Source organism: Panthera leo, chromosome B2 (assembly GCF_018350215.1).
Source record: "Panthera leo isolate Ple1 chromosome B2, P.leo_Ple1_pat1.1, whole genome shotgun sequence".
Classification (NCBI taxonomy): domain Eukaryota; kingdom Metazoa; phylum Chordata; class Mammalia; order Carnivora; family Felidae; genus Panthera; species Panthera leo.
Window position 1 is genome coordinate 149,021,969 of NC_056683.1, and position 141,871 is coordinate 149,163,839.

Here is a 141,871-nt window from a genome sequence, read left to right on the forward strand (position 1 = left end):
GTCAGGGAGCCGCGGGCCAGCGGGCGGCAAGTGCCAAGAATGGTGGCCGAACCACACTGGCTCGGGGTGCCCAGGGCGCCCTGGGCTTCGCCGCGGCTTGTGACGACCAGCCCTGTTGGAGCTCACAGTGCGGGGGGCGCTGCGTGTCTGGTTTCCTTCCCCCGCCCCCCAGATCTCGACCCTAGCCGCTGGGGGGGCTGGTGATCCGGCTCTGGAAACCACGAGATTTCCCAAACTGTTCTCGGAACGCTTGGCAACAACAGCGGAGTTCTGTGGGTCTGCAAGCAGATCTGGAACACGCCGGATTGTCTTTCGTATTCTGTCGCCCAGTGGGGCTCCTTGGAGGGGACTGGAGGCAAGCATGTTCACCGTGTCACCAATGTAGGTCACCACAGAATGCTTTTGTCGTGGAGTAAGCTTTGCCATGTTCCCTCTTTTTGGGAAAATACCTAGGATCTGAATAACCAGGCGGTTTTGTTGCTGGCTTTTTACTTGAGTCTTTAAAGACAAAGGGCTTCCGTGGACGTCCATCGAGTCCCCGCGGTGGAATGTGATTTATATACACGTCACACTGTACTTGTATGAGTGCTGACTATGGGATTTGTGTGTGATACCAATTTCTGGGTCCTCCTCGGTGAGGGGTGGGTGACAACGCTTGGTGCTACTCGTGGCGAAGACTGGAAGTCTTTGGGTCACTCTGGTCCCCGAGTTAATCCCGAGCCACTTCCGGTGCCCCCCCCCCCCCCCCCCCCGCCTCCTGTCCTATGCTCGCTCCACAGAGCCCCTCCCTGACTAGGCCTTCACTCCAAATGCACCTTTTCTTCCAGTCTCTGCAGTGGCTGACGGTTTACATTTTAAATGAGTTATTTCTATATATGTGAATGTTCATGTTTGTTTATTTTTGAGAGAGAGAGTGCAGGGGAGGGTCAGAGAGGGAGACACAGAATCCGAAGCAGGCTCCAAGCTCCGAGCTGTCGGCACAGACCCTGTCGCGGGGCTTGAACCCACGATCCGCAAGATCGTGACCTGAGCCAAAGTCAGATGCTCAACCCACTGAGCCGCCCAGGTGCCCCTAAATGAATTGTTATATTAATTCTAACGCCAAGGAGATCTGCTAACTCCAACATGTGAGAATCCCTTGCAGCTAGTTTCCTGTGAACTTGGGGGCGGCCTTCTGCCTTTATGTCTCTGCAGCTTTGTCTCTAGTCTCAGCCTCTGACATTCTCTGCCTGGCCGTCTGCATTTGTGAACAACGTTCTGCCCTTTGGGTTTTGTACTTTTGTGTTGTTTCCTGCCTGGCCTCTAGCAGCAGGAATGGTTAAATCTGGCTTCTCAGCACAGGAAAAATACCACTTCCTGATGTGGGGCCAACTTGGAAATGGATCCCATGCTGGGCTGAACACTTGGCGACATTGCTAAATATCCTCCCTGACCCCTGCAAATAGTTTTGAAACTGCCTTCAGCCCGATTGGCAAGTCCGGAGAGGGGGTGAAATGCTAGAAAGGCCCTCAGCAGAGGCTGCGACAAGGGTCGAGTTTGTGAATAGCCACCAGCCGTCTCTGTTGAAAGATCAGGCTCCTTGTCCGATGTGCGAGACGTGGGTTATTTAATTCCAGAGGCTCAATACTTTGCTTTCGTGACTTTAAACCACACACGTGTTTCATCGGTTCCGATGCTTCAGTTTTATTGTTCTGTGAGAGCGGTTCTAGATGGGTTAGCTCTGTCCTCTGCTTTTCAAACCAACCACACTGAAATTTTACAAAAACCAAGACTTCCCCACGTGCTGTGTGGGGTGGTTCCATTTCTCGGAGTCTGTAATTCCCAGAATCAAAACCACCTGCAGGGTCAGCCCTCCTGTTAACCAAGTAGCACATGAATGACCTGAGTTCACACCCGAGTCTACTTTTCTCACATCCAGGCAGTTGCCCTTTCTCTCTGCAGGAAATGTGATGAATGCACCCAGGTTGGGCATGTCAGGTACAGTCTGTTGCTCGTGAGTCCCCAGCTGGGGCAGGGAAAGCTCCCGGGGCCAAAGGAGCACCGCGTTTCGTGGGGGAGATATGAGAAGGGGCCCCCAGGCACGACAGAAACAACACATAGTTATGTCCTGCTTGAGTGACAGCAGAAATCAATCCCAGGGCGATCCTTTCCCCTTCTGCTTAAGTGGTGTTGACTTAATTTCCCCACATCACTGACAGGCGTCTGCATCACATTCGGAACAGGACACTCAACCGACACTCAACTTCTGTCACTACTTAATAACTTGAGCTGATTTGAAAACCAGGAAGAGAACAAAATATTTGAAATATTTGAAAACACTAGAAACCTTCATCTGAAGGCGTTTGTACATTTATGCGCCATAAGCGGTGTTCTCAAGCACATATGGAACGTTGTAGGGGAGAAGGACTCCATCGCGGGCCATCAAGCAAGACAACAGATTTCAAAGAAAAGGTGGGGATACGAGCTATGGTTCGATAACAACTTCGCTAAATTAAAACGAATGGCGGTAAGAAAACGAAAACACACCATACATCTGGAAATTATTTCAAGGCACTTATTTTTCGCTTTAGTTTTAAAGATTATATTTTTCACTTCATTTAGGTATTTTTCAAGTTAACCTAGTCTTTTTTGGCTAATATCACTTCTCTCCTGTTTTCAGCTTCTTCTTGTAATTCTTCAGCCACTGCGCACACGTCCACTTTATGGTCTGATTCTGGTAACGTCACGCTGGTGGCCTCGGAGCCCCCGTGATGCCGCTGTGCTGGCTCTTGCTCCCCACCGCGGCTCCCTGGCCGGTTCCATGGTCGTGGTTCCGCTTGCCTTGGGCGGCCATCCCCAGGCGGGGCCCGGCTTGGGGCTGCCGATCCAGAAAGCTCCGTGCCTGCTCCTGCCAGAGGTTCCAGGGGCTCCTCCAGGCTGGTGTCTGGTCTGGGGGCGATCTGGACTCAGATTCTTCGGGAAGCTCAGAAGAGGGCAGTTTTCCTGGTGTGCTCCCCTTGCCCGGGGTGGGTGTTTCCTAGTTCATCCTTGTGTCCGGGGAGCGACCTCCGTGTGTGTCGTCTGTAAGCAGGGATGAGCTCCGATCACCAGCAGAGCCACCAGGAGCCGAGCCCGGGATGCGGAGACCACGTGCTCAGGCTCCCCTTCCGTCTGCTTCTCGGCGGCCGCTGCCGTGCGTGCGTGGCCTTTGCCTGGAGTGTGGGAGCTCGTTTACGTGGGTTTCTGTGTTATTTTATTTAGCATTACTGGATACGTGGCAGTGGCCGTTTCCAGAGCATCTGACCTGCCGGGTGCTGAGAGAGTCAAGGTCATCGTTAAACAGATCCTCACGGACGGTCCAGGGGCATTCATGTTCTCCTTGACGTGCTTTCCAGCGACGCTCATGTGTATCTCGTTGGGTCACGTTGGGTCTTTACTGTCATGACCTGTCCTTTAGGCTCTGACTCGACAAGTGAGTGGAGAGGCGGACCCCAGAGCAACTGCTGTCCTCAGGGACCTTCAGCAAGGTTTTGAGAAGGGAACATTACACCTGCTAGTTCACACATGCCGCCTCAGGTGACTGATGGTTAATTCAGGTCTCCCAAAAGAGAAAGGTATTTTGACGATCCGTATTTCATTCTCTCTCCGTGGGAATTCTAGGCCCTATTATTGTCCTTGGAGGCACGTCCCGTACCTTCAAAACTGCTACCCATGATCGGCATTTCGGGAGCAGAGCCGAAGGCCTCGTTTTCCTGACATTTTATAGATGAGCTTGTGCGTTACGCACGCGTTCTTGTAAATCCGTGCAAATCAGCAGACTTGTCCATTGAGTAGTACCGGGAAGTCCGCGAATTCAGCGTTCAAAAGTCTTGTTCCAAAGAGCCCCCCAATTTCTTCTGGGCGGTCCATCAATTACCACACGAAAACAAGCTTTTATAGTTTTTTGCTAAAAACTATTTTAATGGTAGAATTTTTCTTCGGTTGTCAGATTTGTCACCACATTTATTTTTCTCACGTATATTTGGGCTGCCTCTTGTCTGCCAGCAGCTGCCAACATTTAACAAAACAAAAAGAAGCAAATGAATATTTTAAGAACGCAAATAGAAATGGGTCAATTAAATTGGATTCAGCATCTTTTCTTTTTTTTTAAATGTTTATTTATTTTTGAGAGAGAGATAGAGCGTGAGTGGGGGAGGGGCAGAGCAAGAGGGAGACACAGAATCCGAAGCAGGCTCCAGGCTCCGAGCTGTCAGCACGGAGCCCGACGCGGGGCTCAAACTCATGAACCGTGAGATCGTGACCTGAGCCGAAGTCGGAAGCTTAACCGACTGAGCCACCCAGGCGCCCCTCTTTTTTGGCTTCACGCCCAAAGTGGGGCTTGAACTCATGACCCTGAGATCGAGAGTTGCGTGCTCCACGGACTGAGCCCACCAGATATCCCTAAGCGTTCTACCTCTTGCATCAGGTTGTAAGTCAGTGTTGTCCATGGAGGCCACTATGGAGGGAGTCAGGATCTTTACCACATTTCCCGGTCTGACACCCTGAGTCACTGTGGAAAACCAGAAGTGAAGGCTGACAACAGTTAAGGGTCAAAGGCGTTCAGAAGCCCAAGCTGCTCTGGGATCGATGACGACTTTCTACCTTGAAGGAGCCAGAGAACACATGGAAGGAAAGGAAAAATGTCGCTGGGGGGATAATCTGAGCAAAGCTGGGAGAATACAGATTTTGTGTTCTAATGAGACCAAAGACGGTCAATCTGCCTGGAACAAGATATTCAAATAAAAACGATAGAGCAGGATACAAAATCGAGTCTTGAATACTAATCCTTTATGGGATGGGTCGCCGTAAAACATGTTCGAGCAGCTGAGAGACACAGCAGGGAGACTAGGGAGAGCCATTTTTAAAACATGTTTTCCACAGAAAAATACCACCCTGATGGCTCAAAGGAAGCCGTGTTTCCGGATGGGACAGTGAAACGTCTGAGTGACGGACGCGAAGAGACTGTGTTTCCTGACGGGACAGCTGTCAGTGTGGAAAGGCCAGTTTCACGACAGGTGCGTACGGTCAAGCATTTCTTCAGAGTAATTCAACTTTTTGTAGAAGTCTAAGTATTTGTGTAAGGGTAATAATCGAAAATAACGTCACTGGCCCTGAGGTTTTGTCTATGACCTTGATCTGGTTCCCTCTATGGAGAACATGAATGAAAACACTGGTTTTTGTTCTCTTCCCTGACCTTGGTCATCTTGAGTTGCAACCAAAAAAATACTTCGAGTCTTCAGTGAATGCCCCCGTCTAGAAACCCGAGTCGATAGCAGGACAACTTCTCTGAGACACACTGAGAAAGTGCTCCGAGGGCACACTCCTCCCTGACGCCCGATGTGCAGAGGGTAAAACCCGAGGCCATCAGTACCTGGCCGGCTCCCCGTGGCCCGATGTCATGATAGACTTTTCCCGGCTTCCTCACAGGGCAGTCTACATGGGCTCTGGGTCACTCTTCTTGAACGATTATCCATCATGGTCCCTCAGTCCCCTGCGACCCCGCCTCTCTCCTTCAAGGTAAAACTTCCAGCCCAGGACCTCAGACTGCGTGAGCAGGCCCACCACCCTGTCATTCCCCAGTGCACCTGCTCTCAGCCCGACCCAGTTTCTGTCAATACCCTGAACCCGCTGTGCGCCTCCCCTGCTCTGGCCGTTCACGCTCTCTGCCCTCGCTCACTAAGGTCTGGAATGAGGATTCCGGACCTCGCTCATGCCCACGCAGCCCCGACGTGCTGCACAGGGGCAGCTCCGGCCGCCGAGTGGGCTGACTTACCAGGCTACTCTTCCCCGTCAGGAGCGGCGACAGAACCATTGTGTTCAGCAACGGGCAGAGGGAGATTCAAACGTCCTGCTTCAAGAGGAGGGAATACCCCGATGGCACCATCAAGATTGTGTACTCCACGGGCTACCAGGAAACCCAGTGTGCGTCTGGGCGGCTGAAGCTCAGATATGAGGCTGGAAACATGGTCCTGGACAGAAGCGGGTCGTCCTTCAACACCCAACGCTCTGTGTGACTTCCCAATTATAGTTTTCTTTGCTAAAACAGACATAAAAAACTGATAGTATATTCACTGCCCGAGACGATGGGGAACAGATAAAACTTTAGGACAACCCAAGTCATCCAGAAATTGTCAAGGAAGAGACCCCCTTGTCCCCAGGCTTCCTGGTCGGGACAGGTGGTTAGATCAACACTGGTTGGAGAACAGGGGGCTCGTGAAAGCATGAGTTCCAGGACCCAAGCAAGACCACCCCTCTTCGCTCATCTCAAGAGCCAGCTCTACCCTATGACAGGCCCGGGAGGACAGAGATAAAGCCGGGTGCTCAGCAGGCAGCCCCCTCCGGCCCACTGATGAAGAGGTACCGGCTTCTTTTCGTCCGCAGGTGGTTTCAACTTGCGCCTGCGCCAGGGTTCCCCTTCCTCCGGGATTACAGCGGCTCAGCCTGACCCTCCGTGACCTCTAACACCCAAGACCTTGCCAGGTCAGATAGGAAGACGGTTCTAGTCACTACAAAGTGAACCCATGGGGAGCCCGACCCAAGGACAGCGAGCCACCTCCTGAGACTTACGATCGTTTAATCTCAAAGTCAAAACGATGACCCATTTCTTGTTTATTTTGCTGTCTCGTAGGCTGCCTTGAACATGAGCAGGACATTGGCAGTTAGCTGGTTTTTATACTAATGTGGAGAGTCTCCCTGTCACAGGGGAGAAATACCTTCTTGAAAAATCTGATCGCAAGATGTGGGTTTACGTACACGGTTTCAATATGTACTTGTGTTTTCATTTGATCGACATGAAAAATCATGTTTTGGTACCCGTAATTATTTCAGTCCTAAAGTCTATCGTGCACGCATTACTGAAGCCCTCAATATTTTGGTAATGCTGTTTAAAGTGACCTGGGGACAGTGCCTGGGTGGCTCAGTCGGTTAAGCATCTGACTTCAGCTTGGCTCATGATCTCATGGTTTGTAGGTTCAAGCCCCACGTTGGGCTCTGTGCTGACAGCTCAGAGCCTGGTTGGGATTTTCTCTCCCTCTCTCTCTGCCCCTCCTCTGCTCGTGCTCTCTCTCTCAAAATAAATAGATAAACATTAAAAAAAGTAATAAAGTGACCCAGGGACAATGTGCTGTCTCAGCTCTGAAGGAAAATAAAAGCACTCTAGTTCAGCTATGTGGGACAGAGGACTTTTCCTTTCTGATCATGGTCACTTTCAGATTAACAGACAAAAGTAATCCGTTATGGAAAAGCTGCTTTAGGTTTGGCTAAAAAAAAAAAAAAAAATGAACTTGCTGATTGTTTTATTTTGAATCAGCTTATCCTGAGAATTTTCACTAAAGCAGACAAAACGAAACACCGCTGTACCAAATAGAAAGAGTGAAACTTCTGTTCCTGGTGAGCGAGGAGAAACGAATGAAATTTTTGTGGGTAAACTGTGTTCAGGAGCCAGAAGACTGGCCTGACTGGCGGTTTTCAGGACATGTACCTGCCAAACTCCTGGGTAGTCTCGTGTGTGAGGTCTGGAATCAGAACAGGATGGGGTGTGGGGCTGGTGTGTGTGCATCCGGGCACACTGGTCATCAGGACTCAGTGCAATGCATTTCATACTTTCTTCCAAAAAGGTGGAATTTACTCCAGTTGGGCTCGTAGGACCTCCTCAAGGTTCCTTAGCACCTCCTCAAGGCTCCTTAGCACCTCCCCAAGACTCCTTAGCACCTCCTCAAGGCTCCTTAGCGCCTCCTCAAGGCTCTTAGCACTCCCCCAAGACTTCTTAGCACCTCCTCAAGGCTCTTAGCACCTCTTCAAGACTCTTAGCACATCCTCAAGGCTCCTTAGCGCCTCCTCAAGGTTCCTTAGTGCCTCCTCAAGGCTCCTTAGTGCCTCCTCAAGGCTTTTAGCACCTCCTCAAAGCTCCTTTGTACCTCCTCAAGGCTCCTTAGCACCTCCTCAAGGCTCTTAGCACCTCCTCAAGGCTCCTTAGCACCTCCTCAAGGCTCCTTAGTGCCTCCCCAAGGCTCCTTAGCACCTCCTCAAGGCTCTTAGCACCTCCTCAAGGCTCCTTAGCACCTCCTCAAGGCTCCTTAGCACCTCCTCACGGCTCCTTAGCACTTCCTCAAAGCTCCTTACCACTTCCTCAAGGCTCCTTAGCACCTCAAGGCTCCTTAGCACCTCCTCAAGGCTCCTTAGCGCCACCTCAAGGCTCTTAGCACTCCCCCAAGAGTTCTTAGCACCTGCTCAAGGCTTTTAGCACCTGCTCAAGGCTCTTAGCACCTCCTCAAGGCTCTTAGCACCTCCTCAAGGCTCCTTAGCACCTCCTCACGGCTCCTTAGCACTTCCTCAAAGCTCCTTACCACTTCCTCAAGGCTCCTTAGCACCTCAAGGCTCCTTAGCACCTCCTCAAGGCTCCTTAGCGCCACCTCAAGGCTCTTAGCACTCCCCCAAGAGTTCTTAGCACCTGCTCAAGGCTTTTAGCACCTGCTCAAGGCTCTTAGCACCTCCTCAAGGCTCTTAGCACCTCCTCAAGGCTCTTAGCACTTCCTCAAGGCTCCTTAGTACCTCCTCAAGGCTCCTTAGCACCTCCTCAAGGCTCTTAGCACTCCCCAAAGACTTCTTAGCACCTGCTCAAGGCTCTTAGCACCTCCTCAAGGCTCTTAACCCTCCTCAAGGCTCCTTAGCGCCACCTCAAGGCTACTTAGCACCTCAAGTCTCCCTAGCACCTCCTCAAGGCTACTTAGCACCTCCCCAAGACTCCTTAGCACCTCCTCAAGGCTTCTTAGCTCCTCCTCAAGTCTCTTAGCACTCCCCCAAGACTCCTTAGCACCTCCTCAAGGCTGTTAGTACTTCCTCAAAGCTCCTTAGCACTTCCTCAAGGCTCTTAGCACCTCTTCAAGGCTCCTTAGCACCTCCTCAAGGCTTTCTAGCACCTTCTCAAGTCTCTTATTGGATGTGGAGTCTGGTGATATGCAGTACATTATTTTGTGAATATACACGCATTTGCAAGCAGCATATAAAAGGATGCAGTTGGTCACAAAGGCAGCATGAAAAACGCCTAGAAAAAGCACAGTGAGCGTTCAGGCTCGAGAAGGGGGCCAGCTTGGCTCGGGTTCTGAATGAGGACCCCAAGACCTCCAGGCAGATTGGAGGCTCCCTACTTCAGCCTGTCTGTGCGTGTGACACATAGATTTCCCGGGAATGCTGTGGGGGTGGGTGGGAGAAGATCCATGACGGAGTCATCCCCTTTTTCACCGGAGTCTTGCCTTGGAAGTGCTCTGTGTGTTCCCGAAGAAAAATATCTGTGTTCAGAGCATGGCATCCCAGCTCATCCCGCTCTGGCCCCACCTGCCCTGCCTGCCTCTCCCTCCCACTCTCCAGAGCCTTCTCCAAGCCCCCCTCCCTGGGACGAGCCCCCGCCCCATCTTATACGAGCCGCCACCGTTGTCCTCCCGAGGCTGGTGAGGCCACTATGCTTCTGGAAAGCCTTCCATGATCCACCCTCCTGGCAGGGGCAGGCCCTCCAGTCCGCTGGTCCCCTCCCCCCTCAGCCTGTCCCAAACTGCGTTCCCACCACCTACTTACCTGTGTTCCCCAACCCCCCCCCCCCCCCCCCCCCCCCCCCCGCCAGGGGCCCGGAGCAAATCGGGGCGGACCCCAGGCCTCCTGCATCTTTGCCCCGCCTCCCAACTGTGACAATAGTGCCCCGGACGTTTTGGGAATTAGTTCTGGCACAAGTGAGCAAGTCCATCACGTGACGGGGTCACCATAACCCTGATTATTGCTGGTTCTGCAAAATCAGAGGCTCTGTGAACACAGAAGGCTGTGGTCACAAACATGAGGACTTTGTTCAGTAACGCTCAGCTGAGTCAGTGTGACTTTGAAACCACTTTTTCTTGAGCATTTAAAGGTGGGTTGTAGGGGCGCCTGGGTGGCTCAGTTGGTTAAGCGTACGATTTCAGCTTGGGTCATGATCTCGCAGTTTGCAGGTTCGAGCCCCACGTCGGGCTCTGTGCTGACAGCTCGGAGCCTGGAGCCTGCTTCGGATTCTGTGTCTCCCTCTCTCTCTGCCTCTCCCCTACTGTTCTCTGTCTCTATCAAAAATAAATAAGTCTAAAAAAAAATTTTAAAACAATGAAGGTGGGTTCTAATTAGGTTAGATCTTCTCAAAGAAGTAAAAATTGATTCACAGATTCAGTATGTGATGCTCACGGGAACAGCGTGTGGCGGACAGCCTGTCCCCGCTCCCTGTGGCTGCCGTAACAAACGTGACAAACCACAGCAGCCTGCTGCAGGAACACCGTGGCAGTCTGTCCCCCACGGTCCCCGAAGGCCAGGAGTCCCGACTGAGGTCGCAGCAGGGCCACACCCCCTCTGGAGGCCCCCGGGGAGGCTGTCCCTGGCCTCACCGCTTCTGGGGCTGCGGGTGATTCCTGGCGCTCTCCGCCTGTGATAGCACAGGGGCTGGGGCTCTGCGTCGTGTCCTCGTGGCCGTTCCGCTGTTTGTGTCTGTGCCCCGATTTCCCTCCTCTTCCAGGGACACCGGCCATCAGATTTAGGGCCTGTGCGACTCCACAATGACTTCATCCTAAGCCTCTGCAAAGACCACATGTGACCCTAAACAAGGTCACATTCGCGGGTCCCAGGTGGACGTGAACTCTGGGGGGACACTATTCGACCCAGTGCACAGACCCCTCCTGACTTCTCCTGCCTCAAGGGATGGCATCAGCTACTGTCCAGGAACCTTGGTTCCTTTTAGGGCAGAAGGGTTTTGAGGAAAAACTCCGGAAGGTCAGCGGTGCACGGAGCGTTGAATCTGGGGGGAGGGCCCGTGCTGCTGGTTTTGCAGCTGTGTTCATCTTCACAGGTCCCGGGATGAGGATGCGACGTCCTGGGGCCCTTGCTGCCTCCTGGGGGGCTCCCGAAGGGATGCACTCAACAGGGCTCTCCCCGCAGCCCGCGTTCCCGCACAAGTTTCCAATCAAGGGTGGTGGACGTATGAGACCAGGAGGGTCCTTGGCTCCATCCCCACTCCAGTCGCCTGCCTCTAGTGAGCAGCTCTGTGGCTTCTCTGTCCTCTAGTGGCCAGGTTTCTGCCTGATGGCGCCGTGCGCTCAGGGACAGGACTTACTGCCCTGGCCGCTGGACTTCCTGCCCAGATCCCCGAGTCTCTTCTCGAGAGACCCCCAGGCCAGCTGCAGCAGCCCTCAGCCCACCGTGGGATGTGTGCTCTTTCCCACGGCAGGAGCTAACCCTCCTCACCCCCGTCTGCCCTCGGAAAGCACCGGTGTCCCTCGTGGGTCCAGCATTGGTGCCGTCTGGTGGTCCAGGCTTGTTTAGGTGGTTTCTGCGTTTCCGCGAGGAGGCAGTGCCGCAGAGCCAGGGGTCGGGAGACCCCCCGCGGGGGTGCCCAGAGGCAGGTGCCCTGGGACCCTCACCGCCAGACTCCATCCCAGTTTTCCAGCTCAGAAGAGACAAGTGACGTGACTATGAGGGTCTCAGGGATGCTCATCCGCCCCAGTTTAAGGCACTGATGTGGTCTGCACGGCCCCGCTGGATCGATGGGCACCCCCACCCCCTTCACAATATGCCAACGGCCAGGGAGGCCCAGCCCCGAGCTGGGCTCCTGAGTCTGCTGGGCTCCTCCTCCTCTGAGGGGACGAGGGTCCCGAAGCCCAGGGCCCGTCCTCTGGGAGCAGCTGTGGGTGAACATGGTGGGGGGGGGCACATGAGGCGGAGGGTCCAGAAAGTTCCAGGAGGCCAGTGACCACTTTGGCAGCCCTCACTGGTGCCGAGAGCCGCTGCTCGGCTGTGTTCTTTGTTCAGTCTGGTCCTGACCGCGGAGGGATCCGAGTCCCCGTGGGTGTCTGGGACCCTTCCGTAACTTTCTCCTGAAGCAGATTCCACCCAACATCTGCTGTCCACCTGACTCAGGAGGCGTCGAGGGCTCAGGGGCCACTCCCGGCCTCAGTCTCCCTGCATCTCCCCATCTGACCGCCCTTCCGTTTTCACAGGCGATCTGCTCTGCAGGCAACCCCCGTGTCTGCCAGGTCCCCTTCTGAGCACCGCACCCCACGCTTGTCTCCAGCAAAGTCTCCCCCTGCTCCCCGGGGGCGCCCCTAACCCCCTCACCCCCCGGGATGATGACATCCACGCCACCTAGGCCTGTCCTGTCATCGACGGTCGGGGTAGGCCAGGGTCTTCCTTGGGTTTTCCACACAGAGGGCGAGAGAGAGAGAAGGAATTTCTTTCTGATGAAAGGAAGTGAGAGATTGAACCCGGGAGAGCCACACAGGGAGGCGAGGGCGGTTGGGGGAGGAGTGAGCCCAGCCGGGCGCGGGCCGAGTCCGGCAGGAACAACCCGGCAGCCCGTCCCCCCGGCCTGAGGCCATCTCCCCGCGGTGCAAGCCGGGAACCCTCCCTCACCCCTCGGCTACCCCGCCTGGTGTCCTACTGCAAGGCCGTGACCGCTCACGGGGAGGTCACGGGGTACCCCGCCTGGGGACGTGGGCATCTCACCGGGGGTCGTGGGGACACAGCTTACCTCGCACTGTCCCTTCCTCGTGGGGTCCGCCTGCAGGGCAGCCAAGAGGCCCCACACAAGCCCCTCCAGTCTGCACAGTGCTCACGGGCGAACAAGGGGAGTCCACGCAGCAGACAAGAAGAGTCTGGAAGGTCAGGTTTTGAAGAGACCGCCGCGGGGCTCTGCCCTCTGTCTGCCCCTGTCCGCAAGGCTCCCCGCACGCCCACGAGGGCAGCCGGCCCGAGCTGAGTCTGCACGGCCTGCCCCCAGGGTCTGCCTCGCCCTGCCGGCCACCATGCCTCTGCGACCCGTTCGCACGTTACCCAGCAGCTTCCGGCTTGGGGGCCACTCCGCACCGGGAGGGCTGAGCAGGTGGGGGCCGCACTCCAGCCCAGTGTGACCGCTGTGTCCCGGGAGCACACTTCTCTCCTACTTCCCCCTTCCTTCCGGGAGATTCTCATGACTTCCTGCGTCCCCTGCGGCTGGCTTCTTCTAACCTCGAGTCAAAGGGAGATGGGATCCAGTTTTGAAATGGAGTAAGAACCTTCACCTCCAACTGCGGGGCGTTTCTAGCTCCCGAGAGATTTCCTGGAGTCAAAGAGCCCAGCGTCCCGCAGGCTCCTTTAGTTAAATTCCCCTTCAGCTGCTCGTCTCCTGGTCCTTCGCTCGCAGTGACTCTTGGGTCTTTGTGTCCATTGGCATTGTCAGCTCCTATAGTGCCCAGTTTGGAGTATGAGGCGCACCCTCCCCCCCAAGCCCCAAACTCAACACCCTGTTTGGCTTGGGGTCCCTAGTGGGACTGCCTTCTTTCCCCTCCATGACTCCTGTGTTTGCCCCGGTGCCCTGGTGCGGTCCAGCTCCTTCGATTGTACTTTGCGAAGGGATAAGGAAAGGTACACATATCCCATTTCCCCGGAGGTGGAAACCCAAGGATTCTTTTAAGGGACTACCTCCTATCTCCTGGAGACGTCTCTGGACTTTGGGGCTTTGGCTCTTGTCCCCCAGCATACCGCGTCTCCGTTTTCCCTCCGTGTCCCTTACACAAGCGTGCACCTGATACAAACTCTGCACACATAGGCTTCCCGTCGCCTTTGCAAGTCTAACGTTAGCCCACTATTATTTCAGTTTAATTGGCCCGCATTTTGCCTTGACGAGCATACTGCCCGGATCGTGCGTGTTTTCCGGACAGCGGACCCGGGGCTGCAGAGGTTCACATGCTCAAATGAAATCATCGTTCCTTAACGTTATGTGCTGCGCACGTCTCTGGGACGTTCATCCTCACGTCTGAGTTGTTGCTCAAGATGAAAGGGGGTAGGAGATCTAATCTCTGGCTTTCGGGTGATGGTAGCCACATGGCTTGGTCTCGTTAGAGTGCGTCTCCATATGTGCGGAAGAGGCCCTTTCCTTGGTTTGCCAAATACTATAAAGTAGAAAGCTGAGATAGAAGACCAGGGCAATCTGGATGTGCTTACAGTCTTACATGACTCCTTCAAATCTCTTCTGGAATAAGGCTGGGAGCAAATAAATGTGCTTATGCCTGAAACCAAGCAATGAGCAACATACGCAGTCCAGTCTCCGGGCTAACTGCTGGAACTTTCTTCTCCCCCTTTTTTCTGAACCATTCAGTTGGAACAGTAGGATTCTGTTAGGTGTTCAGAGGCCGCTGCGAGTGCCAACACCATAAGGAATCGTATGTGGGCACTGAGAGCAGTCACTTCCTTCCTTTGTCCCTCGGTGGCTGTATCACCCACTCTGTGTCCCCAGCCTCAATAGTTAATCCTTGCATATCTTAAGTATGGTTTGCTGTAACTTCTCTTTTTTATTGCGGTGAAATAAACATAACATAAAATTGACCATCAGTGACATCTAGCACGTGATGTTGTGCAACCACCACCAGAACATTCCAGGAGGAACCCCGCTCCCACTCGCGGTCAGCGCCCCCGCGCCCCCACCCCGGGCCCTGCAACCACCAATCACGTTGTGTGTCTGGACTTGCCAACTCGGGATGCTTCCTGTAAATCGTATCTTACTACGTGTGGCTCTTTGTGTCTGGCTTTTTTCTCACTCAGCATGATGTTTTCAAGTAAATGCTGCGGCTTTTGTGTCTTAGGACTCTTCAGTGCTTTCTGATGTGGCAGGAGTGACAAGGCTAGATCTGGAAGGTTCCGAGGTCGCATGCTGGGATGGTAATCTATCAGTGACGGGGCCAACCACGAGGGGACACTCTCCAAATATGGCTGATGGATGACCCCAGTGGGGAGCAATGTGGTGCAATGTCTGATTTAGGACCCAGGACCTATACATAACAGTCACGTGGGTACCCTGGGGGAAGGTTTCCTGTAATTCGCTTCATACCGATGACTGATCAAGTTGACAAAAATAATTTTGAACATAAAATGGTGTATTAAGAAACAAAAAGTTAACCCTTAGCCTTTTTTGTACCGTTTTCACCTCAGAGTCCTTAAAAGATACGCTAATTATCTTTGGTTTTCGTGTTTCGGTAAATGCACAGTGTAATTGTGATAAAGCATTTCCAAGGACAGGGAAGAAGCTGTGTGGTATTTCCCCAAGAAATCGGAGCAAATACACCAGTTAAGTCATGTAATTCAATCATCATTTGCACATGTTCTACTTTGTCAGGGTTGCTATATTTCTATTTACGCCCACGTCGGTGGCCCCGGCGATGTGGTCAACGTGCTGAATGCAGAGGGGCAGGGGCTGAGCCATTGCTGTCCCTGGCAACGGAATCCTTGGTTTTCCAAAAGCCGTGTCACCTTCTCTTTGTTTCTTTTTCTGCCACGTGGGAGTGTTGTTTGTTCGTTCGTTTCTGGAACTCTTGGATTATTCTCCTGACATTTAATCTATTCCTGGAAGCTCCAAAAGTTGCTTCGTTGAAAGGAAAAATGAGAACAAAGTTCCCCTCTTGGAGATCTGGCACTTTGCTCTAGTCGGAGGCGACGCACGGGGCGATGCTTGTCCGGTGGGCGCACGCTTGGATGAGGGACACGAACGGAATGAGGCTTTGTGGGGCGTGTGTCTGCCTTTTAACTTTGGCTTGGTTTGGGGGGGTTCTCTTGTTGAAAGGAGAAGGTCTTTCTTCCTACTCGTCATTTCCCTAGGCTGGGAGGCACGTTTACTCTCGGGACATATCTTTACGGCTTTCTTCACTGCAGATTCCTCCTTAAACGGTGTGCCCGTGACCGGAAAGAGGGACTCACGAGGAAGGGTTCTGCCCACGCGGTTGAGCCCACCGGCATCCAGCTCCGCGAGGGGGACCCCGCCGCTCCCCCGGGACCGCCACTACCCTCTGCCCTCCCGTGCCTCAGACCCTGCAAGTAAATCGGCTCAGCAGTGTCGTGGATGAGTTTTCTCTTCAGACACGTCCGCCGAACAATCCACGGACAGGGCAGGGCTGAAGTTGACCTCCAGCGGCCACGGTTTCAAGTTGTCACCAATCAAAATATCAAACCCAAAGAGCTCGAAGCAGTTGGCCGTGAAGGGGACCGAGGGAGCGATGGCGAGCCCCGTGAGAATAGCCACGTGGTGGATTTTCTGCCACAGAAGCAGGCCGTCCACGTCCCAGCTGCGAAGGTAAGAGAAGGAGCGGCTGAGGGTCTACTTGTTGCCACGACCGATCACTTCTTTGATTTTCTCATACGAGGCCCCGGACTTGTTGATGCTGAGGTTGGTCAAGGGGGCATAACTGTTCTGCAGATTACTCAGGTCGAACTTCTCCGTGGCAAAGCGCGTTAACCCTTCCTGATACATGTAAATGGTCAAAGGCTTAAAGCCCGTGATACAGACGCAGATGCGGAGGTCAGGTTTACCTCTGCCCACGAGGAAAGGGTGGCAGGTATATTTCCGTACTATGTATGTATCATCAAAGTCTAAGTCTTTAATGTCACTGGAAATGATGATCCCCGTCCCGCGAGACGGCTCCACAGGCTTGCAGTTCCAGGAGCCTGGCCAGGCGGTCCTTCCGGTCCGCCTGGTGGTGCCCGGGTGGTGGTTCAGCCCTTGCCCCCGGCTTCACGCTGACGCGCTCAGTCATCCGGCAGGAGGAAGTCCCGCAATACAGGTTCCAGTCTTCGCTGTTCTGCCCTCCTTCATCAAATTTGTCCCACCCTCGCTCCGGCAGGACGCTCTGCACCGCTTCCGGCATGGGGTCGTCCACAGGGAACCCCGGTGGCTTCGGGATGGCCCCCGAAGGTCTGCCTCCTGCCGTCAAATAAGGTTTTCTTTTCTAAAAACCGGTGATCAGAAAAGCGTTAGAGGGTGGACAGGGAGGTCGTGTCCTAGAGGAGATTTTACGTAAAGGAGCCTGCATCCCACGGTCAGCTGTCCTGTCTGCCTTCCCTGACATCATTCACCAGATAACCTGCCCCCTGCACAGGTCCGCCCATCTCTGCTGCCCCTGCAGAAGCTGACGGGCCCCTCCCTGTGCGTTCTGTCGCTCCAGAGTTACCTGCCTACTGCCTCCTCTTAGCGACACGTTAAAACGTTGGCAGTCACAACGGTGACCTGAGGGTTACTCTGCCATAGGCCTGTACCTTCAGTGAATCCTGTTGACCTGAAACATGGGCATTCTTTAGAAAAAGCAAATGTCAGGTTCTCTCCAGTTAGATGAATCTGAACATGCCAAAGAAAGGTGATGCGTGGGTGTTACGGGATCAGCAAGGGTCTTATCAGCCCGAGAAGCTTCGGGAACTTAGGCCAGACCCCTGTGGTGACCACCAGCACCTGCCTCATATGCCCAGGGGTCAGAGGCCGTGTTCCTTCAAGTTCATGGTAACTTGCAAGGAAAATAGGAAAAATTTGAGTTTTTAGAAATTCATTCTGCAAAAACAATGATTATGTGAAGATTGCGCCTCCCATTTTGCAAGACGCCCAGAAAGTGCATATTCGACATTTTCCTGAAATTTCAAAGACAGAAAATCAGATTGTTTTGGAGAAAATCAAAGCTGATGATGAGGCATCATGTTGTATTATGATCTAGGGTGGGTGGGGGGGGGGGGAGTAAAAAAGCCAAAGCCTCTTGGGGGAGATGTCGCTATTCCAAAATCCTAAAACAAGGATTTAGTGCTCATCAAAACTGCCACATTCAGGCAATTCTGACTTATTTCTTTGATGATGTTAGCATTGTTCATGCATAACTTACCCTATAGCGTGACATAACTTATTTGGTGGAAATCCTGTGGCATTTGAGAGGCTCTGATTGATGCCCAAGGAGTAACTCTGACAGGTGAAGCCAGTCTGGCCGGAGGGAAAGTGGGCGGGGAGGAGGGAGGAGGTCAAACTTGTCACCCACCTGCTTCTCCAGATTTGAAATTGGGAAGAGTCGGGGAGCGGCGAAGGAGTCTCCTTGTTTTCTGAGGCCAGCAGCTGAGTATGGTAGGCTCTGATCGGAGGCTGCTGAGGGCTGGGACAGTGGCTCCGAAAGAGGGTCCAGAAGCGCTGTGAACACAAGCCGTGTCAACACATGACCTCGCGTTTGTCGGTGTTGTTACTGCTTTGGCGAGGAGGGGCCCCCGGGAGCTACAGCCCCAGCGTGGCTGTTAAGAAATTCAATCTTTGCAACTTACAGCACTGTTTTCAAGCTATGGTCAATGATATTAACATGTTATAGTAGTGTGTGTGTGTGTGTGTGTGTGTGTGTGTGTGTGTAAGGGGGAAGATCAAAAATAGTTATGGAAGCTGGATCAAACACAGTTAAAAACGTCCCTTCTCTTGGGGCACCTGGGTGGCTCAGTTAGTTGAGTGTCTGACTCTTGAATCAGCTCAGGTCATGATCCCAGGTCGGGGGATCGAGCCCCGTGCTGGTCTCTGTGCGGAGCGTGGAGCCTGCTTAAGATTCTGTCCTGGGGCCCCTGGGGGGCTCAGTCAGTTAAGCGTCCGACTTCGGCTCAGGTCGTGATCTCAGAGTTCATGAGATCGTGCCCTATGCCGTCAGCATGGAGCCCACTTGGACTCCCTCTCTCCCCCCTACCCTGCCTGTGCCTGTGCTCTCCCCCTCTCCCTCTCTCTCAAAATAAATTTTAAAAAAAGTTTAGTCTCTTCCCAGCTCCAGGACACATGCCATCTTTCCCAAACTTAGTTGATCATGGAACCCTCCTAAAATTTGTGTCACATTAGTTACCATTTCACAAAAGCAGCGTGGGAAAGATTGAGTCAGGCAAACGTGATGGGATGCGGTCCCATTCCTGGCAACCTCCACCTTCCCAGCCTGGGAAATAAACCTCTCGGGAAAGGACAGCGTGGCCTTCTGGGGGGCGCCTGGCTCCGTCGGGAACCAGCACGCGGTGGCTCGGGCCCGGCCTTCTCCGGCTCCACAGGTCAGCGGACGACAACAGACCCAGGAAATGCCATCTTGAGGCCGGCCGGCAAACCTGGGCTTCCTGGAACCAAGAAAGCCGATCAATCATCCTCTGGAGACGTGAAGCGTATGGTCTGATGAGACTCTGGCTGTTCACTGGGACGCTTGTGCCACACCCACTGGGCCCGTGTCAGCTGAGTGTCCACTTGCCTGTGAAAATTCGTTGAGAAACCAAATGCGTAATTAAGAGTTTTTTCTGCTCAATACAAGGTCTGGAGCCACCGAAGTGTCTTTCGTCCAGCCTCTTTCAGACGGACGGACAGACGCTGCGGACAGCACACGGTTCCGTCTGACGAAGAAACGCACGTGGGAGGGGGCAGGCGTCGTGATTAAAAACTGGTTGGGGACAAATTCGGAAGCCCTCCGTAGGACGGGGGAGGCGACGCGGGCGGTGAGGACCGGGTGGGGGGAGCCTGCAGAGGTACGCCGTCCGGCCCGGGGGGCGTCATGGGGCACGTCCCCAGTCGCTCGGCTCTCGCCTCCCACGCCTGTAGAGGACGAAGTGCTCATCTTAAGGCGAGCGCGGCCGTTCCCGTGAGTGTAGGTGTGGGCCGCAGGCCACCTGCTGGAGGGGACCAGGACACAGCCTCTTTGCGTGCTCACGGGCGCTGGAGCCACATGACCCCCCCCCCCCCCTTCTGGAGCAGGGTGGCCCAGCCATCGGTCACACCATCCTCTCATCTCAGAGGTGGTTTCCTTGCAGCTGAGAGTGAAGCTGTCCACGGAGATTTTCATAATAGCCTAGTTTCTCCCTTGGTCTGAGCCTCATCTCTAGGAGGGAGGACAGTGAGGAGGTCACACCGCTCATGGCCATGGCAGGATGAGCCACGGGTGGGCTCCAGCTCCAGGTGTGGCCATGTGGTCTGTGGACATAGGAAGAGAACCCGTGAAATGTACATGTGGTTCCCCTCTGTATGGTGTCCAAAGGTTGACCTCCTGCTGATGAAGGAGGAGATGAGGGGGGAACAGAGAGGGGAGGTGGAGGGAGAGGTGAAGGAGGAGGGGAGGGAGGAAGGGAGGGAGGAGGGGAGGGAAGAGAGAAGTGAGGAGACATGAGGGAAGAGGTGAAGGAGGAGGTGAGGGAGGAGGGGAGGGAGGAAGGAGGGAGGAGGGGAGGGAGGAAGAGAGGGAGGAGGGGAGGGAAGAGAGAAGTGAGGAGACATGAGGGAAGAGGTGAAGGAGGAGGTGAGGGAGGAGGGGAAGGGAGGAAAGGAGGGAGGAGGGGAAGGGAGGAGGGGAGGGAGGAGGGGAGGGAGGAGGGGAAGGGAAGAGAGGAGTGAGGAGGGGAGGGAGGAGGGAAAGGGAGGAGGGGAGGGAGGAGGGGAGGGAGGAAGGAGGGAGGAGGGGAAGGGAGAGGTGAGGGAGGAGGGGAGGGAGGAGGGGAAGGGAGAGGTGAAGGAGGAGGGGAGGGAGGAGGGGAAGAGAGGAGGGGAGAGAGGAGGGGAAGGGAGGAGACATGAGGGAGGAGACATGAGGTGAAGGAGGAGGTGAGGGAGGAGGGGAGGGGAAGGGAGAGGGGAGGGAGGAGGGGAGGGAGCATCAAAGTCCCGCAGAGGGTTAGCGGTGCCCCCTCCTCTCGGTGATCTGTGTAAACTGGGTGGTGGGTCCCAGGTGTCGCTGTTCCTTCAGAGGTTTTTGAAAGATCACATATTCTGTGACCTTGTTAAGAGGAGGCTCCGATGGTCCGAGAGGGGTCAGGGCCCGGGAGGTTCTGGATGGAGGCGGAGAGGCCCTGCAGAGGAGAGGGGGAGCGAGGGCCCCTGGAGGGGGGCTGCGCGTCACGCGGGGGTCAGACTGTTTACCGCCGAGGCAGCCTCGCTTGCGTCCGCGTGGTAAGGAGACGATGCGGGTTATTTGACCACAGTCCGCGCGCTCCCGCTGCTGTCCTGGCCGTGAACACAGGGCGGGCTCACACCGCGAGCCGAGCCGGGACGACGCCCACTGTGCGCGGGGTCCCCCACCTGCGTTCTGCACCGGGAGCGGATCTGCTGGGGCTGCAGGCGACCCCGTCCGCTCCACTGCGTGTCGGCGCTCCGCGTCTGCCGCGGTGGCTGTCCCTGTCCCCGCCCCCGGCGTCCCTGCTGCCTGCACTTCCCGGGTGCTGCGGGCCAGCACGACTGCGGAAATGGCCATTCGCCCGCCTCACCCAGCGAAATAGGAGTTTTTGAGGTCAGGGCTCTCTTTTTAATCCCTGTTCCTGCATTGAGTGCCCTGTATGTTTGTGGAACAAATGAATGAACCAGCAGCCCAGTGTGGGGTCGGGACAGGGGAGAGCAGGGGGGGGGGGTATAGTTTTTCCTGTAATGAGGGGAATACACATTTCATACATTTTCAATCCATGTCAGCCATGATTCCTACTCCGTTGCTCATTTCCGCCCCAAATTTCCTCTCTCTTTTTATAAACTCCCATTTATCTGGGTCAGGATCCAAGAGATTTATGGCTAAGTTCAGCTTCTCAGTCTTGAGCCCAAACTTTAGTGGCAAATTCTATTCACAATTAAAATAGACATCACCATACCTGACCTTTTACCAGATACACACTAGGCCTTTCTACCTTTACTACGAGTGCTCAAAGCAGCGACTGATTGGTTTAAATCATATAAAACATGTAATAAACTATATGTTTATTGGGACGTTTGCACTCGGAACGGTGACACGTAAGGGGTCCTCGTGGGAACTGAAACGATCGCAGTTATAATGAAATTAATGAAAGACACGAATAACTTCTGTGATCAGAGCAGCCCGCACAGGCAGCGAGCCCTGGCTATTTCCCGAAGGCATCACTTTATGTTCACTGATGCTCATAATACATAATTGCGATATTAAGATGGGCTCACTGTACTAAGACTTAAGAGGCAAGCAAAGTATCGTGTAATGTGATAAAAACATCACACGCAACTACACATACACATTATAACGTGAAACTATGACATGAAATTGTTAATTATTTAAGGGCTGTTAATTATTTAAGGGTGTTTGCCATTCAGCCAGGGCAGGAGCCGAGACACCGGTCAACTTAACCCTGGCAGTTCCGAACTGAGCAATAGCCTGGGCGAAGAGCTCTCAGGGCCCACGGGCTTTATTCTGAAAAGAAGGCGGTAAACATTCTCGCTGAACTTGAAAACACTTTATTGGGAACCACGGTTCTCAGCGTCCCTAGGCAGTCACGCTGATTGGCCCAGGAACGTATCAAGGTAGCAGTGATTACTAATCACGTGCGAACTCCACAAGGTTGACGTATATGTGTGTATTGACAGTCGCCATCTCCCGCTTGCATTTCCGCGTGCCCTGTCGCGTGGGAGGCTACGCTTTTCAGGTGCGGCCCGTGGGAGGGGCTCTGTGAGGCGGGCACGTCCCTGACAGGGGGACGGCCACAGACCTACAGACCCTGCAGGCGAGTGAGGCTTGGTGGATAGAGCCCTCTCTGGCCCTCCAAGAGGAAGGTCGGCCTCCACATAAAAACTTCCAGAAGGAAACTGGAGCACGCAGACCTACTCCCCAAGCCGCCCGGGAGAGGGGCACCCGGGAGAGGGGCACCCGCCCACAAGGTGAAGGCCACGTGCTTGTATCTCTGCTAGGAGAGCGCGAGTCCGTTACCGTGAGCGTGGCTGGAACGCTCGTAGGGGCAGAGCGAGCCCGCGTGTGCACGGAAAACACCAACACGCATCAAAACATCGTCACCGTTGAACCACCGCGTGTGGAGCGGGAACGAGCGAAGGCGGGGCCGACCTGGTCACGTGCAACCAGGGACACACATCGCAGAGCGTGCCCAGGTCTCGCGTCCTCTTCGGCAGAAACCCGGCCGATGTAATCAGGGCAGAGGCCGCGTCTGAGAAGCAGCAGCAACCTGAACTTCAGAAGCCGACTTCAAGCGTGTGATTAGGTCATTGTTATAATTACGGGGTTTTATGATCTCTTGGAGCCTGGTTCAGCCCTGGCCACGCTCTCTCCTGGCTTGTGGAGGGAAAGGGCTTCTTTTCCCACACCTTGATGACATTCCTGGGCACACGGGGCCCGCTGGGAGGGAAGCGGGCCAAACACAACTGTTGCCCCCACTGTGGGAACAATGAACCCTCAGAATGGCCCCTGGGATCCTTGCTTCTCCCAGAAGACTCATTCCGGAGCCGGAATTTGTGGGAGGGGACGGCCCCCAGCCTCCGCAGCCCCTCAGACTGCTGAGTCCCACGTTGGTCCTTCCAAAACGGGACCTTGAAGAAGAATCAGGAGGGAGCCCATTGTGTCTATGCACACTGCGTTAGGAGCTCATTCACCGTGTGAGGGACAAACCACCCCCAGCTACCTTCCGTTTGAACCGGACCCGGCTGTAGTACGAAACCATGTGATTGAATGCCATGAATTTCTGTCGTCTTTGAACTGAGAGAGGAAATATTTGGGGGTCGAGGAGAGGGACCCTTCTTGGGTGACCCTGAAATCAGACGCTGCAAAAGCAAACACAGACCCCACCGAGGCAGAGAACCGGTTTCTGTCCACGTCCTTCGGTCTCGGCTTTCGGAACCTCAACGATTAATTTCGAAAGCCTCTGCCCCGCCTTCGTTTGGAATTACTGGAGATTTACCACGCGCAGCCTGTGTGCTCATGTGTCCTGGGTGAAAACAGGGTGTCATCAACTTTTTTTACTATCCACACGGCCTTGCCTCCGGCCATACTCGGAACAGTAAAAACACACCGCCCTGTCGTGGATCAAAGAGTCGCGCACACGACAGAAACTTCACACTGCTTCGTGCAGCGATTTTCAGATTTAGAGGCGAGTTGTTCAGACATGCAAGGCACTCCGTTTTTATCAACTAGGAGCGAACGGCTACTGTAGACTCCTGTGTCATTCTACGTGGGCGAAGCCACTTGGTGGCTGACCGTCCCCCTCAACCACCCCCCCCCCTTTTTTTTTTTTAAATAAGTTGTTATTAACTTAAAATCAGAACTGGTTTTAATTATTCTAAATCAGTGCCCGGGCACAACTTTTTATACTGGTGATAGGTTTTGTTTTATCATTAAAGCCTTCAGTTCCCCGGGGGTGAGGCCACACCCGACTCCGCCCGAGGCTTGCATCCAGTGGACCGGAACTGACTTGACGTGAAAATGTCCAGTGTCCCGGGACCGGGGAGCTACATTTGCCGCTTTGCAAACTGCGTATGGAAAGGCAGTAGGTTTTTTTTTTTTTCCCCCCAACTGGAAAGCCTTTGAGATATCAGATCTACGTCTGAAGGCCACACTTCTTAGCATGGCATTCAAGGCCTTCGTATGAGTCTTCAGCCGCTGTTCAGCCCGACGCCACTCCCCGCCCGGACTTCCCAACCCCGCCTGGCAGGGTCAGGAGCCGGGTATCCGACCCAAGCCCTAGCTGTGGCCTCAGGGCATCCCGACTTGGTGGCCCTGAGCCCCGCCTTCTCTCCTCGCCTGCCCTCCCTTGCTCCCCTCTTCTGGGGCCCACACCCTCCACACCTACCTTGGGGAAAACCGCTTCCTCTGCATCCAGCCGTCTGTGTGCCAGGAGATCCGTGCTCTGCCCCGAGGCCTTGGCGTCCGTCCATCGGGTCTCGGAGAGCACGGGCTGCTGGGTGTGTTCGGGGGGGAGCGCCCCCACTCACTATGGGGTGCCGTCGAGCTCTCCCTCTGCCCACATGTCACAGGATGTTCTCCGGCCTCGAGCACAAAAGCGTGTCGTCAAGCGATACAACCCAGGTGGGCGGGATGCTCGTCCTCCTAAGTCCACCAGGTCTGAGCTGGTGGCCCCGCTGGTCCGAGAGCACACGGCCCCCTGAGCCGTCGGGGAGGGGTGCGTCCCGGGACAGAGGCACGCGCTGTGGCCCCCTCGGGCTCCCGGGGTGACTTCCGTACGCTCGTCCCCGAGCCCGGCCCTGCTTGCAAGTGGGTGTGCGGTCAGCCTTCGGCAGCCGCAGAGCCCAGTCGATGGGGCAGAACTGGAAGCTTCCTTGCTGGTCCCTCCGTGATGCGAGCCTGCTCGCCTCACAAAGGGGGGCACACATCGCCGCAGGGCCTGAGGGACCAGGCCCCATCCGGGTATGGACCTGGGGCTCCTCTGCACGTCCCCCACCTCCTCCGGAGGACTGTCTTCTTTCTGTGGGGACCACACTCAGCTCAGAGCCCAGTGGCCCCATCAGCCACACACCTGAGGACACAGAGAGGCTCAGGGCAGCTGACAGACGGACGAGAAGAGGCAGGCAGGCTCCTCTGGGGGCCGTCCTGGGACCTTCTTGTACTTCACCCAGGTGGGACCTCAAAATAGACCATTTCCACATAAGAACAGTTGAGTTTCCAAAAAGAATCGTTATTGTTTATATATATATATATATATATATATATATATATATATATATATGGAGGTTTATTCATTGTGAGAGAGAAACAGAGACAGAGCATGAGCAGGGGAGGGGAGAGAGAGAGGGAAACACAGAATTGGAAGCAGGCTCCGGGCTCCGAGCTGTCAGCCCAGAACCCGACGCGGGGCTTGAACTCACGAACCGTGAGATCATGACCTGAGCTGAAGTCGACGCCCAACGGACTGAGCCCCCCAGGCGCCCCTGAATCTTTATCGTTTCTGTAAGTCAAGTTTACACCTGAGACCTCAGCTGGCCCCGTCCTTCCCTGGCTGTGTGCTGCCTCCACACCCTCGTTCTGTCCCCCAGGCCCCGAGCACCACACCTGTGGACTTTGGGACACACCCCGGGCAGAATCCGCCCTGCATTTGTATATGAGGTGCCTCCCCATAGGATCTTTGAACTCAGCTCACTCAGGCTTCAGCATCTTATTACTCTGTTGATGAATGTTTAATGTTTCGATGCCAACTATTTAATTACAGACACTGTTATACCCTTTCAGGACCAATAAATTGCTTCACATGATATATAAAACTGCACAGCACAACAGAGCCCTGGCTAAGCTGTCCCAGGGGAAGGGAAACACTGCGGATTTCCTAATTAGCAAACCAAGAACAAAAGCAATTCATCGTACGTGGCCCAGAAGGCATTTTTCTTTCTGGGTTTGATGTGTTCATTCGTTGTTAATTATTTATCGTTACCCTGCAGCCGTACGTGCTGGGAAGTGGTGTAGAAACCAAGAGTCATTGAGTCTTTCCCCCGACCGTCTTCCCGAGCACCAGATTAAGGTGGGTTTGGTGATGATTTTGAGTCAGGGGCAGAGACAGGGCTGGCCATCCAGACACAAGGAAGGATATCTGGGCCGAAATCGTCTACGCATCCTGAATTTGTTGAATAGTGTACAATTTTCCCCTTCGATTAGAGACATTTGGGTGAGTTTCCCAGCTGTCTGCTCTCTGGGGAAGGTGGCATACAGTCACCTCTCACAAAAGAGACTCTAAGGGCACATGAGCAGAAGAAGGTGGGGTGCACACTTACCAGGTGAAACGTGTTGGCTTCGTCCAAAGTGAGCGCCGAGAGCGAGCGCATTTCCCCGAACTGCTTCTTCGCAGGTTCTTCTCCAGATTTCTCGGTGGGCTCAGTTCTCCCTTGACTTGTGCCATGGGATCCTGTCCTCCTCAGACACGGAAAGGCTTAAGGAAGCCTGGGGGCCTCCCAGGAGCTGACCACACGGACTTTGGATCTTGTGGCTAGAGAACTGGCCGGGAGGCAAACGGGCCACCGCTGCGTTGCTCAGGGACCACTAACACCGCTGCCCCAGGCTGACGCCAATGCCCTCGGGGGCCCGCTGGTCACAGCCCCAGGGCCTCCCTGGTCACAGCTCCGGGGCCTCCCCATGCGGAGCCAACACCCTTGGGGCTCACTGATCACAGCTCCGGGGCCTCCCCCGTGTGTGCTGTTCATGACAGTCTCGCCTCACCTTCAAGGGTGAGCGGTCTTCACACTGGGACACACTTAACCTGCTCTGACAGGAGCCAGAGGAAGTTAGGTTCATTATGATGCTTAAATCTAGAACTTTGGTGGAGTCCAAGGAAACAGGGAACCGATAAGTAGAATTTTCACTTTTTTTTTTATACCTCAATCCCACCTCCCTCAAGTGAGCATCAAACTCAAACCCCAGGTGGTTGATGGAAAGAGACTCTTCTCTACCACCTACCAGGCCCAAGGGAGAGACGTGTGAGAAACCACATGGTCTCTGGGAGCCTAGAAATCTTTCCTGCCTTCGAAACATCTTCCCAACCAACAACCAAGCCCTTGACATTTGCCAGCTAACATTCACTGAAAACTCTACCTAGCACAGCACCCGGTTCATTGGAAGGATGGAGAATGGGCTTTTTCTGGTTACCATGACCTCCTCAGTACTTCTTGAAGGACGTTTACAAACATGAAACTTCTGCAACAAAAACTTAATCAAGAGAGAAATACATGTAATTAAGTACAAGAAAAGAATCCATGGTGTGACAATTGTTGCCCTTGAAGGAAGTGATAGAATGTTGCAGGTGTCCGTTTCCTGGTCTGGGTGTTGGCCGTATGGATGTTTTCGGGTCGTAGAATTTTATCAAGCTGTACTTGTGTAATTGTACATTTCCTATATTTTACATTGTCTTTGTTTTACAAGTCAGTAAAACGTTCCAAAAAAAATTAAGGGCATATATCTCTGTTGACGAGTAGCATTTGGAGTTACCCTCCTCACTTACCCTTTTAGTGGAAAAACAGCCAAGAGTCAAGAAATCAAGTTCTATCCCATTTCTTCAATTAACCAACTCTTTGACCCAGGACAAGTCATTAGAGGCATTAACCTTGCTGATGATTCTTGCTTTTTTTCATCATTACCACACAAGGGATGCGAACTAGAATAATCTTAATGCCCTGTCCTTCCCAACCCCCCAATATTACAGTCCTGCAATGATCCTTCACCCCCTCCCATATCGGGCTCTAGCCACTGCCTCGTTTCCCAAGAAACCTCCTGGGAAGGGCTGGGAATCCTTCCTGTCTCCACTTCTCTACTCTTTCTAAGCCACTTGGTTCAAGTCTTCATCCCCAAGACTCCCACTGAGTGGCTCTGCCTTCGCACAGGTGATGCCATTTTGCCAAATCAATGATCTGTCCTCTACTGTATCTGCCCAACACACCCCAGCAGTTGACAAGAGAGCTGAGCGTCTTTGGGACCTGTCACTAACTGGGCTCTGCCATGTCAGTCTCTTGGGGGCACTCATTTGTCCCCACGGTCACTTCCCTTCTGGTCCCTCCTCCGCACCCTGGCCTCTGAAGACGGAAGGTGCAGGGAGTGAGACCGTAGGGCTTTGCTCTGCTCCAGGACCGCTCACTCGGCTGGTCTCCTTCTGCACTATGGCTTTAACATCCTCTCTCTAGGCTGATGTCCCGGTCTCTCTGTCCCTAGGACACCCCCACATTCCAGCCCCAGACGTCTCACCGTTGCCCACCAGAGCCACGTGGATGTCTGAGAGCCTCACGTGTCACGTGCTCAACACCAGGCTCTTGATTTTCTCCTCTGCGAGGCTCCCCAAGTAAGCGGCCATTTGCTTCTCCCACTTATTGGATAAGCCAGACTCCCGAGTTTTCCTTGGCTCTTTCTCTGCCTCAATACGTCTTGTAGCCTCTGCCCTTAAAGCACGTCCCCGGTCCCACCAGTTCACCTTCTTTCCATTCCCTGCCACCGTGACCGCCTGAGTCCCTCTTGCCAAGGCAATGGCCTGTGACTCTTTGTCTCACCTCTGCACTTACTGTGCCCTCCTACCAGCAGCCAGAGTGAGCCTTTTACAATTAAGTCATATGGCGTCGCTTCTATCTTGTGGGTTCTGTACGGGGGGGAAGAGTGTCCCCCCACGTTCATGAGCTTCTCTGGAACCAGGGTCATTGAGCCATGATTAGTTAGGATGAGGTCATGCTGGGGTAGGGTGGGCCCCGGTGTCCTTATCAGAAGAGGAGGAAAGACACAAAGACAGTCACAGGGAGGAGAATGTCCCGAGAGGACAGACTCACGGAAGTTGGCCACGTGAGGTCGGAGGCAGAGACCCGTGTGATGCATCTACGAGCCCGGGAATAACCTGAGACGACAGGAACACCAGGAGCTGGAAGAGGCAGGACGGATGTTCCACTACGGCCTTCGGAGGAACGTGGCCCTGCCCACACCTTGATTTTGGGCTTCCAGCCTGCAGACCGTGACAGGATGAATTCCCACTGTGTTCGCCACTCAAATGTATTTTCATGGACTTCATTACAGAAGCCACAGGAAACTCTTCAGGTTCCCATGTGGCTCACAGTAGAATCCAGTCGAACCTGGTCTGGGGGCCCTACGTGATCTGCTCTGCTTTCCGGCCTCGTGCACGTCCGGCCTTCCCTCCCTGTGCACCTGTCCCAGCCCCAGGCTGCAGTGGGAGGCTGGCTCCCCTTCACCTAACCGGGCTCCACTCTGCTGAGCGCCTCCCGATGTCCCTCATCACATCACCTCCCCCGGAAGCGGGCACTTCCACCCGAGAAAGAGCGACTTTGCCCCTCAGTTACACCAGCATCGGTCCTGACCCCGTCCTCGAGTGAGTGCATAGACACGTCTAATTTGCTGACCTGAGAATTTCCTGGTGTGACGACAATTGTTCAGGGCCATTTTCCTGCTTGGGACCTGTTGGGGTCACCGATGGAAGCCTCACGGATCCGGTTCAGGGGCAGGAAATACTTGCTGGGACAGCAGAAATCGAGGTTGTCTTCTCTAAAACCGCCGTGGGACAGAGGTCATGGAGGGAGGTCGGCGAGGGACAGGTGGCGGGAAAGACCTTCAAATGCTGGCACCTGGGGCTCCTCACGTATTTGGAGCGTTGAATCAGATCCGTGGCCCCTAGCGTGTTGGAAATGTTCCCAAATCTGCTTTTCTTCAAGGGCATCACCGCCCAGGATTTTGTGGATGGCCCCCAGGGCTTGCCGAGTGGGTGAGCAGATCCCAGCATGCGTGCTTGGCTGTCCAGAGATCCCCCATGGGCCTCACGGTCATAGCTTAATTCTCCACTTGGGTCTCTGAGCACCCGCGGGGGGATAGCTGGACAGAGAGTGGAAGGAGAGAATCCCTCTGTAATGAGGAATGGTTCGTACTATAGGAGACCATCCCGAGGGGAAACACAGATGCAGGTCTGTTCCACGCTTTGCCTTTGAACTCCCCGATAAAGCCTGGCCCTTCCAAAGCGGCTGGTAGGGAGGCCTTCCGTTGTTTTGTTCTGTTTCTGTGAGGAAGTTGGGGGAAAGGGCAAAGGAGCCCCTCGCTGGGAGGCAGGGTTTTGTTCTACACCGAACGAGGCGCGGGGCGTCGGGAAGGTGCCTGGCCACACTTACGGAGAGGGCCGGGGGGGGAGCCGCAGGGTGGCCTGGTGAGCACGTGTCAGCACCTTCCAGGGACAGGATGCCCCTCTGCCAGCGTGTGAGGGCGACGGTGGCCACCCTGCCCGCCAGGGGGCGCTGTGTAAGCGCTGTGGCCTGGGCTCCTGCCGGGGCTCCGGCAGCGGCAAAGCGGGGAGCACGCGGGGTCCCACCCACTTGGCTTTCTCGCTCACCGGGCAGTCTGTCCTCATCCGCGCCCTGCAGGCTGATAAGCCCCGTGGGAGGGAGGGACGGGATGGGAGGGATGGGAAATGGCCCGACCGCCAGATTACCTTCCAGCTGTGTGATCTGCCCACATTCTCACCCCCACATGGGAGGGGACAGATCGTTGCAGGTGCCAGCCGGCGTGAAGGAGAGGACAGAAGGCTCCGGGACGCATTGAAAGGGCACCTGACGCAGGCAGGTCGCTGCCTGCGGAGAGCAGGCCGGTTTTACAAGGAAGAAGTGACATCTAAGCTGAACTTTGAGCGCTGAGATAGTCAGCCAGGCAGAGGAGGAGGACGGGTATTTTCATAAAGCCAGCAATGACCACAAAGTCACAGAGATGTAAGAGACAGGGATGTTGATATGTTGATACTTGGGGTGGGGGGGGGTGGTCAGGTGAGGTGGGACAAGTTATGGGGAGCCCCGCACCCCAGGTGGGGGCATTGGGGTTTTATCCTGAAGAGAACGGCCATTACTGGTGAAGGGACAGGGACAGTACCGTGTCAACCTTGCACTTCGAGGGACTGTTGATGGGGTCATCCGCCAACAGAGACCACAGGGAGAGAAGGGGTTTGGAAGAGTTCCAGAAAGCAAAATGGACAGGGCTGGTGACTGATGGGGGGTGACAGGGGGGGTGACGGCAGTGTCGGGGAGGAGGCTGCGGCCGGTGACTCTGCGTGGGAGGGGGACCAGAGCACCAGGGTGGTCCCTGGCAGGGGCCGGACCTCGGGATGCCCGCCTGCCTGCGGGTGGCCGAGGAGGAGGGGGAGCCTCCGAGGGGCTCCAGGCCACCTGGGCGGGGGTTCAGGGCCACTGGAGGCTGGCGGGGGGGAGAGCAAGGGGTGCCGTTCACAGTGAGGGAGTGGCCGAGGCTGGAGGTACCAGTGGCCAAGGTGTGTGTGCTCCTGGGGCCTCAGTGCGCCACGGTGTGGAGTTTCCCTAGGCTGGTTGGCTAAATGTGGGTGGAACTATTATTATCTTTGTGTTGTTTTACGGCATCCCAGGGGCAACGGAATCCTGTGACATCAGATGACGCGAACCACGGTAATAACAGTATCTAATGAATATTTGCAATGAACGAATAAATAATGAGTGAATATTTAGTCCCAGAAATTCTTTAGAAGTTGTCTCCAACTTTAAAAAACGCACTTCACATGCCATGAACTAATTAAGTGAGCACGAAGCGTCAAGGACCCAGAAATAATCTGCTTTAGAAGCAATGCTTGGTTACGGGGCGCCTGGGGGCTCGGCCGGTTGAGCGTCTGGCTTTTGATTTCAGCTCAGGTCATGATCTTAGGGTCCTGGGATGGAACCCCCATCGGGCTCTGCACTGGGTGTGGAGCCTGCTTGGGATTCTCTCTCTCTCGCTGCCCCTTCCCCGCACACTCTCTCTCTCTCTAAAATAATATTAAATAAATAAATAAACAAAAATAAAAGCAATGCTCAGTTAGACTCATATATCAACCACAGAGTCAAACCACAAGGGAGATTTTATTTATTTAATTTTGTCTGTTTGTTTATTTTTGGGAGAGAGAGAGAGAGAGAGAGAGACAGAGCACGAGCAGGGGAGGGGCAGAGAGAGGGGGAGACACAGAATCGGAAGCAGGCTCCGGGCTCTGAGCTGTCAGCACAGAGACGGACGCGGGGCTCGAACCCAGGTACTGCGAGATCATGACCTGAGCCGAGGTCGGTGGCTTAGCCTACCGAGCCCCCCAAGCGCCCCGTTACAGGGGGAGCCTTTAAAACTGCTCGTACCCGGGCTCCACCCCGGACTGCCCGAAGTCAGGCCCCTGCGCTGGGCCCTGGGCACCTGAGAAGGACTTAGTGCCTTTGGGTCAGAGGTCAGGAAAGACCAAGCCGGATGCCCACGAGTCAGGAGGTCGCGAAATGAGGTCACGCACGTGGAAGGCTTGCGGGGGGTCAAGCGCTCGGTAGTGCTGATCCTGAGGCTGGGGGCCTGCCCTGCCACTCACGGGACACCTGTGCTGCATGGTGCTCTCCCACTGCGTTGGGTTCCGGGGGTGCCTGGTGGGGGTCTGGAGGCCAGCAGACTCGGGAGAGTGAGGCGCCTGCCTGGTCACCTCACCAGAGCACGCGTGCACGGAGACTCCTGGTTTAGCTGGGGTGAGGCGACTGGGACACACTCCGTGACGAGGCCCACATCGCATATATTTTATGCCGACGTTGGAAAGAGAAGGCCAGGCCTCGTGGGTCTGTGAGCTGGAGAGGAAGTGATTCAGCAAGGCAGCGGTGAGCGCCCAGGGACGCAGGGCTTGGGGACATTAGCACACTGTGGGCCAGGGTCGGGGGGCGGGGGGACAAACGGTCACGTGGTCGGGAAGGGGGCGCAGGGGCTTCTGGGAGGACTCGAGTTGGGGCCAGTGGCCAGAAGTGGGCCTGGAAGAGGCCCCGGAGGAAGGAGACTCTCTGGGTTTGATTTCGACGTGAGGCCAGAAGTGGTGAAGTCCGTTGGTATTTCTTCTCTGGCTCGGTCACTTGCTGACCAGTGAAATGGCTTGTGTGCTGTGACTCCTGAATAACCCAGGTTGGAGTGGACCCCGATCCAGCCCCCTTCGGGGGTAGGGTAGGATCTCCGAAGGCCCTGGGCCCTGGCTCTGGAGGAGAAGGCTCTAGGCTCCCGCAGCAGAAAGTGACCCAGCCGTCCCCGAAGCCCGCGCCCTGGGCGTGCTGGCTCCCCGAGCCACCTGTGCACAGGACCCCATTCGGACTGCAGGCCCTCTGCTCCGTCAAGGGTCGCGGCGATTAAACCGCCATAAAACACACGCGGAGGTCCGTCAGACCGGGTCTGCCGTGCCTGCCCCCGGTCTCCACTGGGGGACCCGCATGAACACCCACCCCTTTACATTTTAGGACCTGGAAAATGATTCTCTGTGAAAACACTGACAAGGCCCCTTTTATCAAGTAGTGATGATTATATAATGTCTTTTTTTTTTTTTTTTTTAATTGCCTTGGCTGCCAGGACGCTTGGGCTCATTTTTGTAAATTGCAGGAACTCCCTACCGGCTGCAAGCCTAGATTTTTTAAGACATTTACTTTCTCTTTATTAGGTGCTTTTAACTTTCCTATTTCTACCTTTGCCATTTTATTTTAGATTTATCTCTGGTTTCAGGAAGGTTTTTAATCATACATTGTGACATATATACATTCATACGTTCTATAGTTGTTGAACCTCACCCCCTTCAGTTACTCTGAGCGAGCAGTAAAATTAGGTATTTGTTGCTGAGCCCTGGGAGTCGGGCCAAGCGATTTATGGTTGTTGGATCAGATCAGTCGAGGTTTGTAATAACGCCACGGAGTCTAGGGTCGCACGGGCAGGGCTGTCTTTTAACCTCAGTCCGGGGAGGAGGCGGGGACACCCCGTTGTACACGGAGTTTCACAACAACACCTTGTCCGGATTCCGGGAAGCGGGGAGATCTTCACCGTACAAATGGAAGACTGAGAGCGAGACTCAATCACTTCCCTTCTGCTACAATCCAGGCTTCCCGCTGGCACGGGCGAGGCAGGAAGTGCTCGTCTGACCGAGGCCACTGGCCACCCATCCTTCACCCGCCGGCCAGGCCCCACAGCTGGGCGCAGGGGCAAGCTCACCAACTCTTCTCATCAGACTGTTCGGAGCGGGGAGAGAGAAGAGAAGGCGGTGATGGTGTAGGAGGCGATGTTCGGGGAGACCCGATGTCCAGCCAGGCGGCTCGTTTGGCGGATGGGAGAGAGCCACTTGCCCAGAGCCTCCGGGAGCACCGGCCGGCCGCCCCGGACCACAGCCCGTGTCCGCGGCAGCGCTGACCTGTGGGCCTCTGTCACTGCATCAACAATGGCAAACGAGGTCAGGGCCCGTGGGACCCCTCAGCCTCTTTCAAGGCCAGCGAGAACCCTGCTGTGGGGGTGCCGGGGGACACCGTGCCCTCAGCCCTTACTGAGAGAGCCTTTGCTCCCCGCGTTGGGACCAGGCTGGCCTTGGGGCCCCAAGTTCCAGACCAGGCCCCTCAGCCCACGCTCCCCTCATCTTCGAGTGCCCAATGGATCAGGAAGGGGCTGGCACCCCGAGCGACAGAGCAGAGCATCCAGCCTTTGCTGTTTAAGCCAGACACTCGACAGCAAGCTGCCCAATGTCACCAATCACCAAGGGCACCTCCCCGGCCTTCGAAAATAATAATTAAAAAATAAGTAAAATAAAACGAGACAAAATAAGATAAAGTAACGTAAAATATCAGGCCTGCCTGCGTCCCCCCTGTGTCTGGGCTTTGCCGTGGGGTGCCAGTTTGGACAGGTGCCTCTCCAGGTCTCTCCAGGGCTTTGCACAAACTTCCGGCTCTGCTCTCAGCCTGGGGTGGGGGGGGGGGTGCTTTCCTGTCGACCGTTGGCCCAGGGCACGCTTCTCAGTGTCATCTATGTCTCAGCAGACGCCCGGTGGGGTCAGGACGGTGTGGCCCGTTTTTTTCCAGGATAATCTTCCAGGGCGCCTCTGGAAGGTAGGAGGGATTCCTAAGCGAGTTGGGGTGTCTCCCTCTCAGAGGCCCTGAGCCGAGAGAGAAACCGAAGATCAGTTCCACACCGGCCTGTCTTACCTGATTTGCATCCAGGAACGCCACAGGGTTTATTTACGGAAGCCCCAGCCTCCAAGGTGGAGGGGACCGTGCCTGTCATGAGCTGGGTGCGTTGGTGTGGAGGGGCCGGAAGATTCTCAAGGTCGCAGAGGCGTGCGAGCAAAGGTCTGGAACAAGATGTCCTGGAGAGGAGCCTGGCGGTCTCCTTGGGACAGGACTCAACTCGCCTCATTGAGATGGGGAGCCATGGAAGGGTTTTCAACAGAGGTTTGACCTGATGGGGCTCCGCTGAAGGTCTGGAAGAGTGCCAGGCTGCAACGGAGGCTGGGGCCTGGGTGGGGGTGCCAGTTCATGGGGAAGTGGGATGGGCTTCACGGGAAGTGGAGGGAGAAGCCTGGGCAAAGAGCAGGTGCCTTGGGGTGAAGGGGGCAAGGGTGACAAACCCCAGGACACCGTCAGAGGGGCCAGAGGGCTCTGAGAGCCTGGAAAAGGGAGAGGCTCAGCAGGGGGCAGAGGCCAGCGTTAGCAGCTTGTTAAAGACGACGAGGGTGGGAATAGAGGGAATAGACCGTTGGTGGATGCGGGTTCTGATCGGAAGGTGCGTGTGTAACAGCTGTCTTACGCGTTCTAGTCTACGGAGGGCTCACTCACTTGGTGACTGGTGTGTGTGTGCTCTACTGAGTATTTAGAGTAAAAGTGTTTGCACAGAAGATAAGTCCATGATGTAGTTGCGTTTATTTAGAAACTCATCGTCTATAAGCTTCAAGAGACGTAAACTCTTGCCTGGCTTTGTCATTCACTGACTCCGGGAGGGAGTCGGCGGGCTTGCCTGGACATCCCATTTGTAAAACGACGGTGTTGGACTCCCTACGTCCACATCCTTCCAATTCTCACGAATGACCACAACAGCGAGTACGACAGAAGCAAGTACAGTGGTTTGTTGTATCTAAGCAAGTTCCCGTTGGCTGATGATACACCGGACTTTCTTCCTTTGTGAGATGAATGGATCCCTTCACGTTCCCTCTCGATCTCTGCGAGTGACAGTGTGGATGGAACGCTTATTAGAATCGAAAAAAAATCACACAAAACCATGTGACAGTGTGATGTCTTCAGGACGGCTCGGTGTCGCTGTCGTAGTTGAGAAGAATCGGTTATAAAGTCTGAGGCACTTCAGATGGAGCTCTCCTGGGGACGCGGGGCTCCCGGGCCTGGTGCGCGTCCCTTTCACATGGCTGTCTCCGTTTCCTCCCCCTCTGCTGGCTTTGCCTGCTCCGCAGCGGCTGGCCTGGCCGCCTTCTTGGCCTCCAGATACTCCACGGTCCCGTAGGCCAGCATGGCCAGACTCAGGACCCCCAGCAGGATGTAGAGTTTGACGTTGACACACAAAAATGTGCTGTATCCAAAGGCGATGACGAAGCCTAGCGATTCCCACAGGCGGTAGTTCGCAAAGGCAGCCTCCTTGTTCTTCTCAAACAGAACGCCGTAAAGAGCTGCGGGGGAGACACGGGTATGAACACGTTGCTTCAAAACCTCAAACGATTGCTTTCAGCTATTGCTGAAAACGGTGGCTTTCCTGCTGCCCAATTTTCTCAACAAAATCAGAAATTTTCTCTTCGTACCAAAACCGGAATTATTTCACGATGGGGACTTTGCCAAGTCAGGCGACACATCGTTGGCAGTGAGGAAGCATCGTACGTAAAGGAAACACAGAATTCACGCGACGTTAGCACTGGTGGGAACTCGGGTCAAGCCGTCACTCGGTGGGTGACTACGTGGGAAAGGAAAAGGTGAGCTTGGAGGCCTGACCTGTGTGCCACACGAGGCACGACCACTCCCTGGGGTCCCAAGCAAAGACGAACGCCGTGAGGCTCCTCTCCAGGATATCCAGAACCGTCTCGACGGTTCCCTGCCTTATCTCTCGTCGGCTCCAGACCTGTTTCCTCCTCTTTTGTCTTACCTGCTCCGTGTTACCCCACACTGCCGCTACGGCCATCTTTCTACAGTGTAAACGTGTCATATCCCTCCCACACCGGTGCCTTCAGTGGCCCCGCCTGGCTTTGGGGTAGAACAAATATCTCATCAGGGGGGCAGATGCCGCTGTCACCTGGCCTTGTCCCAGCCCAGCACCACCTGTCGCTGTGGAGCGTGCCCCTCACTCCGGCCCCACTGCCAGGCTTCTATGCCTCGTGCCCTTGCACGTGGCCGGCCAGCGGCGGCACGCCTCTGATTTTTCGGTCAAGTTCCCCACGAGGCCATCCTGCCCAGCGTCCCATCCTCATCACAGTAATTCCAGCGCTCTCAAAGTGTCAGTAAAAGTACTCGTGGAATGGCCAAGTGGACCCGTGGATGGACGGCGACTTCATGAAGCGAGTAGGGAACCAACAGGTAAAACACCGAGCCCACGTCCCGCGGGGTTGCTGCGCCATGTCAGAGACCCGATGCGCTCGCTGGGAGGATAAATAGTAACACAAGGAAACGGGGGTGGGGGGGGGGGCGATTCCAGGACAAGAGCTGCCTCTTCCTCTTCGTTCCTTCTGGTTATTGCCCAGAAGTCCCCCACCCCGGGTGGGAGTGGAGGTAACACAGGACGTGTAACCAGAGTAGAAAGCGTGAGACAATAAGTAGACCAACGTGTCAAGTGTAGTCCTGTAGCTCGGGTAGGATGAACGGACTGCCCTCTGCCCCCAGCCTCAGTGGGGCCAGACGTGATCTGCGCCTGTTATTCCTGGGGACAGCGGGAGTCTGGGAAGTCGTGGGGACTTTCCTGGGACCGTCCTTCCCTTCCTGCACGGCGGGCAGCTGTGCACGGTGGGAGAGAGAGCACACACGGAACTCTCACACACCTCCCTTCCCCGGCTCCCCTCCTTCCCTTGCCCTTTGCCCTGTTCCCTCTCCCTACATTCTGCAGGGGAGGGATGGAGGGAAGAGAGGCCTTCCAGCACCGCGGGGAAGGTCGGGGGCCAGCAGCAAGGTTTCCTGTGGCCCTGCCTGTGAACATCAACACCCAGAGGGTTTTTCTTGGCATCTGGTTACTCGGCTGTCCACCTATCACGGGAGGGACTCAGGAGGGCAAGGCCACCGGCACGATACAACGTGAGAGGCACATTATGAACAACATACGTGTGTTTGGGACAACAGGAGGCTGTTTGGAAGGCTCACAGGAGGTGCCCTTGTGGTCCGGGTCTGCGAGACGTCCATCTTAGTACAAGTTCACCCACAAAGAGAGTCTGATAACAAGACCTGGGAGTTAGCAGTTCCTCAGGGTATTTTGAAGATTTCTCGTCTTCCTATGGATGGTCAACAGATTCAGGAAATGTGCCCGTCACTCATCCTTAGGCAAATGCAAATCAAAACCGGGATGAGATATCATCTCACGCCTGTCGGAATGACTAAAACCAACAACACAAGAAAGCACAGGTGTTGGCGAGGATGTGGAGAGAAAGGGACCTTTGTGCGCTGTTGGTGGGAAAGCAAACTGGTGGGGCCACTATGGACAACAGTGTGAGGTTCCTCAGAAGTTAAAAATAGAACTACCTCAGGGCGCCTGAGTGGCTCAGCGGGTTAAATGTCCGACTCTTGGTTTCGGCTCAGGTTATGATCTCACGGTTCATGATATCAAGCCCCAACATCGGGCACAGAGCCTGCTGGATTCTCTCTCTCCCTCTCTCTCTGCCCCTTCCCCGCTCGCTCTCTCTCACTCCCTCTCTCAAAAGTAAGTAAACATTAAAAAAAGATAGAACTACCCTATGATTTAGCAATTGCACTGCTTGGTATTTACTCGAAGGGTATAAAAATACCGATTCAAAGGGATACAAGCACCCCGACGTTTATGGCAGGATCATGCACAAGAGCCAGATGACGGAAGCAGCCCAAATGTCCACTGACTGACAAATGGATAAGGAAGATGTGGCATGTATACAATGGAATATCAATCAGTCATAAAAGGACGAAGTCTTGCCATTTACCACGACACGGATGGAACTAGGGTGTATTACGCTAAGCGAAATAAGTCAGTCACAGGAAGACAAATACCATAGGACTTCGCTCGTAGGTGGAATTTGAGAGACAAAACACACAATCATAAGGAAAAAAGAGAGAGGAAAACCGAGAAACAGACTCTTACCTACAGAGAACACACTGATGGTCACCAGACGGGAGGTGGGGGGTGGGGGGAGTAGGAAGGAAATCCAAGTCTGAGACACCAGGGCTGTGAGTGGCAGGTGTTTCCATGTTCCATGGCCAACAGGTATGGTGGCCCCCTTAGTAGGTACAGCGCCAGAGCAAACACACCCCAATTTCATGAATATTCTAGTGACACGGCCACTCTGACTTTAAGCTAATGTGTTTGTCTGGAGGTTGGCATCTTTAGATTTCAAGATTAAATTTGAGTCTGGCGGGTCCAGGCTGACCGCCTATCAAGGTTCTTCTCATCCTCAGTGACTGATGTGATGAGAAAAGCACTTTATTCTGGAGGCTTCCTCCCCCAGAGCCATAACTCCAGCCTAATCATGGGAAACATCTGATAACCCCAAATGAGAGATAGGCTACCAAATGCCTGACCGGTATTCTTCCGAATTGTCAAGGTCATGAACAACAAGGAACAATGAGAAACTTTCACAGATCAGACAAAGGAGATGTGGCAACTCAACGCGATAGGTGCCCTGGATGGGACCCTGGGTGGGGGCCTGGTTGGGGGCCCTGGGTGTGGCCTCTGGGTGGGACCCTGGAGCACACAAACTAGAGAAAACCAAATAAAGTCTAGAGTTTAGTTGACTCATGTACCAACATTACTTTCTTAGTTTTGACAAGTGTTACCACGATTTTGTAAGATTAGCGTTAGGGGAAACTAAGTCAACGGTATACGGGAACTCTCCAGACTGTCTTTGCAACTTCTCTGTGAGCTCAAATGATTCCAAAATAAAAAGGTTACTTAAAAAGAAAAGGAGCCTTTCTGCCAGCCCCATCCCGCCCCAGGAAGGCGCCGGTGGGTGGGCGCGGGCAGAGGCTGACTCCTGTCCTCGCATGAGGCGTGAACGGGTCCTGGGGCCGTCTTGTTTGCTTGGAAAAGACAGGTTAAGTGAACTGGGCACATAAGAGCTCACGTTTTCTGTGTTCATCAACCCAGAACAGCCCTTTGGGCGGCTAGCAGGGCGAGGGAGTATTTTTAGCCCAGACGTTCTGAATCTCAAATGCAGCGCACTGGTGTGTGAGGGTTGCTATAGCAACGGCACCTGTCTTTCCTGAACCGTCAGGGTGAATGAACAGACGGGAACAAGTGGCCCAGATCGAAGGTTCTGCGGGAGCCTCTGGAGCCCCGGGGGATGTCCAGCATCGGGCTGCACAGCCCCGGGAGGGCGGCCGGGTGGGCCAGGCATCTGGTTTATTCTGCGTCAGTGTTTGAATTGGGAAGCGACGGCGAGAACACAGAACCGCATGCTGCCTCACGGATCGGGAAAGGACGGGCTCGCCTCACGTATCGTCTCAAACGACAGACACACGTCCAGGGACAAGATGAGAAGTCCAACTCGCTCTTTCAAAACACAAGAGAGAGCTGCTCTTGGCGGGGGCCGTGGCGGCAAAAGCTGACCAAACTTCCAGCCTTCATACACACAAAGACCGCGGGGACGCTCCGTGCTGCCCGGCCGTGAGTTCTAGGCCAGCCTGGTGGAGTCAGCCTGCAGGGGACTCGGGGAGTGAACCATCGCTCCCCGCTGAGGCCCCTGCGAGCTCAGACTCCAAAAGAAAGTCTTAAATCATGAAAAGAACAATTTTCCCCCGCAACCAGTCTCTCCTTGAAAAAAAAAAAAAAAATAAGTTTGTGCCTGTGCAAGAAGACGGAAATAGCTCATTTTAACTCAAGGCAGTCCTTCCTCCGGCCATCCACCCGGCCGCTCACCCGCGAGACCTCGCCTGACGTGGTCTGAACAATCGGGACGAGGCTCGGCCTCAGTCTCCCGCGTCCGAGGCCGGGAAAGGAGGGCGAGAGCCGCGATTCCCGTGTCTCGGGGGGAAAGAAAGCCAAGCATTTTTGCCCCAGTCGCCTGAAGCAGCTGGAGGCTTACCGTAAGGAGTGTCACGCGGCATGCGGCCCCTCCCCCGGTCCCTCGCCTGACCTTTAACGTGCAGACACGAAGAAAGTCCCGAGGGGTCAGAGACGCCCGCAAGCTGGCAGTAACACGCCCGCAGTCGCCCACCCCTGCGTGCGGGTTCGCTGGGTGACGTGACCTGTCCCTGGTTTACAACTCGGGACCGCCAAGAACGCTAACGCCAGTGTCTGTGCGTCCTTCCTTCACTGGCGCTATGGGGACAGTAGACAGGCCGTGAAGCCCGAAGCCCTTAAACGCAGCAGGGTCCGCTCTGTCCGAAGACGTTTTTCAGCTGCCCTGTGAGCTGACAAGCACACAGGTCGTAAGGAAGGGGCCACCGCGGGGTCCGGAGGCCGTGAGGGCCGAGGTAGTGGCCGCAGGGGCAGCAGCCGGCCTCCCGCCCTCGAGGAGTCAGAGGATGGGCCCGACTGAATTTCTAGCCCCCTGCTGTTTCCCAGGTCAAGGCTGGGTGGTCGCATCTCTAGGGGAAGCGGCTCTCTTCCTGGCCAGTCCTGGGCCCCTGACACCCCTCCCCATCCCAGGCTGTAGATGGGTCTGTGGGAAACTCGGCTGTCATTTTCACCCACTCCCCAAATCTAAGCCCGCGGTCACGTGGCTTCCACCCCTGCCGCCCACGCCCCTGCTTCCCTCTCCCGTCCCGGCGGTGCCTCCCAGGCCCCTCGGCTCTGGCTCATCCCATCACCGCCGACAGCTGACACGGGAGCCCCCCTGACGCCCCAATCGCTCGGCTCCGGCTGACTCCCACATCAGGCCTCCCTGGGGGCTGGTCGAGCCCCCTGCTCAGATCTCCACGGGGCCTCCTTGGCCACCTGCTGGGCTCCAGCCACTCACTGTGCAGCCGGACCCGCCCCCGCTGCCCCTGTCACCTGCAAGGTGACCTTCGCTTCCCTCCCACGGGGGGTCCTCCTGCTCAGCGGGAGTGAGACCCTCCGTGCACAGCCTCCCGCCCGGAAGCCTTACGACCAACGGCCCAGCACGGCGCGCCCCTGAAGTCAGGGCCAGGCCCTTGGACCCCTGTGCCACGATGGTCCCCTCCTCTGCTGTGTGTCTCTCGCCACCCATCCCTGTGGGGCCTCGCATCCTACAGACACCCATCACCCTCAGCCCGACCTCTGGTGGCCTCTGTCTCAGGCTGCACCCTGTGTGACCTGGCAAGTGCCGTGTCACTGCCTCCTGGCCTGTGTGTGTGGGTGGCCAAGCCTCGGGGACACCAGCTGGCTCTGCACTCGCTCCCGGCCGACTCCAGAGATGGTCTAAAGGAACGGCCGGGGCTCTGGGTGGCAGCTCCAGGCCTGGGCCCCAGTCCTAACTCTGCCCTCGGGGCCCGGCCCTTGCATGTGACCTTGCCTTTCTGCTTTGCCCCCCCCCCCCCCCGGCTCCCCGAGTGTGGGTGACAGTGAGCCTGCCCGTGGGCTCTGTCCCTGAGTGCCTTCCCAGCATCTAGCATGCAGTATAGCTCACTAAAGCGGCCTGTCCTGGCTGTCCCCGCTGTCCCCGCTGTCCCCGCTGTGCCCTGCTGTCCCCGTTGTCCCTCACTGTCTCCCGTGGTCCCCGCTGTCCCCTGTTGTCTCTCCTGTCCCCCACTGTCCCCGCTGTCCCCGTTGTCCCCACTGTCCCCTGCTGTCCTCGCTGTCCCCCACTGTCCCTGTTGTCCCCCACTGTCCCCTGTTGTCTCTGCTGTCCCCTGCTGTCCTCGCTGCCCCCCACCGTCCCCTCTGTCCCCATTGTCCCTGCTGTTCCCGCTGTCCCTTGCTGTCCCCTGCTGTGCCCGCTGTCCCCCACTATCCCTGCTGTCCCCCACTATCCCCTGCTGTCCCCACTGTCCCCCGCTGTCCCCACTGTCCCCGTTGTCCCTGTTGTCCCCTGCTGTCCCCACTGTCCCTGGCCAGCTCTCTGTGAGAACTCTGCTAACTCCTCTCCTCGGGGTGACAAGTCCTCCTGTGGATCTTTATTCCGACTTCCTTCCTGTGGTTCCCAAAGGGCGGCTGTCCTCCTCAGAGCCAGGGGGACACCTCTGTGCTCCTGTCCCCCTGTTCCTCGTCCTCATGCCCTCATTCAGCCGCCTTCCCCTCTGCTGGCCCTTCCCTCACTCTTCCCCTGACTCGGATCTAGACGCATCCTCGTGAGTGTGGACCTTACACAGAAGCACCTGTCAGTGCTGAGAGCCCCCACCCGCGTCCTCTCTGTGTCTGTGCCCCCCGCCGTGTGTCTGCCCTTCCCCCCCATCCTGGGACGCTGCTCCCGAGGCCACAGGCCCTGCCCACCCGCTGGCCCGGCGGCTCCCGCACGCTGTGCATTCTGTCCGGAAGCTTGGCCTCCTCACCTTCCCTCCCCTCCTGCTCTGCGCAGCCACGGCCGCCTCCTCCGTGCAGCTCTGTGCTGTCTTTCCCGAGTTAACACCGCAGACGTCCGTCCCTCCGTAACCTGACGGGGCCGGCCTCGTCCTTCCCGGGGTGAGCGCTTTCTGCTGAGCGAAGCTGGACCCTCCCCGGGCAGCCTGGCCCCCGTCGGCCCCCAGCCTCTCCACTCCACCACCCGGCATCCTGGCCCAGCTGTCCCCTCAGCGTGTCCCATCCTCTGTGGCCACCACACCTGTGTCCCCCAAATTCATAGGTTGACCCCTAACCCCGAGGTGACGGTGTCAGGAGGTGGGGCCTCTGGGGGGGCGATTCGGTCACGAGGCGACTCCTCGTGAGCTGGACCTGTGTCCTTATGAGGGGTCTCCAGAGAGCCCCCCTGTCTCTTCTGCCACGTGAGGACACAGCTCTCTGAACCAGGAAGAGGCCTCCGCTGTCTTGGTCTCAGACTGGCAGGCACAAGACTGCGAGGGGTGGATGTCTGCTGCTCACGAGCACCCAGTCTGCTCTGTGGCATACCTCTCGAGCTGCTCCGGCCTCCCCCTGCCTCCCGAGCTCCCCTGGCCTCCCCCGGCCTCCCCCTGCCTCCCGAGCTCCCCTGGCCTCCCCCGGCCTCCCCCTGCCTCCCCCTGCCTCCCGAGCTCCCCTGGCCTCCCCTGGCCTCCCCCTGCCTCCCGAGCTCCCCTGGCCTCCCCCACCCCCCTGGCCCCCCAGGTCTCCCCCTGCCTCTCAATCTCCCCACCCCACTGACACCGCAGCTCTATCTGGGGACAATCAGCCGGGGCCTGGCTCAGGCGTGACCTCCAGATGCAGCCCCCACTGATCGCCTCCCCACCCCCGACTCCGTTCTCCCAGAAAGCAGAACCCGCAGTCCCAGTGCCCTTGCTTGGAGGCTGTCACGGTAACCTGCCAGCTCGTCCACCACGGGTATCACACAGCCATCTCCCCATCTGGACCGAGGCCGCCTTGAAGGCCTCTCCAGCCTCCTGGGCCCGGCACCGGGCACGCTCCTCAAGCAGAAAGCCGGGGAGGGACCACCACTCTTAGAAGGGAAGGGAGCTGTACCCTTGGGTGATTCTCGTCTTTTGCACCTCGGGTCTGAACCGACGCTCAGAGGAAGTCCCTCAAGTCCACGGAAAGAACCTGGAGCGGGCCTCCCACTACCCCCCCCGCCGGGCACGTCATCTCCCCAGGTGGCCCCGGCCGCGGGGTCCTCTGCCACCGCCTGCCCCCCACGGCCAGGCCAGGCGGGAGACGCGGGGGCGCTCACCGTTGTTCTGCGTCTGCCAGACGGCGTCGGACACGCCCCAGAGGCCAGAAAACACGAAGAACACGGCCAGCTGGCGGGGGTGAGGCTCCCACAGCAGGAGGGCGATTATGCAGCACAGGTGGGTCACCGCCCCTGTGGATGCAGAGGGGAAACCGCCGGGAGTGAGGGCTCCGAGTGGTTCCGGAGTCTCCGTTTGCCGCACTGTGTAAACGTTTCCTGGGAATGCCCCAGACCCACGTCCTCGCGTGGATTCTGACACCGGCCGGGCCGGCTGGCCCGCGTGTGTGCCCTCCAGAGTCCAACTGCCACGTGCCCAGCAGGGTGACCCCTCTGCTCACCGCAGGCCTCCCCTGCGTCAGGCACCGTGCGGGGCGTGTGCCCTGCGCCTGGCAGGGGGGGCCTCTGTGCCCCGGCCGGGGAGACCCCGAAGTGAGGAAGGAGCCGCCCCCCGAGTGGTGGCGGCCTGGGGACGGCACCGCCCTCCCGAGCGGGCAGGGGTGAGAACGGAGGGGCGGCCGGAGCTCCCAGGCTCACTCCTCCTGGCTTTACCCCAGCGGGCCCTGAGTTCTGGGCCACGGTTTGTGCACACGCCCTGCGGCGTCTGTCTCGACGAGGCGGTGAGACATGCCTCGTGACAGTCCAGAACCTGCTGTCGCATTGGAGACGGGTGCATCCGCGCTGGCTGTGTGGCCCGGGGGGAGCCACCACACTTCTCTGTTCCTGCGTTTCCTCATCTGCAGAGCGGGCAGTGCCCCCCCACCCCCCACGGGGCGCTTGCCAGGATGACCTGGGAACCTATGCGGGTTACTCCCACCAGGGGCTGGCAAACATTTACCGTTTCCCCTTCTGGCTGTGTCCCCGCTGCCCCAGACGCCTCAGACCCTAAGTGGGTGGCCAGGTGACCGTTGACGCCCGTAGTTCTCGTTATTCGCGCCGGCCGCCGTGTGTTTCCTCTGTCCTCCCTTCCCAAGAGGGACAGAGGCGGACGCGTCTTTGTGCACCGCGTGAGGACAGGTCGCCTCCTTCAGGGAGCCTCCCCGTGGTGCCCCTGCACCATCGCTGAGCGGAACACGCCCTTCACCCCGCCGGCCACCATTCCCGCCCGCGTCTGGGAAGCGTGTCCACGTACCTAGCGCGTAGAGGGCGGCTCTGCCCGTCTTCTGGGAGAGCCTTCCGTACAGCACGGAGCACAGCGAGTTGGTGGCCGAGAAGCAGATCATCACGTAACCAACAAACCGGATCCCCAGGGCGCAGGTGACGTAGGACTGCAGGACGAAGCACAGGGGACGAGAGCGGGCGGCTCGCGGGGGTTACAGCGTGACGGCCGCCAGGCGGGACCGGCCTGGAGCCTCGTGCTCGAGCCGGGTAGGAAGTAACAGGGACACACATCTGGACGGGGCTCCCCTCACGCAGCCTTTGCCTCACGTTGTGTGTTCTCACGGACCACGGAGGCGCCGCTTTGGGCCGATCCTCGCGGATTCGGTCGTTTCTGCACGACAGCTGGAGGAAGGCGTGGGGAGCCGTGAACGGGCAGAGCCCCCGGCATTCTTGGGGCGGCGAAGCCGCTCTGTGTGCTACCCTAGTGTCTTACCCCCGTGTCCTCGCGTGTCTGCCCCAACCCACGGCGTCCAGCGCCAGGACGGCCCCCGACGGGGCGGTGACGGGATGTCATTGTTGGTTCTGGCGCAGGAGGTGGATGATGGGGAGGCTGCGTGGGGAGGGGGCAGGGGGACTCGGGAGCCTACACCGCCTGTGGTTTTGTGCGAACCTACGACAGCCCTGGAAGCAAACACCTGATGGAGAAGAAGTGAAGAGAACGCAGCGCATCTCAGCCGAGGCGAGAACAGGAGTGCTCCCGCACGAGGCCGTGAGGTCCCAGCGGCTGCGCCCCCGGCCCCGGTGCTGCCACCGCCGACGCCCTCACGCCCGCACCCACCACTCCGGTCCCCGCGCACAGCCGGGACAGACACACAGACACGGGCTGCTGCTTCGGACGGCACAGGCGGGGGAAGAAGGCCGGAGGTCAGCGGCAAGGCCCGTGGGAGGGGCCCTGACCAAAGGCCAAGGGACGGTTCCGTCATCTGTGTGGACTCTCTCGACCCCACCGCCCTCCGTCAGGGCCGTCCCGGGAGCAGGGTGCCAGAGGGGACCCGGGACGCACAAACCCCGCCCGGAACATACGCAGCCTAAAAGATACTGCGGTTTACCTGGAATTCGGATTTAACCTGGGAGGGGGCTTGTGGCGGGCACGAATTCGGAGAAAATTCCGGATTCCGGACAAGGAAGGGCAATCCTCGGGGAGCACCCTTGGGACTGGCTCCCCAGCCCCTCGGAGCCCCAGCTCCCACCCAACCCTTTCTGGAAGAGGGGGTCTCCAATGCCCACCGTCCCTGTTTGAGGCAGCCTTTCCGTGGCCCCGGGAGGCTCCTCAGGACCCGACACCACGTGGCAGGGAGCTAGAGAGACAGCAGCTTGGTGAGCGTGCCACGAGGGAGCGAGCTGGATGGGGGCCGAGCCTTCCCGCTGGGCCCGCCCCAGGGCACGGCCTCCCTCTGCTGGCCTGCCCCACGGAGGCCTGCCCTGCGCACAGAAGGGGGCGGGCAGTGCGTGGGTCAGGCATCTAGGGCAGGACAGGGTGACAGGCCCGAGAGCCACATCCATCTCCGGATTGAGACGCATCATTTGAAAACTGGCCCGAGGGGGACTTCCAGGTGTTATTCGTGGATTTTATGTTTTTCCCTACTTTTGACTCTAAACTACGGGCAGTGTCGGGTGCAGGCGAGCATCCCGCAGGTGTTCTGTGCGATGGCTCGCGCATGACCGGGGCCCCCTTCCCCCCCGAAGACACATCTCGAGGGACGCATGGTCCCCGGAGGTAAGGCCCGGCCCCGGGGAGGCGGGAGTGACCTAGACCACGAACACAGCTCTCCTCAGGCTGCGAAGGACCTGGCGTCCCCCCACCCTCGGGAGCCCCGGCCCCCGCCCGGCCCCGGGGCAGGCGGCCCTGAGACCCACGAGCGCAGGTGAGGCCGCACAGGGGCCCCGCGCGCCGCGCTGTCTCGTACCCGGGTGTAGTCGCCCGCGAGGAAGGCCTGCTCGAACCCGCTGTACATGGGCAGCAGCACCAGGAGACGCAGGCGCTTGTCTCCAAGGAGCCTGAAGGTCGACAGCAGGGTGGACCAGAAAGGCGGCCCCTCGTCTCCTTCGCGTTTCCTCTGCGCATCTTTGATGGGTTCCAGAAACACGGTCACGAGCAGGACAGCCAGGACGCCGCTCCCTGGAGGGAAGACAGAGGGCGCGAGGCCGAGGTCCGGGACCTGCCTGCTACTCACCCCCCATCTGCCCCCTCCTCTCCTTTGGGGCATCCATTCGGGGCCAGCAACACAAACTCCTCGGTGCCCTTCCCGAGCGACCACTCCCCTGTCCTGACCCTCAAGGAACTCCCACTGACGGCCAGTCTCCCTTCCCGGGATGGCGAGTCGCGGCGGTTCTGGTTTGCTGAGTTTCGTGTCTATTCCGGCATCTTTACCCGGAAGCCCTGGGGGGCGAGCTAGGTGCGTGAGTGTGGCGCCTCCTGAATGCGATGGGATAGCGCGTGTTTGTAGAGTCAGGTGGCAGTAAGGTGCCCTAAGGAGGCAGATCCCCCAAGGGGACCGGCCGAGGGGAAGGACGGAGCAGAGCTGCGCACCTGCGGGCTTTGGGTGAGGGAGGGCGCCGAGGGGCGCCGTTGCAGGAGGGGTGCTGTGCCCCAGGGCCGCGGAAGCCCGGGACCCGGGCGGAGGGACTGCGTGGGGGGCGCCCCCTTCGCGGTGGGTGCGAGTGCGCTAACTGTGCAAACGGGTTTTGTTCAAGACAACTCTTCATCCCCACCCCCCCCGCCGTGGGGGACACCATGTGCCTTCGTGATGCCCCAGTGGTGACCGGACCTCCGTCTGCACCACGAACCCACCTCGATACCCGGATCGAGGGCTACAGCTCACTGACTATTGTTCACACGGACACCTCTTTCCTTCCTGGTGGTGTGGGGTCCGCGCATACCCGGTTTTCTCCTCCCTGGCTCAGTGCTAAACTCGGTGCTCTGCGAGCCACAGAGGGACTCGGGAGCCGGGAGGCTTTTTCCGTTTCTCTGAGGGGCCGCCGGGGATTTGTAGCCCGATGGCTGAGGCCCGGCAGCCTTGAAGGGGACTCGAGTTATTTCTTTCTCTGTACTTGGTCTCAGCGTCCGCCTGCACGGTGCGCCGGCCCGGTGCTGGGGGAGCGCCCGGCTCACGACCCGCCCCCTTCCACGTTGTCGGCAGAGATGCCGGACCCGTCCCCACACGCCCCGCACACCCCGGAGGTGCCGATCTACTTCTAAGCCTGGTTTCTGTCATTCAGCCGCTTTCCCCTGGGCCGAACACAATCCTCTCTCCCCAGGTCGGGGCAACTCCGCATTCTGACGACACTTTCCGACACACGGCGCACGGAAGTCTGCTGAACTGCCGTCCGAGGTCGTGGGCGGTCACTACCTGTCCCCTGGAGACCCGGTGAGTGCCACCAGTCAGAGCCACGTGCAGGGGGCCTCTGGGCATCTCAGCTGTGAAGCGGTTTCCAGAGCGGTCCACGCACAGGTAAGGCGGGTGTGTAGCCACGTGGAGGAGGCGTGCCATCAGCTCCCCACTGACTGGGGCCACGGCCTCCGCCGTGGGCAGGCGCGTGAAGCCATCGGGACACATGACTCCCAGGACGAGAGCCGCGGGGCAGCCCTGCGGCTGGGTCGTGGTATGGAAGCCACGTGTTTACTAGGAAAAATCACACACGGTCCAGGGCCGCCCGTGACCCAGAACCTTCTCAAGGGGCGTGAACGTGCGTGTGTCGCACGTCTAGTATACTGGAGGGAATGGCTCCGAAAGGAATTTCCTCGTGAGGACAGAGCTCAGGGATGGCGGGAAAACACTCTGGGGAGGCGGAGTTCTTTCCTTTGGTCCGTTCTTCTCCATTTCGGTTTGCTTTGTGTGTGCGCGTGTGTGTTTCTACGGTAACACGGCCTTGCTCACAGGAAGGAGACCCATGAACCCCTGCGTGAGGCCAGGGTACGAATAATCAGAGACGATTTCTTCATGGGACACGTGCACAGTGCCCGTTTGACACGACCATCTGGACTGCCACTCCCTCGGGCCCCTGGATGCCGCGGGCACGAGTTCTGGGTAACGTCGGGCCTGGGGCAGCAGCCAGAGACCTGCGGGAGGGGACTGAGGGCCGCGTGCTGAGCAGGGGAACCTCACGCGGGGGCTGAGGATGCAAAAAACGCATTTTCCACGGCCTGTGCTGTTCCTTGGGACCAGGGCAATGCAGGCCGCGGGCCAGTTCCTGCTCCTGGCTGCTTTTGTATGTAAAGTCTTATTAGAAAACAGCCTCGGGGCGCCTGGGTGGCTCAGTCGGTTAAGCGTCCGACTTCAGCTCAGGTCATGATCTCCCTGTTCATGGGTTCGAGCCCCATGTCGGGCTCTGTGAGGACGGCTCGGAGCCTGGAGCCTGCTTCAGATTCTGTGTCTCCCTCTCTCTCTGCCCCTCCCCTGCTCACGCTCTGTCTCTCTCTCTCAAGAAATGAATAAAAATTAAAAAAAAAAAGAAAAGAAAAGAAAGCCTCGCTCTTCATTTACATGTTACCTGTGGCCTCTCTTCCCGCCAAAAACATCACTGAATAGTTGCAGTGGAAACCACTCGGTCCTCAAGCCTAGAATATTTAGTGTCTGGCCGGTGGGGGAAAAGCTGGAGCGCTGCTGTTTCGCAGACGGGGGGACAAACACGCAGTTCGGGGTCCGCAGAAGCTTTAGTTTTTGTGGTTAAACGCTCGCTGCCCTTTACTCTTCATTCTTCCTGCGGATTGGGGCGGGGGTGGGGGTTCTCACAAGGGCCGGCTTCTCTGCCCACGAGTTTTCTGTATTTCCAAAGGACGCTAATGCTGGAGTCTGTCCAGGAAAGGAGTCTACACCTGTCCAGACCGTCTAGCACAGCATCAAGGTTTTTCACGGTGGGTCACGGCTCGTCCCACAACTGTCTCCGGCTCCTCTGTCCCCTCCAGGGCCTCGTCCGCCGGCCACACCAGCGCCTCTGTGCTTCTCTGCCTGTAGTGCCCTCTCCCCTCTCCCTCTCTGCCTGGTAAGCCTCTCCTCGTCCTTCGACACCCGCTCGGTACCACCGCCTCGTCAAAGTTGCCCTGGACCCCAATCCCCCGAGAAGACGTGACCACGTGTCAGCTGGAAACCTCGTTCAAAACACGTGCATCGAATTTCTGTTAGCCGGATACACATCTTCTCCTGCATTGGGCTCTGAGCTTATCGAAGGTCCTGAGTTACCAGTTTCAGGACCGGAGAAAGTCCACGTTATGGCGTGGCACTCGCTGGTGCTCGCTCCGCTTTGCCAACACCAAGTGGCTGTTTTACAAGTTCTCACTCAGTGACCTCTGATCTGGAGGTGACTTTGCTGGCAGCTGATGGTCTCAGCATAGGGACGGATTCTGACGGCACACGCAGCCTTGGTAACCTTTGATCCCATTAGGATCCTGGACTCAGTCCCACCAAATTCAACATATTTCAGACCCGTGATCTTTAAGAAGGACAAAGAATAGATTTAAATTCTCTTCAAATGGTAAAAACAAACAAACTGACCCAGCCAACACAAAAAACACTACTCTAAAAATACCCCCTTTAATTATAAATCTAGTGACTCTAACAGGGAAGTCATTTAGAAAATGATTCACATAAATATTTTGCATTAACATGAGCTTCTAAGGATAAGAACCAGTAGAACAATGAACTCCCTTTGGGCAGCCATCTTTCCATGAACTTCCAATGTGTGCGTCCTTCAGCTGCATTGTGACCAGTAGCTGAGAACCCTGGGGTCTTCCTGATTGGAGAATGGTCGCTGCAGGAAGGACCCCGGCCCCACACCAGCAGGAGCCATTCAAATATATTCCTCAGAAAAAGATGACAACTTATAAGGTTTTGGATTTCCAGGGTCACTTGGACATAGTTGACACACAAGTAACCAATCCATCAATACCGTGGTATACCCTGGTCCTATCCAATATGATAGCCATCGGCCCCACGTGGCCATCAAGCATTTGCAATGTGGCTGTTGTGACTTAGGAACAGTATTTTTAATTTAGGTAGTAAAAATATAAATAAACACATGGGGCTGACGGCTACAGAACTTTGCAGAAGAAAAATGACTCTGTCATCACGGGAAACTCTATTAGATAGCCCTGGTCTGTTGCAGTTGATTTCCTACGAAGAACACATCGGTGCAAAGCTGAGCACACTTTACAGGAATGTTGGTACGTTGGGAAGATGCTCTTTCTCGACCCAGGGAAGAGTTAGGTTTGCTTCCCCTGGGACTCGGCCCGCCGTGAGCACATACCCGTGTAGATGCCCAGCAGGGTGTAGATCAGCGTCTGCGAGGGTCGCTGGGTGCTGTTGGTGGACGCTGTGGCCATTAGACAGTCACTGGCCCCACAAGACAGGAGCTGCTCCTCTGGGATGGCCTCTGTGCAGTCGGAAGCAAAAAGATGACAGGAGAACGTGGAAAACTGATAGGACAAGGGGCATGAGGATTCGAGTGTGCGGCCAACGGGGGCCTGGACACCCCAGGGCCAAGAGTCACGATGGGTCAGAGGCACGAGACACGGGTCTGTTTGCCCAAGTGCCTCCAAATACACTTCCCCCGGGCACGTGTCCGTATACATGATTTTAAGACACACTGCACAACAGCTAGTCGTATTACTTTCCGGACATAATGAAAACATCCAACATTTCCGGACTAATCAAGAAGAAATAAGGTGCTTTAGGCTAGGTGTCAGGACCACTGCGTTCTCTTTCACACTCATCTGTAGTGGTTCCATGACCTTGGGCAGGTCGCTTTGGCCCTCTCCTGAATGCTGGTTTCCCAATCTGCTAAAAGAATAAAATGGGCACCACCAGGGGCTCCCAGACCGTGTCAGAGTCTCTGGAGGAGGCGGACGTCATGGAAGAAAGGACATTTGTCGTGATACAGATGTCATCACATGGAGTGCCGCGAGTGCCCCTTGGCTGGTGCGCTCGCCGGGCCCTTGGAATGCCTCGCTCCTCGGGGTCTGGGTCCCGGGGTCGCCTGGAGAATTAAGCTCTCTTGCCCGAATGGCTTTAAACCTGTCCACTCCATTTCCCACCGGTCATGCTGTAGAGACCGAACCTTAGTCCCAGTTTCTGTTGGATTATTGTTGACCTCGACAGCAATAATGAGTAAAAACGGGTGTCTATGACCTGCTGGTTTCCCTTCTCCATGCACTTAGCAAGTGATGGCATCACATGAGGAATAGGGGAAGGGGGATTTGGGAGTCCCCCAAAGGCAGGACTTCATAGGGGATGGCAGGATGCAGGTCCAGGACAAAGAGACAGAAATAATCCAGATAGCAGTCAGGAGTCAGGACCTCTGCCCACCCCCATCAATAAAGGTTTCCTGTAAGAATTGAAGAGATTTATTTCCCTCTGTCCTTGGTTTAAATCTTCAGACGTCAGAGGGCGCAGGCATAAAACAGACCCACACTTTACATCCAGATGAAAACGTGGGTTAAGACATCAGCCGTCAAATGTTCAAATCGGTTACGGGACAACAGGTCGTTTGTGGAGCATTTAAGACATTGGATAGTGGATCAATTCAGTGGGACAATAAATCAGTCGAGGCTGTTCTTAGTCTAGAAGGATAGTGATGACTCCAGGAACCCAAGGTCCACTGGCAGTGGCCCTCTGTTCTCCCAGGACACTGCTCTGGGGGGCTCCCCCTGCCCACGGAGGGCAGGGTCAGAATGGCCAGGGCACTTGTGGACAAGACGGACACGCCCAGACTCCCCCAGGGAACAGATGGGGACCAGGGAAGGCTGGGCACAGGCAGTTGAGAACCACGTCTTTAGGTGATTCACCTGCTCTAGTTGTGGAATAAAGACACGTGTAAATGGGATGGGGGGCCCTCTCGGGGGTCATCACGGAGCCCCGTTTCCTTTTACCTTGACTGGGTGTCTGGCCAAACACCAGAGATGAGATCAGGTTGCCCCACACCCCGGACGACTGGAAGATGAGAAAGAAGGTGCCGAAATACTGGTTCACCACGTCTCTGCCAACTTTCCCCGCCTTCTCTGCTTGCGTGTTTCCCATGATGGTGAGGTACGTGCCCTGAGCGGACCACAGCGGAGCTGCTTCCAGACCCAGCAGTATGGAGGTCGGAACCAAGGTGAACCTGTAAAATAAAACACAGACAGACAGTACCTTCCCCCTCCAATCTTCCCTACCTTTGCGGAGAAGGAAACTCCACGCCTAGCCTGTCGTAAGCCTTGTCATGTTTATGGATTGGCTAGACTGACGGCTTCACCACAAAACCCAGATAAAGGACCCAACTCGGTGCCTTTTCTGGCTCTGGTTAGTTTGCAAGAGACAAATTCATTGCCAGTGAGTTTTCTTTGTGTTTGCAAGCAACCACCAATGAGCTGGGATTACAGATAAGGCTGGGTGGTTTTTGAGTATTTCTAACAGCTTTACGTTTAAAACGATTTATTTATTTTTTGAAACGTTGATCGATCGATTGAGTGATTGGTTTACCTTCTTCATTGAGGACTCTGTGTGAAAACTCCATGGCAATAAGAAAAAGAAGAACGTGAAATCGCCATAATCATTATGTCCTAGATGACAACAGGTGTCCCTCCAAGGGATGTTTGATAGGTGTGTTCCCGGGAATAAGATTGTGGGGCCGGTGTCCTTGGAGCTTGGTCCCAGAGGACACCTCTCCATCAGGGAGGAGGTAGGTCTCAGGCTGGGCCCCTGCACACTGACATGTCCACTCTCTGCGATGGGGTGAGGCCACGGTGTTGGGTCCTCGGGTCACCTTCTGCTAAGTCTCCTGAAATTCACCCTCGACGTGTTCGTCAAGGTCTAGCTCTCATCATTGGGGCCACAAAAGTGCCCCTGGTGCAGACAGGGAAACTCAAGGCCCGTGAAAGACGTGAGGGAAGGTCAGAGCTGGGAAGCAGGGGAGGAGATGGGCCCAGCAAAAGGGACAGAGACATCTTGGCGGGAAAAAAGGGGAAGAAAGCCTGTCCTGTCCCAGAAGCAGATAGGAATTTCTGGAAACGGCGCTCATTTTAAAGTGAAAGCAGCAGGGAGACCTCAAGCGGGCTCCAGCTCAGTGCTCCTGAGCAGGAACCTGCGTCCTGAGCCAGACCCGGGCGCGAGACGTGTGGGCTGTACCAGCTGGCGTAGAAGTTGCCCAGGGAGAAGGCCACGTAGCAGCACATGGAGATGACGATGGTCCACTTGCAGCCGAACCTCTTAATCAGGAGCGGTGGGAGGAACATGGAGGACAGGAGCATCCCGCCGTACAGCGTGCTGAGCGCCGTCACCCCCAGCCCTTCCTCGCCATACAGGCTGCTCTGTGGGGACAAACCCAGCCCTGGTCAGAGGGGCCAGTAGCCAAGGGGACAGAGCTCTGGGTCACCACTTGGTCCCTGAGGCCACGAGCAACAGGCTACTCTGAGGAGTGCCCTCTCCCAGAGGATAGGTGCTCCCCTCCTGCTGACAGGTGCTCCCCTCCCAGAGGATAGGTGCTCCCCTCCAGCTGACAGGTGCTCCCCTCCAGCTGACAGGTGCTCCCCTCGCAGGATAGGTGCTCCTCTCCCAGAGGATAGGTGCTCCTCTCCTGCTGACAGGTGCTCCCTTCCCAGCTGACAGGTGATCCCCTCCAGCTGACAGTTTCTCCCCTCCCAGAGGATAGGTGCTCCCCTCCCAGCTGACGGGTGCTCCTTTCCCAGCTGACAGGTGCTCAGATGCTCCCCTCCTGCTGATAATGCTCCCCTCCCAGATGACAGGTGCTCCCCTCCAGCTGACAGATGCTCAGGTGCTCCCCTCCTGCTGGCAAGTGCTCCCCTCCCAGATGATAGGTGCTCCCCTCCTCCTGGCAAGTTCTCCCCTCCTGGTTGATAGGTGCTCCCCTCAAGCTGACAGGTGCTCCCCTTCCAGTTGACAGGAGCTCCCCTCCAACTGACAGGTTATCCCCTCCCAGATGATAGGTGCTCCCCTCCCAGCTGACAGATGCTCCCCTCTTGCTGATAATGCTCCCCTCCCAGATGACAGGTGCTCCCCTCCAGCTGACAGATGCTCAGATGCTCCACTCCTGCTGACGGTGCTCCCTTCCCAGATGATAGGTGCTCCTCTCCTGCTGGCAAGTGCTCCCCTCCCAGCTGACGGGTGCTCCTTTCCCAGCTGACAGGTGCTCCGGTGCTCCCCTCCTGCTGATGGTGCTCCCCTCCCAGATGACAGGTGCTCCCCTCCAGCTGACAGATGCTCAGGTGCTCCACTCCTGCTGGCGGTGCTCCCCTCCCAGATGATAGATGCTCCCCTCCTGCTGGCAAGTGCTCCCCTCCCAGTTGATAGGTGCTCCCCCCCAGCTGACAGGTGAGGCCTGGGAGGAAGCACAGTCCGAACCATGAGTCAGCTGCTGCTAGATCCTGGGGAGAGGGAAAGCCTGAGGCCCGGTGCTGGGGTCGCTCTGGGGCAGATGGCCACACGCCTTCTGTGAATCCGTTTTTATCTCTAGGAGAGCTTTGTATTTGTCCCCTTTAAGCTGAGGAAACAGAGTTACTGTCCTCATGGAAGAGATAAAGAAGGGGACACAGCTCGCAGACTGACACGCACAGTGGGGTGCCCAGGTGATCTGGAAGCTGGTACTCGAATGCCTGGTTTCTAAACATCCCTTCCTGCCTGGTCGCCCCTGCCAGACGTGTTGCGGCGAGGGACCCTGTACCACGCGGCCAGGTACTGCTCTCTGACATTCCCTCACTGCCGGTCTGCCCACCGGAATCCCAAACCCTCGGGCTGACTTCTTACTCTGCCTTGTGTCCACTGGTCCAGGATTCCCGCTTCCTTTGCTGCCCGGCCCCCTGACGTGCTCCCACCTTCCTTGTCCTCGCTTTCCAGAGGGTGCCCGTTGTTCCAGCGCAGATCAGGGGTGTCTGAGGGCTCCTGGATAACGTCATCCACGGAGACCGGTGCTCTGAACTGCTGTTGGAATTTTGCCTGACCTCTGGCACACACCACATGCTGACCCACGATGTCACCCCAGCTGACAATGATACCTTCAAACGCAGGGAAATGTTCTGCGTTTTCCAAATCTCTCCCGATGCCTAGCCCAAAGCAGGTACTTAAACGGGTATTTGCGGATGAATTAAAACGGATGATAAACACGGCTAGTCCCAAGAGAATTCTGAAATCTGGTTGGAAGATGGAAATTGAGCACTCTGTTCTGCCGTGGGGGCTAGCTGGAAATTTCCATTTATGACTCTGGCTGCTAGGAGTGCCGAGCGAGAGAGCTGGATGAGCCTGAGGCTTTGTTTCCTTCATCCGTGCGCGTTAACCCCTCCTGTACGACTGGGCTCGCCTCCTTGGGTGTCAGTGAGAGGCGCGAGGCGTCTCTCTGCGTTGGGACTTCTTCCGCCCACAGCACTGCCGCGAGCCAGCGAAGTGCATAAGGCACTTGTAATCGGATTTGACTGCAAACCACCGAAAAGGAAGACGGATGCCAGAAGCCAAAGTGGGATTTTAAAAGCAAATTTCTTTTCTACGTGAATGGCCACGTTCAAACACCTGTGTTTGCATGTGTTAGGAGAGCCAGGCGGCAAATACACGTGTGAAGATAAGTACGTGTGCATGTGAGCTCGAATTGTGCAAGATCTGCCTGCATAAACAATTGGGACATTCACTCAGCTCATGCAACAAATAGAGTCTTAAACGCTTACCCGCAGAGGCTGTATGCACCTGCTCTAGTGGAAAAAAAGGAAATTTCAGCAGCCGCTGCCCTCCAGGACAGTGGACAGGAGCCAAGAGGAATCATTAACAGCAGCAAACAGTCTATTGCAGTGGGGAGTGAGTCCTGCAAGGGAAACTCGGGCCAGCCCCGTGGGGTCAGGAAGACTTTCTAGAAGGAGTGAAGACCAAATGAGATCTGGAGGATGGGGAACCTGGGGAAGGGTGGGAGGTGCCAAGGGCAGGAGATGTGGGGATGCGTTTCCACGGGCCTCACCCTGGGCGGAGAGGCAGCACGGAACATTGCACGATGGCCAGAGCCGTCAAGCTCTTCTGGGAGATGATGCTGGGCAGCCTGCCAAGATAGGTCCCAGCTCAGTACTGGGGAGTAGGGTCGGATCTTTAACCCCTTAGAGAGCCCGAGAAGAGAGTTCAGCTGGAGATTAGCACGCACCGATGACTCATTCACAGAACTATCCATAGTTTGCCCCCTGCGTGTCTGGCCCGTCTTGGTCAGGGGGACTCGGTCATGGAGCGGTGGCTGTGGTCCTGGCATCACGCGATCACAGGCGTCTGCCTCAGCACCTGTGAGCACCCCACCCAGACTTTAGCTCCAGGGAGCAAGGAAGGGAAAGAGGTGACATCCGAGTGGAGATGTGAAGGACTAGCCGATCAGTAGCCACAGGGGTGTGAAGGCTGCAGCTGCTGCAGGGGGAAGGCTGTGTAGACGCGTGCCTGGGTCCCGGGGTGAGTCCAGATCAAGGCTGGGACCCTGGGGATTGGGAATGAAGCCCGCCAGTTGAAAGCCAAAGGAAATGACAGGGACAGACACGTGCTTCCAGCATCGCGGAGATGCAGTCATGCCTCAGGTCACTTCTGTCCATGTCATTGAATTCTTTTGCTCAAGCCAGTCCTGACCAATGGAGACAGTTATCCCAGTTAAACCATGTTTACATATTCTGGACCAGCAAAGGAGGAGATAAGGCGGTTCGGGCTGGGACAGAGGGTGGGGGAAGTGGGTGGCGGGATGGTGCACAGAGCTGGAGGTCTGGTCCTCCGACGTCTTCCAAGGAAGAGGGCACCTCAGCAACGATCGTGGGTGCTTCTACTCCCAAGACCCCAGGCAGACTGGGGTGGGCCTGGGTGTGCGGGGGTGGGGGCCACCTGCTCTCTCTGGGTTGTGGCCCCTGTGTTAAGTACACTTCCAAACACAAGCAACTGGGCCTCTGGGTGGCTCAGCCAGTCGAGTGTCCAACTCTTGATCTCGGCTCAGGTCATGATCTCATGATTCACGGGACTGAGTCCACATCTAGCTCTGTGCTAATAGTACAGAGCCTGCTTGGGATTCTCTCTCTCTCCCTCTTGCTCCGCCCCTTCCCTGCTCCCTCTCTCTCTCTCTCTTTCCTTCTCTCTCTTAAAATAAAATAAAGAGTAGATATTTGCAAATGACGTATCGGATAAAGGGTTAATATGCAAAAATCTATAAAGAACGAGTCAAACTCAACATCCAGAAAACAAATAATCCAGTGAAGAAATGGGCAGAAGACGTGAAAAGACATGTCTCCAAAGAAGACATCCAGTTGGCCAAGCGACACATGAAAAGATGCTCAACATCACTCATCGTCACGGAAATACAAATCAAAACCACGATGAGATACCACCTCACACCCATCAGAGTGGCTAAAATTAACAACTCAGGAAACAACAGATGCTGGCGAGGATGCGGAGAAACGGGAACCCTCTTGCACTGCTGGTGGGAATGCACACTGGTGTGGCCGCTCTGGAAATCAGTGTGGAGGTTCCTGAAAACATTAAAAATAGAACTACCCTACGACCCAGCAACTGCACTACTAGGTATTTATCCAAAAGATACAGGAGTGCTGACTCGAAGGGACACATGCACCCCAATGCTTATAGCAACGCTATCGACAATAGCCAAAGTATGGAAAGAGCCCAAATGTCCATCAAGTGGTGAATGGATAAAGACAACATATACACAATGGAATATTACTCGGTAATCAAAAAGGATGAAATCTTGCCGTTTGCAGCAACGTGGATGGAACTAGAGTGTGTTACACTGAGTAAAATAAGTCAGTCAGAGAAAGACAAATACCATATGATTTCACTCATATGTGGAATTTAAGAAAGAAAACAGATGAACACAGGGGAAGGGAAGGAAAGACAAGATAAGAAAGAGAAGGAGGCAACCCATGAGAGACTCTTAAATACGGAGAACAAACTGAGGGTTGCTGGAGGGGAGGTGGGAGGGGCTGGGGGATGGGCATCGAGGAGGACACCTGCTGGGATGACACCTGCTGGGATGAGCACTGGGTGTTGTGTGAAAGGGATGAATCGCTGGGTTCTACTCCCAAAACCAACCCTACACTGTGTATGTATGTTAACTAACTCGGATTTAAAACAAAAACGAAAACAGGTCTCCTACGTCAGAGCCAAAAAGTCATTATGGAGCAGAAGCTGGAAAAACAAGAGAAAGGAGCTAGTTACTGAGAGAAACAGACAACAGGAAATGAGGAAGAGAAGAGAGGAAAACCATCTGACACTGCTCATGATGTCAGAAACCTACACGTTCCTATACTGCTATGAAACCTACACGTTCCTATACTGCTATGAAACCTATACTGCTCATGAAACCTACACGTTCCTATACTGCTATGAAACCTATACTGCTCATGAAACCTACACGTTCCTTCCAATAAACTTTAAAAAGGAAACAACAACAACAACAACAACAACAAAAAGTAACTACCAGGGGAAGATACAGCCCATCTACCTTTAGGCAAATGTGATTCTTGTTACAGCCTTTTAGAGGCTTGAGGAGGAGAGAGTGCCATGGGGGTTGGGGTCAAAGTTACGGAGACAACTTTGTCGAGTTCACTGTTTTGCTTAAAGAAGCTTGGAATCCAGGGCGCCTGGGTGGCTCAGTAGGTTAAGTGTCCGACTTCGGCTCAGGTCATGATCTTGCAGTTTGTGGGCTCACTCCCCGTGTCAGGCTGACAGGGGCTGGAGTCTGCTTTGGATTCTGTGTCTCCCTCTCTCTGCCCTTCCACTGCTCATGCTCATGCTCATGCTCTGTCTCTGTCTCTCTCAAAAATAAATAAACATTAAAAAAGTTAAAAAAAAGAAGCTTGGAATCTCTATGGTCTAGCAAAATATGATAAATTCATGTTACTACCCCAACCACAAAGCCAAAGGCATGAAGGCACAGAATCCGCAATGAGTCATCCTGTGACTCTCCCTTTTTTTTTTTTTTTTTGAGTGTTTTACTTATGTTTGAGAGAACGAGAACGAGCGGGGGAGGGGTAGAGAGAGAGGACAGAGGATCTGAAGCGGGGTCTGAGCTGTCAGCACGGAGCCCGATGCGGGGCTCGAACTCACGAACCGTGAGATCATGACCTGAACTGACGTTGGTTGCTCAACCGACTAAGCCACCCCGCCGCTCCCGTGTGCCTCTCTCTTTTTAACTGTGTCAAAGGCAAATCACATCACGAGCCCAAGACCCACAGTCCTTGTCCAAGGGTCAAACACACACTCACTGTTGTGCGATCCTGTTGGAGAGGGTGGGGCTGCACATTTGTAAGCACATAAAAACCACTGTTGGAGAGGATTTGGGAGTGAATCGGTTAACAAGAAATCCTACATTCCTTGTCTTCTGTGACCCTGCGAATTCTTAGAGGCCAAGAGATGGACGTTTGTTCAGAAGTGTCCTCACTTACCTGCAGACTCTGCAGACCTCCGTAGGCCGTAAAGAGAAGCAGAAATCCAAATGAAACCACAAGAACATTCTTCAGGCTGCTTTCCGTCATGCTGATTAAAGATGTCAACCATCAGTGGACACGTAGGTTCGTAGTTCCCTAAAAGAAACCACGGGAAAAGCGGTCTGTACCAAGAAGTCACATTCTCTCTCTCGTCGGAGTTAGAGGCACCTAGGCCATTAAGGCTGCTGGGAGTTCATGAGCTTGGTTATCACCGACACCGTGAAACACTAGGGGTGCTGCTATGTATTCACCTTTTCTGCAATCCACAGTAACTACAATCCACAGTAATGGGGCAAAAGATCGGACTTCTATCAGCTTGTACTTGAACTTTCCCCCTATGAACTTCTAGCAGATATAGTCCTTAAAGTAATGATTTTCACGTTATATATATTATATAACGTAATATATGTATAATATGATTACATTATATATAGATATATGTATATAATGGTACCTTTCACATTGAAAGAAATTGTCAATGGTGCAGAATATGGATGTACTTGTCTTTTTAAAAAATTTTTTTAATATTTGTTTATTTTTGAGACAGAGACAGAGCATGAACAGGGGAGGGTCAGAGAGAGAGAGACACAATCCGAAGCAGGTTCCAGGCTCTGAGCTGTCAGCACAGAGCCCGACGCGGGGCTCGAACTCACGGACCGTGAGATCATGACCTGAGCCGAAGTCGGACGCCCAACCGACTGAGCCACTGAGGCGCCCCTGGATGTACTTGTCTTAAAGAACAGAGTATAAATGTGAGTTTCAAGATACATAGCTCAACTTCTGAAAAATAGTTAACATGATTGTAAGATCCAAGGGCCAAAGTATTAAAAAAATTTTTTTTAATGTTTATTTATTTTTGAAAGAGAGAGAGAGAGTGAGCAGGGGGAGGGGCAGAGAGAGGGAGACACAGAATCCAAAGCAGGCTCCAGACTCTGAGCTGTCAGCACAGAGCCTGACATGGGTCTTGAACACACAGACTGTGAGATCATGACCTGAGTCAAAGTCAGACGCTTAACCAACTGAGCCACCCAGGTGCCCCAATTCTATTTTTAATTTTTGAGGAACCTCCATACTGTTTTTCAGAGCAGCTACACCAGTCTGCATTCCCACCAACGCATGAGGGTTCCCCTTTCTCTGAATCCTCGCCAACCCTTGTTTCCAGTGTTGTTAATGTTAACTATCCTAACGGGTGTCAGGTGATATCTCATTGCGGTTTTGATTCATATTTTCTAATGATTCAAGACGTGTGTATTTATTCACGTACCTGTTGTCTTTTTGTATATCTTCTTTGGAGAAGTGGCTATCAGGTCCTTTGCCCATTTTTTAATTGGGCCGTTTATTTGTCTTTTGTCCTTTCTTGCTATTGAGTTTTGTGCATTCTTTATATATTTTGGATGTTAGCCCCTTATCAGATACATGGGTTGCAAATACTTTTCCCATTCCATAGGTCGTCTTTTCACTTTGTTGGTGGTTTCTTCAGCTGAGCGGAAGCTTTTTGTTTGATGAAGTCCCACTTGTTTATTTTTCGTTTTGTTGCCTGTGCTGTAGGTGTCCCATCCAGACATTACCACCTAGAGTCATGTCGAGGAGATTTATTGCTAAGTTGTCTTCTAGGTGTTTCATGACAGCAGGTCTTATATTTAAGTCTTTAACCATGTTGAGTTAATTCTGGGTGGAGTAAGATATGGGCCCAGTTTCATTCTTTTCCGTGTGAATATCCAATTATTCCAGCACCATTTATTGAGAAGACTGTCTTCTTTCCTCTGTTGAGTATTCTTGGCTCCCTTGTCAAACGTTGGTTAACTGTACAATGCTTGGGTTTACTTCTGGGCTTCCACTTCTGTTCCATTGGTGTATTCACCTGTTTTTATGCCAGTACCTTACTCTTTTGATGACTAGTGCTTTATAGTACAGCTTCCAGTCAGGGAGTGATGTTTTCTGCATTGTTCTTAGGATTTATTTGGCTATTTGGGGTCTTTTGTGGTTCCATATAAATTTTAGGAGGTTTTTTCCACCTCTGTAAAAAATGCCATTGGAATCTTCATAGGGATTGCCTTAAATCTATAGAAGGCTTATGGTAGTATTAGCATTTTAACAATATTAATTCTTCTAATCCATGAACATGGGATACTTTTCCATTTATTTGTGCCTTCTTTAATGTCTTTCATCAATGTCTTATAGTTTTCAGAGTACAGATCTTTCACCTCCTTAAATTTATTCTTAAGTATTTTGTTTTTTATGCTATCCCACTTACAAGTGGGATAAATTTCAATTATTTCCTTTTGTGAACATTTGTTCTTGGTGTATAGAAACACTACTGATTTTCATATGCTGATTTTGTATCCTGCAACTTTACTGAATTCATTGATTAGATCTAACCGTTTTTTGGTTGAATCTTTAGGATTTTCTCTATATAAAATAATATCATTTGCAAATAGAGACAATTTTACTTCTTCCCTTTTAATTATGATCCCCTTTATTTCTTTTTCTTGCCTGATTGCTCTAGCTAGGACTTCTATATTATGTTGAATAGAAGTGGTGAGAGCGGGCACTGTTGTCTTCTTGATCTTAGAGGAAAAGTTTTCAAACTTTCACCATTGAGCATGATGTTAGCTATGGGCTTGTTATATATGGTCTTTATGATGTTAAGATATGTTCTTTCTATACCTAGTTTGTTAAGAGTTTTTATTGAGAAAAAAATGTTGAATTTTGCCAAATGCTTTTTCTGCCGCTATTGAAATGATTATGATTCTTTTTTTTTAATTTTTTTAATGTTTTTTAAAATTTATTTTTGAAGGAGAGAGAGAGACACGAGTTGGGGGGAGGGGCAGAGAGAGGGAGACATAGAATTCGAAGCAGGCTCCAGGCTCTGAGCTGTCAGCACAGAGCCCGACGCGGGGCTTGAACTCACAAACTGCGAAATCATGACCTGAGCCGAAGTCGGACGCTCAACCTACCGAGCCACCAAGGTGCCCCAAAATATGATTCTTTTCTTTCACTCTATTAATGTGATGTATCACAATGATTGATTTTTATATGTCGAATTATCCTCACATTTCAAGAGGTAAACCCCTTTTGATTATGGTGGACAGTCCTTTTAGTGTGCTGCTGAATTTGGCTTGCTAGTATTTTATTGAGAATTTTGCATCAATATTCATCAGGGATATTGACCTGTAGGCCTTTTGTTTGTTTCTTTGTTTTTCTGGTAGCATCCTTTTTGGATTTGGTATCAGGATAATGCTGACGTCATAAAATGAGTTTAGGAACATCCTCCCCTCTTCAATTTTTTGGAAGAGCTTGAGAAGAATTAGTGTTAATTCTTCTGTAAATGTTTGGTAAAATTCACTGATAAAGCCAGAGGTCCTGGGCTTTTCTTCATTGGGAGATTTTTTATTACTTTGTCAATCTCCTTCCTAGAAATTTGTCTATTCATATTTTTTATTTCTTCCTTATTTAGTCTTGGTAGTTATATGTTTCTAAAAATTTTTCCATTTTTTTCTAGGTTGTCCAGTTTGTTGGCATATAGTTTCTCCTCATAGCCTCTTATGGTCCTTTGAATCTATGTGGTATCCACTCTAAAGTTTCCTTTTTCATTTATAATTTAGTTGATTTGGGTCCTTTCTCTTTTGTTTTTGGTTAGGTAAGGATTTGTAAATTTTATCATCTCAAAGAACCAAGTCTTACTTTAGCTAATCTTTTCTATTGTTTTTCTTTCTTTATTTCATTTATTTCTGCTCTAATCTTTATTATTTCCTTTCTTCTTCTAACTTTGTGTTCACTTTTTCCTTAAGGCATAAAGTTCAGTTGTTTATTTGGGATATTTTTTGCTTCTTAATATAGGAATTTATTGCAATAAACTTCCCTCTTAGAACTGTTTTTTCTGCACCCCACAAGTTCTGATACATTATGTTTCCATTTTTGTTTTTCTCAAAAAACTTTTTTATTTCTCCTTTAATTTCTTCTTTGATCCATTAGTTGTTCAGGGAGTGTTGTTTAATTTTCATGTGTTTATAAATTTTCCAGTTTTCCTTCTGTTATTGATTTCTGGGTTCATGACATTGTGGTCAGAGAAGATACCTGATATAATTTCAATCATTTACAATTTGCTAAGACTTGTTTCATGGTCTAACATATAGTTTATTCTAAAAATGCCCCACGTGTACCTGAAATGAATGTGTATTACAATGCTCTGTACATGTCTATTAGGGCCATTTGGTCTACAGTGTTGTTCAAATCTGTTGTTTCCATATTGATTCTTTGCATGATCTCTCCACTGTTGAGAATGGGGTAGTAAAGTCCTTAACTATTATTGTATTCTTACTGATTTATTCTTTTACCTCTGCTAGCTTTTCCTGTATATATTTAGGGATCCAATGTTGAGTACAGAAATATTTATAATTGTTATATCTTTTTGATGTATTGACCCTTTTGTCATCATTTAATAATCTTCTTTGTCTCTTTGTTACAGTTTTTAGTTTAAAGTCTGTTTTGTCCAGCGTAGATATATCTACCCCTGCTTTGTTGTTGTTAGCATTTGCTTGAAATGTCTTTTCCATTCCTTCACCCTCAGTCTGTGAGTGTCTTTAAGGCTAGCATGAGCCCCTTCTAGACAGCATATTGTTTGATCTTGGTTGTTTATCCATTCAGCTGTTCTATGTCTTTTAATTGGAGAATTCAATCCCTTCATGTTTAAAATAATTATTGATAGGTAAGGACTTACTATTGCCATTTTGTTGTTTCCTGTTTTTCTGTTTTTATTTTTATTTTTATTATTTATTTATTTTTTTGTCTTTGACTGTGACAATTTAATTACAATTTGTCTCAGTGTATCCCTAATTGGGCTCAACCTATTTGGACCTCATGGATCTGGATGTCCATTTCTCTCCCCAGGTTTGGGGAGTTCTCAGTCATTGTTACTTTCAATATACTTTCTGTTCCTTTCTCCTTCTCTTCTCCTTCTGGAATTTCCATAATGTGGGTATTGTTTCTTTTTATCGTGTCGTATAATTCCCATAGGCTTTCTTCACTCTTTTTCATTCTTTTGTCTCTTTGCTCCTCTGACTGAATAATTTCCATTGTCCTGTCCTCCAGGTCACTGATTCTTTATTCCGCGTGGCTGAGTCTACTCTTAAAAACTTCTCTTCTGTTGAATTCTTCAGCTCAGTTATTGAATTTTTCAACTCCAGGATTTCATTTGTTTGCTTCGATGGTCGCTATCCCTTGTTGAACTTCTTATTTTGTTCGTGCATTGTTTTCCTAATTTTGTTTAGTTGTCTGTCTGTGTTCTTGCACTTCACTAAACTTCCTTAACAGGATTATTCTGAATTGTCTGTCTGATGGTTCATAGATCTCCATTTCTTTAGAGTCAGTGATTGGAGCTTTATTGGTTTCCTTTGGTTGTGTCGTACTTACCTGATTTTTCATGATCCTTGATTCACTGCAGTGGTATCTGTGCATTTGAGTAACTGAGCTCTTCTAGATGTTCCAGATTTGCTTTGGCAGGGAGAGTTCTTCACCAGTCAGTTCAGTTTGAGTTTCTGGGTGTGTCTGCTGGTAACGTCCTTGGGCAGATGGGCCCTACTATTACGGTCTATTTTTGGCAAGGCAGCTTTTCCAGCTCTGTGGTTGGGAATTGGGGTTGTGCTACTGGCTGAGAACTGTTGAATAGGATTGCTGGTTTGTTTCCCTACCCAAGTGAGGCTGTAGGATGGGCTCCATGTCTGGCTGGACTCTCTGGTCAGATTTACCAGCTGGCCAGGGCTGGGTAATATTCAGTACTAGCCGGGGCTGTGAATTAGCCTCCCTGCCTTGGCAGGGCTGCAGGACCAGGACCTGTACAGCTCATGGTCTGGGCACCTGAATCAGGCCAGAATTCTCTGGTCAGGTGAGGCCACCGATTAGCTCTGCAGATGGGGGAGGTCACAGGCTGGACTCTCGGTTCAAGTGCCGCTGTACGTAGGACTATTGAGTGGGCTACTCAGCTTCTCACGTGCTTTGGTTAGGTTCCCTGGCCTGACAGGCTGAAAGCTGTCTTCAGTGATGAGCGGGGCTGTGAATTAGATGGGCAGGGATGCCCAGGAACAACAGGGGAAACAGTTCTAAAGCTGGTAGAGTTCTTTGTTTCTTAACTCAAGCCAACCCGTACCCCCAAGCTCCCTGGAAGAACAGGGCCCCTAGCTTTGCTCTGCGAACTATCGCCTCTGTCTGCCCCTCTCTCTGCTCTAGCACTGCTGGGTCACATGGCTTCCAGGCGTTGTCACCAACCCTTCTGTCTATACGGGGCTGGAAGACACTCTGCACCGCGGATGGGGCTGTGTCTCAGCCCCTGCGCCCGGACGGGAAGAGGAAAAGACATTCCAGGTTTCTCTCGGTTTCCCAAACAAGCTGTCTGGTTTGGAGGGGCTGGGACTCGGCTGTGCACTAATTTCCCTGCCGTGTGCCACACGGGAAGCCCCCACATTCAGTGCTGGCTTTTTCTGGGGGCCGTCAGCTCTGCCCGCCCGCCTCTGGGCTCCAGCAGCACTGGGTGCACGGCTTCCAGGACTGGTTGCCAGCCCTTCTCCTCAAACGGGGCTAGAAGGCAGCCTCCACGGTGAGCGGGGCTGTGACTCAGCACCTTGCCTGGGCACGGGCGAACTGGGCTCCAGGGCTGGCAGGATCCTCGTCTGAGGGTCCGAATCAGGCAGGTCTGCACCCCATCCCGTTCCCCGGGCAGACCGCGCCCCTGGCTTCTGCAGTTTTGCTGTGGAACAAAACCTCTCGCTGGTTTCCCTGCTTGGGCACCGCAAGCATGAACTTGGTCTGCCAAGATCCAAGTGCCGTTGCAAGCCCCGCCCCCCTCCTCCCCTACAGTCACATTCCCAGTGGTCGAGCCCTGCACATTCCCCTGCATTCCCCATGGTATGAAATCAGATTAGGGGCTCCCACAAAATGACTCACGTGCCGGGCAGCCTAGCTGTGAGCCCAGGTTCCCTCTTCCCACTGGAGGAACCAGAGGCTCGGGAGAGACCTGTCCTCGTGGCGCTGTGCCGGCCTGGGGGAGGGGCAGAGTGGCCAGCGTGTGGCCGTGTGGTCGTTTCTCTTACCCTGTTGCTGTGGGATGGCCTGGTCTCTGAGGTGCAGGCGGTGCCTGGGCCCCACTCCCCTGTTCCGGGATTCTCTCACTGGTGTTGTTCTTCAATAGTCGTGAGTGGCTCTCGGGAGAGGGAGCGAAGTCAGGGACAAGCTATGTTGCCATCCTAGTGACGACATCCAGAATATCTCCTAAGGGAGGTCCACTAGGACCGTGCCCAGGCCGTGCCTGTGATGAGGACAAGTTTAGAGGAGGCCCCAGCCTCAGAAGTGTGCGCTCCCTAATTTACACACTCCTGCAGGGACGAGCGTGGGAAATTCCAGAAACCCGAAAGCTGTCTTGACTTGTCAGCCAGTTTCAACATTATTAGCAAAACGCATAACTGGAACTGTGAACCCGGGCCCCGGGGTGAGCCTCAAATGGCTGACGCCTTCGGGTGTCAAAAATACCCATAACCACCTCTTTTTTAAAAATTAACAGGGGCACCCGGGGGGCTCAGTCGGATGAGTGTCCGACTTCGGCTCAGGTCATGATCTTGCCGTTCATGAGTTCGAGCCCCGCGTCGGGCTCTGTGCCGACAGCTCGGAGCCTGGAGCCTGCCGCGGATTCTGTGTCTCCCTCTCTCTCAAAAATAAATAAACATTAAAAAAAAATAAAATTAACATCAGCACCTTATCACTTGGAGGAGAAAGAGATGGTTTTGTAGATCTGCTTGAAACCTCAGGATCGCTCACTGGATATTAAGGTGAAAGACTCAGTGCCTGGCACACCGCTGAGACAAAGAATGTTCTAGAGACTCATGGGGTCTGACAGGCAGGAGATTTTCCCAGCCACTAGGTGCCACTGTTGGGCTAACGCTGAGCTCCCCTAACGCTCCCAGGGGGCGTCCTAGAAGGTCACACTTGAAATCAGCAAACTTCCAGCTAAGAAGCTAAAGACAGCCTTAATTCTCGGAAGTCTAATCAGGGATCGGCTCTTTTAAAGAAATTACTTCTGGAAGCAAATTAATATCAATTTTCTTGGCATTTAAACCTGATACCTTTGTTGATAAAAGCAGCACCATACAAATTCAAATTTGTCGTCATCATTACTTACACTTTCATCTAATAAAGATGAAAAATGTGTATGTAAGGACAGGAGCAAATTATTGCTTGAAGTTCGGAATTCTTCTACTTCGGAAACAAATGTATTTGGTGGCTCCTTTTTTTTTTTCCTGGAAGAGCAATTTATACTCTCTGATCTCTGGCTCCAGAAAGCATTCTCTTCATCTCTTAGCCAGGGTTTCAAAGCATCTGAAGCCTCGAAGGGGCAGGCTGGCCGGTGGGTGAGGCGGGTGCCTGTGAGGAGCACGCTGGTCGGCGGTCCTCTGGAGCGGGCTGGGGTCCTCCTGGGTCCTGTCCTCCCTCAGCCGAGGCCCCTCCTGCTCCTCATCGCTTATCAGAGAGCGGAGACCCTGCTCAGGACAAAGTCAGCAGAAGCAGGGCCCGGAGAAGGACCTGAAATATCCCTAACTGTGTTCATGCTCACGGTGTTCCCTCGGAGCCGTGCTGCGATTCTGGGTCCTCCCCGCCCCTGGGGTCCCTCGCGCTCATTCCTCCTGAGCCTCAGAGGCCTGACCACGCAGCCCACATCTTCCACAGGAATCCGCAGAGTCCCCGAGCCGCGGCTTCTGGAAAGGCTAAGCAGCGTCATCTTGTCCCAGAGAGAAAGGCTGGCGGGTCACGCTTAATGCTCGTGTGTGCGCCCGCCAGCGTCGCGACGCGGAACGAACCTGAGAGGGGAAACGCCCCACGCCATCCTCTTGTATCTGGACATATATTTTTAAAGATTGTGTTTAATGTTTCGTTTTAATTGAAGGAGAGAGAGACAGAGAGACAGAGTGCGAGCGGGGGAGGGACAGAGAGAGAAGGAGACACAGAATCCGAAGCAGGCTCCGGGCTCCGAGCTGTCAGCACAGAGCCCGACGCGGGGCTCGAACCCATGAACCGTGAGATCATGACCCGAGCTGAAGTCGGACGCCAAACCGACTGAGACCCCAGGCGCCCCACACTCTGGTATTTGGGAGGGGAAGGGAGGCGCCAGGTTTAGCCCACACGCGTGCCAGCACATGCACCCACGCCCCTTTTGCTTTTCACGTGCACGCTCCCTTTCCCTCCGATGGGCCTTCTGCTGCCCGAGCTCTAGCACCAACTTCTGCAGTCGTTCAAGCCACTTGCCGGGCCTGCCCTGGGTCGGATACGCCCGTAGCACCCAGAATCGTATCTGGACACTGACGGAACACAAGGGCTTTGTTTGCAACGAAGCAAACAGAGAAATCAAACAAGTTCAGGTGGGGGTACAGACCGTCCCCCAGTAGAGCAGGTCATATGAAGGATCGTATGCGGAGGGCGATCACGCTCAGCCCCCACCCCCATCTCCATGAGGGTGACAGAGCGGCTGCCCGGCTCCAACGATGCCCACCCAGAGGGGTCTTCCCCCACAGAGAGTTCCAGCCCCACGTCTTGTGAGCCCAACAGAGCCCGAGACCTTCTGCTTGAACAGGGTCCTGGGGAGCCCTGTGAGTAGCTAAGAAAGCTGGGACAGTCAAGGGCCAAATACACCTTCACCCGTGATCCCCGGGCGAGCGGCAGAGTGGTGGCCGTGTTGGAATGTTCTGGGTAGTTTTCAATCCATTATTTTGTCTGCACAGGCAAAGCTTCGGGGATGTAAAACTACTTTGGTAAATCTCCAAGGATAATTTTGTGCCTTTGATCCCACAACACGCAAACGTCCATAAAGTTCGAATTATGTCCCCAAAGTCAGCAACATCACCCGTGTGGATTTTACCTAGTTCTGTGCCTCCTTCGCTCCCGTCATTACCGTGGCACGCGGCGTCCTGAATCGTGGAGAACGCTGGATGTTTTCCTGGTTTGCCTTTGGTCGCAAGGAGCTCAAACGACTCTATTCAGTAGTACCTCGGGAAACCCTTGCGTAAGACCTGTTTTCGCTTCGGCAAGTCGCAGGACCTGTTTGCAAATTACAGATCATCCAGCGGCTGCTTATCTGGGAACTGCTCGGCTCTCTGGGAAAGATTTGCCGGCAAGGTGTGGAAAGGCAGACCGGGTGAGAGCGTGGTGCGGCCGAGAACATTTTATAAACCCTTCTACTGAACATTTTTGTTTGGTTTTTGAACAAAAGTAGCACGGGCCCGTTTTAATGGAAAAAGTCATCTCCATGGGGCCCAGAAGCAAAACAAATGAGCGGATAAAGAAGAAAGAGACGAATCAAAACACAGGCTCTTGAGCACAGAGGACACCCTGGTCACCGGAGGGGAGGGGTGGGGGAAGGGAGCAGTGGTTTGGCGTGCGATGTGGCGATGAGGACTGTGTGGGGTGTGGATGTCGAATCACTCTCTTGTACACCTGGATCTAATATAACACGGTGTGTTGACTATATTTCGATGAAAAATGAAGACATTTCATAAGAAAAAAGAAAACTCTCGGACACGTGCATATGCGGACGTGAGTACCAATATACACACAGGTGCACGGGTTGCACACCCGCATACGATGAGCCTACAAGCAGACTCAGGCCAAACCCTTCTCTGCACAGCACAAGTGTGGGCGTAGGGGGCGAACGTGCCCTCTGTCCCATGCACCTGTATACCGTTCCCCCATTTTTAGGAAAACCATTTAATTTGAAAAAGCATAAAGATTTTTACTGCGTTATTACTTTTTTTAGAGAAAGGGAACGAGGATGTGCGAGCGGAGGGGGGGGGCAGAGAGCGACTCTCAAGCAGGCTCCGCGCCCAGCACAGAGCCTGACGCGGGGCTCGACCCCACGAACCGTGGGATCATAACCTGAGCTGAAATCGAGAGTCAGGCGCCTGGCTGACTGAGCCACCCAGGCCCCCCGAGAGTAAACATTTTTAAAGGAAACTATATTTACAGAAAGGGTTTTGGGACAAAGAACTCTGAACATTAAACTGAGACTAAGAATTATTTCTAGGCCTCTGACTTCATCAGCACCCTCTCTGAGGCGTTCTCCCGCCTCCCCGGCCCCCGAAGCCAATGCAAACAGGCGTCCAAGTAGCTGCCGCCAGAAACCCCTAGCCCTGCTCACAGCTTCCTGTGCTTCCAGACGGAGCCTCACCGCCACCCCCCGCCCCTGCACGAGGCGCGGGCGTCCCTCGGAAGCGTGGCGGAACCCCACTGCCACCCTGCTGCCCGTGACCGCTTCGTCCCCACCTGCTTCCACACGGGGTCAGCAGCTCCTCGAGGCCCGGCCTGTCTGGGACGAGCCGGAGAGAAGCAGGACGTGCGCTTGAGCCCCTGGAGGCGGCCTGGCCGACAGCTGTGCACACGGCTCCCTGCGGACATTCCCTCCAGGGCCGCGGGGACACGTGCGGTGCTGCGGCCTGAGACCCCTGGCTAGGCCCGCTCGCCGTGGTGGCCACACGCCGGACGCTGCCCTCTGCCCCCGAGGATCAGCTGTCCCCCCACCCCTCCCCTGCCTGTCTGGGAGGCAGCCACGCACCTGCTGCTGCCACTCAGTCAGGAAGCTCTCCCCGCGCCTCCACGACTGTGGCGGGGCCGTGGGACCAGAGGCCGTGACACGGTGGGGAGGCACAGAGAAATCAGGCTGATGACGTGTCCGGGAACCGGGGGATCGTGACTCACAGGTGAGCAAGGGCTCTGCGCTCACAGCGCACGGCCTGAGGGGCAACTCGGCCCTTGGGGGCCAGGGTCCCGCCACCCCGTGTGCCGTGTTCCCAAGGCAGGGCGCCCAGCTGCTGTGAACCTGGAGCCTTCCACACAGATGTCTCCCTGAGGGTCCTTCAGCAGCCGGGAGTCAGCAGCGCACCTGCTGTGTCGGCCGACCTCCCGAACCCCACGCGGGCCTGCCCCTCACCTCGCGACCGGATTTCCTCGGGAAAACGGGCTGTGCGTGGGTTCTGCGAGCCAAGTCGCGTCTTTCCAAGTCATCGCTGATAGTCTGTGTTTTCACACGGCCCCTGCTGTAGGAGTTTTCCCAGCTGAAGGCAGCTGAGAAAAGGCGGACACAGAGAAACCCGCTGCCCGCCCCCGACCAGGAAGGGCAAGGTGATTCTTAATCACGAGAGGAGCCTAGACTCAGCGCAGAGTTGGCACCGGAGGACCCGGATCGCAGACCCCGTGTAGACAGCCCCATCTTCCCTCCTCTCCCCGTGTATTCGCCAGCGTGGAACCCCCAGGCCCCTTCCCTCTCTTGTCCCTTGTCTACAAACGCACTGTTCCTCGGCAGAGATGTCGCTGAAGCCAGGTTCCAACCACCCCCCTGCGTTACTGGTCCCGAGCCCCCCCACGTGCTTGCTGGGCTTCTGTGGTTTCTTTCCTGCTCATCTGTCTTCCTCAGCAACGACCGTGCGACGGCAGAGAGCCTGTGATGCCGGGGGGGCAGGCAGTGGCCACCAGGTGTCAGGAAAGTCTACGTCTGGGGCACCACTTGCCAGATACGGCTCTGCGTTTTGGGGGCAGCGTTGAGAATCATCTGGAAAATGGAAGATCAGACTGTCATAAACAGATGGACAGACAGAAAGTCCACGGAGCCCCACGTCCCTGAAGCAGCCAGCCGCCTCCGCAGTGACCGATCCTTCCAGATTCTTCCAGGGCCTGCGGCTGTCCCAGGGTCCGGGGAGGAGGCAGCATGACGGGCTGACCCGGCCTAACGGCGACCCCCCGAGACTGGGGGTTTAGCAGGACAACCACGTGACTGGGCACAACACAGATTCACAAGACCCAATGTTTACGGACGGTATTAGCCCTGGAGAAGCTTCTCACGGGTCATGAGGGCTGCATTTCATGTATTTATTTTTTCATTTACATCTAAATTAGTTAGCATCTAGTGCAACAATGATTTCAGGAGTAGATTCCTTAGGGCCCCTTCCCCATTTAGCCCATCTCCCCTCCCACACCCCCTCCAGCAACCCTCTGTTCTCTGTATTTAAGAGTCTTTTGTGTTTTGTCCCCCTCCCTGTTTTTATATTATTTTTGTTTCCCTCCCCTTATGTTCATCTGTTTTGTCTCTTAAAGCCCTCAAATGAGTGAAGTCATCTGATTTTTGTTTTCTCTGACTAATTTCACTTAGCATAATACGCTTCAGTTCCATCCACGTAGTTGCCAAAGGCAAGATTTCATTGTTTTTGGTTGCTGAGTAGTAACTCCATTGTATGTATAGACCACACCTTCTTTATCCATTCACCCATCGAGGGACATTTGGGCTCTTTCCATCCTTTGGCTACTGTCGACAGCGCTGCTAAAAACACGGGGGTGCGTGTGGAGGGCTGCATTTTCTTACGTCCCTAGTGTGTGCACGCAGCCGTTCCACCACCGGTTTTGCTGGAGGAGAGGAAACAAAACAGAGCAAGGCTGAGAAGGTGCCGGAAGGTGCCCACCCAGCTGCCGCTGAAGTCTGGGTTTCAACCTTCCCCTAGTGGAGGCAGATCCGTGAGAGAGCGGCGTTTGGGGACAAGAGGAACTGTCCCACCGAGACCGTGCTACGGGAGGCGACAGGAAACGGCGCTCCCATGCCGACCTGTGCTCCATATGTGAGTGAGAGACAAGGGCCCCGGGGAACGGGTGGATAGGAGGAGCAGAAGGGCGTGAACTGGTCCTGTGGCCAGGCCGGGGATGGACACGAGGTCACTGCACACGAGGACAGGACCCTGGACCAGTGTGAACAAGGACACGAGGTCACTGCACCTGGAATCTTTCTCTGATGACCAAAGGGTCAGCAGTGACGGGAATCCAGTCCTGGACCCTGGAACGCACAAACCACGGGGGGGTAAAGGAGACGACACACAGACACAGGTGCACACACAGACATGCACACATAGACACAGAGACGCGCACACCGCATGCACACACGCAGACACACGTAGATGCACACACAGACGCACACACCACATGCACGCGCATGCACACACATAGGCACACACATAGACGCACACACAGACACAGACACGCACAGACAAGCCATGGATGACGGAGGCCGTGACCAGGGAGACGGTGTGCGGACCAAGCACCGCCAAGGAGGGCAGCCCCACCAGAGGCGAGAGAAAGGCCCGGAACACACGGCTCCTCCCGGGCCTTTGCAGGAGCGCCGCCCAGCTGACCCTTGCTCAGATGTCAGCCTCCAGAGCTGGGAGACGATAGGCCACCCCGCTTGTTGGACTTGGCCGCTGGCCCCGGGAGGGTTTCCGAGCCACGCCTGGGCCGCCACGTGAGCGGAGGCTTGCCCCGCAGGAACGGAGGATGGCGGCCCCCGAGATGTGTCCCCTCGCCGGCAGCATCGTGTCCCCTGGGAACCAAAGCTCGGGTGGGGCGCCCCGGGTGACTCGGGTGCGGGCCGAGTGTGGGAATGCGGGCGGGAAGGACGCCCGCACAGCGGAGCCGTGGGCAGGGTCCGCTTGTGGCGCCACGCGGACGCTTAAGCGTGAGGGCTGCGGATTCTCCCCCAGCGTGTTAGCACCTCCTGCGACGGACCGGCGGTCTGCAGGCTGGCTGCAGGCTCAAGTGACAGTGCGCGCCGTGCGGGGACGGCCGCTCCCCCCGTCTTCACCGCTGGCTCCGTCTCTCAAGCCCACCACCTCTCAGCTTCTTGATATCCTTGCCGACTCTCGAAGGGGTTCAGAACACGCCTTAACTATGCCCCTAACTATGCCGACTGTTCCGCTCGAGGGAAGCAGCAGGTGCAGGGGGGGCTCCCTGCCCTCCCTCGTCCTAGCTAAACACAAGAGGTGAGATTTCCTGGACCCTCCCCCACCAGGAAGAGGACATCCTGGTCCAGGAGGCGGCAATTGCCGACGGTAATCCCGACACGAAACGCACCTGGACGAACGGACCTGCTCCAACGACCCATCCGCTGTCGCTGTCGCCCGCCTCCCCGGCGCCCTGCCCACCACCCCCCCGGCCAGAGCGGGCCCCGCGTGAGCCCGCGGCTCCGCGTTCCTGCGCAGGACGGCGCGCGTGCCCTGGTGTGCACACGCCGGTGCCCGTGCGCTCCTTCACGGCTTCGTGTCCCTTTCTGCAGGTTCCCGTGCACGCAGACTGACCACACGCGCCCGCTTTTCCGCTGCTGGCTGCTCGCGTCTGCTCTCAGGCGGAGTCTGGCCGCCGCGCCGGAGGGGACGGGAGCCGGTCTCCCCAGCTCAGCCAGCGCACCCTCCGGACACCAGGGGGGGGTCCCCTTCGCAAGACCCAGCTTACGGAGGGAGATCCTCGCCTCAGCCCGTGCACGCCGTCTCATCGCATCCGGGGCGTTCGGAGTTCATGTCTATTCGAGAGAAGGGGCGGATCCCAGCTGGCAGCGGGTGTGGACCCCACACCCAGGAGAGGAGGCGTTCGGGGCGAGGGTGACCACAACGATGTGACGTACGGCACACAGCCAGTGCATAGTGAGGGAGTCGTGGGAGACGCACACGTGTGTGCATGATGCACACGCGGCGTGTGTGTGTGCGATGGAGACGTGCTATGCGTCTGTGACGTACGTGTGGTGCCCGTACGCGTGATGTATACGTGGTAATAAGCGTACGTGTGTGTGACGTGTACGTGGTATAAATGTGTGTGTGTGACGCCTACGTAGCGAATAAGCGCGTGTATGACGTTGTGCGTAAGTGCGTGTGTGACGCCTACGTAGCGAATAATTGCGTGTGTGACGTTGTGCGAAAGCGCGCGTGTGACGTACATCCCACAGAAGTGTGCGTGTGACGTCCACGCAGCGTGTGCGATGTTCAGACGGTGTGGGCGCGAACCCGTGTGCATCTTCAGGGGTGCGCTCTGCATCTGAGCCTGGGCACTTGGCTGTGCCTGGTGGTTCTCCTTGGAAGGGCTTCCTCCGCTGGCCTGTCCCCGAGTCCCCCTCGCGTGCAGCGGGGCACCTGCCGGCACCCACCTCAGAGGGGGCTCCGGGCTTCCAGACGCTCTGACCCTGAGCGAGTGTCCGTACTTCCTCCGTCAGGCGGGGACCTGGTCTGGGGGGGGGGGGGGGTTACCGTGCGGCCACCCCACGAGAAGGGAGGAAGTCGTGCCGCCGTCGCAGGGACGAGCCTGGGGGCGTCGTGGCAGGTGGGAAAGCTCCGCACAGACGGACGGACACGCACGCTCCCCGCCTGTGGGATGGAAATGGGCTGACGGCCCCAGGCAGTGCAACGGTGCCTGCCCGCCCTGGGGCCGGGGTCCCGACTCCCAGGTGAAGGACGAGTAAGTTCTGGGGGCCGGTGGTGCGGCACGCCGAGTGCCGTTCACAGTATTGCGAACTTGAACGTGCCCGGAGACCACATCCTCAGTAAGTGTGTCAGATGGATGTGTTCGTCGCCTCGGTCGCGGGAGCCGTGGCCCAGGCACCCCTGGGTCAGAACGTCACAGGTTTCGCTTGTCCATTGTTCCTGCATAAAGCCGGGCCGAAGTAAGTTAGTTTTTAAAACGCGGGGCCCCCAGGGCCGCGCTCTCTTCCCCCCGGGGGCCCGCGCTCAGCGTGTCCTGCCTGAATGCGAGCTCGGCGGGGATGCGTCGTTACGAGCTGTTGCGGTGGGATTTCAGTCTGGCTCCCACTGGGGCACCTCGTCCCCCCGGTAACGGTGGGACCCAGGCTCTTCCATCAGTTGGTGGAGGTTTGTCGGACAGACCCGCGTGTCCCGGGTGCGAGGTGAGATATTACCGCAAAGGACAGAGGGCAGGGCACGGCCACGGGCAGGTGCGACGATTTGCCTCTCACACACGTGACCCAACGCAGGGATGGACGAGGCTCCGAGAAAGGCCGCTGAGGTCATGGGACAGGTGGAGAGGCCGCCCGAAGAGGAGGGAAGCAAACATTTATCAGGCGCCCAGGAGGCCAGACGTTGGCCAAGGAGCACCCGGAGGTTCATGTCCTGTGACCTTGGCTGGGACGCAGCAGGGAGTCGCTGCCCCTCCCCGTCGTGCGGAGGGGAAACGGAAGCCTTGGAGAGGGCGCGACAGCCCGTGTTTGGAGCCGAACTCCCTCCCCCGACGCGTAGACTCTCCATTCTCAGTGCTTGTCCAAGAAAGTTCGGCTTTGCTTAGAAAAACCCAGTGTTCCCCATCAGTAAGTGACCTTCTGTCAGTCATGCTGGGGTCCCGTGGTGTCCCCTCCCTTGTGGTCATGCGGGAGTCCTCCCGTGCCTCTACCCTTCCACTCCCGCAGGCCATCCTCCCCCCCCCCCCCCATTCAGTCAGAGAACGAGGCAGGAGAAGGGTCCTCCCTCCCTTTCGGAAGGTTCCAGATAGACCCAGCCAGCAGGAGCACAGGCTCATCTGCCCACTTTCCGTCAGCCAGACGCAGTACCCTGGGCTGGCCTGCCAGGTGGGGAGTGGAGAATTGAGGCCACCCACACGCGGCGATCGGGGTCACACGCCCAACCCCCTCAGCCTGACACCCCTACCCATGCTTTCTCTCAGGCTTAAGTTCCGAAGCCCAGGGTCCTCCACTGTGGAGCAGCGAAAATTCGAGAAGGAGCATGAGAACGCCCATGGCTGAGGTCTACGAACCACTAACTCCAGGCAGGTGCCTGGGAGGACGGCTGGCGGCTTACCTCTCCTAGGGGTCAGGGACAGGGAGCCTCCCCCAGCAGGCCTGCCCCCCACCTCCCAGGAGGCGCGTGGAGCCCGGCAGAGGGGACAGCAATGGGGTCTCTCTCCCTCCCGGTCCTCCCTCCACGTCTGATCTCTTGCAAATCGGGCAATTTCATGAAGCCCCGTGGAAAAACCGCCAGGGCGGCAGGTGAGAGCCCGTTTTTCACTAACTCGGCCGGAAACCCCAAGTAGGAAAGCACAGAAACCGCGTGCTGTCCCTGAACAACGGACAGCTACTTGAAGGTGGCTTTCCAAACCAAACGAGGCCGTGTCCCGAGTGGCCCCCTCGGGTCTTGGAGCACAAACGGCCGGGGTTCCCGTTAGGCCTCGGGCACGATGGCTGGGGAGCCGTCAGCTCTCCAGGGACGGCCTTCGAAGCAGCCAGGTGCATATTGAAGATTCCAGTTCGTGTGTGGTTTCCTGGCTCATTGGGACAAAAAACAGGGATCTCTCTCCCCGGAGCCCCCACTAACTGTCCACCGATGTGGTGCACTGATGGGGAGTGAGGCGCCGTCCGCCCCTCCTTGCTGTGTCCCCAGTCACCTGTGCAGAGGCAGGGAGGGCCTGGGCGGCTTCCAGACCGCGGGTCAGTGTGTGCACGAGGCTCCGATCCAACACGAGTCTCCCTAGAGCCGATTGGAGCTGCGTGAGGCATCAGAGGAGACAAGTAAACAAAAAATCCTCGAGGCCATAGGCCGAGCGCTGCCGTCCGAGCCTGCCCACCTCGGCAGCGTGGACCGGGAGAGGGCCGACCTTGAAGGTGCACATCGGCCCCTCCCTCCGCCCAAACGCCCACGGACAGGACAGGAGCCCTTTCCTCCTGCCTGAGAACCGTGCATTTGATCCCACGCTTGGCTCAAAAGGAACCATTATTTCAGACTCAACAAGTCTGGGCCCAGCTTATTAACATGCCGTTTGTGTTGTGAATTCGGAATCCGGTGCCGTCCGTGAGGGATGGTTCGAGGGGGCCCCAGAAAATCGCCCACCTATCCCTGAATTTGCTGTCCTGTTTTCTGAAATCTTGCCATTAGAAATAGGCTCTTGTTAGAGCTGTAAGGGGGCCTGACGGACGTGGCCTCGCCCTTGAGGGTAGGGGACCACGGCTTCACCTCCATGGGAACCACACGCTCCACCCCGACAGATATTTTGTGACCCTCCTTTACGGTCTTGAGATGGAGTCACAGATCGCGTGCCGCTGCGAAAAGCGATCTGATGCCTTCCTTTCGTAGGAAGGAGGAGCGGAAGGAAAGTCAATGCAGTGGCTCATGTTTTGTGTCAACCTGGCCGTCCGTGGTGCCCCGAGTAGACACCATCCCGGCTGTGTCTGGGACGGGGCGTTCTGGTGAGATCCACATTTGAGTCTGTGACTCTGTAACGCAGATGGCCTCCCCAGCGTGAGGGGCCTCGTCCAGCCTCGTGGGGGCCCGAAGAGAAAAGGCAGAGGAGAATTTGCGCCCCTTTTCTGGTTCGCCGTTGAGCTGGGACGTTCTCCTCTCAGCTTCTGCTGCCCTCAGACTGGCCTGCCCGGATTTCCAGCTTGCGGATGGCAGGTGGTGGGACTTCTCAGCCCCCATGACCCTGTGAGCCAACACCTTATAAATCTCCTCTCATGTATATCTTCACATTTATCCCATCGGTCCAGCTGCTCTGGGGAACCTTATACAATAATTTAATAAAATAATGTGTATTTTTATATGTGGATGCTTGGGGACAATAATCTGGAAGGTTCCATGGAGTAGTCTGCTGCTGGTTGGCCACTCGCTACACGTGAGGTCACCAGCTACAATAATTAGTGTTGTGGGCCGACAGCCAGACGTCACGGTGACTCGAATAACGCAAGTCGGTGGAAGTTTCAGACAAAGTGCACGGCAATGTGCCTTCACGTCGGGTGCTTGTGGATTCGAGGGGACATTCGAAGCACGTTAAGACTGTTCATGAAGAGGGGCGCCTCGGTGGCTCAGTCGGTGAAGCATCTGACTTCAGCTCAGGTCATGATCTCATGGTCCGTGGGTTCGAGCCCCGTGTCAGGCTCTGAGGTGACAGTTCAGAGCCTGGAGCCTGCTGCGGATTCTGTCTCCCTCTCTGCCCCTCCCTGCCTTGCACTCTGTCTCCCTCTCCCTCTCTCAAAAGTAAATAAACATTAAAAGAAATTAAAAAAAAAAAAGACTGTGCATGAAGAGGGGTGCCTGGGTGGCTCGGTCAGTGGAGTGTCTGACTCCTGATTTCTGCTCAGGTCATGATTGCGGAGTTTGTATGTTCGAGCCCAGGATCAGGCCCTCTCAGAGAGGAGCGTGCTTGGGATTCTCTCTCTCTGTCTCTGTCCCTCCCCACTTTGTGTGTGCACATGCTCTCTCTCTCTCTCAGAATAAGTAAATAAACTTAAAAAAAAGACTGTGCATGAAAACTGGTGTTTGTGGGTAAAACAGGCTTCGATTCTGTGCACACAGTTAGTAGCAGGTTTTCTACCTGTGGGACTATCCCCTTCGTGACAGGAGGTTTAGCATTCTTGCCACAGACGACTGGGAACGTGACACCGTGCTGAAAATGTCCCCTAGGGGGCAATGTCACACTGGCCTAGGAACACCGGGATGGGCCACAGAGAGTGGAGTGGCGGCCCCAGGAGACAGAGGACGAGGGAAAGGTCGTCACCGGGATGCTAGCGAGGGAGGGATACCAGGCAGAGGAAGGTGGGCAGAGCCCTTAGGAGGATGCAGGGTCCAAGTCATCTGTGACTCTGATACTGCCCTCTTGCAACCCGTGTGCCCGTGACCCAGCACGATTCTCATCCTGCCATCAGTCCACACAACTCTGCGTCCACACTGTGCCCCGCGGGCCCCTGGAAAACCCCTGATAGGAATGAGGGGACTCATTTTGTGTTGACACAGTATTTATAAGGTTAGGGAGAAGTGGCAGGAGAAGGTGTGTCCCCTCCCTTCCTGGGCGACGTAAGGGGGACCCAGAATAAAGTCCATGCAGGCCCTTTGGGATGCCTTTGGGGAGCCTGGTCCCATTCCTTCGCCTCAGGCTGAGGCTCCTTCTAGAACATCTGCAAGACCCAAGATGTGAATTAGCTTCCTCTCTCCAAAAGACCTACATAGAATTTCACAGCAGGCATTAGATCTCCCCCACTTACAAATTCTTATTTAGAAAGATGGAAACGGGGGGCATAAAAAACAAAGGTAGGGAACTAAATATCACGTGCTTTCTATACACAGTCCCATTTATTCGTCAAAACATCCCTTCTGCGGGGCACCTGCGGGGCTCAGTTCCTTAAGCGTCCGACTGAGGCTCAGGTCGCGATCTCACAGTCCGTGAGTTCGAGCCCCATGTCGGGCTCTGTGCTGACGGCTCGGGGCCAGGAGCCTGCTTCGGATTCTGTGTCTCCCTCGCTCTCTGCCCCTCCCCCACTCTCTCTCTCCCTCTCTCAGAAATAAATAAACAATAAAAAAAATCTGCCAGGATCAGAGGATTTCAGCCAGGGAGCTGCCACCCATACCTGCGACCCTCTTGCAGAAGAACTAGCTGGAGACCACGGCTTCTCACGGCTTTTCGCTTGGCTTCCTGTCTCCTGGGGCTGAAAGAGACACCTAGCAGAAAATACGAATGAATTTTTAGGCAGAGAATCTTACGTACCTCAGCTCTTGATATTTTGCTATGGAGTCCAGAGTAGGATTTGTCTTCCATTGGTCACCTAAAACAAGTAAACCGTCTGGGGTGGTCCTCATTTTGTTTTGCAACAGGCACAGGGCAAACTGGCCAGAACCAAGGCTTTGCTTTGGGCTCCTGTGTTCTTCTGACCCGTGTGGGGGGCACCGAGCTGGCCCCAACCCTGGGACCGATAACTGTCCCTACAAACCTATGCTGATCTCTCCAAGCGAGGTTTCAAACTGGTCCTGATCTTTCCAAGTGGGGTCTCAAACCACACAGAAAAGCCAGATTAGACCTGAAAAGAGGCTAATTCAGACACAGGTTGTTTTTTTGTTGTTGTTAACGTTTATTTATTTTTGAGACAGAGAGAGACAGAGCATGAACGGGGGAGGGCCAGAGAGAGGGAGACACAGAATCCGAAACAGGCTCCAGGCTCTGAGCTGTCAGCACAGAGCCCGACGCGGGGCTCGAACTCACGGACCGCGAGATCGTGACCTGAGCCGAAGTCGGAGGCTTAACCAACTGAGCCACCCGGGCGCCCCAAGACACAGGTCCTTTTACATCAGCTGGGAGTCTGCTGAGGTCATTGCTAAAAAGAACAAGCAGAAAAGTATTTTGATGATAAATGTCATTGTTTTAAGTATTTAAAATGTAAAGGATTTAGATTTTAATTTTTTAACTTAAAAAATTGTAAAAAATAACGGTATAATGATATCAACATTATATATAATACCACAAATACTGTTGTTTCGGTACTTGACAATAGCACCATGTATCAGAATCTCAGAATATACAGTACGTATTGCTATCATTATTACGATAAAGAGTTTTAGGATAAACAGAAGTATTTGACAGTTACTTGAAACTCATCCATCACCAAGGCCCCTTTGGATGACTGAAGTGTATTACAACCTTAAACTTGAAACTTAGTAAGTGATGCGGGAAACAAAGGCCGAAGGAAATGGCAGACAAAATTAAATTTCCTTATAACCTGCAGCCCATTGAGGAATTCTTGAGGCTGGCAGAGTAAAATGTGTCTGTCTCCAGGAACTCCTTTGCTAGAGGGAAAAACAACCTTGGCTTGACAATAGCCAGGCCTCCAGGAAGCCTTGAGCTTGTGAAAGTCTCTTTGGAAACTCACTCTTGGCTTTATCTCCGGACTCCATGAAACAGTCACCCTCCCCCCACCCCCACCCCCACACACACTTCCAGGGCAGCTCTTTCTGCCCACGGATCCTATCCCCAGGCTTTAATAAAATCACCTTTTTGCACCAAAGACTCTTCAGGAATTCCTTCTTGGCCATCAGCTCCAGACCCCACGAACCCCACCATCAAACCCCCAGAGCCTCATCATGGATAACCCCAAAACCTTGGCCAAGAGTGGAAGGAAGACGGGGCGAGGAAAATGGGGCGGGGAGTGTTTGAGGGTCAGTCCTTGTCGTGCCTGTGCATTCTGACTCTGCTTCTCACTGTCAACCTTGGGGATTTCTCAGATGAGTAGAAAAGGGAAAAGGTTCATGGACATGTGAGTAATACGTGCACACCCAAGGGAAAGAAAACTCTGAAGTAACTGAAACGTCAAGAACCCAGACCTGCCCGTATCACTCAACACACACTTTGTGCTCGCTCCGTCCATGTTTTCCTGTGAACTCAGGGATGGCGGGAGGAGGGATATTTTTCTCCCTTTCTGTATTAGTTATCTGCTGCTTCTTGACAGCTTACCCCAAACTTTGCAGCTTAAAACGATAAATGTTTGTTATCTCAGTGCCTGCAGGTCAGGGTTAGCGTGGCTTCGTGTGTGTGTGTGTGTGTGTGTGTGTGTGTGTGTCTGACTCAGAGTCCCTGCCGAGGGTGCTGTGAGGGCCATCTGAAGGCTGGAGGATCCCTTGCTAAGGTGGAATTTGCATGGCCTTTGGGAAGAGTTCCTGGTTCTTCATTGGCAGCGGGCAGGAGGCATCCACTCCTCACCGCACCGACCTCTCCCCGGGGCGGCTTGAGTGTCCTCACAACATGGCGGCCGGCGGCCCCAGGGTGAGTGTTCCCAGGAAGGGAGCAGGGAGGGAGCCCAAGGCCTTCTGTGATTAGTCGAGGACGTGATGTAAGGTTAGCTCCACGGAATACTACTGGCCAAGTGCAAATCACTCAGTCCCGCTCCCGCTCACGTCGGGGTTATCAAAGAATTAGTCAACGTGCCTTAAACTCAACACCCCTTCCACAAGGACTCTGCCGCGGGACTGGTGGGCTTTTCATTCTCAGTGTAACTACCTCTTGAAAACGCTGAACGAGCACTGACTGTACCACGAAAATGCGCGCGTTTGGCTTTTTCTTCATTTTGTGCGAAAACCAGGTTAGGGGATTAGGAACCAGAACGTGAGACTGCGCCCTCTTTGGTTTAAACTAGAGAGTAAGCGTTTCCACCTTTGGAATGCTGAGTACTGCTTTCAGCAAATGAATAACCCTACAGTCCTTACTGTTCAATTTGGGGAATTTGGGGGTCTTTGCCTCAAAACAGTCTCCATTCTAAAGGCAGGATTCATTTGGTTTAGAATGGAGGCCAATTCCTTTTCTAACTGTTTACGTTTCCTAATTGTGTCAGAATATCAAAGCCAATGCAGCCCACACCTATAAATTGTGGTTTACTTTAGGAAGTGGGCTTGAGCAGTAACGTCGTGGCTTAATTCCCAGCTCCGGCCTTAAAACAACTCTCATAACCGTCAACGTGGCATGATTGATGATAGAAAGAGAAACATCTAGATCTGAGGTGTATCCACTGGAACCTCTGTCATTTTGGGGGGGACATCCTTGGATTCAAAACTGGTGTGAGTTTATAATCATACCCTGTAAATTAATGAAGCATTTGATAAAGCGTGCAATTGTGCAAATGTACTGAAAGGCCTTGGCAAAGACCGCGCAGTGGTAATACGCCCTTTCTACTCCACTCGCATTTTCCATGATCCCATTCACGTGGATAATTACGCGTCTTCCAGCGAAAATTGTAACTCAGCACATTTCCTAACCCACCAAGGACAACGTGGAACCCTAAAACGTGACTCTTCCCAATGATCGGACCAGGGCATAGTCACATAGGCAAATGTGAGAGGCAGCTGAGTCGAAATTTGAATAATTAAAGCCTTTCCAGTTTAAAAACACATAAAATACGAGACGCTAATTATTTCAAGTACTGACCGTGTCTTCTGAAATCGAGTGGAAGGGCAGTTCGTGTGGCAGCCAGAAGAAATTGCACAATAGAGGGGCTGGGGGATGCCGTCCTGCTCGGGTGGCCCCTCCCCCTGGGACGCGAGGCCCAAGTGTGGTCTCAGGCACCACACCTGCTCCCCGCACAGGCCCGGCTCCCTGCGTCCAAAAAACGCGCTCCCAACATGCCTTGGAGTCTGGTTTCAAGTTTTAAAGCCGTTATTTTGGGGACTCGATCTGAAGCTGAGAATTTACACGGAGAAAGGATGGGTTGGATCTTCCTCCTCGGCCAGAAAAGCATTTTTGAGGTTGCTTAATTAGCAATACAACAGAAAATGTCCTTGGCAGTGGGGAATTCAGCCCCAGAGGCACAAAAGGGAAAGGCAGGAGAGGGGGTGGGGGGGGGGAAGGGAGGAGGGGAGTGAGGGGGGGGAGGGGAGCGGGAAGGGAGGGGTTGGGTTCTGAAGCAGGGCTTGGCCGACCCTGGCTCAGTGATCCTGCTGCCTAATGAGACCAGCCTTCCTGTCTCTCAAGCACCAGCAAGGAGAGGCAGACAAAACAGAGTTTGGGGGCCACAGGCAGGAACAGCCCCTGACAGAGACTCCTCCCGTTGGGCCTGGACACCGCCTCCCCCCCCCCCCCCTCCCCCCCCCCCCCCCCCCCCCCGGAACCAGTGCAGCCTTTGGGAGATAAGCATTTTCATAACTTCCTGGAGGCTGCTGTGTTTTAAAGCTGATGTCTCTTGACGGATGCCTCGCGTCCTTCCGTAAAGGACTGCACCATGAACAAAAATGACTCGGGGAGCTGGGCTTCATGTAGCAACGCGAGCACCTCGCTGTTGACCTCCAGGGCGCGTCCTTTAATGGGCCAGTGTGTTGGAATGTTTGGGTCCCTGGGTTTTCCTCCCGCTTCTCCTGCACTGCTGTGGGGATGAGGACGGTCTGTGGTCTGTCCCGGATCTGTGTTCCACCCCCGGGTCCACACTCTCGTTATCTCTACCTCTGAGACATCTGGCAATTTAGTGACTCACAAGACACATCAGCCACGAGTTCCAAGTGGTCACAGATGGGAGAGAACAAACACTGCTGGCACGAGCTGTACCAGCCTGAGTCGGGGCTTCTAGAATCCGTAACATTGGGACGCGCTTTGCAGAAGAAGCTGGCCTATTTGGTGTCCATGAAAGACACTCAGTTTATGCAGCTGAAATCGTGCCATAACCAAAGAGCATCGAATTAGGACCCAGAAGGCTTGGCTTTTACACTAATGATTATGTGACCATGAACGGACGCTTTGTCTCTCTGAGCCTCAGTTTCCTCATCTGTGAAATAGGGATATTACTACTTCTCCTGGTGCGGTAGGCTGGATTAGTAATCCCAATTCTTCTATCACCTGTAAGGGATTATATACCTATCCTTTGCCACATGGGTTAGTAGTGCTTCCCCGAAGAAAATGAGAAAGAATATGTCCCAGGCCATTGATACTGGGCAAGGCCAGGGGACTTGCCTGCCAACGGATCATGGACAGAAGGGTCAATGTGGCAGCCTTGGGAGGAGGCTTCAGCGGTTCTTGTATGTTCCTGCCCACTCTTTTGTGCTCACTAGGGGGCTCCACCAGAGAAGAACATGCCTGCTGAGCTGCCTTCCTTCAGCTGCAGCCCCAGAATAACATGGGGGCAGACCTAAATGCAGCCCGCAGCTTGGAGCCAGGCCACCCAGCCAACTCGGCCAAGCACAGTGCGGAGCAGTTGAGCCACTATTGATCCAGAGACCCATGCAAATGAAAATCAATACTTGTTCCTAGAAACTACTGAGTTTGGGATGGTTTGTTACCGGCATTACTATGATAATTGCTGACTAATATGCTAGACCCCTCTCAGATTTTTGCAAGATTCTCATAAAACAATGAAAATGCTTTATAAACTGCTTTATACAAGTACTCAGCTGGAGTGAACTCTCTGTAAGGCAGAAGCTTTCATTATTGTACCTAGAAGAGTTCCTGGCACAAAACAGTAGCTCAATAAATATAGTATTAATTGAATTGAAGGATGAATAGATGGCTGGCTGGCTGGCTGGATGGCTTCTTGGATGGATGGATAGGTGGATGGATGAAGGGAGGAGTGGACAGACAGATGGTGGGTGGATGGATAGATGGATGGATGGGTAGATGGAGGGATGGGTGAGTGGATGGATGGTTGGATGGATAGATGGATGGATGGATGGATGGATAGCTTCTTGGATGGATGGATGAGTGGATGGATGGAGGGGTGGATAGAGGGATGGGTAGATGGAGGGATGGGTGGACGGATGGATGGATGGATGGATAGCTTCTTAGATGGATGGATAGGTGGATGGATGGAGGGAGGAGTGGACAGAGGGATGGGTGGGTGGATGGATGGATAGATGGATGGATGGATGGATAGATGGAGGGATGGGTGAATGGATGGATGGATGAATGGATGGATGGATAGCTTCTTGGATGGATGGATAAGTGGATGGACGGATGGAAGGGTGGATAGAGGGATGGATGGATGGATGAATGGATGGATGGATAGCTTCTTGGATGGATGGATAAGTGGATGGACGGATGGAAGGGTGGATAGAGGGATGGATGGATGGATGGATGGATGGATGGATAACTTCTTGGATGGGTGGATAAGTGGATGGACGGATGGAAGGGTGGATAGAGGGATGGATGGATGGATGGATGGATGGATGGATGGATAGCTTCTTGGATGGGTGGATAGGTGGATGGATGGATGGAGGGGTGGATAGAGGGATGGGTGGATGGATGGGTAGATGGAGGGATGGGTGGGTGGATGGATGGATGGAATAAAATGTGTATTAACCTTGGAAATTCTACTATAGACAATTTTCTCCGGGATTTAAATCACTTATTTCTGTTAAATATAAATATCCCCGAGAAAGACAAATTTTTGTTTACCATAATACTTTCATTGGAGGATGTTCAATGCTAGACACTTGGAGTGAGTATAGAAATCGTAGATAATCAGAGGTAAAGAGCAGGAATCTGAAACATGGATTTCCCACTTTGGCTCAGGGCTAGTTTATATAGAACCTTTGGCAAAGGCTTTGGGAGTTTTACTAAAACTAGTGTTCGGCCCCAGGGACATTGTATTTCATAAAGTACATGCAGTCAGATACGCACTAATGTAGTTTATGTATGCTAAATCTGTGTGTCTGTCTATTTATCTTCTATGTCTGTGCAGAGAGACATTTGTTGGAATAGCCAAGGAACTGATGTGGTTTCTCCCCCCGATGTTCTACTCGGGAGACTAGAAACAGAACTTGGAGGGGACTATTTGACTTGTTCCGAGTCTACGCACAAAACGCGTGTGCTTCGGGAAGGCAGTGTGCAGAAATGTGGGCTGGAGCCTTTGTTTTTAACGGTGGTGGTGGGACCTCGAACGAAACAAAATAAGGCAGTTGGGTTAAATTCTCTGAAATTTAACTATCCTCTGTAGCTGAGAGTGGAGAAAAAAGTGTGTTTCCTTGAATCGTTTGGCGACTGAACCAGGAGAGTGCAGGCCAGTGTATAATCCCTTGGAGGACCCACCTGGAGATTTTCAGTTTCCCAATCGGTACAATGATGGCTTCTATGTTCACATCATCCCCCTATCCCACTACCCCAGTGCCCGGGAAAGGTGTTAAAATGGTTTATCCAAACATACTTGCTAAGAAACCTGCGGTTCTCAGAGGAAAGACTGACTGTGCATGTTGCTTGGTTGATTAAGAAAGATTTGCATCGTGGCGTAAGGACCACAGGAAGCCACGCGCGGCCACAATATATTGCTTCTGGGTGTCTGTTTTGTTTTGTTTTCTCTGCTCTTTTTTGCATTGGTCGGAAGTTTCACTAAACTTGGGTGTTCCTCGGGGACAAATGCACCCATCTGGATGTGTTTTGCAAACTCTGTGACCTTCGTCACATGCCAGATGGCATCCAGGCCAACCGCACTCATGCTTCAGAGGCGGACGGGGGTGGCTCAGCTCCTCGTTGGGGGTTTACGATCCAGGACCCTTTGTTCCCTTGTTTGCTGGGGCAAGGACCGTTTGGAGACCTGTCCAGCTGTGGCAAGGTTCACACCGTACTGCGCCCCCACCCACGCATGCTGTGGTTTATTTATGCTTCGGTGCAGACACCCAAGCCTTTCATTCTAATGGCTCTGTGCTCACCCGGAATCACAAACGGGGCAGCATGAGCCCGGCCCGAGGCCCCCGGGTGCAGGGTGGGGACGGGGAGGGAGCACATCCCCGGGCCGTCTGTTGCCCTCGCCGGGACCAGCACTGGCCCTTGCTGCCTTCAGCTTGGAAGGCTCGCCCTCCCCCTCGGCCGCCGAGCCGGAACTGTGTGGGCACACGGCTGCTGGATGTACCTGCCTGCCCAGACCGTTCTCAATTCTGGAACGCTATCTTCTAAGTCACGGGTCAGGGACGGGGATCCAAACCTAGACATTGCATTTGTAGGGCCCAGGTCCAAACGCTGCACTGGAACGCGGTCCTGAGAGAGACATATGCTGTTCAACCCATTCCCCGCGGAGACACTGGGCGGGCGACGAGGCCCGAGCCTGCCCGGACCCAGAGCCACGGGGTTCAGGTGTTTGGGAAGAAGGCCAGGGGTGTCCAGCCAGCATCACAGGGCTTCCCTCTTCCTTCTGAGCTGTGGCCCACAGCTTGGAGTTCACCTTCCCTAATCCACTGGGCGGCGTGGCTCAGAGTGGCAGCTGGTGGGATGGGACCCCTGAGCCTTACTGCCGCCGGGGTGCTGGAGGCCTCCTCCAGCCCAGGGCTCCAGGGACTCGTGGGGAGAGGGGGGATGGGCAGGGAGGAGGGGGCCGTGGGAGATGGGCAGCAGGTGGCTATAGGCAGAGACACCTCTCTCCTCCTCTAGTCCTTGTCCGGCCGCGCGCCCCCTCTCGGCTGCTCTCCCTGCAGCACTGCGGGTGGTGACGGGTGCCTGTGTCACCAGCAGCGAGAACAAGTCCACCCACTGCCTTCCAGGGACCGGGGCGCGGCCACCTGGGGCAGGGGCATGAAAGTGGAGATCAGGGCTTCCTACCAAGCTGGCCTGGAGGAACGATTATGGAGCCTGATGAAAACAGAGTGCACCGGGCCGCGGCCTCACTGTCCTTTCCCGTCTCCCTTCACCACACTTGCTGTGTCCTGTGGGGCCAGGCCCCTGCGCCCTCACAGCCGCCGGCCGGGCTCTCTTTGGACAGTGGGGGTCAGGGGTTCTGGTCCCAGCTGACACCTGTGAGGCACGTGGCTTTCGCCTTGAAACTCACCGCCCGTGCCTCAGTTTCCCCCACTGTACACAGGACAATAGCAACAGAGTCTGCTCCCAGGGTGGCTCAGGGGACCGAATGGTTGAAAGACAAAGTGCTGGAAATAGGTGGGTCTCAGAGAACATTCCGGAGGCTTCCCTGCCACTCTACCCTCAGCCCCTGTGTATCCCCGACAGATACGAATCCTCTCTACCTCCCTCAGTCCCTGGGCGTCCCCCTGATGGACCTACTAGCAAGAGCCACCACCATGGTCCTATCAAGGGCATCCGAGCACAGGCCCTTTACGCAGCCTATGTCATTTACTGCACAAAACTATTATCACACCCACTAAGAGATGAGAACTAAGACCCAGAGGCGGTAATCGTTAACTAAAGCCACACAGCATAGCCGGGACTTGAAGCCAGCCTCTCTGGACCCCAAAGCCTGCATTAGCCATTAGCTCCTGGGGGCCAGTGTTTGACCCCCTTCCACGGGGCAGGACCCACTCCCTTGTCCTGATGGCTCCTCAGGATCTAAAACCTGTCCTTCCCCCAACCCCCATTCCCGGACACTGCTGACGCCTGCCGTGGAGTCTTAGGAGCAGAGCGTCCGCCCTCCGTGCATGACAGTCAGCATCCCGTGGACAGGTGGATAGGCACACGTATGTGCCCAAATATGCCAAGAAAGCAAATAAATCCTCCGTTGTCCTCTGCACAGCCTATCAAATTTTCTTTTGCTCTCAGATTTTCTCTTCTCAGGAGGAAACCCAAAATCTATACTCCGGGGGGGGACTTGTAGAAGGCATGACCCTCTCTGAGCCCAGTCTCAGCATCCCCAGGGAGCACCATCCATCAGACAGATGCGTGGTAACGAGTAGGTGGGGTGTTCTCTGCAACCCGGGGAACCGCAGGTCGTCTCCACACGGTGCCCGTGGCGAGGCCACTGCGGTTATTGTTCCTACCACGGAACGATTTTTACTGGTGTTTCCTCGTGTCTGGTGTCCGTGGCCAAACTGTGTGGAGAACCATACATGTCACTCAGAGTATCAGAAGTTTTGCATCGTTAGCCCGTGGGTCTGGATAGACCCCAGTCCGCACACAGCAGGAGGCTAACAATTTATATGATAAACATGTTAACAGTAAGAAGGTTAATGTCATAGCTAGAAACCTGAGAATAGATTTAAACCAAGGATTTTAGAACTAAACCGCTTAGCTAATATTTCCCGGAGACTGAGTGCGAGGTCACTTCAGGCTGACGCTTGGGTTGATTAGCTTGTTTCCAGCAACATGGAGCCTTCTGACTTAATTAGCCGTGAGTGGTCGTCATCCCCACAAGACCGTCCCATATGTGGGACAGATTTTCACTGAAGAGTTCTTGTGGTGCGCTTACGAATTACTAGTCTCTCCTTCTGAACGGATGTTTTCTCCCTGAAATATCACAGATGAGCAGTATTTCCTTGTTGCTGGCATTTAACTCTTCTATGTGGACCTTAGGTAAGGAGTCTGCTCCACATCTCATGAACCCGTCTCAATCTTGGGAACAGGTCCGTGCTGGGGAGCCATTGTCTCCTTTCAGGACAGGGGGGCTCTCAAAGTTCAGGTACAAGTTAATAAAAGGCATGTCTTATGGAAACAAAAAAATATATAGGTTAGGACCGAGCGTCTGCGTCCTGAGTGCTACCAGTGAAAATCCCCAGGTGTGGGGCTGGGCGCGTCCTTGGATGGGGTGGGAGCAGCCATGGTGATCTGACAGGCTTTCCTGGTCTGCAGTTGGGAGGTCTCTGGTGACCCTTCTCTGCGCCCGTCTAACAGGGACACAAGGATTGTGTAAACTCGTGGGCTGTTGTGACAACTTCTCCCAAGTCTACCTCATGCTGTCTAGCTGTGGCTTGCAAGGGTTCAGGAGGAAGGGCAGTTTTTGTTCTCAGTGATTCCAAGTCAATAAAAAAAAAAAAAAAAGGAGAACATTGGAAACCCTAGTTTAGAGAATCGTAGCCCAGATATTCCAGATATTTGAAGAAACCGGAAGAATTCAGGACCCAGCCTGGTGTTGTAGGCAAAGAGCAAACACTCAGAGACAGTTAATCAGAACTAGAGTCTAACATCCACAAAGATGTGTTACTAAAACATAATTTTATTCTCTCTAAAATCGCCCTGTTTCCTTCAAAGATAGTAGGGGCAGAGGGCTGGCCGCCCCAAGATGGGCCACTTTGACGTGAAGATCATTTTGAGTCGAAGGCAATCGAGACTCTACGGGCTCACGAGAAACTTTTCCCTTCCTTAACTAGAAGAATCTCAGTTGGGTGTCTCTCCCAGAGTAAGGGTTATTACTAATGATTAATTTTATCCGAGTGACCCGTGTGTGTGGCAGGGCAAGCATCTAATCACCAAACCTCTGCTCTTTTTATCACCCTGTCAGCTGCATTGCTTCCCTCTGACGTCCCAGACGCCCACACTCGCTTTACCTGGCTGTCTCTGGAATTTCTAGGTCTGTGTGGACTCCCCGCATGTGCACTACTAAATTAGATTTTCTCTTGTGAATCTGCCTCTTGTCAACTTGATTCTTAGTCTGGCCAGAAGGACCTTGGAGGGGACGGAAATTCTCGCTCCCCAACAACAATCAAATGAAGACTAATTTGTGCATAAAATAAGTCGTTTCAGCAGACTTGTCCTCATTATTTTCGTAAACACAGCAAGAATGGTGGGTAAGTATACAGGTGTGTGTGTGTGCGTGCGTGTGTGTGTGTGTGTGTTTTAATCACACTCTGCTGGAACTTTTCATAAGGAATTTCAGATCAAGCCTCTAACAGCCTCTGAAGGCAGAGAAGCTAACAAAATACTTGCCATGACACTCGTCTGCAACCTGGGCATTTGGTTACTTCTCTTCTCAAGATTCCCCCAAATATCCCAAGGTTCCTGAGCCTGTCAGGAAGGGACCCTCCCTACTCACTTGGTAAATCTTTGGGAACCCTGTAAGCAAGGTGCCAGGTCGCTATTTCCAAGAGGCTTAATTGTCTCCCTAAATTCAGCCTTAGTTCCTTCAAGCTGTCTGGTTACATCTGAGTCTATGTGTGTCTGTCTTGAATATGACATTCCAGTCAAAGCCTTGGGCTGGATTTTGGGCAAGGGGACTTCCATGGACATTCGTATTTTTAAATGATGTTTATTTATATATTTTCAGAGACACACAGAGAGAGAACACAGACAAGCAGGGGAGGGGCAGAGAGAGAGGGAGAGATAGGGAGTCCCAAGCAGGTTCCGCACTGTCAGCATAGAGCCCGACTCGGGGCTCAAACCCACGAACCGTGAGATCATGACGTGAACCCAAATCAAGAGTCGGATGGTTAACTGACTGAGCCGTCCCCCAGATATTTTAAAAATACAAATGTCTGTATTTTTAAAAAGGCCTCTTTTCCCTTTTTTTCCTTCAATCTTAGGAACAGGGAATAATGGAGATTACAGTTCCCAGAGAGCTTACACGACTGCTGAGATAAATAAGGGAGACTCGGGGATTGAAGGAGGGGGAATCGTTTCTGGTTTTGCAAAGATTTGTAGAATCGGGACAGTTGCCTTGAAGGAGCTGCATTGCATCATAAGTGACAGGCCTCCAAGTTGCTTCTGCCCTGGGCACACCGTTCTCACTCTGACTTCGGGGAGACGACCGTACAACATCCCTCTCAGGCTTTGAGTACCAGCGTCGGTCTGGCCAGCTCTTGGGTCCCGTCACGGAGCCGCACTGCCCTGGTGTGGTAGGAGGAGGCTGGGTTTCCGTGCCTTGTCCCCCGACACCTTATCTGAAGGCCAAGAAAGTAGAGCAGATGGGAAGTACGTCTCAGGATTGGTGATGTTGAGCTCCATTTGGTCACGAGATTGCAGTAAGTGTCTTGTCGGTCTCTTACATAGGTGGTTATCTTGTCCGTGTTCTTTTGGAGGCTTCTAAACACCAATCAAAATATGCATCCCACTCGGTGGTTTAGTTTAACATCCGGGTCTCTGTCCTCGGGTGTGCAGACGCACCGATTAGGTATTTCAAAGGATCCTCATTCAGGCCATTTGAGTGCCAAAGTCATCCGCAGCGTAATTTTCCATTTATTCAGAAACTTGCAAGTGTGTGATCCGTGTGGATGAAACATGAACCTGCCGGCCTGTTGGGAGGTGTTCTCCATCCCGGGTCTCCGGTTGTGATGGTCCGTCTCCCATCCTAGCGGGTTTGATGGCCTGCACCCCCAAAAGGGTCTCATGGTGGACCGGTGTGCTCATTTGAGCCATCTCACCCCTCTAGGTATCACCCTGGAATCAGCTGAGGGCACTTTGGGTCTTGGTTTTCTCTCAGTTTAGCCTGCTAGATGGAAAGGGCTGGAAATGCTAAGTGGCCAGACTCTTATGCACCCCACACAGCAGCTAAATTATTTGCACGGGACTGCCGACTGGCCTTAACGTCTCCAACGAAAAGAACTGGCTATGTCCCCTGCCTTCGGATTCATTCCGAATCTCATCTGTATAACCAGGGCATCAAGCATCCAAACTGGCAATATTGTGAAGCATTTTTAAGTTTTGGGTTGAGGATTCTTCCCTCCAACCGGCCTGTAATCTGTGCTTTACACAGGATGGCTTCCCGAGAAGGTGGTGGCTCTTCCGGGGTCATTTCATAGTCGCCAAATTATCCACTAAAAAACAAGCCAGACTCGCAGAAGGGTAGTGAATGCTCTGTCCCTTGTCTCATTGAGGACGGGAGCCCAGGTGGCAGGATTTCAGGGGGGTCTGAGGAGTGGCTAGGGCTCGTCGGGTGCAGGTAGTCTGTGCAGAACGGGGCAGGGGTCTGCGTGTCTATGGGGGACACATGCGTCACAAGGTGCCATCTGTTCAGCTGTAAAAATTAAGGTTTGCCCATTTCCATGGAGGCATGAGAAAGACCATTCAATCGTCTTAGTACATTATGTTTCTATCGCATCTGATTGTTCAAGAATATTGTGTGCTCACCTCTGCTTAACCGGTTTTCTGGTTCTTCCTGTTTCTTGTTTCTCCCTGAGGTCGCTTGAGAGGGTCAGAGCGAGGCTGACCTGCCCGAGAAAAGCATGGAGGAAGGAGGACAGTCCCTTCTGGCTCTCCCGCTTACCACTTCAATTTCTCCCTGTTTCCAAGTTTAAAGACACTTCTTTGACGCTGTCTCATAAATACAGTATTTTTCTTGAAACAAAATCCACACAAAATTCAACATTTTAAACGTTTTACAGTGTAAAATCCAGTGTTTTCAGTATATTCACAAATGAGTGCAACCGTCATCACCATCTAACTCCAGAACGTTTCCATCGGCCCAAAAGGAAACCCCACCCATCGTGCTCCCCCGCCCCCAGCCCCTGCTGACCTCCCCTCTACTTTCTGTCTCTGTGAATTTGCCTGTTGTAGGCGCCTCGGACAGGTGGAACCCTTCAGTGCCTACTTTTTTGTATTTGGCTTATTTGGCGGAGCGAACGGTCCTCGAACCCCACCCACGTGGCGGTTTGCTATCTCATTCGAGTTTCTGCGGCAAAATACTGTAACGGGGCGGCCTAACCACCAGGCACTTGTTTCACAGTTCTGGAGGCTGGAAGTCAGAGAAGATGCGGCCACTTTGGTTCCCGGCGAGCCCACTTCCGGCTTGGTCGATGGCCGTCTTCTGCTGGGTCCTCACACGGTAGAGAAAGTCATGTCTCTGGGGTCTCTTCTAGGATGACCTTTTCAATCGATGGGGCCTGGCCAATTAGATCACAGATAGTTCCTGTGCAGACAGATCAGAGATCTAATTGTGGGAAATAAAACAGAGTATTTCGGGGAAGTTACAGGACTCACCTTGCTACTGGTGCCACCCAGCCCAAAGACACCGTCATCGTCCCCCGAACCACTGCAGGGGCCACGCCGGCCTTCTCATTCCTTTTAACTCCAGTGAGTAGCCAGGCTGCTCTTCCAAAAACACGAATCGGATCGCGTCTCACCAGGGCTCCGTGGCCTTTAGTAGCACACGGCAAATACAACCCAAACTGCTTAGCCCACGTCGGGTGACGTCTAAAATAGCCGCTCTGTCTCCAGCCACATTTCTTTCCACTCTCTGCTGCAAGTTGGCTGATCTGACCAGATGGCTTTTCCTAGAGCAGGCCATGTTGGCTCTTATGTTGGTTCCTGGAGTGCTCCCGTGTTGGCTCCTAGAGTGATCCCACACTGGTTCCTAGGTGCTCCCATGCTGGCTCCTAGAGTGTTCCCAAGCTGCCTACAAGGGTGCTCCCGCACCGGCTCCCTGAGTGCTCCCACGCTGGCTCCTAGGTGCTCCCACGTTCGCTCCTAGAGTGCTCCCATGCTGGCTACAAGAGTGCTCCCGCACCAGCTCCTAGAGCGCTCCCACACCGGCTCCTAGGGTGCTCCCACAGTGGCTCCTAGGGTGCTCCCGCGCCAGCTCCCAGAGGGCTCCCACGCTGCCTGGCCGTTGTGTGGAGCATCTTTCTCCTCAGACATTCACGTGGCTCCTACTCCTCTCTGCTTCCGGTCTTTGCTCAAGCATCAGCTTCCCAGAGAGAGACCTTCTCCCACTCCCTCAATCTGGCATCAGCACCCTCTGTCCACTCTCCACCCCATTCACGTGCCGCTCTGCTCCGTCTTCCTTTCCTGCCAGTATGTTATACGTCTGTTTCTTTACTGTTTTTCTCCTCTGCTTGAATGTACGCTCCTGAGGGCAGGGAGGTTTTGAATTCTTTAGTTTGATATGCCTGGCAAAAGAAAAGAAAGGAGATACAGCAGAATGCTTTCATTCATGACCTTGGGGGAGGCAAAGATTTCCTACATAAGATGCAAAAACCAAAAATGGTGAGCAGAAAGGACAAACAAAGATAAGTTGGGCTGCGTTGAAACTCAGGACTTCTGTCCTTCAAAAGACACCGTTTTGAGGCGTGTTAAACAAGAATAACAGCAAGTCGCACGGTGGGGGATGATATTTGCAAAACATGCCCCACAAAATAACCCATTTCCTGAATATAAAAAAAAATCTGCAAATCGTGAAGAAAAAGACAGACAACTCGATGAAAATATGGGTCAAAACCTTGAACGGGTTCTTCACCAAGAGGATATCCAAACGGCCAGGAAGCACGTGAAGTGCCTCAATTCGCTCGTCATCAGGGACATGGGTGTTAAATCCGCAGTGAGGCACCATAATACATCCACTGGAACAGCTGCATGGGAAAGGCAGCATCAGGTGTCGTTGGGCCCATGGGACGCTGGACGTCTCACACACTCCCGGCGGCAGATAAATCAGTGCAGGGGCCTGGGGACGTGGTGAGCGGCGCCCATCAAGGAGGATGGATACGCGCAGGGGACTTGCGGTATTATTCTAGACGTATCCCCAGCATAAATGGGTTCACACGTTCGCCAAAATGTGTACGAGAATATTGACGCAGTGCTATCCACAACAGGCAAGTGCCGGATAAGCAAGTGTGTCCCCGTCACACAATGGAACACCACGCAACAGAGCAAATGAACGATTATTGTCCACAAAAACGTGAATCCATCTTACAAACGTAAGATTGAGCAGAAGAAGCTACACGTTAATAAGTCCACTTAGATTTAGAAAAAGTTCAGAAGAGAAGAAAACTAATGGTGTTAGAAGGGAGGATGATGGTTACCCCCGTGGGGTGGGGTCCACAGTGAGGCAGGGGGCTTCCGACTTGGCTGCTTACATGAGCTGACACTTTGTGTATTTTCTGTATGCATGTCATACTTTAATAACTTATACTTTTGAAAACCCTCCCACAGGGGTGCCTGGGTGGCTCAGTTGCTCAAGCGTCCGACTTCGACTCAGGTCATGGTCTCACTGCTGGAGTTGGAGCCCCACATCGGGCTCTGTGCTGACAGCCTGGAGCCTGGAGTCTGCTGCGGATTCTGTCTCCGTCTCTCTGCCCCTGCCCTGCTTGCGCGCTCTCTCTCTCTGTCTCTCTCTCAAATATAAAATAAAACATTAAAAAAAATTAAAGAAAAACCCTCCCACAAAGAAAACACAAAGCCGGGATATTTTGTAGTTGAGTTCTACAAAACATCCCCAGAATACCTAACTTCGATATTACATGAAGACTTTTAACAAACAGAAAAGGAAGGAAAATATTCCAATTTACTTTGTGATACATGGATAACCTTGATTCCAAAGCCAGATGAGGACAGTATAAGAAAAGAAAGGCACACATGTGCAAAAACGTAACACAAAGCATTAGCAAACCAAATCCATACATCTCTGTTCATAGCCGGGCTCTCACAAGTGAGAGCCGGGACAAGTGAGACACATTCAAGGTAAGAACGTGCAAGGACTGGAGTAGAAGAATCAAATTTATCATTTGGAGACACGATTATCCATATAGGAAACCCAGAAGAATCAACAAAGTGTCAACGACCAGATATACAACATTGATTGCATCGTTATGCAGTAAAAACATAGTTTGAAAATATAATTTGAAAGGCATATCATAGCAACAACAATGGAAATTAAGGCACCTGGGTATAAACTGGACAAAATGTATGCAAGAACTTTCTGTAGAGGATACAAAACTGAGCTGAAGACCTTTGTGAGGAAGGAAGTGCACGGAGTGACAAGCCTGCTCGCCTGCTCAGGGCTGGGAAGATGTGACCGGGCAGGGGAACCACCTGGACTCCATGCTGTCCAGACACAGTGTCAGAGGGCCTTTTGGGGGAAATTGCCTGGCTGACTTTTTAGAAGAGCAAAGACTCAGGAAAAGTCAAGCCCAACTCTGACAAAGAACAGCCAGAATGGGGAGATCTGCTCCCCAAATGTCAAGACTAGATGGGTCATCTTTTTATTGTTACTTGATAAATTCGACCACATTCAATAGTTACTGCTGAAGAAGTGAGAAAACAGCCCACATAGTAGAAAAAAGATGTAGAAAAAAAGATGTGCACGATAAGGGATTAATATCTGAAATGCACGTAAAAAGCTCCTACAAATGAATAACAAAATGGGAACGCAGAAGAAAAATGGGCAAAAGGCATGAAGCGGCATTTCCTAGAAACGGAGACGCAATAAACACAAACAGTGTCCACCCTCACAGGGCACACAGGAAGCAGGAGGCTGGTTCATCCCTGGGCCCTCTCTGTGCCTGGGTACCCGGCAGGTCCGGAGAAAGAGCTGCCTCTTCTCAGGTCGGTTTTGGCCACCTTGGGTGTAGACTTACAGGTGGGGGCAGAGTGTGGCCTCCCTGGGCAGTGACGGGCTCTGGCCAGGCCCACTGACTGGGCTTTGGACAAAGGCACAGTGTGGCTCTTCATTCCCAGGGTCCCCAGCAATCTCAAGGCCATCTCTGGAGTCATTATCTTTTCCCCCTTTTGTGGAAAGCTAGAGTGATAGTCCCATCCGGGGATGTCGATGTCAGAAATCATCAAGTGCTGTTATGGGCTGAACTGTGTCCCCCTAAATGTATATGTTGGAGTCCTGATCCCTAGGACCTGAGAATGTGACCGTATTTGGAGAGGTGGCCTTTACAAAGGTGATGAAGGTAACATGAGCTCAATGGGCTGGGCCAGCGCCCAATGTGACCCGTGTCCTTACAAGGAAAGGAGGTTGGGACACAGACAGGCATGGAGGGAGACCACTGTGGACACAGGGAGAAGATGGCTGTCTACACACCAAGGAGAGAAACCTCAGAAGGAGCCAGCCCTGCCACGGCTGGATCTTAGACTTGGAGCCTCCAGGAGCAGGAGACAATAAATGTCTGTCGTGTAAGCCGCCTGCTGTGGCGTGCTTTGTTATGACAGCCTCCCAAGATTAACATTCGTTGTGCGCCTGTGTATGTGAAGCTTTACAGCAGGCGTTTCCAGATTCCTTAGCTTGCTGCACCAAAGGGTGCAGCAGTACCTTGAGGGTGACTTTGCAGTAAGGTGACCGAGCAGAAACAGTGATAAATAGTAGAAATTTTTCCCACTTTCCCGGCCCTCGGGCTGGTTTAAGTCCTACGTAAAAGGATTCAGAGATTCCCTTTCAATCACTGCATCTTTCAACAGCACAGCAAGCGTGGGTCTTGGGGTTGAGCGGCCAGGAGAGGGGACCGAGAACTTGGTCGTGGATGGTGGGAACATCTTGGCTACAGGAGGAAGGGCACGCGGGCGGGAACGTCCCCACCAAAAGAGTGGCAGGTGCATGTTAAAGCTGTGTTCTCCAGAGAGACCACGTTAGAGGGGAAGGCATCCAAGCGATGAGAGGTTCGTGTGATGCTAATTGGGCTCACAGCCCTTCCAGGGTCTCAGAGACCAGAGCAGATGCTGGGGACTATGCTGTAACTTAAGTGACGAAAGCCAGGCCCCCGTCTGCTATATTGGCCCACTGGCTGAGTATGTTAACGACAGCCCAGGGGGCTGTGTGCGTCTTTTCAAAGCTCAGTGCAGGCAGCTCATAAGTGGTGTTCAAGGAGCCTGAGCGGAGAGCTGCAGCCAAGGCGGGCTGGGGGAGCAGGGGGGCTGCAGGGCAGAGGCGTGCAGGGGTCTCACAGGCTCTGGGTGCCCGCCAATCCTGTGCTGAGAACTTGATTTCCCAGGAACCCTGGTGCTGGCAGTGGAGCACCCTGGACGCGGGAAGCAGATATTTCCGTCACGGCAGTTATCTGGCATCCTGCAAATTCGACATCGCCGTTCTGATTTAGGCAACCGCCTCAAGTCTGCTTGGGGTGAGTCGCTTCTGCAGAGCCCGAACACCTGCAGGTCAAAATGCAGAATTCCTATACTGGTAACGGGGCGGCGGGGGCGGGGGGTGGTTCGCTCTGGTCCGCTGACGCCCCACAAGGACACCGGCCCCCTGACCGGTCCTGCAGGAGCAGCCAACCCCCTGCTCTGCCTTCAACAGCCCAGAAACCCCAGCAGCAATGAGAAGCTTTAAGACCCAGAAACTGAGGGTTTTTTTTTTTTTTTTTTCGTAACAGGAAAATCACGAAGGTCACTCTGAGCTGTCAGCACAGAGCCCGACGCGGGGATCGAACTCACGGACCTTGAGATCATGACCTGAGCCGAAGTCAGACGCTTAACCGACCGAGCCACCCAGGCGCCCCGCTTTTAATGTTTTTATGTATTTTTGAGACAGAGAGAGACAGAGCATGAACGGGGGAGGGGCAGAGAGAGAGGGAGACACAGAATCCGAAACAGGCTCCGAGCTCTGAGCTGTCAGCCCAGAGCCCGACGTGGGGATCGAACTCACGGACCTCGAGATCATGACCTGAGCCGAGGTCGGTGGCTCAACCGACTGAGCCACCCCAGCGCCTCAACTGACTGAGCCACCCAGGCGCCCCTCAGGCCTTCTTTTTCAATCTCCTTTCTTGGCCTAGTTAAAAGAAAAACAAAACACAAAAGCCCATGAGCATGAACTACATACCCTGCAGCGTCTGGGAGAACGCTCTAGAAGTGAGGAGATGGCAGCGGCTCCGGGAGAGGAGGGGCAGTGGCGCCCGCGTCCCAGCAGCTGGCCACACCTCTGGACGGGGCGCCAGGGCAGGGCTGGGCCGGAGAGCCGCGTTTCAGGGTGCTGTGAGGGGACGCGTGCTTGCCCTGCCAGAGGCGCAGAGGTGCCAGTTTCCGCACCGCCTGGTAGGGACGCAACCCAGGCGGGTGACAGATTCCTGACGTGGGGCCGAGAGCGACGGGAGCGCGGGGCTCCGGAATGGGAGGCGTTTGGATTGCCGCCTGCAAAGACGACCGATCACAAGCCGACATCCTTTCTGGTGCCGATCTTTGCAGCCGTAAAAACCGTGAGTCGAAAACAGCCGCGGGGAGGTCTTCCTCCAGGGTTTATGCCTGGACGGCCGGTCGGGCTGAGTGCCGTGGTCCTTTTCGGCAAAGGCGAGCTCACTTGTTAGGAAGAAACGCTTCAAACCGTTCCCTCTTCCGACATTTGCAGGACCTTCCATCCGAGAGGGGTTGTGACTCCCAGAGTTCCGCATCTTTTCCGAGCCTCTGCGCCTTCCGCCCTTCTGTCTACGCAGCTCATCTTTTGTAAAAGCAGCCGCAAAAGTTGTTAGAGTTTTAGGATCGGGGCATGTCTGTTGTTTAACGCAGCCATTATTAAAAATTAGATGGTATAAACTTTCAATCACGTAAGTTAGGTTTTGAGTGAACGGCGACACAAAACGCGTCCTTTGCTGCGATTCTCCGACACGTCCGCGTCCGTGGTTCTGAGCGCACTCACACGCGGGTGTGTGTGGGGAGAAGGTCGAGGGACCGCATCCGTCCCAACCGCGTGCTCAGGGCGCGCTGGCCGCTTGACATCAGCCACGAGCCGGCTCCGCAGGGACTGGCCCGCGCTACGGCTTTGGGCCGGGTTTGTGATTCTGCCTCTTGTCCGGACTTAGGAACGTGCCGGAGAAGGGTGAGCAGCGCAGATTGCCGCGTGGGCCGTGTAAGCACCTACGGTGCCCGTGCGGGTCAGAGCAGACCACGGATCAGGTCAACGACAACGACTTTACGGGGAAAGGAGCAGACTGGCGTGTGATGTCAGACCACGGTCCCACAGAATCCGACGTGAGCATCCCGTGGGAGTAAATGCGCCGTGAGGGATCTGTGACACACCGTCCTGCGTCCTTTGTCATCAGATGTAAACCGTGTGCCACACACTGTTCAGACCATTAGACTTCCAACCAGCATAGGTGTTTTGTATGCGCACGTTGTTGGGAAAGGTGTGATTCGGTATTTATCAGCACACTCTAGATACATACACGTGCAGACTAAAAACGCGTATGTGACTCAAACTCCTCTGATTCCAGCTACCAACACCCACGAAACGTACCATGACGGAGGGCAGGAGCCCCACGAACCGGGCTATGCCCCTGGGCCCTCTGTGCAGAGGTCTCTGAGGTCTGTGACCCAGGCCACGCCCCAGGATTCTGACTCAGTACATCTGGGGGCCCTGCTGTCACCAGGGTCTCTGAGCGGAGCCACGTGCCCCGAAGGGCAGGCATCACCTCCTGATGGAGAGTGAGTGTGTTAGTGGGGCTTCTCCAGGGAAACAGAGCCCGTGGAAGATTATACATATTATGAAAGGAGATTTATAGGAATTGGCTCACAGGACCGTGGGGGTGGAAAATTCCCACCATCTGCTGTCTGCAAGCTGGAGACCGGGAGGCTGGGGTGCATTCAGTGCGGGTGCGGGGGGCCTGAGGAGCGGGGAGCCCACGGTGTGAACCCCAGAAGATGGCAGGGGGCCCCCGGCTCAAGCAGGGGGGCAGGAAAAAGGGGGCAAGGCCCCTGCCTCTTCCGCCCTGTTCAGAGCCTCCAAGGAGGGTTTAATCTGGGCACCCCGGATCGTGGCCGGCCAAGCGGACGTGTGAAATTAACCGCCGTGCCGTGCGAACTCCACAGCCCCAAGAGAGTCACATCAAGCCCCTGTGATGTTCCAGAATGGAAAGTAAAATTTAGGAGATGTAAAAACTGAGTCTGCCCACGGTCAAGTTTCTGTCTAAATTACGTAAAGGAAGTGATCGGTCTCAAATTTGATTCGCTTTCCCATACCCCAGGGGTTGATGTTTTTCTCTGACATTTCCCTGCTTCCCATCCCGGGACCCAAGTAAGAAGCGAGGACCCGGTTAGAGCTTGTCTGACGGCGAGCCTCCCGTAGGCTGAGCCCCACCTGCCCCCCGAGAGCAGCGCCCACCAGGCACGTGACCGCACAACAAAATGTCCGAGTCTTGAGAAAGCGTTTTACTAGAATTCTCTTCCAATATTTACATTGTCTCTAAAGAATGACAAACTAACATCAACGGTGGATTAAAACATTTTTTAATGTTTATTTAATTATTTTGAGATACGATGTGTGTGTAAGCAGGGCAGGGGCAGAGACAGAGGGAGAGAATCCCAAGCAGGCGCCTGAGCTGTCAGCACAGAGCCCGACGCGGGGCTTGAACTCACGAACCCTGAGATCATGACCTGAGCCAAAATCAAAAGTCAGATGCTTAACCAACTGAGCCACCCAGACGCCCCGGATTAAAATATTTTCAAAATAATGACCTGGGAGAGAAGCAGGGTGTGTGTGAATAAAAACTGAGCGCGATGCCTGTGCGGTCCCTGCGCCTACAGCCCCCTCCCCCCAGAGTCTGGGCCGGTGCTCGGGGTCCCGCCAAGGCTACGAGGAACTGGGGGTGTGGGGGGCGCAGGCAGGCAGACCGTGGCGCTGGGGCCAGGGACGTGTGGACAGGATTAGTAGCAATAATGAGCAATTGGAAGCCGTCCCTATGCCTGGGAAAGGGGAGTGGCCGGCAAGGTGGAGGCCGCTAAGTCAGAGAAGAGGATTCCTGGACCCTGCCTGCGGGTGACCAGAGGCGCTGAGAGGTTAAACGGGCAACCCTGGTTGTCCACAGCACTGGAGACACATGGGAGCCCCGCGAGCACAGCATCCTGGGAGAGGACGAGGCAGGCGAGCCCTCAGGCAGCTGGATGTGGGACACTGAAGCGTAACCCGTCCTGTTACCTGAATGACAAAGGACCCCCCTCCCCCCCTTCTCCCTTCACACAGAGACTTCCTTACCATGAAATTTCAACCAGCTGTGTTTCTCTTTCAAAAGTGCTCTCCTCTTGTCAGCTGAGTGATTACTGACCTTGAATCTGCCTCAAGAGACAAAAAATGTTCATAGAAAGGAGCAGAGATGGGTATTCCCACAAGGCAAATTAAATATAGAAGTGTACTATTGAAAAGCACTTTGGGGGGTTAAAGCCTCTGTGTCTACACGTTCAAACATAGCATGTTCTTTGTTATACTTGAGAGAATCCCTTTACAAACTGGGAATGTGGAAGGATTTTTAAAATATTTCTCCCAAATCCCAAATTCACAAAAGATGAGACTGATAAGTTTGACCACATAGAAATTTTTTAAATCTTCACGGCAAAAGGAAAAGGGCGTAGATCAAAGTAAAGACAAAGAAGCAACTGAGAAAAACATCTGTGGTTTACATCACAGTCAAAGGCTAACCTTCCTAATATATGAGATCATAACTGATCGGAAGGAAGGAAGGAAGGAAGGAGGGAGGAAGGAAGTCAACCATCCAGTAGTAAAGTAGCCCGTGGATACGAACAGATTATTTCACAGCAAAGGAAATGCAAACGGCTCTTAAATTTACGAAGAAGGGCTCGAGCTTATTCACAATAATCAAAGTGTCGACGACACTACACTCCTGGATTGGCTCTGTCAGATCGGTGGGGGCGGACGGACGGCACGCCGCGGGGGATGCCGTGCGGGACCCTGTACGTGTGAACCGGCACAAACCTTTGGAGAGTAACTCACAGCATCTCTCAAAATTATGAATGCATATGCCCTTTGACCTGAAAGATTCCACTTTAGGGATTTTTTTTTTGAGATACACTTGCTCACATGTCAAAGGGCACGAAAGTAGTAATTTCCCCTGGCACCTGAGCTACAGTACTGACCGACGGAACACGACCCACGGAGGCCCAGTCGGTACAGTACCGTGGCTCCCAGAAGCCAATGTTTTCAGCTCTCCTACTGTTTCTTCTGCTGGGTTCCTCCGTATTTCTAAGTAGTCTTGTTTCCAGTGTTGCTCAATTAGTCTCGTACTTCTCCATGAGTGCGTTGGCTGTTGGTGTTTAGTAAACAGCTTTTATCAACAACAACAACAGCAAAGTTTCTTTCCACTTCTTGAGTTTGAATTCTAAGCTGCCATGCAATTTCATCAACCCATCTTGTGGTACCTCCTGAGATGCTCACAGGAATATTCTTCCAAAGTGCATTAATGTGATTTACAAATTGATGCCTTTTCTAATGTAGAAGCATCTTGGTCGTTGTCTCCCCGTTCAATCACGATGCGATCTTTCAGATTACTTTTAGTTTGGTTTGGAAATCCGTGGATTCACAGACCGATAGATGTTTGTTCGTACGTTAAATTGATCTATGTATTTTTTATATCATTCTGCATCTAGTTAGAAGCAAAGTTATATTAAGCTTATAAAAAAATGGTCAGCCTGATGGCTTTCTCCTTTTTGGAGAAGAAATTGTATAAAATAAGGAATATCGGGGCATGTGGTGGCTCAGTCGGTCAAGTGTCTGACTTCGGCTCAGGTCACGATCTCACAGTTTGAGGGTTTGAGCCCCGTCAGCTTCCTGCTGTCAGCACAGGGCCCGCTTCAGATCCTCTGTCTTCCTCTCTCTCTGCCCCTCCCCTGCTTGTGCGTGTGTGTGTGTGTGTGTGTGCTCTCTCTCTCTTTCTCTCCCTCTCAAAAATAAATAAAAATAAAATAAAACAAGGAATTATCTGTTTCTTAGTAAGTTGAGGAATCAATGAGAAAGATCTCCAAGATAAATATTTTAAATAAAAATGACAGAGCGATACACTACTTTTTTATTGCGGTAAAATACACATAACAAAATTCACCGTCATCGCGATGTTTAAGCGTGTCGTTCCGGGGCGCTGGCCTGCGTTCACGCTGCTGTGCGCCCGTCACCACCGCGCATCTCCGGGACCCTCATCTTCCCTGAGACTCCGTCTCCATTAAACTGTGACTCCCCCGTCTGCCTTCCCCTCCCCTCCTGGCACGCACCCTTCTGTTTTCTGTCTCTAAGAATTTGACAACTTCGGGTCCCTCGTGTGATAGAATCACACAGTATTTGGTTTTTTGCAAGTGGCTTATTTCACTCAGCATAGTGATTCAGATTCACCTGTGATTGAGTCACACTTTAGCCGCGACCCTGAGCATGATGGGAGCGACTGTCCCCTCCTCCCTGCTGGGCAGGCCGAGCAGGGGCTCCCCCGGGCGGCCCCCGCCCTCCACCAGCTGCTATGCCAACCCTTACCTCCCCCCTCACGCCCCCGACCCAGCTTACCCCGCTGCCCCACATCACCTGAGACGACTTCCTGGACCTGCCCCTCTGGGCCGCACCTCGAGGACGCCTCCGTCCTGCCCCCTGAGCTCCTGTCATCCACGGAGGCCCAAGCGCTCTTGCTGCTGACGCCTTCGCGGACGGGACGGTCACTGCGTCCTCCGCCAGCCGGGCAGACTGTTGTACCGCCTTGACACTCAGGACTGTACTGTCCTCACCCACGGGCCTGTGCCACGTCAGCCCCTCGCCCGCGTGGCCGTCCGGGGTGCCTCCCGGGAACCAAGCGGAGGACCCAGCGCAGCCCCCCGCGGGACGCAGGTGGGGAGGCTGGTCAGACACTTCCTGCCCCCCCTTCCCGCCGGGGGCTCCGGTCCTGCGGCTGTTAACACGCAGATCTGAACAGACCCGAGCTCAGTTTGAGCACAAACATTCCCCTTGGCCGGCTCCCAAAGGTTCTTAGGAGAGCCTGCAAGTTGCACTCATCTATAATCTCACCACTGATTTGCAGTCTCTCCTCATTTTCTTCTTTCAGGCTGAGTTTCTCCCCACACGCCTGGTCGTTACTTTAGATCACGTTAGCCTCCTGATGTGAAGTCACGGGCGTTGCGTATTTTCACGAATTCTTTCCAGGAGGAATCGTGTAAACACGGGCTTTGTCTCAACCTTTTCACAAAGCAGCGTATGTGAGCCTGGACCAAGTAATTCTGAACTTCATTTTCTCACGTGTGAATGGGATTAATAGCACTGATCTGGGCGCTGCCCCGAGGGTTAAATGAAACGGCACACAGGCCCCGCTGCTCCGGCCTCGGTCCCAGACCCGGAGGCGCCGGGGAAGCCGAGGCAAAGCCGTGGACCCCAGAACCCGACGCCGCGGACCCCAGAACCCGATGCCACAACCCCACAACCTCAATGCCGTGGACCCCAGAACCCGACACCGCGGCCCCCAGAACCTGATGCCACGGACCCCAGAACCCGACGCCGCGGACCCCAGAACCCGATGCCACAACCCCACAACCTCAATGCCGTGGACCCCAGAACCCGACACCGCGGCCCCCAGAACCTGATGCCACGGACCCCAGAACCCGACCCCGTGGGCCCCAGAACCTGACACACGTTAACAGATAGACGTATTTACGGCCGAGACAGCAGTGGAGAGGGAACGAGAGGAAGAATCCCTGCGTGGTGGATGGCGGTCTACAAGAGGGACACGGCCTGTCACCAAGACGGGACGTATGCGCCAGTCTCACCACACTGGGAACCGATGGCTCCCAGGCACGTGAGCTCCAGGGAAACGTGAGGAGAAATCTGGAAGGCGGAACGCTCTGTTTAACAAACACCGGACATAAAGGCAGCACGTCACGTGTGCCGAAGGTTCCTGAAAGTTCTAGAAAGCAGGAATCGGAACGTGGATGTGCCCTCCCACGTTCACAGCAGCATCACTCGCCGCGGCCGAAAGGTGGAAACGGCTCAAGAGCCCTTCGAGGCAGCATCGGGTGAGCACAGGGCAGTGTGTTGAGCATGGAATGTTATTCGGCCTCAAAGAGGAGCCCGTCGGAGCCTACTTCAAGGGAGCGGGAGGGATTCCGGGTCCGGGGACGGGGCGGGGGGTAGGGTCTGGAGCGGCTAGAGCGTCCAGAGAGAGTGGACACACGACTCGCCCGTCCCGAGGGACGCTCCAGAGGAGGAAGAACCATAGACAGAAGAGATAAAATCCACTGACCCACCACTGGGCCGTGAGATCACTGCACGTGCAAATGGGATTCTCCGTCCTGAGCGTCCCGTGTCTGCCCTGTCCACCCTGCATCTGTCCCCGCCCCCCCCCCCCCCCCCACCCCCCGACATCAGCAGAGGCCCAGGCATGCACAGGTCTTCTGTCCTGGTCACCTGCTGCTTCCCCGGCCACAGACACCGGGCGGGCTGGCCGTGAGCCAGGAAGGAGCGCGGGCCACGAGAGCCGGTGGGGACCCTCCCTGCCGCCCGGCTGCCCCGAGCCCGGCGGGGCCCATATTTCCAGCAGCCCGGCCTCCGTCCGCTCCAGGGCCCGCCTCCCCGGGCCTCGTGTTGACTGTGCCTCCAGCACCTGCCGGAGAGGCGGGCCGTGTCCGCCTGTATGCCCTCCGTCCTCGGGCCCCTCAGTGCCCCCCGCTCTGTGTTCCCCGTGATCTGGTGTTTTCACGGGCACCGGAGGACGGACGGGTTTTCAATGCGTGCGAAGCAGAGATGGAAGCGACAGGAAGGTCACGTCAAGGTCAAGCCGACGGGGTGTGTGAGCCGCTCAGTCCTTCCTGTGCCCTTTTCCCAAATCACCCGCAAGGAACCAGGAGGAGCCTGACTGAAATGAGGGCTGATGACAGGACCTTCAGCCCCCGGTGTCAAAGGTTTTCAAAAGCCAAACAGAGGCTGTGAAAGCCATCGGGACCTCGGCCTCCCGCCCCCTCACATTCCAAGAGGGACTCTCCGTCCTGAAGAATGTGCTGCCCGGAGTCCGTAGGGTCAGAAATGTGACCGTTTGCCTTTGGAAGCTGGAGTTCACATCACCCGCCGAGCACGCCTTGCAGCCGAACGGCCTCGTCCCCTCTGGCGCGTTGGGCTGGGACAGGACGGCCGGTGGCCTCCCCACGTGGGCTGAGCAGAGGAGGGGCAGGCGTGTTCCCAGGTGGGACTCCCCCTACCTCCTATCCTGGGCGCACACATCCAGCCCGTGGGGCCGGCGCCCACCGTGAGGACGTTAGCTGGGGCCGTGCGGGGTGCGGGCTGCCGCTGGCCGCGGAGTTACTGCCCAGCCGGGCGTGGTCATGAGCGTCCACCTAGACTGTTTCCCTGGGGACTGGAGAGGGCGGGACAATGGGCACTTGCCGATGTTTCCTGATGGAGGTGTCACCGAGGAGAAACACAGTCGCTCCTGCTGTACCTTGGAGGGAGCTGGGGGTGGGGGGAGGGCTCCTGGGGTTCCCCTTCCTGCTCAGGGCAGTGAGTCCCCTAGAAGACTGGGTTCCCGCAGGACGGTGCGGATTGGAGAAGGCCCCGGAGGGGCACTGGGTCCCGGGGGCTGTGCCTTCTCACTGGAGCACGAGGGTCGTCCTCGGAGGAAGGGAGAGCCGCTCCACGCTGTACGTTCCCTGGCAAGTAGAGGACCTTTTTTGGGGGTAATTTTTTTTCATTTATTTATTTACTTTGAGAGAGAGAGTGTGCGAGCAAGCAGGGGAGGGGCAGAGAGAGAGGGGGAGAGAATCCCAGGCAGGCTCCACACTGTCAGCACAGAGCCCAACACAGGGCTCGAACCGATGAACCATGAGATCATGACCTGAGCCGAAACTAAGAGTCAGACACTCAACTGACTGAGCCTCCCGGGCGCCCCTAGGGTAGGTTTTTAAAAGCATGCAGCCCCACCCCCGCTTTTGTGGGCACAGATAATCCCTTCTTGCTCTGTAATTTCCTCTTTCGCATTCAAAATAAAGCGAACAGAAGATAAAAATAAATGCATCATTGTTGAAAGAGAGGAAGAATTGTAAGGTAAAATACAACAGCAGGTCAAGTAGAGTACAATAAAAGGTCAAGAAGACAAGCATAATACAGTTATTTTGTTCGCTAAGAACAAAACACACGCTCTAGGAGTGGCCTTGGCCAAGTCTGAAAGTCTTAAAGCAGGTGGGAAATCTTTCAAGGCAGCGACATCCAAGAGAAGTATAATGCAGGCCACTCATAATTTTATACCTTCTAGGAGTCGTGTTAAAAAAGTAGAAACAGCTGAAATTACTTTTTTATGTTTATTTATTTTTGAGAGAGAGAGAGAGAGAGAGACAGAACACAAGTGAGAGAGAGAGAGAGGGAGACACAGAATCAGAAGCAGGCTCCAGGCTCCGAGCTGTCAGCACAGAGCCCGATGTGGGGCTCGAACCCATGGACAGTGGACCGTGTGACCATGACCTGAAGTGAAGTCAGCCACTTAACCGACTGAGCCACCCAGGGGCCCCAGCTGAAATTAATTTTAAAATTAATTAAACTCAATATATTGTGCAACTCAGTGTCTCCAAATGCCCTCGTGTCAGTGTGTAACGAGTACAAAGTGCATGATGAGGTATTGCATGCGCGTCTCAGCTCAGAGCAGCCACTCTCGAGGGCTCAGTAGTCAAGTGTGGGGACGAGTGGCACCAGATCTGATAGCTCGGTCTCGGCACGAAGAGTGGAGGCTCCGGTTCCGTGTGGCAAATGGAAGGTTCTCCGGCACCGACCAGAGGCTCTGGCGAACAGGCATCTGACGTGGGGGAGGGGAGCAGGCTAGAACCACCAGAGAAGGGGCGCCTCCACCCCTCCATGGGGGGCGTCCTTCCCGCGAGGGGCACTCCTTGGGTCCCAGACTCAGGGTCCAGCTGACAATGTGATTCTGCAGATTGTCATTCACGTTTCTTTGATTAGTAGTGAAATTAAACAATTCTCCCTGGTTTATGGCTTATTTTTATTCCTGATTTTATGCTCGGAACCAAATTAGAGAATTAGGAGACTACTACATACAATTCACTTGGAATTAAGATGGGAGGGAGAGAAGGAGGGACAGGGAGACGGGAGGGAGAGAGAGAGAGACCACAGGGGCAAGAGTCAGAGGCATGGGTGATGTTAACCAGGAACCCATATCCATATTCTGAACGAGCAGACGCTTTCCTGTCCCTGAGGCTCAGCCCTCCCTGCACCCACACCCTGAGCCGTGTGACTTGGGACTTTCCCCGCTACAGGAAGCACATATTTCTTGGTCCTGTTGGTGTTGATTTGAGCCACATGGCTTGCTTTGCTCTTGAACATCTCCCGTAGGCACCGGAGGACGTGGCCGCAGTAGCTGGTCGCAGAGGAGAGGCCTCCTCGCTGACCGCAGCCCTGCAGCTCGAGGCTGTGCTAGCCCGTGAGCAGGACAGCACACGCTCATGATCGTTCCCCATTGGGTGGGGCGGCTTGTTGCAAAGCATTGGCGACAGCTGACCAGCAGCGCTTGTGCAGGCGCTGGAGACACAGTGCGCGAATATACGATACGGCAAGACGGGCACGTTCCCCCGAAGCAAGCAAATACGCGAGGGTCAAGGCAGAGTCCGGGGGAAAGTCACCCACACGCATGCACGCTGGCGAATTCTCTTCATCCCCCCACGTGGAAGGCGACTCCACGACCCTCCCACGCGGGAGGGGAGACCATCAGACTGCCACCGAGGTCCTTGTTGAGACCCTCGATTTCAGAAGCAGTGGTTACAGAGATTTTGAGAGAAAGAGCGGAAATATCAGAATTTTACACTCAGCCAGACCATTGTTTGCTTTGAGAGCAAAAGAAAGATATTTACCACCCATGCACTCTTTGTGAAAACAAAAGCATTTCTCAATGAAATATACCACCCCCACCAAAAGTGAAAGAAAACTCCCCACAGATGTAGAGGCCAGCTCCAAAATCCATTCTTTCTCCACCGCCCACCTTTTCCAGAAATACGTTCCGAGAAGCATTAGACTCCCGAGATGGTCACAAGAGTAGGGTTTATTGGTCGGATCCACGTGGGAGACAAGGCTCTGTCCTCACAGCATCCAGTCACCTAGTCTGGTGGCTGCTGGCCGCCGTGGCACGATTACGGCCACGATGCCACAGGTGAGGAAAGCTGGCGATTCTCACAGGTCCCACGGCTGGCGAGTAACGGGTGGGGTGGGGGGGGTGCTCAAGGCACCCCCCCCCACCTGATGTCGGACACTGCTTTCCGATGTGAGGCCCCGCAGCATCCGCACCGCCCCGGGACACGTACTTCTCGGCCGTTCTGTCTGCACGAGGGACGCTCAGGGAGCCACAAACCAAAACAAAATGTCCGTGTGTTGTCTCCACCTGCCCAGCGTCCCGCTTCTGTTGTGTCCTCCCCAGCTCCGTGTGTGTCCCAGGGATGAGGGTGTGATGTGCTCGAGGCTGGGCCCCGGAGGGGGCAGTGACAAAGCTGGGATCCCGAGTGACGTTTCCTGAGTGCTATTTTGGCCAACGGGGAAGATGTGTGCCTGTAGGGTTGTAAGATGTGACCCACGGGATGCCAGTGGCTGGCAGCCACCCCCTTGACAAAGCCCTGCGCTCGGCTGTACGTTTACCTCCTGGACGTGTGGCTCTCCAGGGCCATTTCCTCTGTTGGATGCTGCTCGGAGGGGTGGCCCATCGCAGTAGAGAGAAGCATCCTGCAGTGTGGACAGGAGCTGGCGTTGTGGGAGACCGCGGTGGGGGCGACCCCTCGAGGTGCGGTGACTACCGGAACAAACAGCTCCCTAATCCGTCCGTCCTGAGCTTTGCCAAATTGTAATTGCGCTCGTGGGCTCTGGGGGCTGACGGCAGCCGGTGACAGCCGGCAAGAAGACCGGGACCTCTGGACACCTCGGTCCCAACCACGAGGAGCCACCTTGTGCCGGCCACCTGGGGGGGGGGGGGGGGGCGGGGCAGGAAGAGGACCCATATCAGACAGGGAGGCCGCCCTGCGCTGAGCACCCAGCACAGGGGGTCCGACCCAGAGCCAGGGACAGGGTGAGATCACAAATGCACAGCGTGGAAGTGTCTGGCCCGTGACCACTTGCCATGCAGCACCCTGCTCTCGGGCTCTCGGGCCTCCGCTGAAGGGGGCCGGCTGCTCCGGGATGGACCCACTTTCCACCCCCGCCCCCAGTAGCTGCCACTGAGTCCCCGGCCACCAACCCCTTCGCCCCCACATAAGGGTTCATTTTTAAAGAGAATCCAGAAATCCAAATATCTATCTGAAATCCCTTGATACTTAAACATTGGACAATTGGTGATTATTTTCCTCTTTTGTAATCGGCTTAAAAAATGCCAAACTTCCTTCAGGCAGCGTTTGCAGGCCGCTGATTTGCAAGTTTGTTCTAATCATAAAAGGCCCTCGGTGCCTCACGCAAAAACTGGGGGCAGCCTGTCTCCACTGGTGTAGTGACAAGGGAAAACACTTTCAAACACCTAAAAACAAAAAAAAAAACAAACAAAAAAGAAAGTAAAAGAAAAGTATATGAGGGCGTATTCCAGAGAAGAGGCAGACTGTCACCGTAACAGGACTTTCTTCCTGTTTTCTTCCAGCTTTCTTCCACCGAGCCTCCTCTACACCTTGAGTCACGGTCCCTCCTCGAGCTAATTTTCAGGAATCGCCACTTCGGCACGCGTATACCATGTCCCCATATCGATGGCCTGCCCGGGCCCCACTCCCGTGAGAAGCAATGAAATGTTCGCCAGGAAACCTGGGGAGCCATTTCCACAAAATACGTTCCATAGGGTGTGAGCCACACAAAGGGCTTTGAAAAGGTGTGTGGTCCGTCAAAGGAGTTGTTTTTTCAAGACTCCCAATATACATAAGCATGTTACAGGCTCCCAGGGGCTCTGCATTGAAAGCAAACAAAAGCAGAAATATCTGTCCCCTTCGCTTGACCACACGCCTCCCCAGGTCATTGAACAGAGAGCCCCCCGTTCTCAGCAGCCCTGTGGCCGACCTAACTACGGATGGGGGTGTGTTTTGCACAGTTTATAAGCCTCCCCGGCAGCCCGCAAGTCCCCGCAAGCCTCGTGTGGCTGAGTTCCCTTCGTGGGTGGGAGACACCTGCAGGCGGTCCCACTGAGGCAAGAGTCTGACGGGCTAAAGAAAATGCCTCTCGTTGGTACTTTTAACAGACCCAAGATGGGGGCACAGACAGAAAGGATGTGGGGTGGGTTGGTAACTGCATTAAGTTTGGTGGCCTAAACTCTCCTGCTAGAAGGCAGAAGCTGTCAGGATAAAGAGCTAAGGCCCCCGGACGCCGTGTGCAAGAACCACACTTGAAACACAAAGACGCAAGTAGGTTACACGCAAGGAGATGGACACAGAGACGCTGTGTGGACAGGAATCCCAGGAAAGCTGGAGCAGCTATATTAATAGCCTCAAAGCAGATGTGCCTAATAATCGTTTCGAAGCAGATGACGCAAAGCCTGACAGCCGAGAGAAGAAGAAACGAAGGCACGGTTTGCGCTTCCGTGACCGCTCGACAGAGAAACGGCGAGCACTCGGAGGCCTGAGAAACACCGCACCCCGCCTCGCCCCGCTGACACAGGCATCACAGTCATTCACGGATTAGGGGAGACCGCCTTCTGGGCTGTAAAACAGGTCTCAGGAAATTTTAAAGGGCTGAAATCATACAGCATGTGTTTTCTGACACAACAGAAAAGATAGCTGGGGAATTGCCATATATCTGCAAATTAAGCAACACACTTCTAAATAACCCATGGACTGAAAAAAAAAAAAAAATGAGGGGCTCCCGGGCGGCTCGGTGGGTTAAGGGTCTGACTCTTGATTTCGGCTCAGGTCATGATCTCACAGTTTGGGAGATCGAGCCCAGGTTGGGCTCTGTGCTGACAGATTCTGCCTCTCTTCTCTCTCTTCCTCTCAAAATAAGTGAAATAAACATTTAAAAAGATCGGAAAGTGCATTAGTTTCCTGGGGTGGCTGTTACAAGAGTCTTGGAAGCCAGAGGTCCGTATCAGTTTCACTGGACTGGAAGCAGGGAGCCATGGGGGTGGTGCTCAATTTGGGCTCCAGAGGAGCATTCTTCCTGCCTCTTGCGACTCCTGGGGGCCCAGGGGCACCGTGGGGTGAGCATCCCTCCCCGTCTGCCCTCACATCACCCTCTGTCTTCATCTGAGTCCAAACCCCCTCTGCCTCTCTCACGAGGATGTGCGTGGCTCCCTTGGAAGGTCCAGGATAAACTCCCTTCCCGGGACCCACAACACAATTACGTCTTTGCCGCGTAAGGTGATATTCACAGGGAATTAGAAAGTGGACCTATTTTTGGAGCCACCATTCAACCCACTACACAAAGGAAAATAGAAAATATTTTGAATGATGATGAAAACGCAAAATATCAAACCCTTGGGATGCAGCTAAAGTCATAAGTAGAGGGAAATTTAAAGTTATGAATGTTTATATCCTAAAAGAAGAAAGCTATAAAATCAGTGGCTGATCTCTCATATTTAGAAGCAAGAAGGAAAAGACGAAGGGGAAGACGAAGAAGGAGAAGGAGGAAAGAAACCTAAGTAGATACGTGGAAGGAAGTAACAAAATAAGGGAAGAAATTTAGGAAATGGAAAATGGAAAGGTGATAAAGAAAGTAGATAAAACCTAGAGCTGAGTCTTTGAAAAGATCAGCAAAATCGATAAACTTCTAGGCTGATCAGGGAAAACAGAAAAAACCCAGAAAAATGATCAGTATGAGGAATAAGAGGAGACACTGCTCCAGACCCTGCAGACATGAAATGATAAGAAATGTCATGAACAACTGTGCCAACAGATCTGACAGCTTAGATTAGATCGACAAATTCTCTGGAAGACACAAATCATCACTGCCGACGCAAGAATTAATTCGTTTTGAAAAAAGAATGGCCTTATATCTAACAGACATTGAACTGGAATTAAAAGCAGAGAGAACTCCAGATGGTTCCAGTGGCGAACTCTAGCGACCGCTTGAGGAAGGAAGATACCTACCGTACACAAACTATCAGAAAACAGAGGAGGGATTCTTCCCCTCCCTACGGAGGCGGCGGTGTGCTCGCACTAGATTCGGACAACCCCGTGTAAGACAATAAGGTTACGAAGCGATCTCTCTCATGAACATAAATAAAGACTCTCATCAAAGCACTGGCAAACCGAACCCAGAAATATACAGAAAGGATAATATATCATGGTTCTAGTGAGTTGAATCGTACCCCTCAAAAACGTGTGCTGAGACTCTAACCCCAGGTACCTGTGCAGGTGCCCACATTTGGAAATAGGGTCTCCGTGGATGCAGTTAGTTAGACTACGACGAGGTCATCCTGGATTAGCGTGGGCCCTTGGTCCCATGTGACTGGTGTCCTTGTAAGAACGGCAGAAGACAGGCGGAGAAGAGAACGTCTCAGGAAGACAGATGTACAGAGCAAACAACGTATGATGGACGCGGAAGTCATAAACCAAGGAACGCCAAGGATGGGTGGGCACCACCAGAATCTGGGGAAGGTGAGGAAGGGTCCTCCCCTGGAGCCTCCTGCGGGAACACGGCCCTGGCCACACCTGATCGCAGACCTCTGGCCTGCGGAACTGTGAGAAGGCAAATTGGTGACAGCGGCCTCTGTCTGTGATCAGCGGGGTTTTATCCCAGAACGGCAGATCTGGTCTCTTGTGTGGGAAGCCAGTAGTGGAATTCATCCTATTAACAGAATAGACGAAAAAACATAATCATTTCAACCGATGTAGAAAAACATACTTAACATCCATAAATAAATAAGTAAATAAGTAAATAAACACACCCCCACAGACCAGAAATAAAAGGAACTTCTCTATTCTGATAAAGGGCACCTACAAAAACCCTACAACTGATATCACCCTTAATACTAGGAGACTCACACTTCGTCCTAAGACTGTGAACAAGGCAAAAATATGTGTTTTCACTACTTTTATGCAACACTAGACTAGCCAGTGAAATTAGCCAAGAAAAGAAACAAAAGACATACATACTGGTAAGGCAGAAGAAAATCTGTCTTTAGTCATCAATGACGTGACTAGGTGTGCAGAAAATTCTAAGGAATTGCCGAAAAGATCCTGAAGTAATTTAACACGGCTGCGGAATATAAGGCAAATATAACAACAACAAAAAATCCAGGACGTTTCCCCCTACTACCAGTGCAAAAATTGGAGAAGGAAGTTTTAAAATACTTATAATAGTATAAAAATGTTTAAGGAGAAATTTAACAAAATAATTGAAAGACCTAAAAAAATACACTGAGGGGCCACCTGGCTGGCTCCGTCGGAGGGGTGTATGACTCCTGATCTCAAGGTTGATGAGTTCAAGCCCCACATTAGGGGTAGAGATTACTTAAAAATAAAATCTCTTAAAAAAACACACTGCCCATACAATACTTGCCGAGAGAAATTACAGAAGTCTCGACTAAACGGAGACCATGTTCATGGATTGAATAGTAGGTATTGTTAAAATGTTAATTCTCCCCAAACTGATCGATAGAGCCAATGTGCCATATGTAGAGATGTGCACACTCCTCCGGGGCCCCCATCTGAAGATTTCAATCCTTGAGGCCTTACGGCAATGGGGAGCCCATAAACCCTCTCACAGCCCCACAGGTGACTCTGAGGGACATCTTGGGCTTTAAGAGCAATTGTCTAGAGGAGCGCCTGGGGGGCGTCTGACTTTGGCTCAGCTCATGATCTCACGGCTCGTGAGTTCGAGCCCCGCGTCGGGCTCTGTGTTGACGGCTCAGACCCTGGAGCCTGCTTTGGAGTCCGTCCCCGTCTCTCTCTGCCCCTCCCCACTGGTGCTCTGTTCCCTTCTCTCTCAAGTACAAATAAACATTAAAAATAATTGTTTCTTAAAAAAAGAACGACCGTCTCGAATACCGGTGGCCTGGAGTCAGAAACGGGGTGCCCTGCATCAGGAGCGAGGTCGCCTCCGCCTGAATTATTAAATGTAAACCATAAACGACGGTGCTGCTGGTCCCCCAAGTCAGAATTACCATAGGGTTTCCAAACAGAGGGTTTTTCTACCTTGCCTTTCTCCAGCTTCTCTTGTCGCCATCTGCCCAGGCCTGCAGGTGCACAGGCCGGAGACAGCGCAGAAAACCAGGGCGGGAATGCGGCCGTCTGGGAACGATGCAGTGACAGGTGTGTCACTGCCGATCACCCCGGTAGGGCTTTAGCTGTGTGTTGTTAAGGTGACCGTAGTCGTAAACAGCGAGGGAACACTTACGGTCACGTAAACGCGCCACATTGCCGGGCACGGGAATCACAGGATGTACTGTCTCAGGGTGCTAGCAAGAGATGGTTTTCGAAGTCACGGTCTTAGGAGCCCAACAGACCCTCTCCAGCCCAGCTCGCTGCACTCAAAGAACAGGGGGTGACACCTTAAGAACGTGACTTCACTCTCCACTGATCACTGAGCGCCACTCCACCCGGGGACCCTAACTCCAAATTTTGCCTTTAAAAACCCTCCCTTGTAAGCCATCCGGGAGTTCGGGATTTTGAGCATTGGCTCCCTGTCCTTCTGAGTGGCACCGCACCAACAGACAGCCTCTCTTTCCTCACTGCAAAGCTCCGTGTCCGATTCACTTATTTACTTCTTTATTTCACTGGCTTGCTGCACATCAGGCAGGCGAACTCTCGTTTGGTTGGGTCTGAAAACCAAAGAGGACTCTGCCTGCCCCGGTAGGTGATGCCCGGGAGGCTGATGTGACAAGTTGATGGAAGAAAGACATGAAACGAACCAGACCCGTCAGTCCCTAGGAGGCGTCCGCACACGTGAAGTGCGCCCCAGCTTCCGTCTGCAAATTCTATTTGTGAGGACAAAGCAGCTCCGAGGATCCAGGGAGACAGGGAGACAAGCAGGCGGGCGGCACGCAGGACAGAGCGCCACCCCGGGCACCAGCGTCCCTGCTGCTTTAACTCACACACACCGTGGACTGTTTCAAGAGGGTGGCATGCCGCGATTAAAAGGTGCTCCAATCCAGGGGCGCCTGGGGGGCTCAGTCGGTTGAGCGTCCGACTTCGGCTCAGGTACGATCTCTCAGTTCGTGGGTTCAAGTCCCGCGTCGGGCTCTGTGCTGACGGCTCGGAGCCCGGAGCCTGCTTCCGATTCTGTGTCTCCCTCTCTGTCTGCCCCTCTCCTGCTCTGTCTCTCTTTGTCTCAGAACTAAATAAACATTTAAGTAAATAAATAATACAAACAAAGGCACTCCGATCCCGCGTTATTGTCGTTCTGGGAGATGAAATCTGCACTTTCTCCCCGGCTCGACAACATGAGAAAAGGTTAACTCCGCATTACGTGGATACGAAGCACGCCCGGGTGTTCCTAACTGGACCGGCCTGGTGTCCCGACCCCTGGCCCTGGGGCCCCCTCTCCTGGTGGAGGCACAATGCGTCTCACGGGCCGGGTGAATTATGCATGCGTCGGTCGCAGACGCAGCCAGGCGGGGGACAAAGGAGCGCTGCCCGCCTGCGTCCTGCTTTTGTCGCGGCCAGCCATCTTTTGTGGTGTGGCCTGGGAACGCGGTGAAGGAGCCACCCCCGCTGCAGAAGCCCCCTCCACCTGGCTGCGGGCGCAGAGCGCAGCCGCAGCCCTATTCTCATCTCCTAGGCAACCGGAGGCTGAGAACAAGATGCCATGGGAAGTGGATTCCATATCGGGAAGGAGAGATTTGAAAGCTAAAGCTGAGCGGGGAGGCTGCGACAAAACCAAAACGTCGTGGGGGACGACTGTCAGATGGAGAACAGCCCCCCTCCCCCGCCGACCCCCTCGCCGCCTCCAGGAAGCCCGTGGCCTCTGACCGGCCACAGCTCTCTCTCTCTGCTCCTTTCCCCGCACGCTTGTTGAACAATGGACCCGATTTAAAACCCCTGAGTCATGGCAGTGGAGCCCGCTAGGGTTGATTAAATAACAAAATCATTAAAACTGACAAGGAGGCGGGATCCTTCAAAGACACAAAATCTGTCTGACATACATGGCGAAATGGTCTTTTGGACACACCGCGAAATAGTAACTCACCACTGTAGACGCAGATTGGAAATAAATTCTGAGCTAGGAAAGCTCGGCGTTCCCGGGGCGCCTGGTGGGAGCTGTTAAATGGCCGAAGTTCAAATACAAATCCTAGCCCCCCCGGGTCTGCCGGGGTCCCCTCCCACCTCCCCCGACTCCCCACTAAGAAACCCTCCTTCTCTGAGTCCTCACCCCGCACTCTGTCTGCAGCCCCCTCCTGATCCTGTCTGTCTCCAGGCACAGCTCTGCCCGACAGACAAGATAGACATTTAAAAACCAGTCATGTTTTGGATGAGTGTGGCTTTGAGGCACAAGACGGATGAATTATTTCCTGCCCGGTTGGCGCCTCTGCCTCGGGCGTGGGTGGGAGTGCTTCGCAGGGGAAGGGGAGGGAGACAGGGTGTTTCCAGGGAGGGACACGACAGCAGACCAGTCCCTTGAGGGCTGCTGACACCCAGCCGCCTCCACCGATGGAGTCAGAAAGCGAGGGTCGACTGAGCCTGCCTTCCATCTGCATCATTTAGGAAAATCCATGTATTATGCCTTGTAGACACCGGGGTAATTTTTGCACAGGTAGATCTTTGCTATAATCTGAGAAATTGCTTCCCGTGGGGGAAAGAGGGTTTGAGGTTCTTTCAACAACCTAAGAGGCTCACGTCAATGCGTCGCACAAAGAAATAACATCCTCTACATAAGGCAGCCCAAGCCTCTTGGATGTTTTCAAACCCTGCTCGTGCATGTCTGTCTTACGACACACATCGCGACCCTCCTGCCGTACCCCCAGCCATTTGGAGGAAACCAGCCTCCCAAACACCCCCCTACCTCTACTCCCTGGCAGCACAGAGGTTGCTAAGGGAGTGAATGATCTAGTCTAGGCCAGCAAGCAGAGGGAGGTCATGAGTCTCACGCGCACACAAGGAGGCGGGCGTCTGTGGTCTGACGGGGGCTGCAGGCGATGGGCATCCCAAGGACAGACGAGCATCGCGGTGAGCCAGCTCGTTCTTTTCGGCAGAGAAATCTGCCCTCAAAGTTCCACCAGCAAAGGACAAGCCCGTGCCCGGGATCCGGGTCACCTGCCAGAGGACTCCTTCCAGCTGTCTCTAATAACTTGTTACAGATCGATCGCTGAGCAGTGTCTCTTCATCCTTCCTGAAGCCTAAGCCCTTCATCTCGCGGGGTATTTGTTGAGAGCAGAGAGATCCTATGAGAGGTCGTGGGCTCTGTCCACGTCTTGTAGGGGGTACCTTACATTTTTAAGAGAAGGGGGGAAGGGTTTGCCCTGTTTTACTCATGCTTTGTCAGTATCTATCTCCTTTCGTGCACATAAAGTCATCTGCATCTAGAAAACCGGATTCTCTCCCGTCTCTGGTTGCTTTCTGCCCTGGCGTGTTCACTTGGGAAGTCGGTCATGCCTGTCTTCCTTCCCCTCCCGCCATCCCGTCTGGCTGGAGCCAGCCTCCTCGGGCCCCCGTGGCGGCGTCACTTCCCCAGCACCCGCGTTTCGTGGAGAATGGAGAGCGCCCATCTCTTCGCTGGGCCGGAGGAGGCGCTTCGTGCCAGCACCAACGCGGAGCCTGGCACGTAAGTGCCAGTACATCGCTGTTGGAGGAAGCCAGCAAGCTACCCATTTCACTTCTGCACAATGGTAGGCTTGGCCTGGTTTTCTTGCTTTTGGCACATACTTACGAAAATTAGCTGCACCTCCGCTTGGCGTTTTGACGAATGGGGTACCTTCTTCCACTGGCATCGAATAAGATGCTTTAGGTGGTCTCCAGGCTCCCCCTGGGCTTTCAGTCTTCAACGTTGTGCCATAATTTTCCCCAACTGACGACCGTGACTGGTGACCCCTGACACGCAGTCTTGCCATTTTTCTTTCTGCCTCTGTTCCTCTTTTGGAAGATGACCGTTCAGAGCACCTTAGTTACTGACGATTCTCTTTCTCATGCAAATTTCACCATTTTGCACAAATACCAGTTGTATGTCACGGACAAATCCGCTATTTTCCTAATGCCTCAGCAATCTGGAGGAACTCTAATCGCTAGCCGTGCTGCGTTGACGGAAGGCCACGCGGCAGTGCAGGGGAGGCGGGCCCAGTGACCCGCAGAGGCTTGAGACGCCCCTGTCTCAGAGAGAAACCCCCAGCAAGTCAACACCCAATTTCTTCTGCCAGGTCTCCACAGATGGGCCAAGCGGCCCAGGATTCTGCCACCACTCCCAGCACGGCCGGCCCGCATGTCCACCTGAGACCCCAAAAGGCACGGGCTAGACCGCACCGTCTCCGGGTTTCACGAGGTGCAGGAGGCTTTGCCGGGAAGGAGGAAAGAAGTGGGAGGTGACAGGGCTGACCGATGTCTGGGGAAGTGGGAAAGCTGGCTGTCGTTGCACCTGACGAGGTGTCTTTGGAGAAGCAGAGTCATGCAGAATGGAAGCTCCCACTGGTGGGGGCAGGAGGGCGGGTGCCTGACCAACTGTTCCGGCGCCTGAACTTTCCGGTCTTTTGGAAACTTCTAGGTTGTTCTGGGTGGCCCGCACCCCTAGCATTTTATAAACGAAACCACCCCTGAGAGAAACGAATGGTTCTAATCACGCGGATACCAAGTACAGGGCATCTGGAATAGATTATCTGATGAAAGCACTCGTTATCGATAAGAAGTGATTTAAGGTTTCTGTAAGAGCAAAGCGCAAGGTGACAGAGCTGAGGAAAGCCAATACGCGTCTGCGCGTGCGTATACATACACGTACGCACCGACACGTGTAGACGTTGAAGGAAGTCCATGTACACACGCACATCCAGGATATACACACAAACACGTGCGTCTGTTAATACATATTCACAGAAGAAAAGAGCATTAACATAACATAAGGGCCTCAAAACTGCTAACTTAACAGCACAGATGCTATATGCAAAATCCCCTGTTCTCACTTTGTTATATCAGAGACGCAATCGTGGCTCCGTGGTCGCTAATACGGCACAATCTGCTTAGTCCATCCCCATCGTTTCTTCGGGCTCTCGGGAAAACGCCCTTCTGGGGCAGTCTGTGCTCAAGAGCCCTGGCCCCGGTCTGGGCTGCTAGCGTAAGATGAACCATCAGTCTGGAGATGGACGGGGAAGAGATTTCGCTTACAAAGCTCTTGTATTCCAGAAACTCATGGATCTGTCAGAAATCAGCCCACCGAGGTTCTGGTCCCAGCACTGCTGTCTCTGGGACAGTTTCAGTAAGCCTCGGTATCTCTTTCGTAATCACGGAAGTAAAGATACCTCGAGCCCCACCTAAGCCATCTGATTATTGAGCGCTGTTTGGGAGACTCACGGAACACTACCCAGACACCGGCACCCACAGGCCACCGCGAATGTGCCGTCGGGTGAGGGTCGCGGTAGCGTGAGCGTCTGGGAGAAAAGGAGCCTCTGCTTCTCGTTCTTTCCGTGGGGCTCGCCCAGCACGTGGGTCCGTGAACAACTGTTGTCTCGTTATCTGAGATGGAGAAGTGGGGAGTCCGGGCAGATGCACACGGGAGCTCGGGGCTTGCCCCAAAGCCAGGTTGACATGGTGACAGCCACCCGAGCTGGCCTGAATCCCATATGCTTTCTGCTGCGGCTTCCTGTCCTCAGAGCCCCAGGACTGTCCTTCATAGAGGGTCCAGACAGGCGACCCAGCGTGTGTCGGGTTGGGTCAGACCTCAACTGTTGGTGGCTTAGCAAGAGTCACCACAGGGGAGTGGTCGCAAGGGTCAGCGCTGCACCCCAAGGACAGAGCTCCAAGAACGTGGCTCCAGGCGGGGCCCTGGCTGGTGTCTCACACGAGTATTTGTGTGGGGCACGGGATGTTCAGGTTGAGTGCCACACGCTCGTAAGTTTTTAGAACACAACACACGTTTCCTCTGAAAGCCAGGTTTGCTCCCCAGGCAGGAGCCCCTCATTGTGACCCTGCCCCAGGACAGCGTTCCCGGCCTCCATCAGCGTGGACGCTCACAGAACCGGTCACGGGTGGCTAAGGCAGTGGCTCTCCAGCAGAACCCTTACCACTCATCCAGACGAATATTTTTGTGCAAATCTGCTTAGGTGCAGTCCCGTCTGACTGCAGGATCCAGCCGGGACCCACCCTCCAGGAGAGTCACTCTTCCGCTTTGTGGATTAGAACAAAGGACAGTAGCAGAAGTCGTCGACCCTGAAGTCGAGGGGGCTTGATGGGTTTAAAAGCACAGTATGAAATTGCAAATGGAACGCACTGGATTTGTGCAATGATTTATAGTTTGCAAAGCACTTTTACACAACACCACGGTCTGAATCTTTGTGCCCCCACCGCCCCCAATTTATATGTTGAAAGGTTAATCCCCTCGGTGAGTATTTGCAAGTGGGTCTTTGGGAGGTGATGAGGTCATGAGGGTGTGGCCCTCATGGATGGGACTAGTGTCCTTATCAAAGAGGCCCCAGAGAGCCCCCTTCCCCTCTGCTGTGCGAGCACACAGAGAGAAGATGGCCATCTGGAGTGCCCTCGCCCGACCGTGCTGGCGCCCTGACCTGGGACTTCCCAGCCACCAGGACATGCAGAATAAGTCTGTGTTGTTACAAGCTGTCCCGTCTGTGTTATCCCGTTGTAGCCCAGAGGGACCGACACGTGTTGCTCTGTACGGTCAGTGTGTGTATCACCCGAGTTTCCAGCTGCCTGTAGGACACGCTTTACTTCGGTATCACCCGAATGGAAACCGATTGATTGAAGTATCACCCGAATGGAAACCGATTGATTGAATTGTCTCCCCAAGTACAGCTGGACATGGTGATGCTGCGGGCCAGCCAGCATTCTTTGCACACAACAGACAGACCCCTGCTACCCCGGGCACCGAGGGCATTTACAGGGTGACCGCACGGGCTCGTAGGAAAGCGGACAGCCTCGTCAGAAAGGACAGGAACTGGACCACCCCCAGCACCGCGTGTCAGAGTTCACAGGCATCTCCTTAAGGGCACTGACACCGGGCCACGTAAACGTCAACAGTTTTCTTAGTCTAATTTCCAGGGACAACAGGGGACGTCCCCTCGAGGCTTCGGAGGCAGCGGGCCTGCCGCCACCTTGATCTCAGAGCCTGGTCTCCGGAGCCACGAGTACAACGTTCCCTCTGCTGTTCCCACCCTTCGGATGGGGCCCCCGGCACAGGAGGCGGACAGCAGAGTCCACGTTCCGCCCTCCGCCGCCCTCACCTTTCTCGCTAACCCGCGTGTGCTTGCAGAGACACGTGTGCCTTCCTACACGCACGCGCACACACAGTTGGGTGACACCTAGGGGTCCGTGCGGGCAACCCTCGAAGGTCCTCGTGGATCCTGGGAAGGCCGGCCGCCCCACGGAGCCGGCGGCCCCGAGGATCCAACACAAGCCCTCTGTGGTCACGGACGACGGCGAACACGCAGGGCTCCCGGGTTTGAAGCCGGCTCCCTGAGTTGAGGCAGAGGCGGAAGTCCCGTTCCGGACTCCCAGCGGCTCTGCTGGCCGTCCCTCGCGGTGCTCTCACCTCACTTGGGAACGTGGCTTCCAGGGAACCGCGGCGGCCACCGAAATTCCTATTTTAACGTGTGCTACTCATCAAATGTGGGAGAGCTGGCTCCTCGTGGCAAAACGAAGCTGGTCCAGACAAGAGGGGATTGAGATGAGCAGACAGAATCCAAGGATGTGACAGCACAGGGACGAGGCTCATTCCCCCCGGCTGCCGCCTCTCACCGAAAACCAGAATTGCCGGGAAGTGTCCCCAGAGATCGGACAGCGTGGCCCCCCTGAATCACACCTCCCGGCCAAAGCCACAGAAGGAGGTTTGAAGCTCAGAGTTCACAAGGGAGCGCGGGGAGGGGGCAGCTCATCGAGCACGAAGGAATGAAGGGGGGACTGGCCCCCTTCCCGAGGAGAACGTTCTGCCTACACGTGGCGTTCCGCAGCTGAAGGACCAAGTTCAAGTTCTCCCTCACTGGGAAAATAATTGTTCTTGACGGTTCTAGGGAGCCTCCGCAGAGAGCTGAGCTCCGTGTTTTGGAGCCCAGAAAGGAGGGGGCACGCAGTCCGGGGAGGAGAGCGGGGTCCGGGGCCGCTGTGGTCAAGGGAACAGCTCCAGTGCGGCCGCGTCACCGTCTGGAGAAAGGTCGTTGGAGCCGATACAGTAGCCGCAACACCACAAGGGGTGTGCGAGCCACTGGGACTGGAGACGTTTTGTGCCTGCGTGTTAGTTCACGCGCTGTCGTAAACGGAGCTAGAATTAAATGGAAGCTTTCCATCAGATAAGTCTTCCACAAGCGGATGCAGCGGACGCATGCTGCTTAGCCCTTGCTTCTTCCTTATCGAGAGCGTTGCTGTGTCCTCAGCTTTGCGGTTTAGGAGGCAGCCGCCGGGCCACCGCCTGAGATGCTGCCCACGGTGACCCGAACGTGGAGGTGCTGTGACTCCTCTTTGACAGATGAGACCCCTGCACAGGCCGCTAAGCGGTGAGCGAGGACTGTCCCCCCACCAGTCCTTCACCTTCCCTCGAACCTGACGTCCGTATCCCCCCACGATGACCAAAGGACAAAGCAGCGTGGCACAGTGACCCCCGCCTCCAGCTGCCCCCGCCCGTAGCCTGCAGTCACCTCGTCTGGGTCAGAACCAGTCCCGACGTGTCTCCTTTCAGTGCGTCCTGGGCACTGGGCATCGGGTCCCTCAAATATCGGGCTGGCAATGTCTCAGCTGGCCGTTCAATACTGGCGTCCATAGGGTTTTTTCTTCGTTTTCAAATGGAACTCAAGCTCATATAATTGAATTAGCTTTTCTTGATTCTTGACGTTTCTTGTCGCTGGTTCATGCCCGACTCTCCTGCCCCCTTGTACTCATTTCATGTACACACGCCCTCATTTTTAGTAATGCCATGAAAACCCAATACTTACACCAGCCTGATGACCCCACCCCTTCCACACTGATGACCACATCTGCGTGCCTCCCTCTCCCCCACCCCTCCCCCCACAGGTGTTCACGGTTCTCCTGAAGTTTTTGTTTTACACACACACACACACACGCGCGCGCGCCTAAGGAGGAGCATTTCATTTAGATTTTGTCGTTTTTTCTACCTTGTGTATTAGAAGATATTCATTCAGCGGGCAGTTCGGATGTTTACTCTCTGCACTGCAGGTGGACCTGGAACTCTCTAGAAATGCATATTCTTGAATCCTCCCTCTGGCCCTATGGAATCAGAACCCATGGTCTGTGTTTCTCTGATGACTCAGGAGGCCCAGAACCTCTTAATTTTCTTACTGGGTGTTTGTGTTCTCTCTCTTCTGAGATGCTTGGTAGACTTTTGCCCCTTGCTACGGGGTTGTTTATCACTTTCTTAATGATTTTAGGTATTTATATATTCTTGACACTGATTCTTTCAGGTTAAATGCACTGAGAATATTTTTTTCCCCATTTATAGTCTGTGTTTTCTCTATGTTGTCTTACGATGAACAGAATTTCTAATTTTAATGGAAACAAGTGTATTATTTTCGTGGTTAACACTTTTGATTCTTATTTAAGAATGCCTTCCTCAGGGGCGCCTGGGTGGCTCAGTCGGTTAAGCGTCCAACTTCGGCTCAGGTCATGATCTCGTGGTCTGTGAGTTCGAGCCCTGCGTCGGGCTCTGTGCTGACAGCTCAGAGCCTGGAGCCTGTTTCAGATTCTGTGTCTCCCTCTCTCTCTGGCCCTCCCCCGTTCATGCTCTGTCTCTCTCTGTCTCAAAAATAAATAAACGTTAAAAAAAGAAAAAGAATACCTTCCTCACCACAAAGACAGAAAGAAATGTACCTACGTTTTCTACTAGAGATTTTACAGTATTTTCTTTTGACACACAGGTCCTCATCCAATTTACAATAGCTCATAATAAATGTTGACGTCCCGTACTCAAGTTCCCTCACTCTGTGTTGACCACTCCTTTTGTTTTGTTTTGTTTTGTTTTAGAATCAACTTGTAAAACTCCATGGAAGATCCTTTTGGGAGTCTGCTTGGGCTTGCGTTACACTGACAGATCAGTTTCGGGTGAATCACCACTTTCCGCACGATGTGCCCACACTGCCTACAGGAACTCGGGATTCTTGTTCAAGTTGTCAACCTCATTTTCAAAGCTTTGCACACATTACTTGTAACACTTCTCCCCAAGTCTCTTCCGCTCCACGACCTGGAACCCAGCTCTCCCCTCCGTCCGGAGGCTCATTCTGAGCGTTGGGGCTCGAGAGATTTCTCTGTTCTAACGCAGAGCAGCCCCAGAGACAGCAAGTTCTATGCCACATTCACTATCATAATATTATGTCAATAATTTCCTGATTCACTGTGAGATATTTTTAGGAAGACCACTTATTTCCTTTTACTTTAAAACATTTCCCCCAAGTACTATCATTCTTAAAATGTTTTATTATTTCCTGAAACCAAATCAAAGAGGAGCAAAGTGACTTCCCACTGTCCTTCCTGAAGCTCCTCCCCTCCCCCCAGCAAGCCTGCTCACCTGTTAGCCCAACTCAGTCTGTGGCATTTCTCCGTATCCTCCCCCCCCACCCCCTTGCATAGCTTCCGAATAGTTTTTTTTTTTAAGTTTTTTTATTTATTTATTTTGAGAGAGAGAGAGAGCACGAGCAGGGGAGGGGCAGAGAGAGAGGGAGAGAATCCCAAGCAGGCTCCTTACTGTCCAGTGCAGAGCCCGACTCCCGGCTCAAACTCCTGAGCCGTGAAATCATGACCTGAGCCGAAATCAAGAGTCGGGCATGTAACTGAGCGAGACAGCCAGGTGCCCTGATTCTAAATATTTTTGAAGTGAAGATCTGATCTGTAAACAACAGTCTCTCTTTAAAATTGTTCTCTCCACATGATACATAAAGCACCAGATCAGAGAATCTGAAGCACACAGTTTAATAGGTCAATTTAGCTGTAGTAAAGACATGTTAAGGGTGGCCCGTAATTTTTGTTTCTGTTCATGTCAGTCAAAATTAGGAAATATGCTGTTCCTGTGTCATTGGTCTTGTTTCCGAAACAAACGCACGTACCTTTTGATCACCATATAAGTGACTTTCCCAGGATGATCTGAAATTATAAATCTTAAAAGAAACAGCCAAATTTTAAGGCATCACAGGTTATGTATTGAAATAAAACTTAGCAAGAGTCTGTGTTTTGGGGATCATTTAGCGAGACATGATTGAAGCACCCATGAATCTCTAGTTCAGAAATTAATTATTTTGGGGGAAAGGGACTTGTGGATTAAAGACAATTACTGAGATTCTTTTTTTAAAAAGATGTCTATCTATTTTTGAGAGACAGAGAGAGTGCACATGAGTGGGGGAGGGGCAGAGAGAGAGGGAGACACAGAATCTGAGGCAGGCTCCCGGCTCTGAGCTGTCAGCACAGAGCCCGACGCGGGGCTTGAACCCACGACCTGAGCCGAAGTTGGACGCTCAACCCATTGAGCCACCCAGGTGCCCCTAGATAATTACTGAGATTCTTAAGACTTGGATTTTCACGGTAATTCACATTATAAAATGAAAAAAACCTCAGACTTGAATCTTTAGTAAATTTCACTTCCACCAGAATAAAGGTTCGGGAAAATGCATCCCAAATGCTACTCAATCACTGTCAAGCCATAAGAATTCACTAAATATTCTGATACGAAACTGAAAATAATTCCATCTCGGAGAAACATGTGATTTGAAAACGGTCTCACAATCTCAAAAATGTAACTCAGTGTAGTAAACATTCACTGAGGGCGTCGGGCCCGGCTGGAGGCTGTGAGGGTGCACAGAGGAAGACAGCCCGGCCTCTGCCCTCAAGCTACGCGGCCTAGTGCCTGTGGGGCTCCTCCTGACATCAGCCATCACCGCACAATAGTTTCAAATATCCCTGCTCTTTCTTTCGGATGGTTGGATTCTGCGTCGGCTGAAGTATTGATTGGCGATGAGTCTTGATTTGTGGAACACTTGGCTCGTGTGCCGTGCCTGCGTCATTTATCTGAAAGATAAGGGGAGTCAGCCTGCCCTTTGGAGAGTTGATAGGGGAAAAATGCAAGGCACTTTCCAACGTCTTAAAAAACCCATACGCATCCCACGCTTCTGTCGGGATGGACCATCAATTCTTTCTTAGCTGCCGTCATGAATCAGTCAGAAAACGAATCCCTCCCTCTCCCCGAGGTGACGGATACGGGAGAACCGAGAAAGCCAGATGAAATACGAGGAGTTACGCAGGAAAGATACTGCTAAGTGGGGGAATAAAAAAGACGGATTGGAGAAACGTCTATCCAAATGGCCCTTTTGTCTACTGTTGGGTAGTAAGAATCTTATATTCTGTTCCAGAAGCCACAGAAGAGGAGCACAAGTTGGGTGAGGCGGTGAGGCTGGCCCAGCTGTGGGCGTGAGTCCCCGCCGTGTGAAGCTGCGACCGCTCTGCGATGGTCTCCGTGTTTTACCCAAAGGGAGCAACCCCCACTGGGTGTTATTTGTGGAGATCCACATCACAGATCTTCCGGATTTAGAACTCTTTGTGCTCATACCAATCCTTGAGCACGCAGCCTGAGTGTTTGCTTTGGACACGATACTCACGGGTCTTCGTTTGTCATTAGTTGCACCACGGTAGCGTTTTCTGATGCACACGGGAAGAAACGTCCAACAGCGGTCTGCCTCCATTTCAAGAGAGCGAAAGGAGTGGGCACCAGAGGTCGCGGCCCAGACGACTTAGGGTGACCATGAAATACAGATCTGAAGAAAGATGGTTTGACCTTTGAAAGAATCCTTTACGGGTGCCTAGTGGGAGGCATCTCTTTGCATTGGAAATATTATTTAACCTGCAAAAAAAAAAAAAAAAAAAGAGAGAGACAGAAAAGTTGGGGGGGGGGGTTGCTGTACGTGCGGAACAAGGCTGTCCCGTGAGGAAGGGGACCTTCCGTGTGGGAAAGAGCTTCCAGTTTGTGTTGATTTCCTGGAATTCTGGGTGGATTCTTCAGAATGACAAAAATGACAGCAATGACCACTAAAACATGAAATAAAGATCTCTGCTAACAGTGGACATGTGTCAGTAAGGACTTTGCTTCTATAAAAGGAAGTGAAGAAATACAAGGAAGTGTTATAACCAGGGGCCACGTGTTCCTGAAAAACACTATTTTGGGGAGAGAAAGAGTCCTTTGAAATCCATCCTATGAAAAAAGGCGAATGAATCAGTTTTAAGAAGTATCTTAGGCATGGTGATTACTGCTTCATAGTTGGCTTTACTCCACATCAGTCCCAAGAGAGGCTGTTTTCAATGATGTGGCCTCTGCCACTGATGGTCTGTCTGTCTGTCAGGCTTTCTGCCAGTCGGTCAGTTGCAGTTCACATGTGACCTGCTGTTTCGGAACAACCAGGTTGAAGCCTGACAACCGATCTCATTATAGTCACACAAAGGTCCGTGAGGAACAGCTGATGGGCGGTGGTGGCTTAACTCCCGTGTTGGACAAAGGGCCACAAAAGCTCCAGGGTTTTTGGGTTTTGGTGTTTGGTTTTCATCTTAGCCACAATTCCTTCTTTAAAGAGTAGACCACGTGGGCCATCATGCTTTAGATTGCTATTTCTTTAAGGTTTCGTTGCTGAGTTTGGCGAAGCGATCACTTGTTTTGATAAGACAGACCTACCTCCGAAGGAAATGAAATACATTTCCTGAGCTCCGAGAACCAGAATCTGCCCTCGCTTAGCCACCTTTGATTAGAGCACCGACAGCAGACAGAACAGACAGGGATGTAGCTGACACGATGACCTTCAAGCAATCAAACAGTACAAATCCCTGTCCTTGAGGGAAGCAGTAATAACGAGGAGCCTGAGTGCTTGTCCATCAAAATCCTCATTTTTATTCAGTTCTCACTGTGAGTTCAGAAATAAAAACACGACACGGAAGACGGTCCGTCGCATTCGGGGGCTGAGAAAGACAGAACGCATTTCTAAATGCACATGGATGGACGACGTAAGAGGGACACTAAATGTGCGTACGTAGCATCTTTCCCAAGCTTGTTTAAGAGTTTCCTTAAATGGGTTAAACAAACAGTGGTGTGCAGAAGGAGAGAGCTCACTTCAAAAGCAGTTCTGGCCCCAGAGGGGAAGTAAAACAGAAACAGAGCCTGAACCCTGGTCTCCAGGGTGGAAGGTTAGGCCATAATTGCCTCCTCCCGGGACTTGTAAGCGGTGCCGGGGGTGACGGCAGACAGCGGCCGCAGCGCGCAGATAGATACCAGCAGGGAGCTCAGGAATGCAGGCTTCGGGAGGAATTGCTATAATGAATACCTTTGATTATGAAACGCAATTTCCCCAGGAGCTCAAGAGAGCTGCCGCGCATTTTGTTTCTGTTCGTCCTCATGATGGATTGGGGGGTTTATTAGAGGCAGGTGTTTTCAGCCTGCAGTTGTTCCTTTATTGAAAAATCAAAGCCCACGGAAGTTCAATACAACGCTAAACAATACAGTGAATCACCTCAAATAAAAATCGCGTCCCCCCCCCCCAGTTTTGTCCGTTTTTTTTTTTTTTCTTAGAGCTAGTCTGTGCCTGAATTTTTTCACTTGTGGAATTAATGTGAAACCAGAGGTAGGGTTGCCAGATTTAGTAAACAAAAAACACAGGACGCTCAGTTACATGTGAATTTCAGATAAACAACAAATGCCTGTTTGGCCTAAACGTGTCCTTTGCCGCATCTGCCCCCCCCTCCACCCCCCCCCCGAACTGAAATTAACAAAATACTCATTGTCTGTCTGAAATTCACATGTAGCTGGGTGTCCTGTATTTCATCTGGAAACGGTGACCACGGGGCTCAGGTGCAGCCAACACAAAGGCTGGACGTTGTCTCGTCGTGTTGCCGAGAGCTGACTTTTTCAAGCGTCCTTCTTTCTCTTCATTAACTCCTGTACCAAACCTCTGCCTCCAAAGGCCCTGGCACCGCCCTTGAACCCGGCCGGCTTTTTGCTCGTAAGTCACTTAGATGGAGGGCCTGTCTCTGCGCCCCCCATCTTGTGGGCCAAGGTGGGTGTCTGCGTATCACAGAGCGGCTGCCACTTCATGGCACTGCCCCCAGGCTGCGTCCGTCCTCCTGTTCCAGGAGCCCGTGTCCACGACCGGTTGATGAAGCACAGATCAGCTCACCCTGAGCTGCTCCAACCCCAGTTCTCCCACCCGACGCTCTGAGCTTCTTGGCACAAGACGGCATTTCTCTTCTGGTCAGGAAGCTGTTATTAGTTATTTTTAAACTTTTAAACTAAGATATTATTATTGCTTTTGGAATTTTCAGCAAAAAAAAAAAAAAACCAACAATACTGTGTTTGCCTCTTAGTGCACAGTAAACATTTGTGGAATGAAAGAATGGGTCAAAGTAGGAAAGAACACAGTTCTCTCGATCAGAAAATGATAGCTCCACAATTATCCAACAAACCCTTTTATTATTTCATTTTATTTTCTTTTTTTTGAGAGAGTGGAGGGGAGGGGCAGAGGAAGAGGGGGAGAGAGACTATTAAGCAGGTTCCGTGCCTAGCATGGAGCCGGATGTGGGGCTCAATCCCACGAACCACGAGATCAGGACCGGAGCCAAAGTCAAGAGTCGGACGCTTAACAGGCTGAGCTACCTAGATGCCCCCAAGAAACCCTTTTAAAAATACAGACTGCCCTCTGGATATTAAAATGTGGTTCCAGCAGAATGAAAAATGGCCAATTTCTTAGGGTATCTTTTCTTTCTTGCCTGATGACCACCTTTCTCATCTTGCCACTGTGGTGCTGGGAAGGCAGGCCAGCATTCTGTAATAGCTTAAACTTGTGTTAACATCAGTTGAGCCGAGAGTGGTATGTCCTCCATAATAGACGCCTAATGTTTACGGAGCACATGCACCCATGCGTTGGGAGGAAGGTGGCCATCATGGTCTCCACGAAGTAGACAGCAGCTCAGCTCGCCAGCCTCACCCGCCACCAGAAACCCCAGTGTCCCCAGAAAAGTCAAGTACATTAAGAAGGGCTTCAGTCTTGCCACATAATGTCAGCTCTAAAACTAGGTGTATCCAACAGGTGCCTGGTGGCTCAGTGGGTTATGGGTCTGACTCTTGGTTTCCGCTCAGGTCATGATCTCGCGGTTTGTGAGTTCGAGCCCCACATCGGGCTCTGTGCTGACAGTGCGGAGCCTGCTTGGGATTCTCTCTGTCCCTCTTTCTCTGATCTTCCCCTGCTCTCGTGCCCTCTCTCTCTCTCTCTCTGAAAATAAATAAATAAACACTAAACAACAACAACTAAGTGTATCTACTTCCTAGCGTGGCTGTTACAAAGTACCTGGAAGTATATTGGTTCTGGAAGCCAAAAGTCTGAAGCCAAGGGGTGGACAGAACCTCTGAGGTCTGGGCAAGTCCTTGCCTCTTCTGCTGTGGAGGAGACCCTGTCCTTGGTGCTCCTGGGACCTCCGCTTGGAGCCACAATACTGCTGTCTGCTGTGTTATCACACGGCCCTCTTCCTGGGGGCCCCTCGGGACACAGGCATGTTGATGAGGAGCCCCTCTAATGGCCTCAGGGTCGCCTGGTGATATCTGGGAAGACCTCTTTTCCAGGGGCCTTATCACAGGTATGAGGGGTTGGGACTTCAACATACCTCTTTGGGGAGGACACAAATCACCCCATAACGCTAAATGTCATAACACTCTGTCACCTGCACTGGCCGTTCTACAAAGCCCAAAGATTTCCAGCTACACGTTGTCATCCAATTCAGTTACCTGTCGATTACAGAGGACGAGGACCTCATCGTCCATCAGACGTCCATCAGCATATACACCGAGTCCCCGGGCTGTAAGTTGGTGTCAGTCACGAGCGTCAGCCATGACACCACCCGCGATGCACGGGCGGTGGCCACTAAATGTTTCCCGAAAAAAAAAAAGTGAACAAATGAGCCACCAAACTGACAACCCAGTGACAAGCAAGTATGGAATAATTACGGGCAGACGTGGGCTTTTGCAGTGGTGGGCACACTTCTGAGACCCCATCAAAAAAGCTCACCACTGTCTTTTATGCCGCGAGAAAGGAGAAAAAGAGCTGATGGCCCGTGATCTCATGGTGAAATCTTATCACGGAGGGTTGTCAACGCAGCGGCGCTTTCATTCGGTCGTGGGTATTTACCATACCTTCCGCGCACGAGAATGGAAGGAAACACGGGAGCCCTGTGATGGGGGCGGTGTGTGCAAACCTTCTTCAGGTTCAGCGTCTGACGTTCCCGGTCGCGTTTCCGCCTGCCTCGTCCACGAGCAGGCTTCTCCACACGGGGCGGCGCCTTGGGCCTTCGGGAGCACCATCGAGTGGCTTTTCTTAAAAGTGGGCCGCACCACTATCCCGGGAACTTTCGCAAACTCCAAACACCCGTTCGTGCATCTCGATGCTGGGCCTTTGTAATCTAACAGAAGGAGCCAGAGAGGGTTCCAGAAAACAAGCAAAGTAATTTCATTCGCAGATGACCCAAGTCACCGGGTGGATGCAACTCCAGGGACTGAGGGTGTCCAGTCACAGCGCCAGGAATGCGCATCAGCTGCGGCCCGCTGAGCGCGTTCTTAGTTACACATGGTCTCACGTGTGCAGCAGAACCATGCCACGGTTTCAGGTGACACACGACCGAAACCGGTTAGAAGGCACGTCGCGGACCGGAGATGTTACAGCGTGAAGAGAAAAGGCACCGACTCATCACCGAGTCGGCTGATGAGTACCCTGGGATGGCCAGCGGGGACCGTGTGTCAGCTCCCTGCCAGCCCTGTCCTGCACAAGCGTCACAAAGCCGCAAGCCCGGGCAGGAGCCGCGAGGGTCATCCCGTCCTCCAGATTCGGCCACCAGCGGGCCCTTCGTGGAAGACAGTCCTGTCTGAATCCATCTTTCTTTCTTTTCTTTCTCTCTCTCTCTCTCCCTCCCTCTTTCCCTTTCCTTCTTTCTTTCTTTCTTTCTTTCTTTCTTTCTTTCTTTCTTTCTTTCTTTCTTTCTTTCTTTCTTATGTTTGTTTATTTTGGGGGGAGAGAGAGAGAGGGACACAGAATCCGAAGCAGGTTCCAGGCTCTGAGCTGTCAGCACAGAGCCTGACGTGAGGCTCGAGCTCACGAACCGTGAGATCGTGACCTGAGCCGAAGTTGGATGCTCCACTGACGGAGCCCCCCCAGGGGCCCTGCTTCTTGCCCTTTCTGGCTGCAGGTCTCACACATGGAAGAGGCACGACTCTCAGCTTTATTCCACATCCAACATTCCACTCTTAGCTTCAGAGGAAGACCCTGTGGCTGCCGGGCCCTTGCTGAATGCCTCACTTGATGCTGTTTGTCGAAACTGCGCACCGAGCCCTTTCTATGCGGAGGACTTGGTATAAACCAAGAATGGCATCCAAGCCTCCTGGGTGTGAGCTGCTCTGAAATCTGAGATGCTTTTATGATATTTCAGCGAACCTTAGAGTTGCTCTAATTCAACCTTCTATACAAACCTAGAACTCTCTTCCCAGTAGCTCAGCCTTTCCATACACACACCTTTCAGGACACGCCCATGTCTTAGCTAGGCGGGCAGCTCGATAAACAACTCAAATGGCTAGAAAGTTCTTCTTTGTCCAGTTGTTGAAAACCACTGGAATAGAATAAAAAGCCCAGAAATAGATCCGGTAAGAGAAGAAAGTGCAGGGTACATGCAGACAAATGGCCAATGTCCTTAACATACAAAGAATGCTCACGAATCAATAAATCAACAAATAATCTAGTGGGAAAGTGGGCAGAGAACATGAAAAGATAATTTACCAAAAACAAAATATCACTGGTTCTCAACCACTCAAGGTCATGCAAAATGAAACTACAAGGAGGGGGTGTTTTTAACTCTCCGGTGGGCAAAGATCCAGAAGCTTACTAAGACCTGCGGGCCAGGCTTTGAGGACACAGGCATCCTTCTCCGTCGTTGGTAGGAAAGCAAGTTGACAGAACTCACACGAGGGCTATTTGACAATATCTACCAAAATGCAAGAGCACATATCTCTTGTCTCCCGATTCCACTTCTAGAATGGAAAGTCACAGCAGCCGTGCTCTAGCATTTTGGTGTTGGGACCACTTTACACATGAAACATTCCTGACGATCCCCAAAGCTACTGATACTCACCGCACTAGAAATTGAAACTGAAATTTAAAAGATTCTATTAGATTATAAATAACAACAGACCATTGTGCCATCATACTTTCCACATCCGGAACCAGGAGTAACCGCGAGCCTCCGGCGGAGACGACAAATAGCGATTGTGCCGTTGGAGCTATTTTGACTCACGTTGCCACTGTTGATTAATTCTGCTACCCTTCGCCGTGATTTTTCCAAGTTTCCAGCAGATGTACCTTCGTTACGTGTATATGTCTTTATGTAATATCAGCAAATACATCTTTGAATAAAATGTTCACACACTTGGGTTTCGTCAAGGGCCTGTTGGAAACCTTAGGGAAAAAAAGAGAAATGTAACACGCACTTGATATTTTACGCGTGCCTATTTGCTGCCAATAATCAATAAAAAACCAGGACATGCTGTTGAGAACGCACTGTACCATTGTAACGCATTATACGCATTACCTGCTGTCTTCTGTGGCCCTCACAATAATCCTGTGAAACAGGATTGAAACTCATCACGTTTTAACCCAAATACAAGCCAGGGCCCCGCGTGGCTCAGGCTGGCTCAGTGCCCCACACAGATCCGTAGCCAGCAGTTGTCGGAGGACGGCCAGCTTCCCCGGAGTCTCTCTAGAAGGACTGGAGGGAATTGGTGCCACCGGCCGCGTTTCCTGAAGGGCCCCCGGTATTCACCCCCCCAGGGCTGCCATAGCACAGTGGTTAGAACAACACAACTGTGTCGTCTGTGGTGTCCAAAATCAGGACGCTGGCAGGGCTGTCCCCCCGCCAGGTCCTCCTCCCAGCGGTCCCTCCCTGCTCCCTGCCTTGGTCTCCCCCTCTCCCTATGGGATGCCGGTCACGTGGGATTGAAGGCCGACCTTCTCCAGGATGGGCTCACCTTAACTTCTACAATTCCATCCACAGTGACTCAGTTTCCAAGGAAGCTCATGTTCTGAGGTTCCGGGAAGGACATAAGTCTGGGGGACCTCCCAGGACAGCCTCCATCTTACTTTTACGTTGTCCCTTGAGTCACAGCTTTTCTGACATCTCGCGCATTCTGGCCACGGCCTCTCTCCTCTGACGTGACCATGCACTGGCGCCCCCTTCTCCTGGTTCGTCCCCTGGCTTTCTGTCCCTGACCTGGCTGGCACCTGCCTTCCTTCTTCCACTTTTGCGGGTTACCGGTCACCGGACTGGTGGAGACTGGCCGTGGGGGAGCCTCTCTTAGAAGCTGGGAGGCGGGGAGGCTGGGGAGGCGGGGAGGCTGGGGCTGCGCTGAGGGAAGCTGGTGGTGGCAGTGCCCGCTGCCTGGTTACAGCTGGTCGCCCTGACTCCTCGGCTGGTGCTCCTTCCGTGCCCATGACTCCTAACAAGGCTGTCCTCCTTCCCCTCTTCTATTCCCGGGGTCCATCAACCCCTGTTTTCTGTCCCACTGGGAAGGGAAGCTGCGAATGAGTGTGGGCAGTGGTATCCCCTGGGGTCGGAGCACAGGACCTGCCCTCCTGCAGCCTTCGTGCCCCAACAAAGCTGCCTGAGCTCCGGCTGTCTCCTCACACACCACACAGCTGCACACGCTTCCCTTTACACCCGAGGCCCTGGCTCGATAGGTCCTGTCCCGGCATAGCTGGGACTTTCTGCACGTCCTACTTCAACGCCCACAGTAATTAATACTGAGTTTTAAAATCAGTGCTCAGGGGTGCTCAGGTGGCTCAGTTGGTTAAATGTCTGATTCTTGATTTCAGTTCAGGTCACAATCTCAGGGTTCACGGGTTTGAGTCCCACGTCGGGCTCTGCACTGTCAGTGCAGAGCCTGCTTGGAATTCTCTCTCCCTGTCTCTGCCCCTCCCTCACTCATGCTGTCTCTCTCTCTTCCTGTCTTTCTCTGTCTCTTTCTCTCTCTCAAAACAAATGAATAAACTTTAAAAAAATTAAAATACAGGGGCGGCTGGGTGGCTCAGTCAGTTAAGCGTCCGACTTTGGCTCAGGTCATGACCTCACGGTCCGTGAGTTCAAGCCCCGCGTCGGGCTCTGTGCTGACAGCTCCGAGCCTGGAGCCTGCTTCGGATTCGGTGTCCCCCTCTCTCTCTGCCCCTCCCCCACTCACGTTCTATCATTCTCTCTTTCAAAAATAAATGGACATTAAATTTTTTTAATTCAATTAAAAATTAAAAAATAAAAATGTGCTTACATCTCCACAAAAATGATCGATCGATCATTACCGAAAATGACCTATTTTGACGTATTTCTTAACAATGTGACCCAGTGTCACAGCACACAGCGGTGCCCGTGCTGCAGCAAATACCTTGCGTAATTGTTCCCAACCGCAGGGAAGCTCCCGCCGTGCTCCGTTGTGCTCCACTGTGCCCTGCCGGTCCAGTAAACATTTATGATTTATCCTCCTCCTCCCCACTGTGACCACGCATAGATATTCTAGTGAGGATGACTGTCACGTTCATGCTCTACTTTTCCAGAAACATCTAGAATCAGAGTAGAATTATTCTTACATTAGAAACTTTGCATTGTCCATTATCATTTTCATCCTCCTCTTGAGGATGTTGGAGACACAGAAGCTTGCTTTCTAAATAAATGTCTCTTGGTCTGACTTGACATTTTTTAAATTTACTTATTTTAATGTTTATTTGTATTGGAGACAGAGAGACAGAGACGGAGCACGAGCCGGGGAGGGGCAGAGAGACGGAGACACAGAATCCGAAACAGGCTCCGGGCTCCGAGCTGTCAGCACAGAGCCCGACGCGGGGCTCGAACTCACGGACTGCGAGATCGTGACCTGAGCTGAAGTCGGACGCTCCACCGACTGAGCCACCCAGGCGCCCCTGATGTGACATTTTAAAGCAGCACTTAGCATCATTAGTAGGACCCCACTAAAAACATCAGCATTTCCCAGTTCAAGGAGAGAGGCTACGTATTTGTGGGCAGAAGCCAGTCACAACCAAGGCCGCTCACTCACGTGGCGACAGAACCCTCCACAGCAGCCTGAAAACTGAAACTGCGCTGGTCACACGTTGATGACGTCCTGGGACAGCATCCGGCCCCACCGAAACGCTGACAAGAGGGGCCCGGGCCTGAGTGGTTCGATTTCCTTCTCCTGCTCGACTATCAGGTACGTCACGGGGACCCTGTTTCTGGCATTCTGCCAGGGGCTGAGTTGCGCGTTCGAAGTCCAAGGTCTCCCCCGCCCCATATCTGCTCCCACAACACTTTGTGCTCACATCCGTGACTCTGTTCTGTAGCTACAACTCCCTCCCAGTCGCACCTCCCCCCTTCCTATTAAGTTGTTGGCCCCTGAAAGGCAGAGACAGT

General features: G+C 53.7%; 2 protein-coding genes across 5 annotated transcripts; both read right to left on the reverse strand.

Moving 5' to 3' along the window:
• Positions 1–14,885: 14,885 nt before the first annotated feature.
• On the reverse strand, positions 14,886–21,032 carry TTLL2 (tubulin tyrosine ligase like 2). The gene is given in 7 exon segments (XM_042940429.1): positions 14,886–15,547; positions 15,550–15,822; positions 15,825–15,904; positions 15,906–16,549; positions 16,551–16,769; positions 17,835–17,980; positions 20,861–21,032. Coding segments are annotated over 7 exon segments (1,785 nt in total). The 3' UTR covers positions 14,886–15,296.
• Positions 21,033–35,695: 14,663 nt separating this feature from the next.
• UNC93A (unc-93 homolog A) lies at positions 35,696–76,801 on the reverse strand. Of its 4 annotated transcripts, XM_042940297.1 has the most exons (12): positions 76,586–76,801; positions 74,563–74,716; positions 73,610–73,868; positions 73,251–73,384; positions 61,247–61,384; positions 54,963–55,144; positions 53,729–53,958; positions 52,108–52,233; positions 47,772–47,983; positions 45,836–45,971; positions 44,707–44,838; positions 35,696–36,462 (listed from the first exon to the last, which is right to left on the reverse strand). In XM_042940297.1, exons 5-12 carry the CDS (start codon positions 61,334–61,336, stop codon positions 36,197–36,199), a joined length of 1,374 nt encoding a protein of 457 aa, XP_042796231.1. In that variant the 5' UTR covers positions 61,337–61,384; positions 73,251–73,384; positions 73,610–73,868; positions 74,563–74,716; positions 76,586–76,801; the 3' UTR covers positions 35,696–36,196. The 4 variants fall into 4 exon arrangements, with proteins under 4 accessions (XP_042796231.1, XP_042796229.1, XP_042796230.1 ...); XM_042940295.1 differs by having other exon boundaries at positions 73,251–73,868; XM_042940296.1 differs by lacking the exon at positions 76,586–76,801 and adding an exon at positions 76,208–76,259 and having other exon boundaries at positions 73,251–73,868.
• Between the last annotated feature and the right edge of the window lie 65,070 nt (positions 76,802–141,871).

Coding starts and splice junctions, on each gene's coding strand:
- UNC93A (XM_042940299.1), bottom strand. CDS start 61,336: ATGACGGAAAGCAGCCTGAAGAATGTTCTTGTGGTTTCATTTGGATTT. Junction 53,959..54,962: donor GGCAACTTCTACGCCAGCTG/GTACAGCCCACA, acceptor TTTATTTTACAG/GTTCACCTTGGTTCCGACCT. Junction 45,972..47,771: donor TCGCGGGCGACTACACCCGG/GTACGAGACAGC, acceptor TTCGTCCTGCAG/TCCTACGTCACCTGCGCCCT.